General features: G+C 42.1%; 1 protein-coding gene and 1 long non-coding RNA gene across 11 annotated transcripts; one reads left to right on the forward strand and one right to left on the reverse strand.

The window, feature by feature from the left end:
- Positions 1–10011: 10011 nt before the first annotated feature.
- EMSY (EMSY transcriptional repressor, BRCA2 interacting) lies at positions 10012–88590 on the forward strand. 10 transcript variants are annotated; one of them, XM_037038446.1, is made up of 22 exons: positions 10013–10293; positions 11970–12078; positions 16302–16401; positions 18276–18350; positions 19676–19717; positions 23083–23258; positions 24931–25080; positions 27431–27690; positions 36349–36625; positions 44258–44512; positions 49625–49774; positions 52633–52803; positions 59217–59353; positions 62188–62361; positions 64175–64373; positions 74241–74405; positions 76166–76321; positions 77339–77380; positions 79575–79726; positions 81825–82388; positions 83329–83829; positions 86640–88590. In XM_037038446.1, exons 2-22 carry the CDS (start codon positions 12009–12011, stop codon positions 86832–86834), a joined length of 4011 nt encoding a protein of 1336 aa, XP_036894341.1. In that variant the 5' UTR covers positions 10013–10293; positions 11970–12008; the 3' UTR covers positions 86835–88590. The 10 variants fall into 10 exon arrangements, with proteins under 10 accessions (XP_036894348.1, XP_036894341.1, XP_036894346.1 ...); XM_037038444.1 differs by having other exon boundaries at positions 10014–10293; positions 24928–25080; XM_037038445.1 differs by lacking the exon at positions 10013–10293 and adding an exon at positions 10301–10435 and having other exon boundaries at positions 24928–25080.
- Positions 88591–127814: 39224 nt separating this feature from the next.
- LOC118981618 (uncharacterized) lies at positions 127815–129987 on the reverse strand. The gene is made up of 3 exons (XR_005065378.1): positions 129735–129987; positions 128686–128736; positions 127815–127890 (listed from the first exon to the last, which is right to left on the reverse strand). It is a non-coding gene; the product is annotated as an uncharacterized LOC118981618 (long non-coding RNA).
- Between the last annotated feature and the right edge of the window lie 14192 nt (positions 129988–144179).

Here is a 144179-nt window from a genome sequence, read left to right on the forward strand (position 1 = left end):
GGTGTGGTGGAGATGAGCAATTTACAAAACACATGTGGCATCTGAGAAGGATAAACAACACTAAGCTCATGTGGGAACAAGAGCCAAGAGTGGCTAGATCTTCTGAGCTTTCAGCAAAAGTTGGAACTCCAGAGTTTTATGTGAAATTTTTCAGTTAAAAAATGTTGGCACAACAATTTAATTTTTTTTGAGATGACTAAGGAGATGTGTTTATTTTATTTTAAAAAATTAATAATTCTATCTTTATTTTTAAATTATATTTTATTGATTAGGCTATTACAGTTGTCCTCATTTTTTCCCCTTTGCCCTCCTCCACCCAGCACCCTGGACTCCCTCAGGCAATCTACACACCATTGTTCATGTCCAGGGTCATGTGTATAAGTTCTTTGGCTGCTCCACCTCCTATACCGTACTTCACATCCCCATAGCTATTCTGTAACTACCTACTTGTACTTTTTAAACTCCTTACTTCTTCACCTATTCCCCTGCACACCCCTACCATCTGATAACCCTCCAAATGATCTCTGTATGTATGATTTTGTTCCTGATCTTCTTTTTCGCTTAGTTTGTTTTTTAGATTCAATTGTTGATAGATATGTATTTATCGCCATTTTATTGTTCACAGTTTTGCTCTTCTTTTTCTTAAATAAGTCCCTTCAACATTTCATATAATAACGGTTAGGTGATGATGAACTCCTTTAGTTTTTTTCTTGTCTGGGAAGCTCTTTATCTGCCATTCAATTCTAAATGATAGCTTTGCTGGATAGAGCAATCTTGGCTGTAGGTCTCTGGTTTTCATAACTTTGAATTTTTCTTGCCAGTCCCTTCAAGCCTGCAAAGCTTCTTTTGAGAAATCAGCTGACAGTCTTATGGAAAATCTCCTGTAGGTAACTTCTTTTCTCTTGCTCCTTTTAAGATTTTCTCTTTACTTTTAGCCTTTGACATTTTAATTATGATGTGTCTTGGGCCTCTTTGCTTTGGGACTCTCTGTGCTCCCTGGACTTGCGTGTCTATTTTCTTCACCAAATTAGGGAAGTTTTATTTCATTATTTTTTTCAAAGAGCGTTCCAATTTCTTGCTCTGTCTCTTCTCTTTCTGGCACCCTTATAATGTGAGTGCTGGAACACATGAAGTTGTCCCAGAGGCTGCTTACTCCATCCTCATATTTTTGGATTCTCTTTTCTTCTTGTTATTCTTATTTGTTGTTTTTGCTTATGTTCCAAATCATTGACTTGATTCTCAGCTTCATCCACTCTACTGTTGTTTCCCTGTAAATTGCTCATTATTTCAATTAGTGTACCCTTCATTTCTGACTGGATGTTCTCTATGCTGTTGAGGTCCTCACTAAGTTCCTTGAGCATTCTTATTACCAGTGTTTGGAACCAGTGTCTGCATCTGATAGATTGCTTATCTTCATCTTGCTTAGTTCTTCTTCTGGAGTTTTGTTCTGTTCTTTCATTTGGGCCCTGCACCTTTGCCTCCTTATTTTAGCAGCCTCCTTGTGTTTGCTTCTACGTATTAGTTGGAGCTGCTTTGACTCCATGTCTTGGTAGTGTGGCCTAATGTAGTAGGTGTCATATAGGGTCCAGTGGCACAGCTTCCACTATCACTCAAGCTGAGTTCTTGAGGTGTGTCCTTTGTGTGACCTGAGTATACCCTCGTCTTGTAGTTGTGCTTCGGTGGCCATTGGCAGATCAATAGAAGGGATTTACCCAGGCCAGAAGCTGCAAAGATTGGCTCTAACCACTTGCCCCCAACCTCTGCCCTCTGTGGAGGATCAGCTGTACAGGGGCAGGGGGGTGGTGCTCTGATGTGGTCTATAGCTGTTCACTGGGTGCAAAGGCTCTAGGGTTTTCTGGGTGGTGCAGGCCAAGCTCAGCCCCCACCTATGTTTTGCCAGGGTCCACCCTGCCTGAGCTCTAAAGCAATGTGATATGGCTGCTACTTGTGCTGGGCTTGGAGATTCCCAAAGAAAGCACGTCTCTGGGCCAAATCATGCTATCAATTTATCACCTCTGTCCTACAGAATCAGGTCTAAGCTCCTTAACTTGGAACTTTTGCTCATTTCCCTACTCTTCCCGACTTAAAAGCCCACAGAAGAGTAGAAAATTGGGAGAAGACAGAAAAGAGTTTGTGGTGATGGAAGGAATTTATGTGTGTCAGCGTAGTTAAGCTTGCGACCATATTGCTCTAGATTAGTGTTGGTTAAATGAGGGTTGCTTGCGATTTAGGAAGCAGGAGTGAATCAGCAGCCGCTGCTCCCTGAAGATCATGGGGTTAGTTACAGCAACAACAGACATGGAAGTGCCATAGATTCCAGCTTGTCTTCACTCTCCTGCACTCCACATCCCACTCTCCCCTACTGCTGGCTGCCCTGGACAATACTAGCTCCAAGCCCACCACCAGACATTTGGCTGTGGAGCCACAGACTTCTCCCATCGACTTCTCCCTCAGCTTCCCCTTGATAGAAGCTGGTTGGCTTCTTCTGTGATTGACTGGTTTGGTGACTCCACCTATCTCCTCACCCTCCACTTTCAGAGCTGTTACTGTCCTAGCTCCTTTCACAACTGTGTAAGTTCAAATTTCTATAGAAAATCCCTTATCCCAGAATGCATAGTAGTTCTACTTCCTTAGTTGAACACTTACTGAAATAGTGTGCTTTTCCCAAGGATGAAAATAAATGAGTAGATAGAACAGACTAAAGTTAGAAGTCAACTTCACCAATATCTCCATAACTCTAGTGCTTCTGCACTTAATAGTTCAGTAAATATGTGTTGAATTGGCCCTTGCTGGTGTAGGTCAGTGGATTGATCATAGGCTATGAACCAAAGGGTTACCAGTTCAATTCCCAATCAGGGCACATGCCTGGGTTGCAGGCCAGGTCCCCAGTGCGGGCCACGTGAGAGGCAACCACACATTGATGTTTCTCTCCCTTTCTTTCTCCCTCTCTTCCCTTCTGTCTAAAAATAAATGAATAAAATCTTTAAAAAAGTATTTGTTGAATTGCATTGAATTTTTCCATGGCTTCCAGTTAGTTCTTCATTGATACAGATATCATTGCAAAGAATAGCTTCTGGGGAAGAGGTGTTCTGTTTCATTTTGTTTTTGTTGTTTGTTTTTGCTTCTGTTTAATTCTTTTAGTAGGATCAGTGCAAGAGTATGGAGTCCTTTATGGCTCAGGCTCTGCAGTTTTGACCCAGGATGATATCCATTGTGTTGGCTACATGTATTCTTCATCTCCTGGTGGTGCGATACATTTTCCTCTGGCTTTAATTTTCCTCTCTATCCTTCACCTTCTGTCCCTTGCAAAAACAGAGAAAAGCCTCCCTCTTGTGCATTTTCTCCAAAGAAAGTATTCTAATCAGATCAGCAAAAAAAGATATATTGGATTACCCTTCTGGGAATGTTCCTTTGACCACACTAGGTTGGAAGAAGGAGAAAGAAAGACATCTGGAAGTGGAGGCTCTGCTCACTTGGGCTGGACGGACAGCAATCAAGTCTGAACCACTTAATTGCCAGAGAATTTCCTCTTCGCTACTTAGCTCATTCAGCACTTCTTAAAGAAAGAGAAGATATGCTACATACTCACTTTGCATTCTGGAAGGCTGGATTAAATGTTGTTTCAATTAGACAACCATTGATGGAATGTCTGTCCTAAGCTAGTCCCTATGCTAGCTGCTGGAGATACTGCCCTTGAAACATTATTAGCTCAAAAGGGTGGCAAACAATGAGTTATAACACAAGTCACCCTATAATAAGTGCTGCAAAAGAGACATAAACAAAGCACCATGGGACAGAGGGTCAATTATACCTGTCAAAGTAGTGGTGGGGTCGGGGAGAGAAGTCTAAGAGAAATATTAAAGAATATATAGGCAGCGGGAGCTAACACTGATGAAGCACAAAGATGGGTTTCACAGAGGAAGGTAAAACAGGGGAGAGAGCTAACAATTACTTGCTGATTACCTACCCTATGCCAGTCTCTGAGGTACGTGCTATACATACATTCTCCCAAAAATCCATCTGGGGGAAACTGAGGCACAAAGAAGTGAGGTAACTTGTTCAAGAACTTGGAAGCAGTGGAATTGGGATTCAAACACAGATCTCTCTGACATTCAAGAACATTCCCTGCTCCCATCTGTGCTTGGAGAATGATTTTCCAAAGGCATTGGTGATGGGGTGGGGTGGGGTGCAGGTACAAGGGGACTAAATGGTAATGGGAAAAATACAATAAAGATTAAGTTAAAAAAAGACATTTGAGATGGACTGTAAAGAATGAGAAGGATTTTGACAGGCTTCAAAAGGCAAGGGAGTGGAAGAAAGGATGGGGTAAAAGCATTTTGGGAGAAGAACAGCCCCAGGCCTAGATGTGAAGGTTCAAGGCTGGTCTGGGGCATCTTAGGAAGTCTGGGGTGCCTTTGTCAGATGCCTGCACCACTGCCTTCTCCAGTTTGACATGCCCTTCAGTAAGTCACCCAGCAGTGCTGGGGATTCAGAGCTCAAAGCTATCCCTTGCTCTCAAGAAGTCTCCAATCTAGTTAGAGTCTGGTGCGATAACTGCTGTCACCACTGACTGTCTTGTACACTTCAGCTCGGGAGGGGGGTGTGTGCATGCACATGTGCATACTCACACAAGTGTTATTTGGACAATTCCCTTCCCTCAGTCATTTCTCAACACATATATTCTCTGGGCTCTCCATAAGCATGTATTCTTTTACTGCCTCTGCCTTTAACAAGGCTTGGCCTTGATGTGATAAGTTTAGAGCCCATAGCATCTCAACAAGGGATCTTTCAACCCAAGAGAGACCTGACATGGTCTTCCACTAGCTCACTTAAAAAATAATGATCAACCCGAGGGTCACAAGGGAAAGATCGTCATTGGAAATGACAAGAAAGTGGACACCTTCTACTATTTCTCTGCAGACTTCACAAGTGCTCAACACATCTTGAAACAGAATATGGCTCCAAGTGTTTCATTCAGCTGGCTGGAGCAGTTTTAAAAAATGCATTTCGTCTCTGGCAAATCACAGCAGAACGTCATAAACAGCTGGAAACTCTCTGAGGTGAAGACAAGCTGGAATTATGTTTGGATTTATAGCCCCCTCCCCCATGATAGCTGATTTCCATTTCCGACAGGGTTATTTCCATCTTTATAAAATATCTTGGATGTCACCTCGGATAATTACTGATTATCATCAGCTCCTCACCTGAGGTGGCTTAGCACTTGAGTGAACCTAAATTTTTTTTTCTTTCAAAAATGAACTAGGGAAAACTCAGCATGTGAGATTAGGTATTTCTATTTTCACTTGCAATTCTCTTTGGCTTCATAATGATTGAGTCATTAATCAGTGTCAAATCACCATCCAAAGCACAGACAATATTTTTGCCATTTGGGTTCCAAGGTGGATTAAATGGCAATAACTTGTGTTATTAGGTCTGGTGCTCTCTTGTGATTTACTGTAGTAATCACAAACACAGAGCCTTTTAGCGTATAGTCAGGATCTTGGTGGCTATCCGTACTTTTTACATAAAGATGCATGTCACCATGTTTAGGAATTTGATGGAACCCCCCAAGTTATTCTGACAAGTTCTCCCAGTTGAGGGCCTCCAGAAGTCCAATATCCCTATTTCACTCCTTGAGACTGCCATTCTACGCATCCTTTTTTGCTCTCACCCCTTTGCTTTTCATACTTGGTCTGCCATGATACTCCATCTTCACCTTACATCTTTGCCTGGCCAAATCCTGTTCACCCTATGAGCCCAGCCCAAATGCTACTTGTGTTGTGAAGCCTTCTGTGATGGAATCCCTATCCCCTGATCCCAAAGCACTTCTTTATGAATGTTCTGAGTCACCAGGTTCTCCTAGGGTATACAGAGCTGTGTGCATGTGTCTAACTTCTCCACTCAACTGGGAGCTCCAGGAGGATAATGGTTGTACGTTATTCTCCTTCCTATCTCCCCGGCCTGCCATGGGACCTGGCCCTCATTCATTCAATGAATGAGGAGGTTGATTCTCACAAGAAATAAAGAGATTTTTACTTTGGTCCATATACCATATACTCAGATCTTTAGCCAGATCTGAGCTTCCTCTGCATTTATTCACTAAGTTGCTCACAAAGAAAGATGTGTAAGGGTGTGAATAAGAAGAACCTAAAGGGCCATGATGTTATTTTTCATATTCTTTTAAAAATGCCACTTTCCCAACAAATGCAATAGTAGCTGCTTTGATTTGAATTAGTAATGAAAGTCTCAATATTAACTTGAAATTGAGGAATTGTTTTAAAGGAAATCAAACAACCTCATAAAAATACAAACCTTAAGTGATGGTTATGGCAGTGTAGGCAATGTTAGCCTAAAAATCAGATCTGCCCCCTGGTTCCTGTGACTTCGTGCAAGTCTCTTCATCTCCCTGGATCTCAGACCTCTAAAATGGGGGGTTACACCGATTATCTCTGAGGTCTTATTACCTTAACAAGAATCACTAATCAACCGAAGCAGCAGTTTCTTCTTTATTCAGTTCTACTCCATCCTTAGGTGAATGTAGTATTCTTAATAAGAGACTAAGAAGTTTTATAAATGTTATTAAACTATAATTATAATATAAATACCTAAAGAAAACTTGTAAAATAAAGAAAAAAGAATACTTTTTGTCATTGTAAAGAAAGAATTCATACTTTTGTCATTGTACTGTTTTTTGGCGTTTTTTAAATATTTACAGGTACATGCTCTTTCTACTTATCATAAGCATATTTATTGATGTTGTTTGTATTTATTTTAAGTGACTTTATAATGAATATATGTGTGGGATATGTAAATAAATGCTCTTCTATTATAATAATTAGGTTGCAATTTTGATAGCATTAAAATTAAATATAACTTTTCCCAGTTTTTAAAAATTTTATTTTTGAGTTTTCTGTTTAAAATGTTTTGTTCAATCCTCCTACCCCACCCCAACCAGGCCACCCCCCAAAAAAGTTGTCAGCCTGTTTTCTATCTCTGAGTCTGTCTCTATTTTGCTTGTTCATTAGATTCCACATATTAGTGAAATCACATGGTACCTGTCTTTCTCTAACTGGCTTATTTCACTCAGCATGTTCTCCAGGTCTATCCACACTGTCACAAAGGGTAAAATCTCCTCCATTTTTATGGCCAAGTAGTATTCTATCTGTAAGTGTACCCAACTTTTTTATCCACTTGTCTATAATGGACACTTGGACTGCTTCCAAATCTTGGTTATTGTGAATAACGCTGCAACAAACAGGGCTGTGCATATTCTTTCAAATTCATGTTCTGGGTTTCTTCGGATAGGTGAGTATATACACAGAAGTGGAATCGCTGTGTCATAAGGCAGTTCCATTTTTAATTTTTTAAAATCTTCACCAGAGGATATATATTTCTTATTATTGATTTTAGAGCTAGAAGAAGGGAGGAGGGAGAGAGGGAGAGAAGGAGAAAGCAGAAGAAAGGAAGGGAGGGAGGGAGACACAGACAGACAAACAGACATCAGTTGCCTCCCATACCCACACTGACCGGAGATCGAACCTGCAACCTAGAGATTAAACAAGTTAACATATATAATAGGATCTGGAATAGAGAAAGCCCTGGATAAGTACTAGCTGTTATTCTTATGTGCTGGTCACAAGAGTGCACAGACCTGGTCTCTCTCCTAGAAGACCTCATTGTCTAGTCAGGGCAATTTTCAAATGACTGTAACTCAACTGTTCTGAGTCCTGTAACAAAATGTGTACTAAGTGGTACAGGAGCACAGGTGGGAATGCCTCCTGTCTCATCCTTGAAGGAAAGGTAGGGGCAGGATTAGCTTCTTGAGGGTGAAGTTTGAGTCTGATCCTTAAGGAAGAGAATCTAATTTGGGAACAATGGAGCAGTCAGAGGCAGCATGGGGAAGGCAGTCTCTGACCACAAATCACAAATACAGCTAGGAGGAAAGGGAAGGTATATAGTAGATTAGAGATAGTTGATATGAGAGCATCAACATCACTTGAAAGCTTATTACAAATATAGGATCTTAGGCCCCATCCAGACCTACTCAATCAAATTTGCATTTTAACAAGATCCTCGAATGGTTCCTATTGAACATTAAAGTGTGAGAACCACTGGTCTAGACCACACTCTGAAGCCAAGCTACTTACATAGGTTTAAATCCTGGCTTTACCTCTTACTTATAATGTGTGACTTTAGGCAAGCTCTTTAACCTCCTTCCTATGCCTTGATTTCTTCATACAAATAGTTTCTACCTCATAAAGTTTCTTAAGGACTAATGAGTATGTGAAGTAATACGTGAATTGCTCACAACAGTACTGACACCTGGTAAGCACAATGTAAGCTATAATAATTCTTGACTCATACACTGCTTATTACAGTCAGGGTTGGTTTTACAAGCAGCTTGCCTTTCCATTTCTACTCCACTATCTGTCACCTTGACATTTGCTGTAAAGGAAGTCATTTACCTGTTAGAGACCTTAGTTTATAAAAGCCCACCTCCCTTCAATTCCTAGCTGTGTGAAATTGGGTGAGTTCTCGAATATGTGTTTTTCTCATTCATAGTACGGAAGAACCTTATACCTGCTTCACAGATGCTGTGAAGCTGATTCAAAAAATGTACGTTAAACTACAAAATCTTCTATTAAGGTTTCATTTACCATCTTTCCAAGAGCTCTTAAGTAATTGGACTGAAAACAGGTAGTACCTCAAATTAGAGAATAGCTGGAAGAGAATTCATTGGCAGATTAGAGGGCAAGGAGGGAGAGCTGGCGATTACTTGCCCCATTTCATGACTTTCTGAAGAAGAAGGCTTGGGTTTCAACAACAACCATTTTTCTAGACCTCAGAGAGTATTTTTAGCTAATGGGTGAATAGTAGGAAACTTAAATATTGTTATTTATTTTCTAACCTACATTCAAGATCATGAAGTTTCTCACTTGTATAGTGGTCCGCAATGTATACATGATTCTTCCACATTGTGCATCACAACATCTCCATGGGGCAATATATACATATTTAAGATTTTATTTATTGTTAGAGAGAGGGGAAAGGAGGGAGAGACAGAAAAAGGAAAACACTGATGGGTCGCCTGTCTCACAACCCCAAACCGAGACCTGGCCAGCAACCCAGGCTGGTGCCCTGGCCTGGAATCCAACCAGCAACACCTCCGGTTTGCAGGATGACGCCCAACCCACTGAGCCACACCAGTCAGGGCTCCAAAGGGTAGCACTGTCTCCATTTTTTTCAAGAAAACTTTGTTAATATCAGAAGACATATCAAAAACCACTTTTACCAAATGTCTCCGCAAGTACAAAATTCAAGAGGGCAATCACAAAACATCAACACCAGGCACTCCGATTTTTATGGCCGCGAGTAACTATGTATTGGGTCCCTTTTCGCATCTGTAAAACTGGGAAAATACCTTCACACACTGTTGTGTGATTAAGAACAAAGGCTAAATGGTAAACCTACCACGGGATAAGGCCTCAAATAAACCCCTTTTCCTTCTTGATTTTAACAGATACAGCACGAGATATCGCTACCATTCCCACTTCACACGTGGAGAAAGCCGAAGTCAAGGACGCTCGGGTTCCCCAACTTCGCAACCCTCACATCAGATACAGGCCAACTGCGATGGCTACTCCATCAGTTCTCCAAGCGCAGAGTCTCTCTCCCCGAATTGCGTCCGGGGGGAGGAGGATGTAAGCCGCTGACAATCGCTCTCTACACTCTGATGAATACGATCCTAATCCTTCACGTCGCTCCGGGGACGAGGCTGATTTTCTAGCGTCCCTAACCTCGCTTAGAATAAAGGTCGCGGTAAAACTTCAACTCCAGCTAGGAACGCCATCTTGACCGCTTCGTGTGACGCCACACGCAGCAGAGCGCGCAGCTAATTGGCTGGGAGACGGCGGCCCGAGGCGAGGCGCGCGAAGCCGTAGAGGAGCCGGTTGAGGAGAAGTCGAGAAAACTACAATCCCAGTTTTCCTTGCGCGTGCGACAGCGCGAGTTTGGCCTCGGACCACAACTCCCAGTACCCCTCGCGATGTCTCTCCTTTCCCCTCAAAACGCGGAGGACTAAGAGAGTCACGGAGAATGGAGGCCTTCTGCTATCTGTTCTCCCAAAGGCGGGAAAGAGAACTACCATTCCCGATTGGCAGCGCGCGCCTGCGCCTGCGCTCTGATACCTGTCGCCATCTTGCCCCTTCTGAGGCACCGCAAACAAACCCAATTCCTGGTGTCCCTTAGTCTTGGCGAAGGAGCCTTTTAGATGAGCCCCGAAAGGCCGGGCAGGTGGGTGATTCTGAGACCGGGTGCTGGGAAGAGCTGGCAGATTAGCCAGGCTGGAGGAGCGCTGGGCCAACATTCAGAGCTTGGCTTGGGGCGCCCAGCTTCATCCTCCGTTGTCTCCTAACGGGATCGTTGGGTTCCCGAGGTGGGTTGAGGGGGACTCTGGCAGGCCTCATGCTGGGATCTCGGGGGTCCAGCTCAGGGACCTTCCCGGTGAGACCTTCTCGGTCGTCTGCCTGCTGTCCACGAGTCTGCTCTCCTTGATGTCCTCTCCGCAGAGGAGGGAGCGAAGCGCTCATGTTGGCCGGCGCCCCTTGACACCCGCTACTGGTCCGACGGGCTTGGGTTGTGAGCTTGACATTAGGGTCGGGGCTGAGCGGCTGCGGTGAGGAGGGTGGGCTGGCTGCTCTGGCGGTGCTGCGCGAGTGTGTGTTTGGGGAGGGGGCGGGGCGGGCTCGTCTCCTTGACACTTGAGTAGGGGAAGGATTATACAAATCTCGGTTCCGGGATCAGGCTGCTGTAACTGCTGCCCAGGTTTCCGCGGGCAGGGGCTCGTCGGGATGCTGTTCCGTGGTGCTCGATGCTGACGGTCGCTGGCCGCCTCCGAGATCGTGTCGCGAGGCGGGGACTGGGTTGTGGAGGGAGCGGATTCCTTCGGCTCTGCCCCTTGTTCCTCCTCCCCACCCCTTTTCTTTATGTCATCCTGCCGGCTGGGGCGCGCTGTCCTCTTCTCCTTGCTCCGCGTTGGTTCTTAGCTGAGAGGATGGGAAGTAGGGGGATGGGGACTCAACCCCGGGTGAGGAGTTGGAAGTTAGCAGCCCCAGGGACTGGAACGGGATATAGTAATTCAGTGCTTAGGCTTTGGCGTCTGACTGCTAGACCGGAGAGTGAGCTCGTTCCTTCGTGATTCGTTTCACTCCTTCATTCATTTTACTCTTCTCAGTCGTACGTTTATCTATATGACATATATTTACAGCGGGTCTACTGTGTGCTAAGCAGGTGGTGTGCGAGTGCCCAGCTCTGTTGTCTTTTTATCCTCCAGATTAGGGAATTCCATTACCAAGTAAGTTCCCGGCATCTAAACTTTTGGTAACTGGTTGTTTAAAAACTATAGGGTGTACATTCATCTTTGTTATGTTTGAGGAGAAAGTTCGTCATTAAGGTCCGGTAACCCAGTTATCGTGTTAGGATCTTTACATATTTTATGTCGTGTAACTCATAAGTTGAAAAAGCCAGCAGAAGTCAAGGAACTTCTCCAGGGTTACACAGGTAGTAGTGCCTGTTTATTCCATGTACCAGCCACGGGGATAAGAACTTCGTAGAGACCTTTCTCTAATCTTCATAACAAACTGGGTGATGATACACCTCTGTTTTAAAGATGAGAAACCGTGTGCTCAGATATATCAGTTTTCCTAGGATCACACAACCGGTAGGTTGAAACCTGAAACTAGAATTTAGAGGTGTCTGACCCCACTGTCAGAGGTGCCGTTTCCACCGCCATGGACTGGGAGAGTGAGCTCCCAAATGGTGGTCTAGTTTTCATTTGTCAGGAGTTGGACGAGTGTGGTGGTGAAATAGGATTGTGAGATAATCTTATTGGTTTTACTTCTAAGCCTTTGTTTCTCCAGGTGAGTGGCCTTTTGAATGTACTTTGCTAATTTGATTTTTTGTTTTGATAGAGAAGACAAGCTCTTTGGGGCTACCAAAAAGAAGCAACAATGCCTGTTGTGTGGCCAACCCTTTTGGATCTCAGCAGGGATGAATGCAAAAGGATTCTTCGAAAATTGGGTATGTTTTTTATTTTCGATGTTTTATACCTCTATGATACTTTTCTGTTTTTGTTTGGATAATGGCTGTTTCCATGGATGACATATCTTTTGTTGCATTAGAAATTCTTTATAGAGGTATAGTTACTGTCTTACTCATTGTTATTTCCCCGGTGCCTGTCGTAGTGCTTTGTATGCAGTAGGTGCATGAATCATAATAATCACAGCAACTAAGAGTTCTTGAGGGGTACTGGGCTATTCTGAGTTCTTTACATTCTCATTTAATCCTCAACCCAAAAGGTAGGGTTTTTTTTTTTTTTGTCTTCATTTTACAGAAGACAAAACTGAACTTTAGAATTCAGGGTAATAATGATAGTAAGTCCTAGAGTCAGGATTTCAATGCAAGGAATATGATTCCTGTCATATTCCCTGGGAATATGAATGTATATGTGAATTACATATCGTTTCTCATTTGTAAGTATGTAATGAACTAACTTCTCCTCATGCAACTAGAATGGTATTTGTTATGAGAAAAGTGAGAAAAAGAGTTACTCAAATCTTTTTCTATAGTCTCTGGTTGAGGATCCTTGGTTGAGAAATGCTGCTTTAGCCTGTAAGGTCCAAGAAAGGTGTTATTGTCTGTCTTGTTTACCACTGTAGTCTTAGGCTGGCACATAGTAGGTGCTCAGTAAATAAAAAAAATACTTGAAAAGAACATTAAATATTTAGCAGTAGACATGAATTATTTAGATATCTATGATTTTGAAGGGGAAAATGTAGGCCTTGAATTCAGACGGACCCCTGGGTCTTGGTTCTGTTACTGATGATCCACAGCCACATGATCAAGGACAAGTAATTTAGTCTTCCAGAATCTGTTAACATTTTGTAAAGGAAGGATAACAGTATCTGCTGCATACACTTGTTGTGTGGATTAACCATATATAAAAAGGGCATATCACAGAGCTTGACATCTGAGAGTGTAGTATTTTAAAGCGGTTGTTTGCAGACATTATTTTTTTCAGATGAATCTTTTCTTTAAAAGAAATGTTTGTTGGGAATTCCTATGTGTAAATCTGGTCATAGTTGCTCTGGCCCTACCTGCAGGTAACTTTGGCCATTTTTATTTCCCCTCAGGCCACTGTGAGAATTTCTCTATTTTGAACTACTAACTTAGCATTGTATTTTAGCACAACCAGAGAATTATTATTATTTTTTTTGGTCAATCATTCCTTTATTTTTTCTTTAACCTTACATCCAAACTTTTAGTACCAGTTTGAGATAGTTTTCTATTCACTTACATTCATCTGCTTTAACTTGCTAGCTATAAACTACACAGTTGGGCTTATATTTATTTCATATTTGAAATAATTACAGAGGAACAAATCACAACTACAGCAGATTAAAGTTTCTGGACTTTTGGGGCCGTGAATCAAGACATTATGTTTAGATATAAAAATGGTAACCTTTAAGTCTAAATTACTCCTTAATTTTAGTAAGAGCTGTGCGAGAGTAATGCTCCTGGAGAGTCGCTCTACACAAAAGAAAACAGCCTTCCAACTGGGCAGTGTCATCTTCAACGGCCCTTTATTTTGGGAACTGAGCCTTGACGGTGATTTGCAGAGACTTCCTCTCCTTGGCTAATTATCATAATAATGGAACCTTTCCTTCAAACGCTAGCTCCAGGTTCGAAGTTTAGAGAAGGTACTGTATTTAACAATTGGCTTTAAATATTTTGAGAATTAGCTTTGTCCTTTTAAAAATAGTTATAAATCATTGTCAGGTAAGATGCTAAACATACAGATTTTACTTAAACATAAAGAAACTGAGATGGAGAATGTTTTTTATGATCTACTGAACATACCAGTGAGGGTTAAATGCTTCTTTTTTTTTTTATGCTGCCTTTCCGGTGCCCTCCCCCACCCCCTGTTTAAAATGAGGATTCTTGAGCTACAACTCTAACGGGGGGTTTTATGGACTATAGTGTAATTAAATGGCTGATGTGTTTAAATGGAATGGGTTGAGGGCTTTATAAAAATGATTCGGTAAATCTTATATTTTCTGTGGTGTTTGTTCGTGTTTATTATTTCATTATACTTATGTGTCATTAGAATTCACATTACAATAGAATAGCACCAAAATTAATATCAGAAATTGATATTTGTCAGGATCCGAGGATACCCGTCAAAGTAGAAATCAAATGTGAAGGAGGTTTGGAAGCTATTACAGGTGTTTACAATGAGTGAATTTCTGGAGAAGGGGAGGAACTACCTTGGCTTTGTGGCTATGATAACTGTTCTGAATTTCAGTATTGTGTAAAGTTGCCACCTCTTACTTTTGTGCATAACTTTTTAGTTAAACTTGAAGTGAGACTTGAGATGTCAAAAATCTTTGTCGCATTTCTAAAGAAGTTGATTTCACTTATTTTGAAATAGTGTCACTATCACCATAAATTTCAAAGGCAAAAAGTGAACTTCTTTTCCTTTAAACCACTTTCCTCTTTCTGACCTCTCCATTTCCTATGATACTGACATTCTCCTAAATATTTTGTAAACTGCAAAACCTGATCCTTTCTTTGTGCCATTCCGTCCACATTCAATGACTGAGTCCTATCAAATAAAAAACACTATTTTACAATTTCTCAAGATTATGTGGGTTACTGGTCTTGCCTGAACTCTCTCATTTGGCTGTATTCAGTTGGTAGCTTAGCTGACTTGCTGGGCTCTGCTGAGATGGCTGTACCTCTCTTTCCATGTGGCCATTTATTCTGGGGTTTTACATGGCTTGGTGATTTCAGGGTTCCAAGGTTGCCATGCCCTGTGTGCAAGTGCTTATCTGTTTGCATCATGTATATACTGATGTTTCATGGATGAAAGCAAGTCACATGCCATATCAGTGTGGAAGGGGACCATATACAAAGGTGGTACACAAGGAGTGCCCTGGAAGGCAGGCATGGTTCATTGGGAGCCTTTGAGGACTTTCTGGTTTTGTATTTTAACCTGTACTAGGGATTGACAGTCTCATTTCATGGTGGCTATTGCTGTGCAAAGATTTTGAAATGAAACTATCTGGCATTAGGGTTCAGTATATTAAGTCCTGGTTGCTGTAAGAGCAATTTATGTCCCCTAATCTGCCTTGTTTCTTTTTAATTTTATTTATTATTTTTAGAGAGAGGGGAAGGGTAGGAGAAAGGGAGGGAGAGAAACATTAATGTTGCCTCTTGCATGCCCCCAACTGGGGACCTGACCGACAACCCAGGCATGTGCCCTGACTGGGAAATGAACCAGTAACCCTTTGCTTCACAGGCTGGTGCTCAATCCACTGATCCATACCAGCCAGGGCTTGATGGTGGTTTTTATAGAAGATCGTAGCTCTGGGAAGTACCTTTAAAGTCTCTTCTAGATAAAAAACAGACTCAGAGATGAGAAAGGACTTGCTCAAGGTCACACAACTAGTAAATGGCAGTACTGGAGCCAGAATTTGTTCCAGTAGTTTTTCTTTCTTTTTTTAAAATCCTCAATCAAGGATATATTTATTGATTTTAGGAGAGGGAAGAAGGGGGGTGGAGAGAGAGAGGGACAGACAGATAGCTGTTGATGTGAGAGAGAAACATTGATTGGTTGCTTCCTGTATATATCCTGACTGAGGATTGAACCCGCATCCTAGATATTTGCCCTGACAGAAATTGAACCTGCAACCTTTTGGTGTATGGGGACAACGAACGCTGCAAGCAACTGAGCCACCTGGCCAGGGCTCCAGAAGTTTTTTCAGTTGCACTGTACTCTCAGTATTCTTACCTTCCAGGGGGTATGTGGAATATAGTTTGAATTCTTAAGCAAGTTTAAGGAATTGTTTAAAGGATTGTAGTGAGGGTACCTTACAGTAATGCTAAAAACTTCTTTATCAGCCTTACATCATTTAGAGCCTGTTTTCAGTTGTTGGTAGCATCTGAGTTAAATGTTCTTAAATGGTAATGTGGGAGACAAAATGTTTACTATTAGATTGTTCTGCTTACACATTTTACTTGTATGACTTCTTGAGGCAGTAAAAAGAAAATGATACAAAATTATGAAAGCCACATTTTAATATGTGTTAGTAGATACAATTTTTGAGAGAAAATTTAAAAAGTATTTATATATTGATTTCTTATTGATTTTTTTTAGGTTTCTTGACCTGAAGTTTCACTATATGTAGCCACAGTATCGAAATATTGAAGGCCTTTCGTGATAAAATAAATTTTTTTTCTAGAATTGGAGGCATATGCTGGAGTTATCAGTGCACTTCGGGCACAGGGGGATCTCACCAAGGAAAAGAAAGATCTTCTTGGAGAACTCTCAAAAGTTCTTAGGTAAATTATCACAGAAGTTTGTGAGCCATGACTCTAGAATGTTCATTTTGAGGGGTTTCAATACTTTTCACACACTGGTTGAAAACAGGCCTTGAAGTTGTTGGTGCTTAAACATCCCATCCCATTTGTGTGCTTTGTTATAGAAAGTTATGCAGTTTACCATTTATTCTGTAATATAATCAGGAAGGGTTTAAGGGAAGTTATTTTTGGCTTGTGCCCTCTAAGAAAGGGGGGCATTTTTGACATGGGTAGGGAAAAGAAGGGCTGGCAACAACTGGATATGAAGATTTAGAGTGACCCAGTCACATTTTTAAAAAAGATTTTATTTACTTATTTTTAGAGAGAGAGGAAGGGAGGGAGAAAAAGAGGGAGAGAAACATCAGTGTTTGGTTGCCTTTCACATGTTCCCTGTTGGGGACCAGGCCTGCAACCCAGACATGTGCCGTGACTGGGAATTGAATGGGCGCCAGTCACATTCAATTTGATTTGCCAGTCACATTCTTTGAGGGGAAGGAGGAGATACTAGAAAGTTGCCTTAATTTATAGAAACATAAATGGTGGTGATTTTGTAGTCATAGCTTTAAGGATAGTTTACCCCTTCAGTTTCCTGTTAGAGTGGCACTTGAATTCATTAAAAAATTATTGTGAAAGGGGTTCTTTGATATTTTGATTAATCCATTCTGATATCTTGAGCTTTCTCAGAAAATGTTCTGTTTTAATGGAAGTTTCCTTTCTACATTTAAAACAAATTTTTTGAAAAGTGAAAGCAGGGCTCTGGCTGGTGTAGCTCAGTGGATTGAGCGTGGTCCTGCAAACTAGAGGATCGCGGTTCGATTCCCAGTCAGGGCACATGCCTGGGTTGCAGGCCAGTTCCCAGCAGGAGACCCACGAGAGGCAACCATACATTGATATTTCTCTCCCTCTCTCCTTCCCTTCCCCTCTGAAGATAAATAAATAAAGACTTTAAAAAAAAAGTGAAAGTAGGGAAGAGGCTTTTTCTATATTTAACATTAACATAGGGACTTTATTAAGATAAATCCTCAATTTTATTGTCTTCATATTTAACAGTTTATATATTTTTGTTTGTTGTTTCTACTTCCTCGTAAGTTCTGCTTTCTAGCCCCTTAAATTTTATTTTAGTCCATGGTATAGATTAGGCTTGTATAATAAAGATTACAATTTGAAGAGTGGCATTTATTTTATTATTTGTGAAGGGAATGGGTGTAGCCTTTTTTCAATTGTTTAGTAGTATTAACTATACTACTAACTTTAGTAGTATTTCATCAGGGTCAATTTAAGCACATTTTTACCATAGTGGTAACATGATATACTGCAGAAGACACACAGTTCAAATGTGGAGTAATAAAGGGGTAATGTCCTGGTGTTAAGTTTCATAGCATCTAGCCACCAGAAACATATTATTTTGTCACTTTTATTTCTTTATTATATTCATTGAACATAAAATTATAGACTCTTGAGCTTTAGAAGGACTTCAGAAGACTTTCTCCTGAGTGACTAGGGGTCATTCAGTGGCTGTATGTTTAAATAACAGGAACCTCTGCTAATCTTGAACATGGTCTAAACATTGCTAAGTTTTGGAGGTAATGATTTGATATCAAGCTGAATTTGTCTTCCTGGGATTTCTGATTTGTAGCTAATTCTCTCTGTAGTTATACAGAATTGGTATGAATCCTTTTCTGTGACTTTAATTCAATACAGCATTTGAAGATACATGTTAGGTCTCATCTTTACCTTTTCAGAAATCAACCTTGATCCCTCCTCCCTCAAGCAAAATGTTGACTTAAACATTAATAAAAGTATAGAAAAGAGCTGCCTGCTTGGCAGAGTTCTATAATGGCTATTTTTTTTCATAGCATCTCAACAGAACGCCACCGTGCTGAAGTTCGGAGAGCAGTAAATGATGAACGGTTAACAACAATTGCACATAAGTAAGCCATTAGTCATACCACCCCTGATTTTTTATGATGCAGTATAATATAGTTTTGAAACAATCTTCTTATTGTATAGCAGATTCCTGAGTCTTTTATCCTGATACTAATCCATCTGTACTCAGGGATCCTGACCATAATGGTATTAACTGTTTATTCAATTGGTTATGGTTTTGCACTTGGCTAGGCAAGCTCTAATACTCAGGTCAAATCCCATTACAATGTAATCTCTATATAACTAAAGGCCGCTACAATTTAGCAGATGATTCACTTGAAACAAAGTTCAGTTACAAAGTGATGTGCTGCTCCCCAAATTTGACATTCCCTCAGAGGTTCTTTGTAATGGTATTTGATATGTATATTGCCTTATACATTGGCATCATAAATTTTTTGATAACTGACTAATATTTCATGTGTTTTGAGATTCACAAAAATATTATAAAATATGTTCTGCTTTTAAGAAATATGAATACAGTATATTCTTAAAACCCAACAAAATAAAATTATAAAGCATTCTTATCAATTTGTTTTTGATCATTATAACTACTTGACAGACAGGATGGAGGGCGGGGGAGGACTATGGGTGGGGATCAAGCATTAGTAGCGAGTGCCTGGAGACAGTGCCTCCTAAAGACGAGAGAGAAATAGAAATTATCCTTTAAATGTGAACGTGAGATGATAGGAATATTTTATAAAATATGTTATAACATTTTTAAAATTTTTATGTCTTAATATGCAATAAAACTAAAGGAAAAAATTCAGTGCATTTTCATAATGTAATAAATAGTGCATTTAAACTAATTGACCTTAAAGATTCATTAGCTTCATGTTGTGCTTCACTGTTCCTCATTTTACTTAAACTATAAAATGGGGTACTTCCTTTTTAACTGCAAAGTTTGAGACTTACCTATTTGAATTTTGAGAGTTTTCAGTGGTAGATATGTATGCACTGTAGAAATTTTAAAAAGAGAAAAAAAAGAAAGAAATTTTCCATTAGAGACATTAAGTATTTAGTTGTCAGGCCAGCATGATTGAAACATAATATTAATGTTTCAATAATTCTTCTTTAATTTGCTGTAAAATTTTGAATTGAAATGCTCTAAAAGTAATAACTGAGCCTAGATTCTAATTTTAGAACGGTAATAGGGAATGTATGTGCTAGATAATAGAGTAGTTAACAATAGCTTGCATTCAGAGGCACTTAGATACAAAATTAAAACCATTGAAACAATATTGTGGGGCAATTAGTTGTAAGTTGATGCATCAGTGTCATACGTGAAGGATAACATTTATTTAGTCTCCTTTTCCTTTTTTCCCCTTTAAAGAATGAATTTATCCTTATATTTGGGTGAAAGACCAAGTTACAGGTATGCAAATAGGTTATTATTATTTCAGGCTTTTTCTTGTATTTATTTCAAAATTGAAGCTCTCAATTATTCAGGGGCGCATATTCCATTTACAAATTAACCGTGCCCCTCGCTTTTCCCTCTCTTCCCCTCCTCCCCACCTAATACTGCCCACCCTTTAGCCATTTTGCTGCTTGGGAGTACCTCTAGTCAGAGGGTGGGAAGGGAGAGGAGGTGAAAATTTTAATTAGTTATTTTACTGTTTATTAGTTGTCGTGGAAAAAGTTGTTGGAAGAATTTCAAGTATTTGCCAAAGTGTTTTTAGATAATATGTGAGTTTCTTTGGTCTGTTTGACCTCTCCCTTTCCCTCCTCTATCTATTAGCATGGATAATTGAGAGTTGGCTTTTATCTGCCTGTGTTTCTTTTTTCCCCCTTTTCCTTTCTGATTTCTTTAATACATGAATTTAATTTTTTAAAAGAGTTTAATTTAATAAACTCAGTGTCTAATTTAAAACTTCTTAGGTCTTTCAGTATTCCTGTTTTAATATTTTATATTGTGGTTTTAATTTGACCAGCTGTCACATTTACTTGTTGAGTCCAAAGGTCAGTGAGTGGGAATTGCGAGGAAGTCATAGATCCCTCATTCTCTCCGTCCCCTCTGCCTTTCTCTCAGAGGAAGCAACAGAGCCTAGTTTCAAAGAATATCTGTAGGAGGGGTCATACTCTAAGCCTGGAAAAAAAGCAACTTAAGCCAAGGAGGAATGCATCTGAACTGACTGCATTCCCCTTCTCCTCTCCCTGTCCTCCCCTCCCCCACTCAAAACAGCAGCTTAGGCCCTAGGAATGTGGTTGAAAGGTGAAGAGAAAGCTGAGGAGATTGAGCACAAAGGAGGTAGAAACAAAAGGCCAGGGATGTGTGGAATAAAAAAAAATCAAAAACCAAAAACAAAACCTTGCCTGTGGCTTGAAGTATAACACTTATTCATTATTTTGCACCAGACCATACATTAAGTTTAATTCAGTTTTAAAACATGTCAGAATATTACAGTATTAAAGCCTGGAATATCAAGGGACTTTCAGAGTTTATATTTAGGCCACTTTTGCCAGCATCGTCTCTAGAATTCACAGAAAGTGGCAACCTGGAATTTTTGTCTCTTAACTCCTTCAGCAGCCCAGCATCATAGGATACTGCGTGATTTTCTACGTGAAGCTGATGCCCTGCACACCAAAGGATGTCATGTTAGATTTTAGAACAGGGGCTGGAGCTGGTTTCCATCTTAGTGTAACTTAGGTGTGCCAGGGAAGCCCTGGAGCCAGATGTTAAAAACTCCTGAAATTTAGTTTAGTTGATTAGTGCAGCCAATGCACATTTACACCCTCATTACTAAGCAGAAAGGAATTTTTGATCTAAATTTAACATGATGTTTAGTTTTTTATCACTTCAGGTTTGAGCATGTTAGCATAAGTTGATATTTGGAAGATTTTTAGGTTAAAAGTTGCAGTTGTATCTTTTACGCTGCAAATTTTGTCTTTTCAATAGCATATATTTGTTTCAAATTATTAATCTTCCATAATTTCTGCCATCATTTAAACAATGAACCAGGTAAGTGTAGATACCACTTTATTTGTGTGGTAAACTCTCACCGAGCAAATTTATTAGTGATATTCTAATAAAAATGATAGCAAAGTAGGAGTTAGCCAAGAAAATGCTGAATAGCTTTTAGAATTTTTTCCTTTGACAACTAGCTATAGCTGTTTTCTGTGCCTCTTTCTTGTTTCTACCACTCTCTGTTTCAGAACTAGAATCAAGTTGGAGATAATGTAACAAATATGTGAGAGTTGTTGGGGTCCTAGGAACTTCTCTTTTGTCTTATCTTAGGTAGGGCTCTTTTAAGTCCTGAGGGAATGTGCAGGTTTCTCACATTAACCCAGTTGAATTCTTCAACTCCTAGAAATTCCTTTCTGAAGTGAAAGTAAATCCTTCTCAAGCTGTAAAGTAATTTATTTGTTCCATTCAGTGAAAGTTGGTAGAATTAGATAGCAGTGCCCAATTAGTGTAAATCAAAGACTAAAGTTAGAAATAAAACACATTTGAACATTTTAATACTCTACTTATAATGTGGTGAATAGTTTCAGTAGCATGATATATATACTTATTGAAGGAGACATTTAGTAGCTGTGTGACCTTAGGCAAGTTGGTTAAACTCTCAGTTTCCCCATCTGTAAAATGAAGATAAGTGATTTCACAGGATTTTTGAGAGAATTACGTGAGTTAATGATACATGTACAATGTTTAGAAAAATGTCTGACATATAGTAAATGCTTAATTGATGTTAGCTATCATTATTATTATTATCATTCCCCTGTCCCTTAATTAAGGGTTTTTATGTACTCTAAATTTGAAAGGTCAGTGGACGTAGAGAATCCTAAACTCTAGGTTGCGTAGTAAAACCTTTGGTTTTGAAAAAGGTACAGAAATACTTGTAGTGAAGAGATTGGTTGATTCTGAGTGACTTTTCAACCTCAACCCTCGACATTAGTCAGGAGAAATGACGCAGCTACCTTTCACGGAACCAAGTAAAGAGAGGTGACGCAACTGTCTTTTTATATTTTCACCTCTGTTTGGATTCCTGGGATAAAATTTTCTCAGAAAGTTTAGAGAAACTGAGAGTAGTGTCTGCTTAAGGTAGAGTTCAACAGCCTCAAAGACTTAGAGTGAAGACTGGTATAAGTAAATAAAATTAAAGTGGTTGCGGATTTCTTCCAGTACCCTCAGATCTAGTCTGTTTTAAGTAAGGAGAATAATAGAACACATTGCCAGGGAAGTGTGCAGTGATACATTCGGTCCTCTTCTATCCCTCCCAGCTCCCTCGTTTACTGCCTCGGTTGTCCGTCTTTGAAAGCCTTAGAATCTCTGGCCATGCAGGCAGTCCAATAATTTTGTAAAGGTTCACTGAATTCCATTCTTAATTATTAAGGAAAATCTGATTTTAAAAATTATTAGTACTTTTTACCTTTCTAGTTTAACTACAAATTTTAAAAGTTATGGAAATGCTGGTTTTTATTAGCACCACTAAATTTAAACTAATGAAAATAATATCAATATTTATTTAGAAGGCATAGGAAAAATATTTTTAGTTTCAATTATGTTCATTGTAAGATTCAGATTATAGAATAAAAATATGCAAGAAGCTAAGTATATGTGAAGTTCCTTGAAATCTGATTATTATTCACAATTTTGATCTTGCTTGCTTAAAATGAACCTTCTCTTACTCACCTAGGGTACTTCATAAATTTAAAAAGTTTTATTTGTTTGAGAAAACATATTTAATTCTCCTTTTGGTGATTGAGAACCCTTGTAGCAGCATTTTCTTTTTTGTTCAGTATGTCTGGACCTAATAGCTCTTCAGAATGGTCCATTGAAGGTCGTCGTTTGGTACCACTGATGCCTCGGCTGGTTCCCCAAACTGCCTTCACTGTGACAGCTAATGCTGTGGCCAATGCGGCCATCCAGCACAACGCGTCTCTCCCAGTGCCCGCAGAGACAGGAAGCAAGGAAGGTGAGTAGAAAAATATTTGTGAATAGAGATGACTTTTCTTAGATTCTTCAAGAAAAGTTGTCTTACTTTTTTCATCTGTTTTTATCCCAGTGTTTAAAGGTTGCAAAACAGTGAGCAATTTCTATTCTGAAACTAGAAACTGCTAAGGTTTAGTATCAGCCAGAATTAAATCTCCCTTTCATTCAAAGTGTGAATTATAATTAATTACAAAATTGCGAAAAATTTTGGAATGAATTTTTGGTATCTGTATTTTGTTAGGAGTGAATAAAAGGTCTTAATGGGTGACATGGAAAATAAATAAGGTGGTAGAAGCCATTCATTTAGCTGCTGGAGAAAGATGCTGAACTCTATAATATAATACAAAGTTCTCTATAATATAAAGTTCTGTTTTTGTCTTCTGGAATCAATGGTATATGCTGCTTCTCTGTTCTAGTCAAAGTGCTAAATGGAATAGGGATTACCTGGCAGGTGGAGAAAGCTTTCTTATTGTTATTTAATCTAGTGATTGACGCGTAGTTTAAAAATCTATGAATTCTCCTGAGGTCACCTAGCGTAATATTAAATTTGAGAGCACACGTTTGGATCAACTTCCATAGCTTACTTTGGTGTTGCATGAAAATCACCCTGAAGATAATGTAGTTGTCAGCCGACTTTAGGGAATTGTCTTTTCTGGACTAGCAGTGGGCTGTGGAGCAGAGTGAAACACGCTTTTCATGCATGCCAGGCTCTCTTTTTAAGCTGAAGAAAGCTATATTCAGAGAGAGACAGTTACCAATGTACCAGTGTGCAAACTTGACTTCCATTGAGTTTCTGCTTTGTCTGTTGTAGGAGAGGTGATTTTCTTCCCACTTAACGTTTTCTATCCACCAACTAACTCTCTAGTGGAGTGGAAAGAATGTAGGATTTCCAATAGTTGAATCTATGTTCGAATCCTAGTTTTGCCATTTCCTCGCTAATTACTTCAGCGAATTTTTTAGCTTCTGTGAACATTGGGCTCCTCGCCCTTAAAATGTGGGTATGGTGTTGTGACAATTTGTAACAATATATGATAAGATTTAGCATAGTGCATGGTACTCAGAAAATGGTACCTTAGAGCTATTTTTGCTTGTAGTTATTCAAGATACTGAAGTATGATGCTGTCATGAAGTATGAAGTTGAGTTATTGTTGCATTGCTCAGATGGCAAGGGACTAGTGAGTTGGTTTATAATACTGGAACCTTGCCTTGGTTCCCCCCCGTAGCCAAGTTGGAAATTGCTGTGGTTAGGGAAGAAATTATCCATCACCCCATCAGTGGTGCTGCTATTAATATGAAAAGGGAATACAAGTACTGTTTTAACTCCTGCCTATTTAACTCCTTCCATGAATGAAGAAAGGAGTTTCATTTTTCTCAGTATAGTTTTAGACTTGATTTCTTTGTAACTGTGCTCTTCTCCATTAGCAATGTGACCTGTAGAAAGCTGTTAAATACTTGGGGAAAACCCAGTTAAGTGATAATTTTTGGGAAAGGATATTAATGTCTTTTAACTTATAGACCTAATACCTAGCACTGGCCTCTAACTTCTGATCATTTGAAAATGTTAAAATTGGCCTGCAGTAAAAACTAATTTTTCTGTATGAGTGGACAGTTTTGGTGAAAGTTAACAGCAAACTTTTTTATCGTTCCTTCAGTAGTGGTTTGCTATTCCTACACAAGTACCACGTCAACCCCAACCTCTACCCCTGTTCCAAGTGGCAGCATAGCAACGGTTAAGTCTCCAAGACCTGCCAGTCCTGCCTCCAATGTAGTTGTCTTGCCAAGTGGAAGTACTGTTTATGTCAAAAGTAAGTGATTTTCTCAGTGTTATCAGGGCCTTCTTGGCTAAATGCTGCACAGTAGGCTCTGATTAGATCTGCCTTCCTGCACTAAATTATTGATCCACTGGCTATTAGCAGTGGTTAGTTTTTGAAGGTTCTAAAGAATTTTTTTCTTTACATGTGACTAGGTATATATTGCTTTTTAATCCGTTATAGGGGTTGAGAATATTACTTCTTTTTTGTTCTGTGGGCAGTCCGCCTTGAACAGTGTTATCTTTCAAGTATTTGCTTGTTTTGATTGTCCTCTAATAGAAATGTAAGTAGAAATGAAGGAGTAAGCTTATTTATTTGGTATTTACTCCTATAATTATAATCTTTTTAGTATTTTATTTTATTTTATTTTAGATTTTATTTTTTATCTTTAGAGGGGATGAGAAGGAGAGAGGGAGAGAAATATCAATGTATGATTGTCTCTCATGCGTCCCCTACTGGGAACTGGCCTGCAGCCCAGGCATGTGCCCTGACTGGGAATCAAACCGCAATCCTTTGGTTCGTACATCCGTGCTCAATCCACTGAGCTACACCATCGAGGGCTTCTTTGTAGTATTTTAAAAAATTATTTATGTAACATCTTAGATTCAGTGAAGCGTTCTGGAGAATCCATCTTTTATATTTCTAATTGACTAATTTTTTGAAGTTTATTTGCAGTTGTTAAACCCCTTGATTCTACCTTGTAAAGCAGTTTGATGTCCAGTTCAATTTTTTTGTTTTGTCTGTTTTTCTGCTTTTGATATCAATCAGAGATCATTAATATTTGATTTTAATTTTTCTCAGTCTCGTTATAAACTCGATTTTTTATTTTGCTAACTTTTAGAGGTGGACTTTGCCATTTTCGATAAGAATGATTTTCGGTCATTGTCAACCGTGTTTAAATTAGAGTCTAAAAGTTGAACATATAAGGAGTTGTATTTTATTACCAGTTTCATGAGTCATGCTGTATACTTTTTTTTTTCCTAAATATTTTATTTATTTATTTTCAGAGAAGGGAAGGGAAGGAGAGAGGGAGAGAAATATCAATGTGTGGTTGCCTTTCATGTGTCCCCCACTGGGAACTGGCCTGTAAGCCAGGCATGTGCCCTGACTGAGAATCGAACCTCAATCCTTTGCTTCACAGGCCCGCGCTCAACCCACTGAGCTATGCCAGCCAGGGCCATGCTGTATACTTTTTAAATGTCTGCTCTAGCAATTTTCTGTGTATGTTGCAAGGTTTTATGTTTCTCACTTGCTTTTTAAAAAAATTCTACAGAACTAGTTGAGGCTTCAGTACATAAAGAAAAAACTAAAAATTTAGGATTATTAAGTTTATATTTGTTTTCTGTGGATTTAGCCAAGGTGATCTTTTAAAATAACTTTAGAGATCTATTTTTTAATCATTTTGTAAAACCTTTAGAGTGAATCCCAAACATGAAGAAACCATTTTATGTAATACGTAGTTTGAACTAACAGGAAGTTTATTGCTTTATTCTTAGAAGTCACACAGGCAACATTAGTTTGGGATATAATCATTCATTCACCTAACTTTATACGTGCAAGACACTATACCAAGGAAATCAACCAATGAGACTTAGTCATTGCCCTCTGGGAGCCCATTATTTATGGGAGATACGCAGACTGACAGTCACATTGCCATGAGACAAGTGATACAGAAGAGAATGTACGAAGTGCTTTATGGGCTCAGAGGAGAGGTGGATTCACTGAGGAGATGGCTTGCAGGACGGTGATTGCAGAGTGGCGAGGTGGTCATCGGTGCGAGGTGGTATTCCCCAAAGGTCAGTAGTATGAAGAGACTTCAGATGGATAGAATGCGGTAAGGCTTTGGAGAATGGTGAGCAGTTCGGTGTGCCAGAATTACAGAGATACACAGGTTTGAGTGGAACAGGGTACTGTCTTCTTATAAAGAAATGGGACTTTGAATGACACAATAATGGTTTTATGCCTCATCTTGTAGGGAGATTAAAACTGTTCAAGAATTTGAAGCAGGGTGTTTACATGAATTAGATGTGAGATTTATAACCGATAGTAGGTTGGAGGGTGGAAAAGAAATAGTGATTAAAAGCATGAAAACATTTTAGGAGGTTGTTACTAAAATATAGACAGGGGATAAGAAGGTCTTGATATGGCCACAGGATTAAATAAAACAGAGGGAAGACATTCAAAGCCCACTTCTCTGAGGGAGAATTGATAGGACTTACTATCTGATTGGACGTGAGGCAAAGGGACATATCAGGGATGATTTGATATCACAGAGACTTAAAAATAAAGTATAAATGCAGTGTTAGATTGGTATAAATACAGCAATATTGTTGCTGCCTTTCAGGTGTTAGCTGTTCAGATGAAGATGAAAAACCCAGAAAACGAAGGCGAACAAACTCTTCTAGCTCCTCCCCTGTTGTTCTGAAGGAAGTTCCAAAGGCTGTTGTTCCCGTCTCAAAGACTATCACTGTGCCTGTGAGTGGCAGTCCTAAGATGAGCAATATCATGCAGAGCATTGCCAACTCCTTACCACCCCACATGTCTCCTGTGAAAATAACCTTCACCAAACCATCAACGCAGACGACAAACACAACAACACAGAAGGTATGTGGTGGGGGGAGTCTCTGCCTGCCGATTGTATTTCCATCTCTTTCAGTCAGTATTCAGATTTAACAAACATTCACTGAGTGCTTACTATGTGCTTGGCATTATGCTGGGAATGTGCACATCTTTTATTTTAATTATGCACATAAAGCTTTGGGATAGGTATTATTTAATTTTTTTCTAGATGGGGCTCAGAAAAGTCAAATGACTTGCTTAATATGTCATAGCCAGCAGATCTGTTACTTCTAAGACTTTCATTCTATTCTATTATTGTGATGCTATTTGGAAAAATTTTAAATACAAAAGATTTTTAAAATCTGAAATAAGAAAGAATAGGATGTCTTCGCCTTTAGAAACTCAGTTTTTACTTTGCCTGAGTAACAAAGTTGTCAGTTATGTTTCATAGAAGAAGGAAGCATATGATCAAGTGAACAATTGTCTGCCTTTTTATTCTTTGTTTGTGATCATCAATTTATTCCTAAACTCTTGTCTCAGTATGTTCAAATCATCTGTCTTCTGTCAGTTTCATGTTATTCAAACCCTCTAACATCCCACACTAATCTAGATGCTGATGGCATCCTAGATTTGTTGGATGCACGTCTGTGCTTCTGGGATCTCCCCTCACCACATTCTGATCTTCCTCTTGCTTGGTTTATTTACTTGTTTACTAGACTGTGTCCTGTAGTAGCTTTGTGGTGTACAGATGCATGGAGGGTATGTTTTTGAGACCTTGTGTGGCAGACTGAAAATTTCTTTTTTCTACCCTCCCGCTTTCTTGATGGGGACATACTTGAGGATTACAGTCATTTTCCCTAGAATTTTGAAGATACTGCTCCATTGGCTATTGGCTTCCAATATTGCTTTTGAGAAGCCCAGTGCCATTCTAATTTCAGATCCTCTTTTTCTTTTTGAAAACTCAGTAATTTTCAGAGTTCTGAAATTTCAAAGTAATTTTTCTTAGTGTGAGTCTTTATTTTATCTACTGGGTTAAGTACTTAGTGGCATCTTTCATTTATTTCTTCGACTTTTCTGTGTTCTCTCTTTTTAAATCACCTATTATTCAGGATGTTGAACTGCCTGGATCGATCCTTTAATTTTTCTTATCCTTTCTTATGTATGTTTTCTATTTGTTTGCATTATCTCTCTACTATAGTGTAATGATTAAAGTCTGGATTTTGGAATTAGACTCCCTGAATTCAAATTCCAGTATTTGCCACTTACTATTTATATGGCTATGGGAAAACTAAATTCTAGTCCTAAGTTTTCTCATTTGTAAAATAGGAAAAACAGTATATCTATTTTTTAGAGTTTGGTGGTATAAATAAATGAGATTAGAAGTATAAAACTGTTAGAAAAGAGCTTAATACATAATTAGTGCTTTTAAAAAATTTTTTACAAGATTTTATTTATATATCTTTAGAGAGGAAAGGAAGGAGAGAAGGTGAGAAGGAGAGAAATATCAATATATGGTTGCTTCTCGTGAATCCCCTACTGGGAACTGGCCTGCAACCCAGGCATGTGCCCTGACTGAGAATTGAACTGTGATCGCCTGGTTTGCAGGCCCGCACTCAATCCACTGAGCTACACCAGCCAGGGCCATAATTAGTGTTTTATAAGTATTATTTTTCTTTATCCATTACTACTTTATGGAATTTTTAAAAGTTTGCTGTCATACTTTAAATTTCTTGTCATTCTTTTTTATTCTCTGAAATTTCCTTTTTATAAAAGAGTAGTATCCATATCCTGCTCTTTCATATAATCCCTATATTCTCTTATTTGATGATAATTCGGGGTAATTTTCTTGTTTTTTTTTTCTTTCATGTTTTCTCTTTAACCTGTAAGTTTCTTTTATCTGTTTTGATCTCTCTCATGTCAGAGTTTCCTTAAATGCTGGCTGTCTGTTCATAATGAAAGTGGGCATTAACCTGACAGAAAGGTCTCTATATAGGACGGGAGAGGGTGGCTGGTGACTTTCATTATAAGTTGACTTAGATGGGATACTTTGTTGAGAAACACCCACTATCCCTATACCTCCACCAAGCTGTCTGTCATGAAGGCTTTTCGTGGACTGGTCACTTTCCTTAAAGAATCATTCAATCTCCTACCTTGAGCAAGTCTTTCTACCCTTATTTTGAGAGTAGTAAATGGAGAGAGAGGGCTGGATAATCCCACCATTCGGTATGTAGACTTTACCTCTATTTTCAGAATAGCACCCACTCCATCCAGCCTGGTGTCATCATATCCCCTTGGATTTAGTCTTTCTTTAAAATGAGGAAGGATAACTATGATTTAAATGCTATTTAAATGGACTTTCAACTAATTTTTTTCTCTTTATTTCCACTTTTATCCCCACTTCAGAAGTATCTGGTGCTTTCAGCTCCCATGTCCTTCTGGTGTTCTCTGATGCAAGTTGCCTTGTTTTTTGTTCTTCCGTTTGCTGTTTTAGGTTTTTACTTTCTTGGGAATGCTTACTTGCTTACTGCTTGTCTGTCTGTTTTCCAGTTTTCAAAATCTTTATCACTGTTGTCTCCTTTTCATTTTGACCTTATAGGTTTATGCCTCTTCCCTTTAAAAAAAATCTCTTCATATTTTCAAAGGGATTTGGGGGGAAGAGTGGAGGTAAATTTTTGTGTTCAGTGTGTGGTCTTCCCCATCTTTGAATCTTCATATCTGTGATAACTTTCATTTAAAGAATCTTCTTGACTTTCTTAGAAAGATATCATTAGGTAATATGTAAAAAAGATCATTTTCTTAATAAACTGGAAGTGATAATGAGTTGATCTGTGGAATATAATTCTATTTTCAGTCTTAGAATGAGGCATTGTGGTGTAATATTAAAATCAAATAAGAATTTTTGTAGTTGAAGTGGCCAGGGTTTGACCTCAGGTCTTCCGGTCTGACCTAAGATAAATTAGTCTTTCTAAATTTGTTTATTCATCTGTGAGTTGAGAATAATGCCCATCTTTAAAGGTTATTGTGAGAATTAAATGAGATTGGATATTTTAAATTGCAGCATAATGTATGTACTCAAAAAATGTTAGCTCCTTCCCTTGCAGTTATTTTATGGAATGCAGTGCTTTTTTTATTTGCACCTTTATCAGTGAGCTATTCCAAATAACTGAATTCATCGCTTAATCTTGCCTCTTAATATATAGAAATTGACTATTTTAAATGACTTCTTAAATGTTACACTGAACATAATTTTTGTATTTGATGACTCCAAAGTAATCTTTCTGAATATCACTTTTTACATATTATTATAATATAGTTATTGCTTTCTGGGCTAGCCCTGTATTAGGTGGCATCACATGCTATACTCAGCTATACTGAGTTTTTAAGTCTACATGTTGTAATTTTTTTTACTGTTTCTTCTTTGCTGGATCTTATTTTATCAGTAATTCTCTCCTCCCCCATATCTACTTTTTAAAATTTAGTATTTGAGAAATAGTGTAGCAAAGTTATAGCTAAAAGAGCACTTAATTCCCATCCATGTCCTTCTATTCTCTTACTGTTTTATATTTATTTGTTACACTGATAACTAGTTGACATTATATTACATATTTGTTTATTTCCTGTCAAAGTATAAGTTGCCAAAGGTACGGACTTTGTCTTATTATTCATTAGTGGTTAGAATAGCGTCTGGCATGTAGTAGGTATTAATTAATATTTGTTGGAATGAATGAATGAGTGAATGAATAAGTTTGGTTCCACTACTGGCTCTACTACCTTTTTTGAATATTAGTTTGCTTATAAAACAAACTTAGTGACAGTACTTACTTCCTAGGGTTACCAGGATAATTAAATGAGTTGATTCATAGAAAGTGCTTTACATAGTGCATATGCCAAGTTCCCAGTAAATGTCACGTAACATTATTAACTTTTGAATTTTCTTTGGTAGACCTTTATAAAGATACTTAGTATAGATGGGGGTTCATGTATGAGAAGTTGGTGATTTTTTTTTTTAAATTTAGTGACTTTACCATATCTTTATTTTTGTTTGTTTCTTCCGACTGGTCAGATGAGAATGGATAGTTGAGGTTGTCACTCTTATACTGTTTATACGTTGGCATATTTATCTCTAAAGTCATATATGAGCCATACTATGAAATTTGAGGCTCAGAACCTTAGATTTGTTCTACTGTGTTTAAAAAATGAACATTTAAAACAAACTATGTTAAAAAGCAAGACTTAATTCATTCCACAAATATTTATTATTTACTGTGTTCCAGATGCAAAGCTACTCTTTATTTGTACTCAGTACCATTAGTTTTATTATTTTTTGGACAAGCTGAGTATCAGTAGGACTAACAGATAATCTTTGAGATTTTTGTTTGTTTTTGGAATTTTCCTTTTGCTGAGTAGTTGGATTTTTTGAAATCTTTGTAAGGCTGTTGATATTATTGTGTTTGCCTTGGATTTCCCACTAATCCTATGTAAATTAATTTAGGGATTATTTTAGGTAAAGTGACTTTTACATTGAATATAATTATTTATGGTTTTGTGGACTTGATTCAAATTCAAATAGGTATATATTTTCAAGATAGACAAATTTCCACTTATGTTAATGTGGTGCCATCATTTTAAGAATAACGTTGGTATATCACTTATATAAACAAAGCAACGGAATATAGCTTTGTGCTTTCATGTGCTTGATTGATATTTTTCATTTTATCCTTAGGGTGCAAGTCCCAGCACTCTTAAGGAGTTTTTGTGAGTGCTAGAAGGTCAGTAATTTGAATTATGGCCTGAATAAACACTGTTTGGTACTTGGTTTCAACACCCCCTTTTTTCCCCCTGTTGTAATAAGTAACTTTAAAGTACAAGTAAATTTTCTTCAAGGTAGATCTCTAATTTTGGATAATCCCCCTTTCAGATCAAAAATCAGTTTGCAGACTGAAATCCCAAAATATGTTTTGTCTTTGTATCTATAACCTAAAATATGTTCTGAAAGACTCGAGATTTTCTGAAATTTCATTATCTTAATGTCAGAAGCCTATAAGCATACTCTAGTTCTGAAATTGCAAATATTTGATACAAGTATCAATGCTTTCCCTTCCCTTACCCATGACAGACATTGCTAATTAATCGTGTCATGCTTTTTTGCCAAGTCTTGGTGAATCCTCATCTGTACTGCAAAGTCCTCATAAACACTATAGTCCAGAACGCTGCCACTATTACTGTAGTTCAGAGTTAGCAAATGTGAAACCTAATTGCTATTACTACTCTAATTGGTTTGGCTATGGTAGTAGCTATGTGAGTTTTTTTGATTCTCAGGGATGTCAGAATTTTGGAAAAAGGTATCTAAAATTTTTTAATGAAACAAAAATTGAGCACACTAAAATATGTTTCCGATTATTTGATATATAATGTCTTTACTATATTCTTTTAACATTTATTAAGTAGTAATAATCTACTAATAAATACCATTTGTTGACTGTCAAATATTGATCACCTGCTATGTGCCTAGCACTGTGTTAGATGCTTCACATCATTACCTCCTTGAATCCTTGTAATGATTTGCAAGGTAGGTATTATCATCCCTATTTTACAGATGAAAGTTGGAGCCCAGAGATTTGAAACTTACCCAAAGGTCTGTCATTTGTCAGTGGCAGAGGCAGGATAAGCTCAGATTCCTTTGACTCTTAAGTTTCTGGTCTTTTTACCATATTTGTCTACTTCTCCATTTATATGATGGCTGATGGTTGTTTTTATAGTAATACTATATATGTATTTGCTGATCAAGTCTATACAGAAGTAGGCTGGTCAACTCTTTATAGGTGTTTGCTGGTCAAGACTTCTCTCGACTGCTCAGATAATTAACAAACTCCTTAAAGTTATGGACTATGGACATGCACTAATTTTCTGAGACACTTGAAATATATGTAATAATATAGTGAAAGCTTCTTTGAGATGTAAGTATTGAGTAAAGACATAGTAATTTGATTTAACTTCAGGCCCTCTTTAGGACTGATAAAAATTAAAAAGAATTTCTCCCTTAAATTTTTTTGAGTTTTCAAAACAAATTTCTGCCTTTAGATAAGAAGTTTTGGTGCCCTGGCTGGTATAGCTCAGTGGATGGAGTGTGGGCCTGTGAACCAAAGGGTCAAGGTTCAATTCCCAGTCAGGGCACAGGCCTGAGTTGCAGGCCAGGTCCCCAGCAGGGGGCACGTGAGAGGCAACCACACATTGATCTTTCTCTCCCTCTCTTCTTCCCTTCCCCTCTCTCTAAAACTAAATAAATAAAATCTTGAAAACAAAAAGAAACTTTGGTGAAAGAGGAAAAAGACATTCTATTTTGATTTGGGTGTCACTACACCACCATTATACTCACCCAGAAAAAAATTGTGACCCTACACATTTGTAAATGATTTTTGTGTTCTTAACTGTAAGATAGGGATAATAATAGTATCTGTGCCATAGGATTGTTGGGAGATTTAAATAAGTTAATGCGTATTAGCCCTAGGAGCTCATCTTGATTCTTTTCTTTAACGCTGCCATACATCAAGTCTTACCAACTCTACCTCTCAAAATAATCTAACACTGCTCAGTTTTCTTTATTTCCACTAACACCCCAGTGCAAGCAGCCTCTGCCATTGCCAAATCTACTGCAATAGCTTCTTTACTAATTTCATAGCCTCCACTCTTGCCTCTTATCACATAGCAGCTAGAGTGATCTTTTAAAATATAAATCAGATATTTTTGTTTATACTTAGTATAAAATTTAAATTTTTTACTCCGGCTTACAAATTTGATATGGCCTCTGCTTGCTTTTCCACTCTTTCCTTGCCCTATATGAATGGTTTTGCTGGGCCAGCTTGCTTTCTGTTGAGCTAATTCCCACCTTTAGGACCTTAGCTCTATCCTCTTCTCTTTGAAATGCTTTATGCCTATGTCACAATATTTTAGCCATACTGGCTAAACTTGGAGTTGTTTTCCTTACCTTTATTTTTCCTTTGTTCTCTATATCACCCTATGAACAAATCCTGTTGGTTTTATCTTTAAATATATTCAGAATCTGTTAACTTTTCGCTACTTCTACCACAAACACCTTGGTCACCATCATCTCTGCTTTGTTTATTGTAAGAGCCTCCTGATTTGTCTCCCTGTTTCTGTTTCTACTATACTATAGTTTCTACTGTTTCTTTCTCCTGTCTCTGCTGTACTATATTGACAATTTATTTATTTATAGAGGGGAAGGGAGGGAGAAAGAGAGGGAGAGAAACATCAGTGTGTGAGAGAATCATCCATCCGTTGCCTCTTGCATGTCCAAACCCCACCCCTCCACCCCCTCCCCTTGGGGCCCAGAGTCCAGGCGTGTGCCCTGACTGAGAAATTGAACCCGCGACCTTTTGCTTTGTAGGATGATGCCTGACCAACTGAGCCACACCAGTCAGGGCTAGAGTAATATTTTCTTTTAAAAAATACTTTGGTTTTTGAACAGTTTTAGATTTATAGAAAACTTGAGAATAATAGTACATAGAGCTCTCATATACCTCGTACTTTTTCTGTTTAACATTTTATGTTAGTATGGTACACTTGTTACAATTAATGAACCGAATTGATGCATTGATATTAACTAAAGTCCATGGTTTATTTAGATTTTATTTTTTATATAATCTATTATCATTTTTTGTTCTGGGATACCATATTACATTTACTTACCATGTCTTCTCAGGCTCCTCTTGGCTGTGAAAATTTCTCACATTTTCCTTAATGTTTGATGACCTTGACAGTTTTGAGGATGACTGTTCAGTATTTTGTAGGTTGTTCCACTGTTAGAATTTGTCGAATGTTTTTCTCATGATTAGACAAGGGTTATGGATTTTTAAAAGGAGACCACAGATATAAGGTGCTGTTTTCATCATATTGGATCAAGGGAATGTACTCTCAGCATGGTCTTCTACCATCTTAGTCCTCCATTGCTGCTCTGAGTCTGTCTTCTGACCCTCTCTACTTAATAAATTCCAGTCCCATTTATTAGTCCTTGAAGTTTCTTGAACATACCAACCTTGCTTCTGCCTCAGGGCCCTTGGGTTTAACTGCTCCCTGTGCCATTGGAATCTTCCTCTAGGTGGCCACATGGTTCACACCCTTTGGTTGTTTACTTGTAGTTTCTGCTCAGTTGTCACTTTATCAGAGAGATCTTTAAATGCTTTATAAAAAGTCATAAAGCACTCCCATTATTTTTGTGTCATACCCTGCTTTATTGTCTTTTCCAACATGACATATATTTACTTTTTTATTTGTTTATTGTTACTCTCCCCTTGCTAGAATGTAGTTCCATGAAAGTACACACTTTATTTTGTTCATCCCACTATCCCCAGCATCTAGAATCATGCCTGGCACATAGTAGATGCTCAACAAATTTTTGTAAATGAATGACTAAATCATTTTCTAGAAAGATTGTGCCAATATATATTCCCTTAGCAGTATATTAAAGTCTGTGTCTTGAACATCATTGAGTGTTGTCTTTTAAAATATTTGGTTGGTAAAATTTTTTTATTTAAATATTTTTAGTTGTATAGTTGTTGAATTGTTTCTTCATGTTTCGTGTTTTGTAAGCTATTTTTGAATTCTATATAAACTAACTGTGAGTCTAGATACAATAGTAGTCTAGTCTAGTAGGTATATGAAGATAACTTCTTTTTCCTTTCTTAGGTTATTATAGTGACCACATCACCAAGTTCAACCTTCGTACCCAACATTCTCTCCAAATCCCATAACTATGCAGCAGTCACTAAGCTTGTACCAACATCAGTAATTGCTTCCACAACCCAGAAGCCACCGGTGGTTATAAGTGCTTCGCAGTCCTCTCTGGTCAGTAGTAGCAGCAGTGGCAGCAGCAGTTCCACCCCATCACCTATTCCTAACACAGTTGCAGTAACAGCTGTGGTATCTTCCACACCCTCTGTGGTCATGTCAACAGTAGCACAAGGTGAGTGGTGATTCAGCCTCTAATTCTGTCCCTCTGGTGTAAGAGAGTTTTGAAGAAAACTTGATGGGTTTATTTTTCTTCTTGGGTCTGAAGGTCCCTCCTGTTCCATCACAGATCACCACTCTCCCTCTCCCAGTTTGAGAATGTCAAGATAATGGGTTATTCAGGTTTTTAATATTAATATGCTTACTCCAAAATTTTTGTTCACATGTATAGTATCTACTCACATAGGCTATTAACATTATCAAAATGTAGGTTAAATCTTATCACAACACATTTCAGTGGTATATACAAATATCTGTAATGTAGTAGGATTTTTAAATAAGAAACTTACAATTATTTTACTATAGGTTCTTTAGAACAGATATTAAGTATATAACCTCTTCAGAGTAAGTCCCAATGATAAGAAGTAGGGGGAAGAGAATTATTTCAAGGACCTGTCATTTGCCTTTTTTCAGTTCCCTAAATTTTTCTCTATAGGTGAGTCATCGAGGTATTGAGAGGCACTGAAGCTGAAATGAAGGACAATTGCTTCTTTATAGTAGAGGAAAGGATATGTGGAAACCTGTTTTCTCTTAGCTCTCAGTTTAGACCTTTTCTGTACTTTTGATGAAAGGCAAATAGCACATTGTTAAACTTTTCTTCTCATAGTGTTGGTAAGTCTTAAGATGGGGATCAAAGAGAAACATTTATTATACAGAATTCATACCCATGGGAATATTTATTATGCAGAATTTGTACCAAAGGAAGCCCTGGCTGGTGTTGCTCAGTGGATTGAGTGCGGGCCTGCAAACCAGACGATCGAGGTTCGATTCCCAGTCAGGGCACATTCCTGGATTGCAGGCCAGTTCCCTGGAGGGGCCATCCCCCAGCAGGGGATGCACGAGAAGCAACCATACATTGATGTTTCTCCTCTCTCTCCTTCCCTTCCCCTCTAAAAAATTAATTATATTAATTAATTTAAAAAAATTTGTACCAAAGGGAACATAGAAGCATTATAGAAGAATACTTAGTATTAGTTTTCATTGGATTTTATTTGAACAACATATAGCCCAAAATAGACTGAGACTTGGAAATATCCTAGTTTATGAACTAGTAGCAAATGCAAGCAGTCGAATAGGGGAATAGTGTCTTTTGTAATTGTGTTAGTCATGCTCACTGTGTTCTGTGTCACTGTGTCGGTAAGAAAGAAGTTACATAGATGTGGTCAATATTCCTCGTCTAGAGCCCTAATGGAGTGTGAAAGCAGCTGTCACTATTTTCTGACTCTAATACCCATGTGGTGTCTCACTCAATAAAAGGAAGAAATAGCAGGCTTGAAATTTTCTTTCATTTGTACCTTAACTAATTAAAATTTTTTTTAACTTTTCTTTTTGTGCAGCAGTAAACTATAATGTAGTATTATTAAAAATATAAATAATTTCTCTCTAGAAAGTTTGTTTAAGATGCTGGTTGCAAACTTGATCTAAATTCATCATTTCAAAATTTGAAAGCGCGAGAAGGAAAGGCCACTTGTCTCCCCACCTCGCTGGTGCTTATCAGAACTGTCCCCCGTTGACAGTTCTGTTTCCCTTCTAGTCCTGACTACACAGTTTGCTAAAGTTTTACTATATTAGAAAGGTTACCATTCTTACAAGTTATTATATGAGATAAAAGGGGTATTCCTCTTAGTTACTAATGAAATATCTTTAGACGAAATGACTATTCCATGCTTCTGTTTTTGATTCTTAGTTTTTTCCAGGTACCCTCTGAAGCTCTTAGGAACTTAGGACTTCCCTTCTTTTTTGCTTCTGTCATCCTGTATTTCTCTGAGCCTTAACTAGTCATAGGGGAGCTGGATAAGATGCCTCAGAGATTTCTCGTAAATTCACTGGAATTCAGTAGAGCACGAGAGATGTAAAAGTATCTGAATGTAGGTGCTCACAGAAACTGTATGACTATTTTGAGTTTCTCTTTGAGATATTTATTTACTTTAGAAATTATTAGTGCTAAAAACTTAAGGCAGCTTCGTTTTAACGAACTATAGAAATGATCCCTGAAAGTATAGTCCTAAGGCATCTTCTTTTTAAAAAGGTAAAGTTTAGTGGAAGTGGTAATATGCAGATTGTAGTCGAGATTCTGACTACAGGGCTTCTGTAGCAGCAGCCCCTGTGTGGGTACCTGGGGGACAAGTATATTCAGTGTCTGCTTTTGTTGGAGATTAAAGACCGGCTGTTTGAGAGCGGGTGTCTCCATCCCTGGTTATTCTTGTAGGGGCAGCTGGTGATAGAGGGAGAAGAGTCTTAGTAGCAGTAACTTAGTTGAGTGATTCCTTGTTTATAAATATAGAGATGGTTCCAAACATAGGGAGCAGGGGGATTGTATATGGTCAGCTCATACTGCACGCGGGAAGGGAACGGAACTCCTTAGTATTTGGAATATGGGAATTCTTAAAATTCTGATTAGAATGGTTGTTCTGAGTTGGTCATCTAGAAGAAAGGATAATTTTAAAGATTTATTATGGAAATGCCAAACATATATAATAAATATGAGAGAATAGCAAAAATTTAAGAGTATTTATAGGTTTTGGTATTATAGATTTAACTCTAGTGAACATCTCTGTGAATTTAATTGAGCCCTTTATTTTCTTAGACCCAGCTTTCAAGAGCAGGATTACCATGTTAAAAGGTTGGAAATTTTTAGTAGAGTTTTTGCTAAATGACATATTTTAACTCTAAGAAATGTATCGTCTTGGAACATTTCACTAGTATGTGTTCCACTGTAAAGTCCTTGCTCTTCCTGTTTGCCAAAAAAGGGAGGAGTATAATAACAAGGATTTTTAAAAATGCATGACATGCTATTTAACCAGTCAGTTTAATATCTGACCTTTTTCTTTAAACTCTATGGGTATAAGACAAAACACAGTTGATATCCTTAGAATCGTGTATTCTTACCCCTTTATTTACGTGACTTCGTTTTTTGATGTTTTCTGGGCATATTTCTTTACAGCTATTAAAACTCTAAACTAAGTATTTTATATATAGAATTAAAGTGTAGCCTGAACTGTGTGTAATTCCTCCAAATGTGGACTATGATGTTTGCCTCAGAGGTATTAACAGTAGCATATGACCTTTTGGGCATTCAGATTACATAGATAGTATGTGTTCATGTGTTGAAGGCATGATTTGAATACTGTTCTCTAATTCTAAAGTCATCCTGACTGCTTTTATTTATTTTTATTTATATATATTTTTTATTGATTATGCTATTACAGTTGTACCAGTTTTTTCCCTTTTGCCCCTCTCCAGCCAGTACCCCCATTCCCTCAGGCAGTCCTCCTGTTAGTTCCTGTCCATGGGTCATGCATATAAGTTCTTTGGTTGCTCCATTACCAATACTGTTTTTAACATCCCCGTTTTGTACCTACCAATTCATACTTGTTAATCTCTGTGCCTTTGCCCATATTCTCCCTTTTCCCCTCCCAACTGATAACCCTCCAAATGATCTTCATGTCTGTGATTCTTTTTTTGTGTTCCACTTGTTTGCTTAGTTAAGTTTTTAGATTCAATTGTAGATAGTTGTAAATTTATTGCTGTTTTAATGTTCATAGTTTTAATCTTCTTTCTTTTCTTATACAATTCCCTTTAACATTTCATATAATAATGGCTTTGTGATCATGAATTCCTTTAGTTTTTTTCTTGTCTGGGAAGCATTTTATCTTCCCTTTGATTCTAAATGATAGCTTTGCTGATAGAGTAATGTAGGTTGTAGGTCCTTGCTTTTCATTACCTTGAATACTTCTTGCCAATCCCTTCTAGCCTGCAAAGTTTCTTTAGAAAAATCAGCTGAAAGTCTTACAGGGATGCCTTTGTAGGTAACTCTTTGCTTTTCTCTTGCTGCTTTTCAGGTTCTCTCTTTACCTTTAATCTTTGGCATTTTAATTATGATGTGTCTTGGTGTGGTCTTCTTTGGGTCCAGTGGGTCCAACTTGCTTGGGACTTTGTGCTTCCTAGGCTTGCATGTCTATTTCCTTCACCAAAATAGGGAAGTTTTCTTTTAGTTTTTTTTTTCAAAAAAGTGTTCAATTTCTTGTTCTTCCTCTTTTCCTTCTGGCATGCCTATGATTTGGGTGTTGGTATGTTTGAAGATGTCCCAAAGGCTCCTTATACTGTCCTTGTCTTTTTAAATTCCTTTTTTTCTTGCTCTTATAATTGAATGTGTTTTTCTTACATTCCGAGTCATTGATTCAATTCTTGGCTCTATCTCCTGTTGGTTCCCTGTAGATTTTTTTTAAAAGATTTTATTGTTTTATTTTTAGAGAGGGAAAGAAACATCAATGTGTGGTTGCCTCATACCCCCAGTGGGGGACCTGGCCGTCAAAGCTGGCGAGTTCCCTGACTGGGAAAAGAACTGGCAACCCTTTGGTCTGCAGGCTGGCACTTAATCCACTGAGCCCCTGTAGATTTTTCTAATTTAATGTAACCTTCATTTCTGCCTGGGTCTTTTTTATGCTGTTGAGGCACCCAATATGTTCTTGGAGCATCCTGATAACCAGTCTTTTGAACTCTCCGTGTGATGGGTTGCTTATCGACATTTTGTTCAGTTCTTTTACTGGGGTTTTGTTCTCTTCTTTCATCTGGGCCATATTTCTTTGTCTTCTCATTTTAGCAGCCTCCCTGTGTTTATTTCTGTGTATTAGGTAGAACTGCTTTGACTCCGTTATAGTAGCGTGGCCTAATGTAAGAAAGCACACCTCTAAGTTGTATGGGGTGGAGCCTTACATAATTGCCAGGGCAGGGCAACCTGTGTCCCTCCTTTGTGGTAGCTCTGTGTGTGGGAGGGCTTGGAGAGGGTACAGTGCTGTTGCCTGGCCTCTGCCCGGGAGGAAGGTATTTCCTGGCACTCGCCCTAATGCCAGTCATTTCAGTTACTCTGTATGCCACTTGTGCCCTGCCACTTGTGCCCTTTCAGCTGTTGCCCTGGTGCTGAATCCCAGAGGGAGGGAGTCTGTGTAAGTCCTAAATCTATTGTGGGCCCTTTAAGGGGAGACTCCTGATAATCCTGCAGTTTCTTCTGCAGCCCTAATCCTCACTGGCTTTTATTTATTTATTTTTAAATATTTTATTCATTTATCTTTAGAGGGGAAGGGAAGGAGAGAGGAAGAGAAACATCAATGTATGGTTGCTTCTTGTGCATCCCCTGCTGGAAACTGGCCCCTGCCAGGAACTGGACTGGGAATCGAACCGTGATTGTCTGGTTCATAGGCCTGCGCTCAATCCACTGAGCTACACCAGCCAGGGCTCCTCACTGGCTTTTATAGCCAGAAGTTATAGGGACTTACCTTCCTGGCGCTGGAACCCTGGGCTTGATGGTCTGGTCTGGGGCTTGGATCTCTTACTCTTGATGTATCTCTCCCAATTTTTATTCACTACATGCAGATGTGGCACCACCCATACTGCATTTCTACGTCTTCGACCTCTCCACCTTTAGTGCCTCTCCTTGTGTCTCTGGGTCTCTGCCCCTCCTGCCTATCTGGATGAATGTGGCTTCTTTAACTCTTTGGGTGTTGTACTTCTCTATACAACTCAATTTTCTGATGATTCTCGGTGATACTTGTTTTGTAGTCCAGTTGTAATTTTTGCAGTAGTTGTGTGAGAAGGTGAGGCGTGTTTACCCATACCTCTATCTTGACCAGGAGTCCCCTACTTTTACATCAGACACTTTTTGTGTACAGAAGTATGTGAAGAACATAGTTCAGGTAGGGAGTTACTCATGCACAATTTACCTTAATATGAGAGTTCATTAGGAATGCAATGTAAAGGTTAAGGCTTTCACATAGTTTAAAAATAACTTTCACTTGTATAACATGTTATACTATATTTTTCAGACTATAAGATGCACCCCCTGAATTTGGGAAGAAAAGGGAGGTGCGTCTTAAAGTCTGAATGTAGCTTACCTGGCTTGCTGAGGGGTGGGGTGGTAGTGGAGTGGGATCCCAGATTATTGTACCACATTTTTTGCTTCAAAAATTTTTTTGTTTTCCTCTTCTAAAACCTAGATGCATCTTATGGTCCAGTGCGTCTTGTAGTCCTAAAAATACTGTACTTACATAGTCACAAAATGTTGGTGCCTAAAGGGGCTCAAGACATAGCCTAGTTCAGCCTAACTAAGCAATGCAATGTACATGTCACCCAAACTAGTGTTCAGTGGGGGTTGGAAGTGGGCAAGGTGGGATCCTGTGTAAATAAGCCCCCTGTTTTATAGACAAAAATATGACTACACCTTTTGCCTACTTTCAAGTATTTCTCATTCTGTGATTTTACGTGACCCACAGAGCAACTGCTAGACTTGTGGTGCAAGGAAAATTTAACAAATGGGGAAGCTGAGGCCTACAGAGTCAGAGTGACTTCTCAAAGTTTCTTCTCCATCTTTATCATTCTCTAGAAACATTTTACTGAAGGATGGGATGTTATTTTAAGTTTTTTCTGTAATGCAGTGGGATGGTGGTGGAAGAGGGTGTAAAGTAGCCTAAGTACTTGATAATTAGGCTATTAATTTATCAGTTTCTTTTCATTGTTTTAGCACTGTTCAGCAAGTTGAGTATAGTGAGTTATATTTTAGGTTCTTATTGTTAGGAATATTAATTTATTTACAAATAGCAGTCTTATTGTGTTGTTGATGAATTATAAGATTATTGATGAAATATCTGGGAGAGGGAAGAATTTCAGAGTCATAGATTTTAGTGGAAGTTAGTGGTACTCTTTAATCATTCATGCATTGTAATATTAGCTTTGCACTGAAAAGAAATGTCTTATAATCTTTTTTTATCAGTTTTTTTTTGCTGTGGATATATCAAGTATGCCTACTTGTAACGTTTCATATGATTATGTAATGACCCAGTTAGAGGGTTTTTAAAATTATTTTATTTTTTATTCTAGGGAGATGGGAAGGGAGGGAGAAAGAGAAGACAAAAAACTTCAATGTGAGAGGAAAACATTAATTGGTTGCCTCCCACACATGCTCCAGGGGATGGTACCTGCAGTCTAGGCATGTGCCCACTAGGAATAGAACCAGTGACCTTTTGGTTTGCTGGGCAATGCCTCATCAAGTAAACAACACCAGCTGGGGCCCAGTTAGAGTTCTTAAGAAATGACTTAATTTATAGATTATTGGAAATGAGATATAGAAAATCTACTTTACCATGCTAAATAGTTCAAAAGATAAATGTTTTATTGTGAATTATTTTATTTCATGCCATGTTTTAATTGGTTCACTAGAACCCGAAAAGTAATTTCCAAAAAATATATTAAAAATAAGATTCAAAACTTAGTTTACTTTGTTCTATATTACATTGAGAAACCTGTGTTTTCTAACAGGAAATTTATTGAGACATCTGTGAGAATATCCTGCATGATACTTTGTTTCTTTTGTGTTGACTCTTCACCAAGGGAAAATCAGTTTTTTTGAATGCCTCTCTTGCAGAGTTTGGTGATTCGATATCAAATGTGTAAAATACCACACATTATATCTGACACTAGGTGCTTAATAAATTACTTCTATTGATTTACCTAGTCTATATTATCTACTACAATAATCAGAAGTAACTTTAATTATGCTTCACTGTTGAATTTTCTTTTCCCAACTCTTCTACAGGTGTATCTACATCAGCAATCAAAATGGCATCAACCAGACTTCCTTCCCCAAAAAGCTTAGTGGGTGCCCCAACTCAGATTCTTGCACAGTTTCCTAAACAGCAACAACAGTCTCCTAAGCAGCAGTTACATCAAGTGCAGCAACAGGCACAGCAACAGGTGGCCCAGTCGTCTTCAGTGTCTCATCAGCAACAGCCTCAGCAGTCTCCTTTGCCACCTGGTATCAAGCCTACCATTCAGATCAAACAGGAGTCAGGTAACCGGGAAATGCTTACACAATATGGTAATCCTCCTGTCACCATGTCTCTGCTAAAATGTATGGATCTATTTCCATATACAGTTTTCTCGAGCACCAGATTTTTAAGTTCCAAAATGTATTTTTAGACCCTCCTAATTGGAAATACCTATATATAAAAAATTTGGAGCTTAGGAATAGAAAAGGAATAACAAGTAGGTTGCACTGCAGGAAGAGTCTTTTGTTTGTTTGTTTGTTTGTCTGTTTGTTTTTTCTCTCATTGAACTCTGAGGAGAGATAAAGCTGAGGAAATAAACCCAGAATTATACTCTGGGGTCCATTGAGGTTATGGGAAGTGGGCAGTGGAAAAATTAGTCTGGGAGTCTTGTGTTAGAGGGCAGTTCAGATATACGAATAGGGTGTAAAATTGTCACGAGCAGAAGAGGTGCTAAGATTATAGGACATTGTGTACGATGTGGAAGTTAGTGGTTTGTGGAATGACAATTTAGCAGTTTATTGAAAGCATCTCCAGCACAGTGGCAACGAAGATGTAGGAGTCATTTACTGTAAGTTATCAAATCATAAAAATATTGAATAGAAAGGTAGATAGGATGGAGGCTGAGTTAAAGGGAAATTAGAAAGCCTGGTAACATACTTAAATATCCTTAAGAAAATGGATGCTTTTTTCCAGTGAATCTGTACTTTATTTGGTGGTAGAACAGGAATTTAGAGGATGCTAATATTTTCAGTTTGTTCTGTTTTGTTCTTTTGATAGGAACATGTAATTTTTTTAGATATTGTCATGTAATATTGTATTAGTTTTAGGTGTATAACATAATGACTTGATGTATGTGTATGGGGTAGGCAAAAGTAGGTTTACAGTTGTGAGTATGTAGAACAATTATTTATTTTTGCACTTTTTTCCATACCAATTGTAAACCTATTTGCCCACCTCTGTATATTACAGTGATGACACTAATAAGTTTAGCTAGCATCCATCATCACACATAGTTACGAACTCCTTTAGTTGTGATGAGAACTTTGAAGATCTACTCTCTCAGCAACGTTCAAATATGCAATACAGTATTGTTAGCTGTAGTAACCATGCTATACATTATATCCCCAGGACTGATTATCCTGTGGCTAGAAGTTTGTACCTTTTGCTCAGATTCCCAATTCAGCCAACCTCTTACCTCTTATTAGTTCTCTTGTATCTATGAGCTCTATTTTTTGTGGGCTTTTTGTTTGTTTTTTAGTTTTTGCACATAAGTGAGATCTTAGAGTATTTATGTTTCTCTGACTTACTTCACTTAGCATAATGCCATCCATGTTGTTGTAAATGGAAGAATTGTATCTATATACCACATTTCCTGATTTTTTTATTCAGATTTAATGTTTTATTTTTTAAGTATTTTCAAAAATTTTCCACATGATTTTTCACTTACATATAAGCAGACCTTAAAGTAATGTGTGGTAAAATCAGTGATGAAAGAATCAAAGACTTGTATGAGTGAGGATTATTCCCAGTTTGTCACAGGCCTCAGTTATAGCAGCAAAACTGGACAGAGCGGTAGTATATGCCATGCCATTTCTTTTAGCTTTGTCTACATTATCGATGAAAGGAAAGAAAGCATCAGAGCTGATGGAAACTTTCCTAAGTTTGTCAAACCATTCCTTCTTCTCATCCTTGGTTAATAATTCAGGGACTTCCTGAAACAGTGTGTTCCACTTTACTAAATCTTCATCATCACTGATCGTTCCAGTAACATATTGATCGATGGCATTGGAAATTTCTGCTTTACTCGCTACAGTTTTAAACTTCATTAAGAGCACTCATGGATGGTGTCTAAGCCACCAAAAGTTTGCCTTATCTTCTGCAAGGCATGTGCAGTGTATCCGAGATGGCTGTTTTGCTCCAATGCCAATAATGTGACCATTCTGGGCATAGCACACGGAGTTAAACTGAGTATACCCAACAGCAGTGGTGGCTACGGTGAGGACTCTTGAGTGCAGATTCCAGCAAATCTTTACTCTTGGTAACAAGAGTGATGACTGGTAATTATTGCTAAATAATGACCTGTCGATGACAGTGTTATTTCTCTTCTGACTTAAAATGAAGACTAAGGAGAGTCAAACTTTATTTTCATTTGGACTATAAAACTGATCTATTTGAAGAGCACAGTAGTTCCCATTTTTTTCTCTTCATCTTGCACAATCTGCTGATCTATTTTCAATTTTGCTAATTATTTTTTCTGCCAGTTCAAATCTACTGAGAGCCTCTCTAGTGAATTTTTTTACTTCAGTTATTGTACTCCTCAGCTCCAGATTTTTCACTTGTTTTTATAATTTTTTTTCTCCTTTTTTAAAAAAGATTTTATTTATCTATCTTCAGAGGGGAAGGGAAAGAGAGAAGGAGAGAAATATCAATGTATGGTTGCCTCTAGTGTGTCCCCCGCCAGGAATCGGGAAGTGGCCTGCAACCCAGGCATGTGCCCCGACTGGGAATCGAACTGCAATCGTGTGGTTCGCAGGCCCGCGCTCAATCCACTGAGCTACACCAGCCAGGGCTTTTTTTTCTCCTTTTTTTAAAAAGATTTTATTTATTAATTTTATCACTTTACTAATATTCTCTAATTGATGCTACTTTGTCAATACTCTTTTACTTTCAAAATCATTCTTCAGTTTTGTGAACATATTCATGATGACTACTTTGATTTCTTTTTTTGTCATTGGATCTGACACTTGGTCATTCTCATAGGCAGTTTCTGTTGCTTGCTTTCTTTTAATAGTGTATGGGTTATATTTTCCTGTTATTTTGCATGCCTCCTAATGATTTTTGTTGGAAACCAGACATTTTCGATGTTCATATTGATATTTTAGATAATTGATATAGCTGGGTGCTACTCTTCTATTCCTCCTCCCCTGGTGTATTATTTTTGTTTGCTTGGTTGTTCATTGTTTAGTGACTAGATCAATTACTTTAGTGAGGTTACACTCCTGATATTGTTCCTCAGGGAGATGCAGCTTTGGGAATGCCCGGTCCTTCTGAGATGACGCTAGTGTTGTTCTCTTTCTTTCCATGACCACATTCAGCTGTTCCACTCCACTGACTGATTGCTCTATTGATTTCAACAATGCCCTGGAGCATAATTTGCTCTCCACAAACTAATGAAAATTTTGGCTTCTTTGAAGGAATAGTTTCAGAGGTCTATTTTTGGTATTTGTTCTGACCGCAAGAGGATTCCTCTCAGCTTCTTTATTCTTCAGTTTTTTCCTGCAAACTGTCTGGCCTGTAGTCTCTAGAACTTGTCTTTATTAAATCCATGAATCTCCTTGCAGTTGCCTTTTATCACACCCTCCTCTCTTCTCAATGCTCAGTTACAAATGATATCGTTTCCTTTGGGAAGAGGTTAAGAGCTAGGTTTTATGACCAATTTCTACCTACAGACATCCCTGGAGCTCTGGGGGTAGGGCCAGTGGCATGCTTCTCTGAATGACACCCCTGCCCTAGGAATTGAGCACTCAGCGAAAGCAGGGGTAGAGGATGGGTATCAGCTTGAGATCCTTTTAGCTTTCTTTTCCTTGCAGTGGAGCCACCACCTCACAAGCCACAGCAGTGGTGATCAGGACCCCAGTATTCTCAGTGGCACCATGCCCGAGGTAGAGCCATGGATCCATGAACTGGGAACTGGACTGAAGAAGGGAGCAGCCACCTCTTGACTGAACTTGGCCAGGATTTAGTCCTAGCAATAGGTGCCTGGGGGCAGGATGCAGTAAGTTGAAGTCCTGTTGCTCCTATGAGGCTGGGAGCCTCTCTGGCACCTCAACCCCCAAAAGTTTTTTTAATTGGTGCTTTTAGGCTTTATTTCCTGTTGCTAGAGCCCTGGGTTGCGAGGTATGTCTCGCTGCCCATTTTTTGCCTGGTTTATCCACGCGTGAATGTGTATTCACGGTCAGCCAGCCGCCTTGCATGCCTCACTGGGTTTGCTCTTTTTCTCCCTGTACCCGGGTCTACTAACCACCACCTTTTCCTGCTGGGACCCCTCTCCTCCAGCCTCAGACTCTTCCCCTCTTACCAGTCTGGATGAATGGTTCGTTGTTGTCAGACTTCAGTACAGTTCAGTTTTCTGTCTGTTCTGGTTGTGTTTTGTTTCTGAATCTTTGTTGTCCTTAAATTTGGTTGTGCGAGGAGGTACAGTGTTTCTTTCCATCTGTGCCTCTATCTTGGCCGGAAGTCACCATTTTAAAAACTAGTAAAATTTTTTATTGTCTATGACAATACACTCAATTCCATGAAAATAAGCTCCTAGTGCAATACATTCAGTTCCATGAATTATTTCAGTGAAGTTAATGGGGAAAAAGTGTTCCTAAATTTTTCTTCCTTAGTTAACAGTTTTTAGGACTTAAATTTGTAGTTAGCATGAAATATTCCTTTTAAATTCACATTTTATGTTTGAAAAGTCAATGTAACAATTACAATATTTAAATGAAAAATTTTAAAAATATAAAAAAAAATTAGAGCCTCACCACACTAACATATTGCCTTCAAATTCTGTCCACATGCACATTTTTTGTAGATTCAGTAATAATATTTGCTTTATTTTGTCTTTGACAAAGTCAGCTATTAAAAATACTTTTAAAAGCAATCAATTGAAAAATAAAGGTTCAAAAAGAAAACGTTCTTGCTCATTTATAGTTTTCAACAGCCTTCATCGTTTAAGAGGTTAGAGAACTATTTGGTGTAGTTGGGAATATATAAAAACTATATTAATGTTTGTTTTGATTTCTTATCCTAATTTTTTTACCCCTATCTGCAATTTGTCTGTAAAAGTTCAAGTCGGTGATTAATTTGGTTTGAAAGCTGTTATATAACATGATCATAGACAAAAGAAAAAGTGTTTTTCCCTAAGAATTTAATAGCCTCTGTAATGTTTTAATTGTGTTCTTGAATGAGAGAAGTTAGCAGAGGGGAATTTGAGAAATAAAAGCTGGGAAAAGATTTTTATCCATATGAAGAAAGCTTCTCTTTAGGCAAGGCAAAGTAAATGTTTGTAACTACTGCCCTCTTGGGTTGGTATAAGGCACATGTATTTTTAATAGTCTGTACTAATATTTATTTTTCTTCTTTCAAAGGTGTTAAAATCATCACACAACAAGTTCAACCAAGTAAAATCTTACCCAAACCAGTGACAGCAACTCTGCCAACCAGTAGCAATTCCCCTATTATGGTGGTTAGCAGTAACGGTGCAATAATGACAACTAAACTGGTAACCACTCCTACTGGTAAGTTTTCTTGAGCATCAGTCCATTCATTCATCATATACTCACTGAGCAGTTTCTCTGTACTGGCAAAGTGTTTGACACTGGTTACAGAGTTTATTGAGTGAGACACCTCTTCAAAGGGGCCTTTCTTAGACATCCTACTTCCCTCCAAGTAAAAATAGTTCTCTCTCTTATTGTTGTGTAGTAGTTCTCTGTTCTTTTCCTTCAGAGCATGTACTGCAATTTCTAATTACTTAGCTACTATTCATTGATTTAATTTCGTTCACCTTATTAGATCAAAAGCTCCTCCCATAAGGATAAGGGACCATATATGTTTTATTATCCATATACAGAGAGGGAGCTAGCCTGTAAGTAAATGTTCAGTAGGATTTGTTGAGAGAATGAAAACAGTCTCCACTCACAAGGATCTTACTTTGATGAGGTTGAGAGTCTGTATTACATGACAGAGCACTAAGCATCACTCAGACTGAGGGGACCACAGGATGACATTTTGCCTAGAAATGAGAGTAACCAGGCTATGCCCAACGAAGTGACAGTGTATATCATTTAAAATAATACCACCCTTTGTGACCCTGAACAGTTACTTAACCCCTCAATATTTTCACTTGTCTATTTAAATGGGATAATGATATTTATGCCACGCGTTTTATTGTAAGTATTAAATAAAATCAAGTGTGTAAAGTCCCCAACAGAGTGCTCATTAGCTATTACTATTAATTAATATTAGAATTAGCCATTGCTATTATTTTGAGCTTGTATAGGACTTACCAGTTGTTTCGGAGGATGGCCAGTATTTAGGTAATAGAATCTAACTAGTGTAAGGAGATACCTATCTGAAGCTTATAAGCTAGCATCTATTGGCCAATATGTAAAGGTCTGTACCGACAATGCACTTAATTTCCCTTAGGTTTTATTATCTCCATTTTCAGCAACAAAACAAAGACTTAGGTTAAGCACCTTGCCCAAGTTAGCAGAGTAAATAAAGGCAGAAGTGGGATTTGAACCCAGATCTGTTTGACCCAAAAACCAGTGCTTTAAAAAAAATTGTAGTAAAATATACATAACATGAAATATATTGTTTTCACCATTTTGAGTGTACAGTTTGTTAGCATTAAGTACATCCACATTATTTTGCTGCCATCACCACCGTCTAGCTCCAGAACTCTTTTATCTTCCCAAACTGGAACTCTCTAGTCTCGCCTTCTTCCAGGCTTTGGCAGCCACCATTCNTTAGGTTAAGCACCTTGCCCAAGTTAGCAGAGTAAATAAAGGCAGAAGATTTGAACCCAGATCTGTTTGACCCAAAAACCAGTGCTTTAAAAAAAATTGTAGTAAAATATACATAACATGAAATATATTGTTTTCACCATTTTGAGTGTGCAGTTTGTTAGCATTAAGTACATCCACATTATTTTGCTGCCATCACCACCGTCTAGCTCCAGAACTCTTTTTTATCTTCCCAAACTGGAACTCTCTAGTCTCGCCTTCTTCCAGGCTTTGGCAGCCACCATTCTGCTGTCTGTCTCCACACAAAGTCTGTGCTTTAGAAATACTGTTATTCTTATATTAAGTCTATCATACTTCCCCCCAAACTTTTCACCATTTGATCCAAAGATAGTAGTGTTAGGCATATATAATTCCTCGTGTTAGGGGAAGGTAGCAGTCAATAGTCATGTGCCTGTGCTTATGTATCTGTATTGGAGTAAGTGTTTCTTTTTTTAATAAACAAAAGCTTAAGTTGAAATTTTTTCTGGTTATAATTTAACTGATTCAAACTATGTATCTATGTAATATACTTTGCACTAGATTTTTTTTTCTGATTTAGATGTATGTAACCAATTTAAACTAATTCTATTGTTCTTTCCTTCCTCCCTATTTTGGATAGGTATTGTGTTTTTAAATGGTGAATACTATGCTAAAAGAACTTTTGGGGGGAGGGTATTGTTGAAAATGGTTATCGCGGTGACTTCTGAATCTAATTATCATGAAAAAAACTTTCAGTTGAAGGAGATGTTATCTGAGTCATTTTCATTCTCCCCAGGACTAATAGTTCTTAGTTTATGATGGTATTTCTGAGTTACCAAAGTTATAAGAAACTGTAACAGGCTCATCTGGTTAGTTTTTAATTCCTCTTTGGGAAAAGAAAATAGTTCTAGAAAAAGTGGGGAAGAGTATAAAATCCTTTGAGAGACATGAAGAAAAGTATCTTCTTTATTTAACAGTTCAGTTAAAGTTGATGAAATATGTAAATAATGAACTTTTTAGGTTAAAATGAAATATTTCTGGCAGTTCTTGGCAGCTTCAATTTTAATCTCTAGTAAAATGATGGCATAACTCTTTAAAGGATGGAAATGTATGTACAAGGTAGCAGAGTACAAAACAGTAAAAGTTTCTAACATTTTAGGCAAACAATATTGCCTTATTTGCTGAGTGCTGACGTGGGGCTTGGCACTGACACAGCATAAAGCAGGTGCAGAGACCTTAAAATCTATGACAGAAATGGCTACAATGCTCTGGCAGGAAAGATAGTTAAATTTGTGTTTCTTTTGACATAAAACTAATGGAAGAAGAGTAGTGGAAGAAGCAACAGAATTGGTTGTAGTTGTTCTTGGGGTTACTAATTTGATACAATATATCACAGTATTTGATGTGTAAAATTGATTCAAATTGACTTGGCTATGGTTCTTAGCTATGTGTGTTGAAAACTGGCAATAAATTATTACTAAGTTTTGACACTTTGAAATTCTGTTTTTAAGTTAAAGCAGTGTGGGTTACATTGAATTATAGTTAAACTGTATAAATTGTCATTTTTCTACAAGTAATGACACATTTTTCTTATGGCTTTTCCCTTTTTATAGGCACACAGGCAACCTATACCCGGCCAACAGTGAGCCCATCCATTGGTCGGATGGCTGCAACCCCTGGAGCTGCAACCTATGTGAAAACTACCAGTGGTAGCATCATTACAGTAGTGCCCAAATCATTAGCTACCTTGGGGGGCAAGATAATTAGCAGTAATATAGTTTCTGGTAGGTATATCTGAAACGTATAAAAGGTGTAGGTGGTTCATAGAGGAAAAAACATTTCAACTGTCGAAGGATTCTGTCTGGTCTCAGTTTTCCACTTAGAACTCTAGAGGTGGTTTTTTTTGTTGTGGGTTTTTTTGTTGTTTTTTTTGGTAGTCTTGATGTTTAATGATTACAGGTTTTTTAGTTCTGGTATTAAATCTTCACATATTAAGCTTTTGATATTATTAATTTGCTTTTAATCAGAATGGAAAGATTATAGCTTGCTTTTTCATAGAAATTTTTTGTTGATAAAATATTCTCCCATTTGTTAATTTGTTCAGACCTCATTACTCTGAAATAGTTTGTATCATCTCCAGTTTACAAATACAAACAGATTTAAGGTTAAAGAGATGAAATTGACCTAAGACCACACAAGCTAGACACTGGAAGAACTAGTATGTATTTATCCAAGTATATTTGAGGAACCATAACTCATAATTTCAATTGCTAATGTCACTTTAGCTTATTAAAAAATAAAAATACTTGAATACCTTATTTGCTTTTCACCATTTATATTGACTGTTTATTCTTAAAAAATATTTTACTTAGGTAGTAAAGGCTAATATTTATTGGAACTTTCCCTGGTTTTTATTGGCTCATTAATTCCTGAAGTATTTGGGTTGTGGATCCTGAAGTGGAATGTTAACATGACATTTGTTTTCATTGATTATTATTTTTAAATTAAAATGATGTAAATAATCTTTGATCAAGCAAACCCTCTTGACTTTAACTGTTTACTATTTTTGTAAACTAGCCGTTTTTGTATGTCCCAGGTGAGTTGTTGTAACATTTTAAAGTGAAGGGATTCAGGTTCCTAGCAGTAATGTGATGTGGCCGATAACTCAGAGTGAAAAAAAGCAAAGCAGGGAATGGTATTGGCGTCAAGTACTCTACTTAAAGCTGTTAGTTTTGGCTCTACTTTTAAGTATAAGTGATAAAAGCCAATGTTTGCCAAACTGAGGAGGGTGAAAGCAGTAGGGAAAGAATTATTGTACTCCAGATTTTTGAGAGGATATTTTAAATAACATAGTTAAAATTCAAATTGACAATATGTTTAAATAGTACACATACTCAATTAAACATTTCTTTAAAATGATCATGTTTTTTATTGGTATGTAGCTTTATATGACTATGAAGTTTTTTCTTTACTTACATATATGAATTCATGGTTCTGTATAGCTTGAAGGGATATTCAGATGTTATGAGGCCTCTGTTTTCAAACATTATTTATGGTTTAGCTGCTTTGTACCAGGTTAGAGCAATGCCAAGCAAGCACATTTTTCTGGAAGCAAAGAGGTGGTCAGATACAACATTTATAGATTTTATCACATATGTAATTTATCCTACTTTCTATTTTATTTTTATTTAGTTTTTAAAGATTTATTTGTTTATTTTTAGAGAGAGGGGATGGGAAGGAGGAGATAGAGAGGGAAAGAAACTACAATGTGTGGTTGCCTCTCACCTGCCCCCCACTGGAGACCTGGCCCACAACTCAGGCATGCACCCTGACCTGGGAATCAAACTGGCGGCCCCCTGGTTCTCAGCCCACACTCAATCCACTGAGCTACACCAGCCAGGGCCCAACTTTTTACTTTAATATAAAGCAGCTCATTATTAGTTGCTATTTCAAGTGTATGCATATACATGAGACAAATTCTTAAATTTTTCAGCACTCTAGGATATGCTTGGCACAGAGATGAAACATCATTCACTGCGTGGAGCCATTTTGTCTCTGCCTCTGCCTGACTGTTTGACACTTTTATTCTAAAGAACTACTCTCATTTCTAACTGCTCTAAACTGATCCTTGTGTTACATATCAATGTTCTTTATAAAGGCAGTTCTCTTATTTTATAGTATTGTTGTTCTTTGGGATACTAAATGATAGGTTAGCTTTCAGCCCAAGATTTCCTATTTATAGTAAAATGTAAGTGTGGTTGGATGAATGCAGACAGTTTGTGCTTTCCATCCCTGAGCAATGCTGGGTTCTAGAGTTCGAACCTACCCTATCACGATGCCATCTGTGTTCCCCAATGAAAAAATAACATTTTTCTTAAAACATACTAAAAATTCTAGCTCTTCGAGTAGGAGGCTTTTTTAAAAAGCTACTTTTTCCCTCATTGTAGGGAATTTAGAAAATGTAGAAAGGTACAAAGAAAAATGAAAAACTTACCGTTTTCACCATCCAGAGGAATGTGTTGAAATTTAAGTGTATATATTTCTGTATATTCCTTTTTCTGTTTTGTATATATGAGAGCTAATTTAATTGAGAACTAATATTATATTTTTTATATAATAACATTATTTTCGTATTCCATTAAATGTATTTTGACACTCCTCCTGCCCTCGCTTAATTTCTCCACAGGGTTCCATCATATAGAGCACCATAATTTATCTAGTTTCTTTTTTTTTTAAAGATTTTTATGTATTTATATATCTTTAGAGGGGAAGGAGAGAGGGAGAGAAACATCAATGTATGGTTGCGTTTCGTGCGTCCCCTGCTGGGAGTTGGCCTGCAGGGAACCGGCCTGCAACCCAGGCATGTGCCCTGACTGGGAATCGAACCGCGACCCTCTGGTTCACAGGCCTGTGCTCAATCCACTGAGCTACACCAGCCAGGGCCATAATTTACCTAGTTTCTTATTGTTGAATGTTTTAAGTTGCTTTCAGTTATTTTTGGTCATTATCAATAATCCCTTGAGGAACATCATTATATATTATTATGTGAAGGTCTTACTTCTTTTGTATAATACTGTAGGAAGCAAGTTGGTGCTTCCAAAGTGCATTCTAAAAAAGGTCACGTTTTCTTTCTATTGAAATAAGCAATTAAATGGAAGGCATGACCTTTTTTGCTGTTTAACTCATATCTTAATAGAGTCAAATATTTACTTACATGTGTATACATAGAACTTTGTTGAGGGTTGGTTGAAGAATCTTGCTTATTTTATGCAGATGATTGGGTTCCTCAGAGGCGAGCTCATTATCTTGTCCCTGAGGACATTATGAGGAGCCATGACAGTGGCAAAACTTGATTCTGATTCTCTTAATCTTCAGAACAATGTCCAGGCAAGGAGCAGATGTTCATAGACTTTTTAATTCATTTATTAACTTGCATATTCTACAAGCAAAACAACAGAAGACATTACCTAAAATAATATAGTCAGTAATGCCGAGATGACTGGGTATGGGGCCTGGGGGTTCTTGGGACAGTGCAGGGGACCATTCTGTAGAGTGTGTGGTTGTCTGGTCACTTTGTTGTACATCTGAAACTGATATTGAATGTAAATTATGGTTGGAAAAAAAACGTTATTCACGAGACCAAGATTGTCAGGGTGACTCAAGAATCTCTAATAAAGAAAAAGCTGTGGTACATATACACGATGGACTATCACTAGGTCATAAAAAGAATTTAATCTTACTATTTGTGATAGCATGGATGGACCTGGAGGGTATTACACGCTAAATGAAATAAGTCAGAGAAAGGCAAATACCATATGATTTCATTTATATGTGAAATCTAAAGAACAATATAAACAAACAAAACAGACACAGACTCATAGATATAGGGAAGAGACCAATAGCTATCAGAGGGGAGAGGAATCGGGGAACTGGGTAAAAAAGGTGAAGGGACTGAGAAGCGAATGTGTTTAGGTATTAAATAAAATTGATTGTAGACACTGAAAAAAAAAGGATGTGTGAATAGTAAGATCTGGGCCAATAAATCTGTGTTCTTTTAAGCCTACTTACCATAATACTCAGTACAAAAGCTTTTGTATGTACCTTATTTTTAAATAGGAATCCCTGGAATGCATCAGTATTATAGCCCATGATCCAAAAGTGTTTAACAGGCATTTGCACCCATTGTATCTTAATGATTTATGAGTAAAGACTGTATATATACATGGGTTTTCTGATACACTATGAGCCAGATGCCAGGTGGGGTGCTGTGATAACATATGGTTGTACATGAGGTACATTCTCTGCCTTAAAGAATGTTCAACTTACATACATTCTATTGTAGCATGAGAACTACAGACTGAATTCTATGAATGCATAGATGAAGGACTTCTTAAAAAACGAGTACTACTTCCTTCAATACGACATAGATATCACCTGAGATAAAGAAACATGCTCACTGGAATCTTAGGAGTTTGATAATTCTAGTCACAAATTATATTGTATTTTAATATAATGCTGCCCTTGCTTTGCTGTATGCTATACCTCTTCTAGTTTCTCATACCCCACCCCCAAACGCATGCACATTTTGTTAAGCTGATGGGCCTTGTACTTTGATGTAGAGTTAAAGGTTAGTTTACATTTCCTTGAGATAGCTTTTAATGCTTGCTTTCTAAAAAGTTTTTTATTAGCCAAAATTTGGTGAGGCTGCATTGTCAAAGGAGACATAATCACACATGAGGGATTAGAGTTAAGAGTTAGAGGTGATATAACTGAAAAATGGGCAGTTTGGTTTTTGTGGCTCTTAGCCTACTATGTAGATCCTACAGAAAAGGGACAAAACATCTTTGAAGCTGGGGTGCATGGATAGAAGTGCTTTTTTGTGTAACCTGAGGGTTGCCTTAGACTGATGAGAAATCACATGATGGCAAGTATATTGCAAAGACATTGTAACAAGATTACCAAAAATTGACATACAGCTAGAATAAGAACAAGAATAAGAATTAAGAACATTCTTGTTCTGAGTACAGTCTTATTTTTAAATCTCAAGGAATGCTGTTTTTTCAGTCAAAAAATTTTTGTTTAATTTTCTCCTTTAGACTATGTTAATAAGTCATGATGCTTTATGGCTTATTAATGAGTACCTGTTCTATGCTTAGTCATTTAATAAATGATATGTAAGCCAACACAAGAAGAATATGACCTGCCTGTTTTCATAGGCGGAGGGAATTTCAGGCGCAAAAGTTGCATTGGGACTGGTATGCTCAAGGACCAATGTGGAAACCAACACTGAAGGAGAGGTATATATTGGATAACCCTGAAAATTAAAGTCTGACAGAACCTGGAAAGCTAAGCAGAAGAGTTTGGGCTCACTGTGGTAGGTAACAGGAAGCCATAGTGAAGAAGTTACATGTTAGACTAGAGTTAATGGTGTGTGTTGTAGAGTAGGAATAAGGTCAAATAAATAAGGTCAAATCAGTAGATTAAGGGCGGGATCATACAGGAATTTGAAAACCAAAGTCGGAAGTAGGAACTGGATACAAGAGGGATTAGGAAGGTTTTTAACCAATTTCACATGTTCTGGAATCTTTACATGATGAAATTAGGGTTTTTGTAGATGTTTGATAGGACAAGAACCGTCCTCTGATGCTATTTGTATGAGAGAAAGTTGAAATAGGAAAAAAGTGAGAAGACAAAAGAGTTGAGGGCTTGTCTATTGAGCTGATATTGATAACATGTTGGAAGAAGACATATGTTGGTGACAAATTAAGTTAATTCACATATTCACTACTGAGTAATTGTCATACACTGTGTGGCTAGCACTGAAGAATCGTGAGATGAGAAAATAACGTGGATGTCAAAAGGCTTTCATTTTGCCAGGGGGTGCATGGAGTGAAGACAAGGCATGAATCAAAGATTTGCACCAGGAGTTCCATCTTGGACAATTAGAAAAAATACAGGGTTCAAATTGGGTAGGTAGGTAGAGTTCCTAGGTAGGAGGGAAGCAAAAGTAGAAGGATGGATGCAGGGGAGAGGGTGAGATAATAGGATATTTGGGTCGGTAGATACACCACTACTAAGTAGAGCTTAATAATTGGAAATATAAATTTATATCTATGTGTGTAAAATAGAGTTTCATCCTCACTCCTTAGAGTGTTGTAGATTAGAAGAGCACATGCTGGTCTGAGAGTCAGTGTTGGTTTTGTCTTTTTTGATCACATAAAAATACATGACATTTCATAAGTTTTTTGTAGAGTCTGGTGTTATGTGAATTTTGATAAGCATTTAACTACCTCTTTTTATGATCTCCTTGAAGAGTTTTCCCATCACACTAGTCATATAGATATGTAATACTGAGTTCGGGGGAAATATATGTCATGGAATTAAGATTCAGATTTGTTTCAGTTAACAAGTCAGGAGAATATTGGTGGAGACATTGATAGTGGTAAATTTAGGTTCTGAGCTTGGTGTGCAGGTCCTCAGATTCCAAAAAGATGCCTTGTTGTAAGTGTCAATTCTTAATATTCTTTTTCTAGGACAACTTGTAACTTACTATTCTAAGCCTTCATTTTCATTCTCATGACAGCCTTCATGTCATCTTGGGATGACATTCTCACATGTATTTTGTACAACATAAAGAGAAATAATCAAATATCACTAGTCCTTAACTCAGGCCTCCTTTTCTCCCCCCTTCTCTAAGGAACGACTACCAAAATCACTACAATCCCAATGACTTCCAAGCCCAATGTGATTGTTGTGCAAAAGACCACAGGAAAAGGAACGACCATTCAAGGCCTCCCGGGCAAAAACGTTGTCACAACATTGCTAAATGCTGGAGTAAGTAAGAGCTTGAACTACAGACTCAGCAATACACTGAGGACTTGAAAGACCAGCTATACAAATATTTGCTTAAGAACTTCAGAACCCCACAATGGCCAGAATGGCTTGATTTACCACCACTGTGATAGAACAACTGCTAAAACACCATCTTCTGATCTCATTTTTCACAGTATTTCTAAAACATGTTGCTTATAGCCAGGTTGCTTAAACCATGATTTAGATGCTTAGTTTGGTTCAGATGGAGGATTCCACTGGCCTGTTAACTATAGGGGGACCTCTGTTAGAGGAGAATTTTATTGCTGCATGTGGCCAGTAGATAGCAGCCTAGTATTTGGCCTAGACTGGGCAGAGAGGGATATATGGGATTAAGACTAAATTAATGGACAGGGAGTTGTAACTTTCATTTTTACTTTAGAGCTAGTGAAAATATTCAAATAACAGATTTATTTATAACTTTGTTCATATGCAGTTGTTAGGAGGTTTAGAGGTTTCAAGCTAGATAAACCTTGGGTCTCTCAGTATCATAGTTGTTTGACCTTGGTTAACTTACTTAGCTTCTCTTAGACTCCATTTTCTCTTTTGTATGTTGGGGAAGATAATCTCTACCAGTGAGTTTTTTCACTAGCTAGTCGCATTTTTGAAAGTGCTTAGAACAGTGCTTGTTGGCACATAGGAAGTCCTCAGTAAGTGGGTTTTTTAAAATTGTTATTAATCTTGGTACTTAACTGTTTGGGCTTGGTAATGTCCCTACTTTGCTGGAAAAAGAATGCAATACTTCTTTATAGTAGGTCTCTAATAGCTTCCTAGGCATCACAATCTATACAGTGTTGACAGAGGTGCAGCGTATATTTTTTTCATCATGTGGGAAGTCAGATTGTTTCTAGCCTGAGTTCACATAGTAATCCAAAAGTAAAACCAGGATTCGAATTTAGCTTTTCAGAACCCTGTGTAGTCTGGTTTACAATTTTATAGAATTTGATATATAAGAGGGGTTGCCATGTAACTCAGGTCCTATGGTCATGTAGATCTAAGAGTTATGTGTGAATCCTAGCTCCTGGATATATCTAATAACAACAGTGTGACACAAGAAATGATAGTTACAAGCAGAAGAGAGTAAGACTGTCCTTTTTACCACACATGTGCATGCACTTGTACTTAACTGCTTATTCTTCAGTGCATGCAAACACACATTAGAAGAGCTTTTTCAAAAAATAGCCTGCTAGTTGCGTTGGGATTGGCTTTTTTTTTAAGATTTTATTTATTTATCTCTAGAGGGAAAGGGAAGGAGAGAGGGAGAGAAATATCAATGTATGGTTGTCTCTCATGCGTCCCCTGCTGGGAACTGGCCTGCAACCCAGGCATGTGCCCTGACTAGGAATTGAACCGTGATCCTTTGATTCGCAGGCCCACACTCAATCCACTGAGCTACATCAGCCAGGGTGAATTGGCTTTGAATGGCTCAGTTTACTTGGACAGGGCCCATCAAGCCATTTTGATAGGTAGACATGCCCATTTGCAAACCAGCCATTCTTGGCAAATGAACTAGATAGAGCTCTTTCCAGAGATGCTGCTGTGAAAGAGGTATGTGTGTTAAAATAAACACACAGTTCACAGACACTTCATGTTTCCCTTAGGTAATTATAGCAAGACAGTTCACCTTGTGATTTTTTGTTATAATATTTAGCTCTAAATTCATAGTGAGTACCTTTCTGCCAGCTCACCAGGGTGCTTTGTTTTTACTGGCTGTTAAGTTTAGACAGACACTAATCACTAAAAAATAAGAAAAACTGGTAAGGTAAAAATTTTTGGATCCTTTCCTTTGTATTTATGGATTTTAATTTTTACAGTTTTAAAAGATTTTATTTATTCATCTTTAGAGGGGAAAGGAAGGAGAGAGGGAGAGAAATATCCATGTATGGTTGACCTCTCATGTGTGCCCTGCCAGGAACTGGCCAGCAACCCAGGCATGTGCCCTGACTGGAAATCGAACCATGATCTTTTGGTTCACAGTCCGTGCTCAATCCACTGAGCCACACCAGCCAGGACAAAATTTTAGTAATTTAGTAAAATCACTGTTAAGGTCAAGTAGTGATTCTATAAATGACCAGAAAATGATACTTAAGAATAAAGCAGATGAAAATGTAAAAAAATGGTGAAAAGTTAATGGGCTTAAGCTATCTAGTCAATAAACTAAAGTGATGTTAGTAACATACCGGTAATAAAATGTGGAAAATGCCTTAAGTCTTTGGATTTTCCCCTGTAATCTCAGACAGAATGGTAAATCTTTGCTGATTTTATCTCTTTCCCATTTTTTTTCACATAGACATTCTGCTATTTATCCTTCTAATTTATATTTGGGAACTTAGGCAGTGTATTTTGTATGTGTACATTTGGCTATTGGTTTAATGCACAGTAATTTTTTATTATATAAATGTTCATTTTAGATAAATTAGAAAATAAAGATGAGTGTGGGGGGGTACAAATATAATCCCTGTTCTGTTAACATTTTAGTATTTATTTTTCTATAGTTTCCTGACTTTTCATATAATATAGTCTGTGAATGAAACAGTATGATAAGATTTATGTCAGTAATTTTTAAAATGTACTCATTAGGAAATAATTAGTGCCTTTGGATAGAAAGTTAGATGACTTCTAAGATCGTTTCAAGTAAGTCTGAGATCTTTGATTAACTGAAAACATTGTACTTTGTTACACAATTTATAGTTTCTTCCCCATTATCTTGGTAAAATCTTTCTGTGGTTTTTCAGTAAAGGGGCAGTTTTTATTATTTAAATGCTTATAAGTCTCATATATTACTAACTCCAATTTAGGGAGAAAAGACTATTCAGACAGTGCCAACAGGAGCAAAGCCAGCTATCATCACTGCTACAAGACCCATCACCAAAATGATTGTAACTCAGCCGAAAGGAATAGGTTCCACAGTTCAACCAGCAGCTAAAATCATCCCAACAAAAATTGTTTATGGGCAGCAAGGGAAAACACAGGTAAGCTATAAAATATGATGATTTTTCTTGGTTTAGGTATGTTTTAAATTCCAAGGTAAAAATTTGAATGAAATGATGAGTAATATTTAAAAAGTCAAATTATTTAAAGTTATGATTGCATGTATATAATTATCCTTTTTTTTTCAAAACCTGTGTTTCACTGGTGCTTTTTTTGATATCTAAATATTTGTGTCATCACGAGCAAATATTGGCAAAAAACAGTCCCCTTGGAATAAAGTTTGTTGAAGGTGTATATTCTTATTTGAGGAGTATATTGTAGCAGAATAGTAGTTATTCAGCATCTCTCAGAGAAAAGTATTTACTTTTTTAAGCTAATATGATCTCCAAAAGCAATTTATTTACTTATAAAATTTGCTTTATTTGAAACCTAAATATGTAAAAGCTAGAGATCTCTTTGTTTTTCAACCACTAAGGTAACTTTTCTGGAGATTTGCCGGGGAAATTGAGGCTCAGGATTTAACCTTATGTTGCTGGGCTCCTGTTTATTTTACATGAGATATGAGATATCAAAGGAAGCAAAGTCAGCTTTGGTTGAGAAATTCTATCCTAGAATTTTTGTCAAAGGTAGTAATTTACCTATAAACTCATAATTTACCTTTTGAATAATTTTCTCAGAATTATAATAAAATAGGTTACTATCTAAACAAGTAAATTTGGTGATTAGAAATAAGTCCAAATTGCCTTTAAGATTCAAATGGAACAATTTTATTTGCTCCATTATCTAAATTGTTGGGTATTTTATTCTTGAATTCTTAGAAATAGGCAACTTAATAGAGTCTGAAAAGGTTTAGAATCTTGCCCCGTTGGTTGGGCATCATCCCGCAAAGCAAAAAGTTGCTGATTCAATTTCTGGTCAGGGCACATGCTTGGGTTGTGGGTTCAGTCCCCTGTCCTGGCACCTGTGAGAAGCACATTGATGTGTGTGTCTCTTTCTCCCTCCCTTCACTTCTCCCTAAAAATAAGTAAAATCTTCTTTAAAAAATAAAAGATTTAGAATTTTACATATTGGAGAAATGAAAAAAAAATGTGGTGAGTTAATATTTTTCTCCATGTACCCAATTGAAGTCAACTACTAGAGTCCAAATTTTGAAGTGTAATGGTTACGTTTGAAAATGTTTTTCCCATTTCACTTCTTTTAGAGTCTGTGACTTTCACCTTTGCCAAGAGTTGATCTACCACATATTCCATGTGGCTTCTAATAGTTGAGTACATCGTTGTTCCTCTGGGGAATTCTTCAAAGATGATTTAGGGTCCAGGCAAGTTTACTTTGTGCACACATGTCAGTTAGGAACTTCATTTGTTTGCTAATGATAGAAAGCCAAGGAACAGTGACTTAAACAAATTAGGGTTTTACTTTCATGTTAGTTAACATTCAGGTTGGGGAAATCCAAGACTGTTACTGCGGCACAAAAATTTCACAGGGAATCTAGGTTCCTTGTATCTTTCTCTTCTGTCATTTTTAGCTTGTGTCTGTCATTGCTGCTCTATAGCCAACAATTGTAAAATGACTCCTGGAGACATCATAGTCAAGAAGAAAGCAGGGGCAGAGTTTCTCCTCAGAATCATGGCTGCTGTAACCTGACATATACCACTTAAATGTCGTATGTGGCCTGACTATAATTTGTTCATAGATTGAATTAGTCTTTGACGTACAATGTTTATCCAAAGCATAGTAAATGAACAGAATGTGGTTTTCCACATCAGGAAAATACTATTGTTCATGACCTAGAAATTTAACATTTTAAATAGTGCTCTAAAATTTAAGCTGGATGTATTTCTGCTTTTCTTCTAGGTTCTTATTAAACCCAAACCAGTGACATTTCAAGCCACAGTTGTTAGTGAACAAACAAGGCAGCTGGTCACAGAAACATTACAACAAGCATCCAGGGTGGCGGAGGCCGGTAATTCTTCTCTTCAGGAGGGAAAAGAAGAACCACAGGGTTACACGGATAGTAGTTCCTCCTCCACAGAGTCCTCCCAAAGTTCCCAAGGTAAGACTCTTTCTATATAATTAGCTCACACAGTGCCCTAGTTCCAAAATGGTTGCATCTAGATATTTCAAAGAAACATGTATGCTTTGATTTTTAATTCTTTTGATGTTATTCTCTTTTGTTTGATATGTTTGTTGGTGGTAAGGCTTACCATTCTTGACTACATGGCAGATGTTCATCAAATAATTGGTAAACTTTAGATGCTGATTTTGACGTATAGGTATTATTAAACTGCTTAGGGCTGTGATTCTTCCTGTTTTCTTTGGTAGGTAGTAGGAGTATGCAGGAAAGTGAATATACCTTTTGAAATGGTTGTTGCCAAATTTTGAGAGGTAATCAAGGTGGCTAGGGGCGGGCTCTAAGTCGGCTGTAAGTACAGTGAGCATAGCATGGCAGTTTGCATGGGACAAGTCCTAGTTCACAGGCGGCAAATGCAAGGCCCACGGGCCAGATCCGGGCCTCCACCTTGTTTCATCTGGCCTGGCACCTTGTTTCTACCCGGCAGCAGCACTGAGTTCTCACTTAACTGTTAAGGAGCAGTTACAGCTGGACAGCCCTAAAGTTACATTTGGCCCTTTGAAGGCAACCTCCAGGCTGATGTGACGCCCCAGTAAAAATGAGTTTGACACCCCTGTGACCTAGTTTGTGTCTGTTCTAGCATAATTATTAATGGTATTCCTTTTCACTCTCAAAGGTATCCCAGTTTAAATAATAATTTTATGGCTGTCCTAATTATAAGGAGAGGACTATGAAGTCGTACTTCATAGTAGGGACACTCTTTGTCCTCAGTGCTGTTTTAATTATGTTGTTCTAGGAAGTCTCTTGAAAGTAACTCATGATCATAATCTTGAGACCTCCTACAAATCTACCCAGTTACCTTAAAACCACCTGAATTGTCGATGCAGTGTATTACGCCTGTGCTTATACACTGTGATTCATCTATCTTCCCTTGATCATTCCTCGCTCACTCTCTTCCCTTCCCCCACCTGCCCGTTATGCTCTCTGGAGTGCTTTGTTAGCACTTACTAATACAGATTCTTCATATTGTGCAAACACTTTATCATTTTAAGTCTTAGGTAGAATCTTCCCAATTTGGTCTTACATGATTTAGATTGTTAATTATTTCACTAATTCACTTTAAGAATATTTGTTTGTTTATACTATGTAATAAGTATTGTGCTAGAGTAAATTTTGTATCTTTTACAAAGGCTAAGTAAAATATAGTTCTTGCTGCCTAGGAGCTTAAACTCTAGAATAGGAGATAAAAAACATACATGTACAACTTCAGTATAAGAATTTTATTAGTAACAGAAAAAAAAAGCCACAGGCTGAAAGCTCATACTTCAGTAAGGTGAGGATGAGAAAGCTGCAAGAAGAAGTAGCATTTGAAATGGTCTTTGAAAACTCATCAATTCAAAGTAAATAAAAAAGTTGATTTTAACAAATAGTATGTCATTTGTTTTATAAAGTATGTAAAATATTTAGCTTATGAGTTGGTGCTCAAAGGGAGACATATACAGTAGATGTCTGTATGTGTGTGTATACTTACATGTAAAATCTCAGTTTGTCTTTTGAAATTGCTCTTCTTTTCCTAAGGGAGCTCTAAGCCCGTCACTACTTCCCAGGCATGTCATTTCATTAGTGAGTCTTCAGTTTTATTTCTAAGAATGGTACAAGAGTTTGGCTGTTTTTAGAAGTGATTGAGTATAAAGTTTTCTGCTCTTTGATCTTTTATATAAGCATCATCTGTCTCTCTTTCTCTCTCTCTTTTTTAAGGTTTTATTTATTTATTTCTAGAGAGGGGGGAAGGGAGGGAGAAAGAGAGTGAGAGAAACATCAGTGTCAGTGTGTGGTTGCCCCCACGTGGCCCCCACTGGGGACCTGGCCTGCAACCCAGGCATGTGCCCTCACTGGGTATTGAACTGGCAGCACTTTGGTTCACAGCCCACGCTCAGTCCACTGAACTATACCAGGCAGGGTGGCATCATCTCTTTTTATTTATTCTCTATTTTTCACTCTGTATTTTAAAAAAAATACTCTGTAATGCAGAATATTGTGTAATTTAGACCAGGTGTATAATTCACTGTAAAGCTAGTTTTTATAATCTCCATTTGCCCCTCTCCCCATATCCTTTTATAGCTCCTTAGTACATTCTCACAAAGACAAGGAGCTGGGAATGTATATGCTGTGATCTAAAGAGACAGGAGAGAAAGGATAAAGGTTTGGGACAGTCTAAAATGCTGTTTTTCAGAGTATATGAGGATCGTAACTACTAAAAATGTAAATATTAGATAGCAGTCCTTTTTCCTTTTATATTGCTTTTGTAGTTTTTTAGCCCCCTCTCCCCACCCTTATAGCAGTGTTTTCTTTTAATATAATTCCAAAATTATGAAAAAGTAACCAGAAGAGTAGAAAGAATTCCTGTTTATTCTCTTTACCTAGACTAGATTCACCACTAGTTTACATTTTGCCCTATTGGCTTTGTTGTTGATTCTCCTTATGTCTCCCATATACACCATGTGTTTACAGTTCTTAAACATTTTTAATATATTTTATTGATTATGCTGTTACAGTTGTTCCAATTTTTCCCCCTTTGCTTCTCTCCGCCCGGTACCCCCATTCCCTCCAGCATTCTCCCCCCTTAGTTCAAGTCCATGGGTCATGCATATAAGTTCTTTAGCTTCTCCATTTCCTATACTGTTCTTAAAATCCCCATGTCTGTTTTGTACCGACCATTTATTCCCTGCACCTTTTCCCCCATTTTCCCTATTCCCTTTCCCAGCTGATAACCCTCTAAATGATCTCCATAACTGATTCTGTTCCTGTTCTGATTGTTGGCTTAGTTTGTTTTTTAGATTCAATTGTGTATAGTTGTGAAATTTATTGCCATTTTAATGTTCATAGTTTTGGTCTTCTTTTTCTTAAATAAGCCCCTTTAACATTTCATGTGATAATGGCTTGATGATGATGAACTCCTTTAGCTTTCCCTGGTCTGGGAAGCACTTTATCTGCCCTTCTATTCTAAATGATAGCTTTGCTGGATAGAACAATCTAGGTTGTGGGTCCTTGCTTTTTATCACTTTGAATGTGAATGCTTCTTGCCTGCAAAGTTTCTTTTGAGAAATCAGTTGGCAGTCTTATGGGAACTCCTTTGTAGGTAACTGTCTCCTTTTCTCTTGCTGCTTCTAGATTCTCCCCTTATCTTTAACCTTTAGCATTTTAATTATGATGTGTCTTGGTGTGGTCCTCTTTAGGTCCAGCTTGTTTGGGACTCTCATTCTTGGACTTGAATATCCTTTTTCTGCACCAAATTAAGGAAGATTTTTTTTTCATTATTTTTTCAAATAAGTGTTCAAATTCTTGCTCTTGTTCTTCATCTTCTTTTCTGGCATCCCTGTGCTTCGGATGTTGGTACGTTTGGAGGTGTCCCACATGTTCCTTATACTATCCTCTTGTTTTTTTAATTCTTTTTTCTTACTGTTCTGGTTGAATGTTTATTTCTTTCTTATGTTCCAAGTCATTGATTTGAACTTTGGTGTCATCCCATCCATTGTTGGTTTCCTGTATTATATTTTTCTTTATTTCATTTAGTGTAACCTGCATTTCTTCCTGGGTCTTTTTTTTGCTGTACTCAGTTCTTTGAGCACCTGATAACCAGTGTTTTCAACTCTGCATCTGTTAGGTTGGTTATCTCTGTTTTGCTTAGTTATTTTTCTAGGGTTTTGTTCTGTTCTTTCATTTGGGCCATATTCCTTTGTTCCCTCAATTTGGCAGCCTCCCTGTGTTTGTTCCTGTGTGTTAGGAGGAGTTGCTTTGACTCCTAGTCTTACTAGCATGGCCTGTTGTAGAAAATGCACTATGAATTGTGAGGTCTGAGTCCATGCTGGCCCTTTAAGTGGAGTCTCTGGAAAATCCTGCAGTTTCTTCTGCCTCTTCAACCCCCACTGATTTTTACAGCCAGCAGTTAATAGGGCTTTATCTTCCTGGCTCTGGAACCCTGGGCTGTGTGGTCTGGCCTGGGGCTAAGATCCTTCGCTCCTGCGGTATCCCTCTCGATTTTTATTCACTATATGTGAATGTGGGACCGCCCATTCCACCACCTGTCTGTGCCACACTGGGTATCTATGCCTCTGTGTGTGTCTCCATGTGACCACCCCTCCTACCTGTCTGGATGAATGTGGCTTCTTTAAATCCTTGGTTGTTGGACTTCCACACAGCTTGATTTCCTGACAGTTCTGGGTATTACTTGTTTTCACATCTAGTTGTAATTTTTTCTGTAGTTTTACAAGGAGGTGAAGCATGTTTATGTATGCCTCCATCTTGATCAGAAGTCCAGTTTTTAAATTTCTTAACCATTTAAGAACAAGTTGTAGGTATTATGCCTTTTACTTCTAAATTTTTAAATTTGTAGGTCTACATTTTTCTTTTTTAAATTTTTATTTATATTTTAAATAGAGGGGAAGGGAGTCAGAAAGAGAAGGAGCAAAACATCAGTGTGAGAGTGAAACAGAGAAAATCAATTGATTGCCTCTCATACATGCCCCAACTGGGAATGGAACCTGCAACCCAGGCATATGCCCTGATTGGGAATTGAACTAATGACTTTCAATTGAGCCACACCAGTCAGGGCTATAGGTTTATATTTCCTGAGGGTTAGTCTCTTCGTAACTAAAATGCAATTATTAAAATCAAGAAGTTCAGTGCTATGATTCTGTAATCTGCAATCCATTCAAATATCATCAACTATCCAATAATGCTTTTAATACATTTTTCCCCAGTCCACAGTCTTAATTCAGGACCACACATTGCATTTTGTTTGAATTTAATTTTCATGGTTCTTTATTTTGCTTTAACTAGGATAATTCTTCAGTCTGTCTTAGTGTTTCTTGACCTTGACAATTTTGAAGGGTATTGATCAGTTACTTTGTAGAATATTCTTCAGTTAGTTTTTGTCTGATGTTTCCTTTTGATTAGATTCAGCAGGGATTCCACAAATAAGATGTTGTGTCCTTAGTTTGATCTCATCAGTAGGCATGTGATGTCAGTTTGTTCCAAAATTGATGATGTTAATGTCAATCACTTGTCCTCCCTTTTTATTTTTTTTGCATTACGAAGTTGCTATATTTTCCTTCGAGATTTATATTAATTTGTGGGGCAATACTTTGAGACCATATAAATATCATGTTTCTCATTAAACATTTATGTACTAATTTTAGCATCCATTGATTTTCTAAAATTCATTATTTATATATTTGATTGTTGGCATTCTGCTGTAAAAATGAAACAACATTGCCCTGGCTGGTGTGACTTGGTGAATTGAGTGCCAGCCTGCAAACCAAAGGGTCGCCAGTTCGATTCCCACTTCAAGGCACATGCCTGGGTTGTGGGCCAGGTTCCCCACTAGGGGGTGCGCCAGAGGCAAGCACACATTGATGTTTCTCTCCCTCTTACTCCCTCCCTTTCCTTCTGTCTAAAAATAAATAAAATCTTTTAAAAAATGAATTAACCTTTTTGTGACTTCAGATCTTTTTTGTGATGACTTCCCTTACACAAGTCCTGGAAATAAGGATGTCTCTTATGCCCAGGGAATTTCTTGATTCTATTTATGGTTTCTAAACTTTTCCCACCATCTCCCACCCGCAAGGAGGAGCAGTTTAGTTCTTCTATCCTATTCCTGAACTATCTCCTCACAGGAGAAAGAAGGCTCCATCTTCACCATGCTGTACCACTCTTTAGATCACCCTGGGAAGGGTTCATCATTCCTTCTACACTGTGCTTCCAGAATTGCTTTATATACCAGCTATTTTTATCATTGATCATTTTATTTTGTGCTTTTTGTTTGTTTATCATAATTATTTTTCACAAGACTACCAGCTTTTTATTTATCTCTGTATCCTCAAATATTAGCAAATAGGTTAACTAGCACAAAGTAGATGCTCAGTAAATGTTTCACCGAAGGAACAAACAGCAAACAGCAACCATAGTATCTATGGCATAGTGTTAAGTTTCATCCTTATAAACTCATTTTTGTTGCCTGAATCTAAAATGTTGTTTCCTTTCAGGGATTTCCAGTAACCTTGGGGATGGGCCTATTAAGTGGTACACACGTGGAGTATTTTTAGACCTTGTTAGACAGTTAGATGGTCAAGCCTAGTGGATCAAGAGCATACTTGCCTGGGTCACTAATGGAGATTGGACCATAGGCCTTCCATAGCTCCTGAACTTTTTTTCCTAATTAGATCTTCTTTTTTACCCTTTCTTACTTGGGAATAGGCTAGACTTAATGGGTCCCAGGTTTCTTAAAAAGAAAAAATATTAAGTTTTCTTTTCTCATATTCTATTTATTTCCAAAAAGTTAGGTTAGATAGGTTACAAAAGGTGGGTTAGATAGGATACAAGATTATGTGAAGTAAAATGGAAGAGAACAAGGAGACAAAACCAAGGGTAGGGATTTAAGATGGGACAAAGCATGAAGAAAATACCAAAATGCATCTTGTCAAGACCGTGCTTTAAGTAGGCCATAGCTTGGTTTCTAGGATGATTCTTCCAGAAGCTTCACGATGTGGGGAGTCATGGTAAGGATGGGGAATAAATACAAGTTAAGCAAAATATACTTATTGCAGAATTTCCCAGAGCTTTTATGTGCTAATAATATATATTGTGAAAGATGAAGAGTGGAGTATATAATGTAAAATGCTCCCCAACTTTTTTGACCATCTAACCCTTTTTTGTAGAACACCTTGTGAAACTAATTTTGTCTGGGACATTTTGGGCAATGCTGTCTAGGCATTTAAATACTGTGAAGGCCTTAGGCTTTATGACAATACTTCTGAGGGAAGGTACATACTACGTCGTAGAAGGGATATAGACATCTTGGGTTCAGTTTAAAAGAGGTAGTTTAGATGGGTAAGACATTTGGGAATCATTTTATATGAGGAATGGATAGTGGAGACTGAACATTTATCATGGAGAAGAGAAGATGAAGATTGGGTTGGGTTGTGGGGACATGAGAGCTCTCATCAGTTATCTTGAGGACTGTGATGTAGAAAAGGGAAAAGAATTGGTCTTCATGGGCACATGGATAGGAACTAGAACCATTGGGTAGAAGTCACAGGAGAACTTGCTTCCACCCCATACAAGAAAATTTTCTAATTGTCGTAACTATGCAGAGATGGAAGAAGACTGTTTTGGAAAGTAGCGAGTTCTCAGATGCTAGAGTTCCGGACTGGCAGTGAAGATTTCAGCACAGGATTGATGATAGTGTTAAACGAAGTTTTTGGTCTTTTCTAGCTGACAGGTCTTATGATTTTATGAACAGGTGATGTAGGCATTTTATAGTAAAGATCTAAGAGACATTTTTCCATAAAGATGCCTGAGTCTGCCTTTGGATATAATAGTGCAATGTATATCTCTAAGTACCTAACATGTGGTAGGTATTAAATAAATATTTGTTTAGCGACTTGTCGGGAAAGATATCTGAGGATTAGCAGGCCACCATCTTCAAGAAAGATAGGGAAGTCATTAAAAAAAAATAACAGCCTTCCCAAAGAAAACAAAATCAATATACAACAGATATGGAGTTTTTAATTACCATTTACAAACTATTCCTACCCACCCCCGCAAAAAGAAAAAAAAAACACTGGATAGAATATGTGCCATACCAGGGATATATAATTTTCATTACACTTCCAAAAAATCTAGAAGATAAAGGCACACCACATAATCCCATGGTACTGTGAGATCAGGCCCCCAGGAGCAGTCATTACTGTCGAACCCCAACGTCAGAGGTGATGGGCAGTAGATTTATCCAAACTAAGCGTAGCCAGACTAAGGTAGAAAGGAAAATCACTTGAGAAATGGTTTACACATCTAAATCACTCTCATGTGTCACACTTGCTGGGGTCGTTGCAATAATACTTTTTGATGGTCAACTACTCTTTCTGAGTATGGGCAGAAAGAGTGAGAGCAGTCTCCCCAGTCTCAACAGGGTGATGTTATTTCTGGTAATGTCTCTGACAGGCACTTCTATGGGAAATTTGTGTTCCTTTTCAAGTCTCTTTCTACTATATCCCTCTACACATAAATCGTTGCTTTCTTCTAGATACTCAATGTGCGAAAAGTGGGGTTGCCAAGTCATTCTTTGCCTATAGGTCCTCTCACCTAACAGGGGTATTTATATCATCAATGGAATTTTTTAAATTTGAGAACTTAGGTTATTTAAAAAGAGCGATTCTCTAATATAATTCTCTTAAGTTTAAATTCTCTGTATATCTACTTAGAATGAGTAAAGGAAAATTGTTACATGCTTCATATAGCATTTGGTATTGCAGGACAGTGTCCTTCAATTTTCTAGATTTTGGGGGACATTTAATGAAAATTATATATCCCCATGTGGCATATGTTCTACCCATTGGGTTCTTTTGGCAGGGGTGGGGCACGAGTTGGGGGTGATACAGTTTGCCAATGCTAATGGATACACTTTGTTGTTGTAAACTGATTTTGTTTTCTTTGTTAAGGTTATTGGGTTTTTTTGTTTGTTTGTTTTTGAAGGGTTGTTACTCCTACTCCAACCTTTTTGAACAACTTTGTAGTTTTCAAAAATATAATAGTGTTCATAGAAGGGAGAACTTATATTGTATTTAGTCTTGTTTTGGCAGTTACATGAATTCTTTTTATTCTGTGATGCTTTCACTGACATTCTAATTCAAAGCAGTCTTTTTCTTTTTATATATTTATCTTATTTGCCCTAATCATTTGATTTTACTAAAAAATACAGAGCTGTATGTGCCTTTATTTTGTGTTTCCTCCATTATAATCTAAACTTGGGAGTAGGGATCATACCTTTGTCCTGCATAATTTTCTGTGTGGTGTCTTGGACAAAGGAGTTCAGGAACTGAACAGTAGTCTAGTCCAACCTGCTAAATAGATAGAAAACTCATAATTTGTTGCTTGATTTGATGCACATTTCATATTTATGTGCATACCTGTATAGCATGAATATAATAAATTTTGGATTAGTGTATAATTTATCTTGAAACTAACCAAAGTCTTAGAAGTGAGAACGTTCAGGCCACCACCACCACCATAATAACATTTCTATTGTCCTTCATAGTTTATAAAGCTCTTTTACATCTATCATTTCCTAATGTCCTCAGATCCTCATATCTTGTGAGGTAGAAAGGTGATTTCGTTGTTGCCATTTTAGAAATAATGATACTAAGATAAGAATCAACTTGCTAATAATTGATAGAGCTGAGGCTATAACCTAAAACTTTGAACTCCAAATGTTATATGTGTCCTGTTTTATCATGCTGCTTCTGGATCATCTATTCATTCTTGTCAGTGGACAGGATTTTCTTTCAGTGAAGTCAGTCATCCAGAGAGTGTTGACTGGGTGCTGAGGTTGTAATGCAGAGCACGTTTTTCAGGTGCATTGGGGGAAGTAATACTCCTACAGCATTTTGTTCTTACTCTACACAAATATACACCCACCTACATACATGCACACCTATTGATTACAGCAATGATCCCATTGAATTGTAATTTGTCTTTTTACATGTCTGTCTCCCCAACCAGATTGTGTGCTTCTTGAGAATCCTCTGACTATTCTGTGAGCTCCTTTGTATCCTCAATGCCAAATACAGATCTCGGCACATAGGTGTCCAGTTTGTTGAATCAATGAATGAATGATTATGTGACTACAGACATGAAAAGGCATTATGCCTTCTGGAGGCTTATAGTCTTCTTGGGGAGATAAAGCATGAAATTTACAGTAAATACAAAATTTTTTTAAAAACCAAAATTTTAAGAGAAACTTTGTTTATAGGGTTTGTTTGTTTGTTTGTTTTTTTAACTAATATAAAACAGATTCCCAGCCTGTAGTTCATGTAATTGCTTCCCGGCGTCAGGATTGGTCAGAACATGAGATTGCAATGGAGACTAGCCCCACCATAATTTATCAGGATGTATCCAGTGAATCACAATCAGCTACTTCAACAATCAAAGCTCTGTTAGAACTCCAACAGACAACAGGTATGAATTCACATGCTCAATCGAATGAAGCATGTTTACTCTAGAGATGAGTTGTGCTAAAAATACTACCACTGTTCTATTTTCATTGTTATTATTTGAGCACGTTTCCCCCCTCTGGACTTGTCTATAGTCATCGGTGCAGTCTGTTTACTTGTTGGTTCATTAAGATGAGCACAGGAGTATGGAAGGATAGATATAATCAGATATAATCAGCAGAAAGGAGGGGAAAAAATGGCAGAGCTCTTTCTTCTCTGTCTCCTGATTAAAATGGACAGTCCTGTTGCATTTTGTCACCACAAAGGAGATCCATCGCTTCTAAGTGGAAAAATAGGTGCCGTACAGTTGCCAGTTCTATTCAAGAATAGTAGGAGATAGATTAAAGGGCCCCTGCCATCCTCCTTGATATTGGCGGAGCAGTTTTATGTTCATAAAACACCATTAATGGCCCTTTCTAGCATTCTAATTTGTTTTAATTATATCTTCCTATTTCCTCATGTACTTTAACTGCTTGAGCTTCCGTGCAAAGCTATCCTTATTTTAAAAGATCTTATCAGTATTTCTAGTTACTTAATATCTTAGTGAACTCTAGGCAAAACCTGTGGTATAAATACTGACTTTTCTATTATAATGGGTCAAAGACTATCAGAGTATTTAAGGGACCTTAGCAATGATCTTATCCAACCCTTTCATTTTATGCAGAAGTAAACTGACATCTAGAGAGGTTACCCAATTGGTTAGTGGCAGAGTAAGACTCCATGTTTTGATTTCTAGTTCAATGTCCTTTCTACTTGTGGGGTGACTCTTGTATTCTTTTGGTTTTGTTTTGCTTTCTTTATTTAAATGATTATTTTGATTTTGTCACATGATAAGCCTTGTTGAAATAATCTGAGTGATCATTCAATGGACTTAATTACTGGTTACTACTGTTCGGTATAACAGCCACTCTACACTGCCCAAAGAATACTAGCATTTAATGTAAGTCTTTGGTTACCATTTCTGTATATTGATGTTATTTTTGGCCTTAGTCATTTCCTCAGCTCCTTGTTTTTAACATACTTGGCCATTTCCATTAATGCCTTATAGAAAGGGTAGAAACTGAATGAATAGATTTTGTAGAAAAAGTGATTAAGATAGAAAAGTAAATCTATCCACAGAAACTATACCCTGATGCCAGACTATTCCATAAGACATTTTTCTGCAGGTCATTTGACCTACAGAGAGGTCATTTTTGCCTAACATTGAAAATTTTTATTCTTTAGGAATCATTGAAAACATTGTAACATTTCTTTAGAGGTAGTCTCAAATTTTTAATAGATCAAATTAAACTGATCACTGTGTTACACTTTTCTGGGTAGGTGTGCCTGAGAGGAAATTATGCTTTGTACTGCTTATTCACCCTTTATTTTCAGGTTGGTGAGTTCAAGGATATCAGGGACTACCTTGAAGAAGAGTAAAGGAAATACTCTAAGAGGAATGTGTACCAGGGAAACAGAACCAGCTGTCTGGCCTAGTGCTGACAGGGGAACTTCACTCTGGTTGCATATGTGTCCTCTTGCTAGGCTCTGGGTGTCATCGCACAGATTGTGGACTCTCCAGCCCTGCAGAGCAGTCAGTCCACCTTGTTCTTTTCAGCTCATTGTCTCCTTAGTTGCTGCCAGGGTAGCACCCCAGAGGTCTGGTTCATTATTCCCATGGACACCTCTGGTATTTGATACTTGTTTGTAATAAAAGTTAACTTTTCCCCTGACTTTTTTATGCAGTAAAGGAAAAATTGGAATCCAAACCAAGACAACCCACCATTGACCTGAGTCAAATGGCAGTGCCTATTCAGATGACCCAGGAAAAGAGACATTCTCCTGAGAGTCCATCAATTGCTGTGGTAGAGTCAGAACTGGTTGCTGAATACATCACTACTGGTAGGTGTCCTCTTAAAAAGTTGTATTGGGGTAGGAGAACTACCTTTCTGGATTTCGTGGGATAGTTATTTGGGGGAGAATATATCTTTTGCAGTTTGCTCTAAGAACACATTCACTTTGTCCTTGGGATTTGCTCTTTTACGACTGAAGGGAAAATCGATAGGTTGTTATGGAGTTTGAGAGTTTGCAAATAATATAAAACTGCAGTTTGGCTGTGAATGACATCTGTGAATATAGGGCAACATTTGTAGCCAGAGGATAAACTCTTTTTATTTAAGAATAAACATTTTTAGGCATCCGAATTTTTTAATTTGGGAGGAGGGGAGGAGGATCATGGGACAGAGAAAATCCAACCGTTTTTTCATGTAAAGGAAAAATGTAGGAAATTTTAAACTTTTATAAATACTTAGGAGTTCTGATAGAAAGTAAATTAGGTATTTGTTTAAAATATAGTCTGGCAGAAAAACACTAATGAGCTTTTTGGATGGCATATGTAGAGAATGGTGCAGGAAGGATAATAGATTCATTTTCTCTTTCTGGTGAGACCACACCTGGAATACTGCTTTCCGTTTTGGACACTTCCTTACCTCGAGGTTTGCAATAGTTGGGAGAGTAGTAATGTGAATAATTAGGGGGTAAATGTGAATAATTAGGGGGTAGGAGAGAGGGCTTATGAGGCACTATTTAAAGAATACTTAAGTGTTCTTTAGCAATAATGAAAGAGAACATAAAATTACAACTATTTGAAGGATGTAAATACCAAAGCAGAAAAGGAATTCTTTGGCATCATTTTAGTGGATATTAAGACTAATTGGTTAAAATTGCCAAATAGGGAAATCCATTTGAAGATTATCGAAAGCCACTTAGCATCTTTCTTTAGAGATATTTAGCAGAAGGCGAAGAAATGAAACAGAAGGCAGTGGGTTAGTGAAATCAGTATTGACCTCTGGGGATAGACTAGATTATCATAAGTAGATGACAAGACCTATGATTTCTTCCCATACTTATCCTCTTCAGAATGCATTGATGAGGGGACAGAGGTTGCTTTTCCCCTTCTCGGTAAGTGGTGTGCATCCATTTGTAGTTTGACTAAAGGTGAAAGATGATGGGGAAAACCACCCAAATGGATGTGCTCTACACTGGTCTGGTAGAGGAAAGGAGGGAAGCTTCAATCAGTGAAAGAAAGAAAGATAAATTTTGTTTCTTTCTCAGAAATGAGCAGCTTGACATTGGAAAAAATGAGTTTTTTAAAGAAATAAGTGACTATTTATGGTATTTGGTGCAGTTAAGGTCATTTCAGCTGTTTTCCAAATGTTCGCTGTGACCTCCTCCCATAGTCTCCTCCCATCATGTCCTTGGTCACAGGAGCATTTTCTTTGACTGCAAAGCCAGCTCAAGCACCTGGCCACTTTGTTACCCTGCAGTGGTGTTAGTTTGTCTTCACTTCCCTGTGCTCTGGGGAGGAATCTATAGTGTCTTGAATAAAGGTTATTTTTAAATGGTTTTAGTCAGTCTTCTATTAAATCCATTTCATTTCTTAATAAAATTAATAATTATAAAGATTATATGGACAGCAGAAATGTTTTATATAATCTGATAATTTCATCAGAAATTGTCTTTATTTGTCGAATGTCATTTATTTCTGATGATGCTTTCATCAATAAAAACTATAGTAATTTAATTGCTTAATTTTAATTAATATTAAAATGAGTATGATTAGTTTTCCTTTTATTTAGTCATATTGTAAATGATTTCAGTAGTCGTTTTGTTATGAACCCTAACTCCTTTTTTTCCAGTTTGGTTGAGCACATGAGCACATATAGGAGATTTATTCATTCATATAATTTAAAATGTATGTATAAAACAAACTGTGATACTACAGTACATTTATAAAAGAAGAGTAGTGATGCTTCTTGTAATCTCTTACATTAGATGGAGGCATGTGTGCAAGTATAGCAATAATTCATTTGTGCATATAGGTAGAATGTGTTATAGAAAGAAATAAAGCTTGTTTCTATTTCACCGGATAGTTTTAAAGTCCTCTACTTAGGACATATAAATGTCACTTTTACAGTGACTTCTGTGGTGATCATCTTACCTTTGGACACCCCACCAATGACTTTTCCAAGTATGGAACCACTACTACTTGAAATTTTAGATCAAAATATGTGAACATTAGAATCATGGATTATTGAGAGAGTTTTGATATTCTCAAAATCCTTAGCTACTTTTCTAGATTTTTTTCTTAGTAAACATAATCATTTTTAAAGCTCTGTAGAATAAGAAGTAGTCAATGTGTATACTGTTTAAAGCATTGAAATTATGATTGATTGGCATCAATGTAGATGAATATTTTTCATGTGTACTTTACTCAATGGGACCTTTGTAGCAAGAGAATATTATTTCAGTCTATACTCTTATCTACCCATTTATGTCAGATGAGCTAAATTTGAGAAGATGAAAGAACACTAATTTTTCTATAATTTTTTTAAATTTATATTTTAATACTTAATAATTTAAGGACTATTTTCAATTCATTACTTCATTTAGTCCTCTTCTAGGTAGAAACAAATTTTTATTATCCCTTAAAAATAAAACTGTAAGTTTCAGAAGTGAAATAGAGTTTAAGTGACCTCTTCAAATTCACGTGCTAGTTGAAGACGTGGCACAGTGGTACAGAATCCGGGTGTGACTCCTGGTCCAGCTCTCTTTCTGCAGTGTTACCTTGACCTCTGACATCTTTACGAATTGTAAGGAATGAAACAGTATCACTTCATATAAAGGAGTGGATGTTTCTGATTTTTGTTACATTTGAAACTGGGCTAAAGAGATTAAGTTAGTATTGTCTTACTATCCTTAAATTAATCTGACATCTATTACAGAAACAAATTACTGTTTTTTTACCTTAGATAAAGGACATTGGAGAAAGTGAGTACAACTCATAGGAGGTTGTAACTCTAAGGGATTTGTTCCTTCTTTATGATAGTGTTTTTCACCATGCTCCCACGTACATTTTTCATATCATCCTTATAATAGCTCTCTTATTCCCATTTTACAGATGAGGATAGAGTCTCATAGTCGTGACTTTCTCAGAGTCACATAACTCATTAGATGGGGAGGCTCTGGTCTTCTGATCCTGCTTCACAGTACCACACTCTGTGATGCAGTATCACAGACATTTGTTTAAAATGGCTACTGGTTACAGATGCTGTAATGATTTCTGTAGAAGTATCATCACCTCCTTTATTTTCAGTTAGCCATCGCTCCCAGCCTCAACAGCCCTCCCAGCCCCAGCGGACACTGCTCCAGCATGTGGCTCAGTCACAGACCGCAACTCAAACTTCAGTGGTGGTGAAGTCCATCCCAGCCTCTTCCCCAGGAGCTATCACCCACATTATGCAGCAGGTTGTATCTCCACTTTTTCTTCCGACCTTCTGTAACTGCAATTTGCCTGAAATGAAGTTTCCTTTCTTCCCCTGTTGTAAAAGGAGAAATAACTGAATCAGAGTGTTTGTGTATTGCCTTCATCTCTGAGGAGTGACTAGAGGAAATGAATTGAGAGTCTTAGCAGAGAATAATTAAGAAATAGTATTCTTGGATTTCCTGTGAACTTTTACTATTTCAAAAGGGTGGGGCTATCTAGATGACTCTATGGCATCAGAATTGGTCACTGCTTCTAAGCATTTTATCGTTATGCAAGAATTTATCACCGAGGTAAGATTTTAAAATGAAATAGAGGTTGGCTTGTTTGCTGTTTGTTGCTTTTTTATTTGTTTGTTTTACTTTTCATTTTTATAATGAATCCTCATGGGAACATATGAATAAGTAGGTAAATAAATATTTGACTTATTTTTACTTATGTGTGACCAATTAAGAAGGAAAAGACTCAACAGTAAGGAGAATGAATTAATTAAAACAGAAAATCTGGTACCAGGGATTCGGGAAAAAGGAAGCATGTTAATAAGTTGATTTTGTGTCAGATACTATGCTTCGAGCTTTAAATACACTAACTTATTTAATTCTCACTATTATTCTGTAAGGCGAGTGTATTATCCCTCTTACAAATGAGGAAACTCATGCTCACAGAAGTTAAAATAATTTATCCTAGGTGGCTTGAGCCAGAATTTAAACCCCAAGCAGCTTGCCTTTATTTAAAAGTAATAGCATAGATATCAGATATTCACATGACTTATTAGTATTCACATAAATCACCATCCTCAACTGGTAACAGTTGACCCTAATTGTAGGCAATGAAGAGATTGTTGGATTAAAAACCTATGTTTGTAAATTCATTATGAGATAGGGGAGGGCTTTGAATCTCAAAGCCTTAAGTTAGAGTGGAGGTGTAGCCAGAAGGATGAGGTTGGGCTGGATCTCGTGACACTGGGGAAACCAGATGGCCAGAGGTTTTGCTGGGTGTCAGATCTCTGCCTGGAGTCTGGCCCTTACCTGGCCAGTCCTGACATTGACTTTTCTCAAGACAGCCAGAGAGGTCAGGCAGGCTGGCCCTGTCACTCAAGATCAAGACCTCCTCCCAATGCTATTATAACCAACAGCAGACAATCTCCCTTTTTACTGACAGGAGTGTTCTTGTCTCCTCCCCACCCCTTCTTCCCTCCTGGGAGCCAGGTCTCTAGGAAACTATTGCCTCTTGAGCATGGAATCTGAGCAAGGGGGTGTAGTGCAGAGAGTTTTTTCCCAGACCTTTATGAAGTCTGGTAAACCATCTCCACTCTCACCAGAGAGATTCTCTGTGGGGACTAGGATAGGCAGGTTTCTCAGAAAATAATTCTTACCTTCTGGCCCTGGCTGGTGTAGCTCAGTGGGTTAAGCACAGGCCTGCGAACCAAGGGATCTCAGTTCATTTCCCAGTCAGGGCACATGCCTGGGTTACAGGCCAGTTCCCAGCAGGGGACGCACAAGAGGCAACCATATACATTGATATTTCTCTCCCTCTCTCCTTCTCCTCCCCCTCTAAAGATAAGTGAATTTAAAAAATTTTTTAAAAAATAATTCTTACCTTCTGGACAGCGTTGGAAATGCACATGGCCAAAGTGGGCTTCTCTGAACCTTGGCTTTTCTCCGGATGCCTCTTCCTGGTTGCTGCATCTTTCTTTGGATGGTTAACACTGTTGAGCAGGCTTAAGAGCTGTCTCTTTAGCCAGGGAGCCTTTTCTTCTCTTTATGTGTTGGCTTGTGCCTGCAGACAACCTTATTCTTCTTGCCCGAAAGCTCTGGTCCCTCTTGAACTTTTCTTATAAAAGTGAGTAGAACAGTTTTTACAGTACTTAACACCTGAGAATTGAAATTACAAGAGCCCCAATGTGAAGTTGCCTTTAGATTTAGAAACCTTGGAAAAGACCAAAGTTTCTTGGTCTTTTAGGCTTTTCCCTCTGAAAATTTTTGCATGAGTCTTATAACCAAGTCTTTTCCAGTTTGAGAAAAATGTAGCAATGCAGGTGTTTTCCTTATTTCATTCTTACTTTTTGCCTTTTTTACTTAGGCATTAAGCAGTCACACTGCTTTTACCAAACACAGCGAGGAACTTGGAACTGAGGAGGGCGAGGTTGAAGAGATGGACACATTAGACCCTCAGACAGGTCTGTTTTACCGATCTGCCCTGACTCAGTCACAGTCCGCTAAACAGCAGAAGCTTAGCCAGCCCCAGCTGGAACAGACTCAGCTGCAAGTGAAAACTCTGCAGTGCTTCCAGACTAAACAGAAGCAGACCATCCACCTGCAGGCAGACCAGCTCCAGCACAAACTCCCGCAAATGCCCCAGCTTTCCATCAGGCATCAAAAACTCACCCCTCTCCAGCAAGAACAAGCACAGCCCAAGCCAGATGTACAGCACACACAGCATCCTCTCGTGGCCAAAGACAGGCAGCTTCCTACCTTAATGGCACAGCCCCCGCAAACTGTAGTACAGGTGCTTGCAGTGAAAACTACACAGCAGCTCCCTAAACTGCAGCAGGCTCCGAACCAACCAAAAATCTACGTGCAGCCCCAAACCCCCCAGAGCCAAATGGCGCTCCCAGCCTCGTCAGAGAAACAGCCGACAAGCCAGGTAACGGAATATTGATAGCATGCAAAGTTAAACTTATCTGTTCACGGAAAAAATGAGATCATCACAACCCTAACGTGATTAGCAGTGCTTTCTCCTGGCAAGAGGAAACTCAAAAGCCTCGTTACACTCGTGTTAGTTTACCCCATCAGGAGGTTGGCAAGGGAAGAAATGTACACCTCAGTGTAGGAAGGGGAAAGTCCTATCACTCAGAACTTGATTTTCCAGGCATTTTTAAAATGAAGTCACTTTAGCATTGGTCAACAGTGCACAGAAGTGATATCCCTAAATTATTTTTATTTTTTCTGTATAAAATATTTATTTCCATGCCTGTAAACTCCTATTTCTGTGGCAATAATGCTAACTATAGCATTATTTTAAGGAGCTTCATTGAACATCTTCTTTTGTAGTTTACATCATCACCATCTAGTTAATAAATTATCTTCTAGATTGCAGAGGAATTATCTGTGGATATTTGAAAGAAAAACTATATTCAGGAAAGTCAATAGTTTTAGAGTGACGTGTGTATGTGTAAATTATATATATAGGATATGTTTGTGTAAATGTATTTTGAAGCAACAGATTTTTAAAACTCTTTTTATTTTAAAAAGCCGAAGATTATATGAAATAGTCCGAGACAGGTTTAAGGTATACTGTGGGAATATAAATCCCAGAGGAAAACAAGGCTGCTGGGACTTTTTTCCCTTTGTTGCTATGAACCTTGGCTGGCTGAACAAAGGTTCTTTCCACCCCTCCTCTTCCCCTAGATTCCTTAAAAGTAACCAGTTACTTTCCTGCCCAGCCCTCTTGCCAAAACACCAAGCTTCACAATGTCTTCCTAGTATACCGCACGAATGTTTCTTTTGCCATATTGTCTGGGGTGTTTGATAGGTTTTCTCAAAGAGATGTAGCTGTAACACACACAACCCCAATTTGTTTTCAGGTGGAGCAGCCAATTATAACCCAAGGATCCTCTGTTACAAAGATAACTTTTGAGGGGCGCCAGCCACCCACAGTTACAAAGATAACTGGTGGCAGTTCTGTGCCTAAGCTGACATCACCAGTTACAAGCATATCTCCCATTCAGGCCTCTGAGAAGACAGCAGTGTCAGACATTTTGAAAATGTCTTTGATGGAAGCTCAGATTGATACAAATGTAGAGCATATGGTAGTGGATCCCCCAAAGAAGGCTCTTGCCACTAGTATGCTCACTGGTGAAGCAGGATCATTATCCTCCACCCACGTGGTAGTGACAGGGATGGCGAATTGCACTCCCCAGCAACAGAAATGTAGAGAGTCCTGTTCAAGTCCATCTGCCGTTGGCCCTCCCTTAACGACAAGGAAAATCGATGCACCAGGAGTGCCTGCAACAGGCCAGTTCGTGCGTATTCAAAATGTAGGCCAAAAGAAAGCTGAAGAGAGCCCGGCAGAAATTATCATCCAGGTAAGAATTAGAGCACTGAGAACGCCTGAACATGAGAACTCTTGGGCGTCTTGGGGGGGCGGGTTTGGTGTTCGGGGCTGTCACAGGAGGGGTCAGGCCAAGATGGGAAAAAGACGAATTATCTGGATATACCATGTTTGACAAAGTTGGTTTAATATGATTTAGATGTTCAATTTCATATTTATTTTTTTGGAATGAGTCCTAGAAAATTGAATATTGTCACAAGGCAACCCATATGTCAGCTGGGTTTATAAATGCAAGCCGCCTTTCCTAGTGTTAACTCAGCAAGTCACCTCTGAAGACTGGCAACTTCCTGGGGTCAGTTTTGGGCTCCCTAATTTTTGCTCAAATACTCCTGGGATCTAATTGGGTTGTACTTCTATTTCTAGTACATTTCAGAGACCCTTCCCTTGGAAAAGCACAGTTCTTGATTTTGGTCCAAATTTATGGTTTTCAGGACAATAAACCTTAATTAACTGAAATGTCTGGAGAAACATGTTATAAGAGAATTTTCCAAGTAATTTAATTTTATGTCTAACTTGGGATTAACAATAAAGCTTTGTTTTTTGTTTCAATCATTGTTACTGAAAAGTTTTGTTATGGTTACTGTTCTGCCTTGGTAAGTATAGGCTAGTGAGCATAATGTCTTATATCCTCTTCATTCTAAACTCATCTTCCATCGTGCATAATAGATCAAGGCTGAAGAGTTACTTAGTTCAGACTAGCTCTGAGAAATTGTGTTTTATTTCTCTCTCCCCTTGCAGGGTACCATGGTATATTCTTGACAGTTGTCTTTTTTTGATAAGCTGACAGATGTCTTAAAAGGTATCAGAGTGGCACATTTTAGTTAATTGAGAACTTTTGGGTTTATGAAATGTAGATAGTCTAGGACTTATAGATGCAGACTTGGAAATTTCTGTGGTAAATTTATCCTTTTCCATGATGCCAATCTATGAGAGAGTACAAATTAACTAATATTAATCCAAATATGATATCGTTAAATACAGGGGAAATATTTAAAGGCACATAGAACTGGCTGTTGAATTATTCAAATAACTTGGTTTTCCCTATTAAAACAAATGCTAGTGAATTAGATAATCTTTGACAAAGAGATTATTTTTCCTCTAAAGAGAGAGTACAATGAAAAAGAATGGTGTCCTGGCTTTACCATTGACTTTGACTTTGGGCAAAGCTACTTAACCTCATTGAGCCTTAGTCTCTTCATCCGTGAAACGGGGAATAAGGTATGCCTACTCTATGTGGTGGATGTACGGATTATATAAAATCGAAATGAAGCACCTAGCACAGTATTTGGCTCATAGTGATTGCCCAACACATGGTAACTTGTTTTATTTTTACTAAAATTATTATTTTTACTAAAATTTACTGTGGCTCCTGGGGGTTTAAATTTGTATGCTCACTAAATTGAAAATGATTTTGGATAGCTTAACTGTAGATTATTTTCTGTACTTTATGAACAGGGGTGAAAATACAATTTGTTTTATGTACAAGGATAATAGCTGATTAATAGTTTCTCTACAGAACACTCACCTAACTTTTAGCATGTATCATGTACTAGATTGTGGTATCAGAGGCAAGGGCAGCATAGTGATTAGGAATCAAACTTTTAGAGTCAGAAATAAATTTGACTAGATTTGAACCTCCCCTGTACTCCTTACTGAGATTTTGGCCTTGAGCAACCAATAGTTAACCTCTGTGCCTCAGTTTCATTATCTGTGAAATGGAAACAGTAGCATTCACCTCGAGGGGGGGGGTTGTTTTGAGAATTAGGTGAGAAGATGTATATAAAGTAGCTGGTCAAGTGTCTGATAGAGAGGAAAATTCAATAAAGATAGCCCTTGTTGTAATTATCATTAATACATTGTGAGAACATTTTCATATTAGTAATACTTAGCTTTGACCTGAAGTACTGATTTTGCTGATTCATTAAAATGCCTATGGGGGTGAGTGAAAGAAGTCTGTAGAAGTGCTTTGGTATTAAATGCTTTGAATGAAAAGCATTGTCCTTTTAGACAGCAATAATGTGTATTTCATTCATTTGTTCATTCATTCCACATGTATTACTTAACCTTTTATGTTCCGGGCACTGTGCTAGGTACTGGGAATAGAATAATGAACAAGATGTATCTAGTGTCCTGAAGGAGTCTACATTGTAGAATTCGTAGTATTATAGAACTGCAGGGGTCTTCAGAGCATATTTTCTCCAACTGTCTTACTGTGTACAACTAAGGCTCAAGGAAGTGAAGTGACTTTTTCAGAGGTCCACAAGTAGAGCCAGAGCTGAACAAAAATCCTGGTCTCCTGACTCTGAGACTTTTTCACAGTGATTAGTTATATGAAATGGGAACAAACACTCACAAAAAATCTGACTGTATTTACATTTAAAATGTCCTTAATAATCAAATTAAAGTGTCCTTCAAAGTCTCTCTCTACTTAGGCACAGACTCCAGCCTCCTTTATTAGCAGAGGAGCCATCAAGGAGTAGCCAGATTGCTTTGGGTTTTCTGAGACTTTGCTTTGAATCCTGGCGTTAACCCTGGCCACTGTGAGACCTTCATTAAGTCACTGACCCTCTTGGTTTCCTCATTTGTAAAATGGGAATAACCTTTTCCTAACAGTGTTGTTATGGGGATTTAGTAGAGTATCATAGGTGAAAGGACCTAGCACAGTGCCTAGGGTGTAGTAGTTGCCTAATAAATGTCAGATACCTTTTCCTTCTTTAGTGTTGCAAAAACCCTTCTGTTACCTTTTTTTACCATAAAGCTTCTCTCCTGTATCTTCTCTTCTAGGCCATTCCCCAGTACGCTATTCCTTGTCACTCCAGCTCCAATGTAGTAGTAGAGCCCAGCGGGCTCCTTGAGCTGAACAACTTCACCAGTCAGCAGTTGGATGACGATGAAACAGCAATGGAGCAGGACATAGACAGTAGCACAGAGGATGGAACTGAGCCCAGCCCCTCTCAGAGTTCTGCTGAACGGTCCTAGTGTTTTGGACACAGGCGTGCACTTTAAAACCTACTTGGTTACCAAGTGTATAGGGAAGCCCTTGTATTTTGATGTCTAAAGAGAGCACTTTGCCCACGCTTAGGCTGTAGATAGACCTGCAGCAGCAGTGTTTCGACAAGAATTGCTGCAGGAGCAGCATTTTAAAACAAAATAAAACTCACAGGAGAATGAATGTACTTTTTTAAAAAAGAAGGAAAAAGAAAAGAAAAGAATGCACATCCACAGTGGCATCAGCCCTGGTGTTCTTCCTCTCTTGGACCACGGCTGGTGAAAGACTTCTGTGAATGTTCCTCACCTGGTTTCTGCTGAGCGAAACGCCATCGGAAAAGGAGAATGGGAGTAGTTTGTACTTTGAAACAGTGTTTCAGGAACAGGTTTTTTTCTTTTATGTTTTGCAAATCCTTGGAAGTATTAAATTGGTTAACATTTTACATTTGCTTAGATCATAGTTTATAAAATAACTAGAAAAATACTGGCATTAAAGAATCCTTGATAGATGGTGAAAATCAGATCCCTAACCAGTGGGAACTGCTTTTTTGGGTGGCTTGTACATTCTCACCAATTGTATGCTAATTTATTGTGTTGTTCCTTTGTGCTCTAGTCTGGCACACTTGCCTTCTATTTATTTAAATGTAAACATTTCAGCAGACGATATTTCTTGTGACAAATTTCCTGTAAATCAGGATTGCCTACCTTTCCACCTCCCCACTCCCCACTGTAAGAAAACTTAACGAGAAAAATGTTTCCTTGTGAAGCAGAGGAAAAAAAACCATTTTCTGACCCAAAGGAAACGTTCACTTATATTCAGGAAAACAAATTCTTCATATGATGCTATCTTTACATTGAAATTGCACATTCACGTTGGACTGAGAGTTTGAAAATCTTTTACATACTTTTGTTTAACCCCCTTTGAAATGTATAAAAAGTTCACTTACAGTTCTAAATGTAATGTTTTTAAGCATTCTACCTTTTTAGGCCGCAGTTTGTTAAGCAATATGTTTGGGTCTCGTGATTACTGTCTGTCACAAGTAGAGTGAGGGGTAAGAGGGCGGGAGGGTAAGAGGCAGTTTTGACAAGTTGTGGCAAAGGAAACTATACTTTTCATTTTTTAAGAAAATGTAAATAGAAAAGTTTTTAACGGTTTTATATATATTTCACTATAAATAAGCGTTTTAAGACTGACAGATGTTGAACTGTACATACATGTATCAGCATAACTGCCCAAATTTTTTGGTGCTGAAGTACTGTAAGTAGAATTCATCAACAGTCTCCTGGTTTTTGCATCTATATCTGGAAAGCAAAACTGTGATCCAGTAGTTAATAAATTCCCACTAGAGTGACACTGAAGATTTGAACACAAGCATTCGCAAGATGCACTGGTCTCCGGTAGTTGTCATTATTTCTGTTAGGTGATAATGACTTACCCATAGATGGAGCTGTTGGATATTATTTTACTGTACAAATTCATGTTTAAAAAGACTTTGTGACTGTTTATAGTTAAGTAATTTTTTAACCTCTTGGGTCATAGACTTTGAAAATCTAATTACACTATGAATTCTCTCACCAAAAAGATACACATGCCAATATACATGTTAGATTTTGCATACAATTTTAGGGGTTTGGGGGCCCCTCAGCCTATCCTGTATTCCAGGTTAAACCCTCTGTTATGGTCAATCCATTACTTACAGATGTAAGTTTTTATAAAATAAAATATCTTAAATATCTGTGAATCAGGTAATACGAGCGAACTTGAATAAAATTGTATGTTCTACTTCTGTATACTTTGGCAGCATAGCATACCCATGTCCCTTTGAGAATACAGCTTTCATGTGTTTCAGCAACCAGAATGGCAAAGGAAACTTTCATAGTCTACATTTTTAAAAATTAGTGTATATATTAACATTATCAAATGAGGGATTTTTTTCTTTTAAAGGTGTTAATTTCAAGGACAGTGTGAATTCTTTTATTCAAGAAATACTAATTAAGCATCTCATACATTCCAGGTACTATATTCTAAGCACCAGGGGTACTATAGTGAATAAATAAAATTCTACCCTTACGGAGTTCACAAACAGGGCTTCCTGCTGATGACGTGGGTGTGAGGACTAAAGAAGGGAGGGAACACGAGGGACTCTTAGGTGTCTTGATTAAGATGGTGATACCGTATAGCTCGTTGGCCACTGGCCATTCATACAGCTTTGGAGAAATGTCTGCTCAGGACCTTTGCCCATTTTTCAATTGAATTGTTTTCTATTTTGTTATTTAAATTGAAAGCTTTTGAAGTACAGGAAATATTTCAACTCTTAAAAGTAAGCTCCTCTCTGGTAATTAATTCATCATCCTTAAAATCTTAATCAGATTCTAGTTCTTCTTCTTCAACGTAACAAATTATTTAATGTTTCTAAAACTATAGACCTCTATAGTTGGGAAAACTTTTAAATACATTTTTTTTTATTTTTTGGTGAGGTGGTTTTCTCAAAGCTGCTGGGATAGGAGACATAGTAGAAAGGAAATAGAGGTCAGGTGGTCTGGATTTGAGTCCCAGACTCCTCTTTTTATTGATTATATGAACTTGCGCAAGTCATACTACTCACAATGTGATGTGTTTCTGACACCACGGGGTTATTGCGAAAACCAGTTGTGATAGTAGATGTAAAATGCCTGGCACAGAGTTAGGTACCCCGTTTTTGAAGTCTGGTATTTATGTCATCCTCACTTTCTACTGAATAAATAGAAGACTCAGAGACAAATGATGTACCGAAACTCGCAGGTTAACTGCCGGTAGGCATCGTGCTGAGCCGTGAGTTGCTGCTGTCTATAGAGGAGTGTGTGCTCCACCAAACAGGATTGACCTCGGGAAGGGTAGAGGAACGTGGTGTTGGTCTGCAAGGAGGGACCCCAGAGATTCTGGAATTACCTTCCGGAGTATGGTCCCCGTGTAGTACAGGCTTCCCCTGCTAGGTGAGTGTTCTAGGAACCCATCTGTACCAGTGTACCAGCTGGCATTTTTGTGAGAGGCTGCATTCGGCTTCAGTGAGTTTTTTTGCATATGCTCTTGACATTTGCCCATCTCATGATGGGTGACTTACAAGCACGCCTGCCCACACCACACTGAGTGTTCCTTAGTTTTTGACCCAAACCAGTATGACCTCTGTGCCCCACCCACCCCAATTCAGCCTTTCACCCTGAGCGACTTCTGTTTACCTGGATGAAAAAAGTCCTCAGAGAGGAACATTTTGCTGATGTAGAAGAGGAGAAACAAAAAATGGCAGAAGTACTAAAAGATATCAAAACCGATGAGTTCAAAAACTTGAGCGGTGGAAAAAATGTCTCGATAGATGTGTTGCATCAGATGGAGAGTACTTTGACGATGACTGAAGTCTAAATGTAAGAATAAATACATAGATTTTTATAAATAAATTCTGGTTTGGGGGGGAAACTCCCCCTTATATAACATCTCTTTACCAGCCTTGGGTGATTTCACACAGGTGCTCAATTTAAGTTTGTTTTTTGAGTTCAATTATGTGTCACAAATCCCAGATAAGAGGAAGTAAAGTGAAAAAACACCATATAAGCAAGGCCTTTCCAAGAAAGTACAGTGAAAAAAACAGTCTGCTGTGTCTGCTTATAGGTTTATAAACCTTTAAGTACGCAAGGCTTGACCTATATTGAAAAAAGAAGAAACGCAATAGGGTCAGATTAGTAGAGAAGCACTTGTGAGAAGCCTCACTCCACCTTCTTCCTTCTTCCTTACTTACAAATACACACTAACTAAAATACGTGCTTGCTTTTTTTTTTAAACCAGACAAGCCTGGGTTTGAATTCTGACAAGCCATGTGAACCTGGACAAGCTCTAAGAGGCTCAAAACAGTGGAAGATGTACAAAATTATAATGCCACATTATTTAATCCCACTTAAAAAAAAAAGACCGATCTGGTATCTTGGCTTTTCTTTCTCTTTTAACAAATAGTTATTGGGTACTTTTCATGTGCAGACATTGAGGATGTAGTTGTCAGCCAAGGGGAAAGCCCCTGCCCTGATGGAGCTTCAGCCCAATAAAGGAGATACGGTGAAGTTCACAAGTAAGTACATTGCCGAATACACTGTGTGCTGTGGTGAGGGGAGAGTTTCCCTCAGGATGGAAGCCTTAAGCCGTGATCCGAAGGAAAATGGGACTAGGCAGAAAGGACAGGGACAGAAGGACAGCAGGTACAGAGGCCCTGCGGCGGGAGGGGAACTTGCATAGGCCAGTGGGCAGCAGCGTGGAGAGCAAGGGCAGCCAGCGTGGTGGCAGCAGAAAGTACAGAGTGAACTGTGTGTGGGTTATGATAAAGGTGTGGGTCTTTATTCTAAGAATGAGATGTCATTGAAAATTTCCAGGCATTGGAGCTGGCAAAAGGAATTACTACATTTACAAATTATTTGGAATTATGTCGGTCCATTAGAACAGAAAGATATATTTGACATTTCCTTTTGGGGTGCCAGTCTCAACTCCTTAAGTCATTTTCTCAGGCATCTTCAGTGGTTTCCCCAACACTGTACGGTGAGTGTGGTGCACAGGGGTCTTGGCCAAAACTTCAACCAATGTTTCTAGATTCAAAACCCTTTTCCCTGCCCTGACCCTATATCTTCCAGCAAACACACATTTTAGGCTCCGCAGCTGAAAGTCTCATTCCTCAAAGCCCGGCTTGAATTTCTTGCTCTTCACCAAGACTGCCCAGATGTCTCCAGTGAGGACTCATTCATCGCACTGCACTATGGGGTTCCTTTAGCATTTGGGGAGAAATACACGTTCACTTAGTGCTTAGCATTAATTACCTACTGTGAACTGCTTGCATTGCCCTCTGGTTCTCTGTAGGCAAGGATTCATGTTTTACTTTTTTGAAGTCACCCGATTTCTTGTGTGATGCCTGATAGGAATTCTAGGTGTGCACTATCACAGAATTTGAGGGTTCCTTTGTAACTCCCTGCAATGTGTCTTTGAGTTAGTCTAAAAAATTCTTTCAGCTTAAAGTGAGAGATACTGAGCTTTCTATATTTTTCTCTTATGCCTTTGAATCTCAAGGCTTAATATTCAAGTTTGTTAGAATATAGTGAGGTCACTGATAGTCTCTTTAGGATTCACTCATATTCAGCCAACAGCATTGATTCTATTCGGTTCTCTACAGGCCCAGCTGCTTTTCCCCTGTCGGGTAGAGTTCGACTCAGCCTGTGTCCCTGCTCGCTCAGTGCGGCCTTCCTGACGCTGCCACGTGCACTGTGGCAGGGCTGTGCAGCCTTTTGGCATCTCTGGGCCAAACGAAGAACAGTTGTCTTGCGCCTCACATAAATACACAAACACGAATGAAAACTGATGAGCAAAAAAAAAGGTCCGTGTATAGTTTTCATGGTATCCGCCACCACAGATGAACAAAAAAATCCTCTCGTAATAACCCGAATGATGCGGGCCTCTTGATCTTTCTAAATAGTTGAGCAGGTCCCAAGTTTGTGATCACTAATGTAGAAAATATATGTATGTACAAAATATATGTACATAGAAAATGTACATATCTGAGTAATCTTCGCATAAAGCTTAACAATAAAACTAAGTGATGTTTTAAGTAAATTTAAGATTTTGTGTTTGGCTGCATTTATAGCCACCACAGGCCTCGTGCAGCCTGCGAGCTGCGGGCTGGACACCCTGCTCGATGGCTTCAGCCTCACCTACATGTGGGTTAAATCATTGAATATATACCTTTTGAGCAGTTATGTCCAGAAACTGTTCAAGCTACTGAGGATATAGCAAGTGAACAAAATGGGGGGAAAACTTCTGCCCTATGTAGTTTACATTCTAAATGGGCTATAAATACAAATTTAAAAATACATAGCATCTTAGTGATAAGAAACATAGAGGAGAATATTAAGTTCTAGGGCCTATGGGTGTGAAATCTGGGGCAGGATGGACAGGGAGGTACTCTCATGAAGGCAACTTGGAAAAACCCTGAAGAACGTGAGGGATTCAGGCAGGCCGACGTTGCTAGGAGGAGTGTTGAAGGTGAGGGGAAGGGCAAGTGCAGAGGCCCTGAGATGTGTATCTGGCGTGTTCAAAGAACAGTAAGGAGAATAATGAGGTCAGATCAGAGCGAATGGGAGAGGGAGAGACATTTTTAGAAGATCATAGGGAGAGCTGGAGCTATGCAAGTTGTTTTTATTCTGAAAAAGTGTTGGATTTTGTAAAGTCCTTTTTATGCATCGATTGAGATGGTCATGTGGGGTTTTCCCATTAATGTTTTAAGTGGATTGATTTTCCTTATGTTGAACTATTCTTAAATTCCTGTTATAAATCCCACTTGGTTGTGCTATATAACCCTTTTAATATGCTGTTGGATTTGATTTGCTAGCATTTTGTTGAACATTCTTGTGTTTATATGCATGAGGGACATTGGTCTGTAATTTTCTTATTATATCTTTAGTTGGCTTTGGTATCAGAGTAATGTTGGCCTCATAGAATGAATTAGGAAGTGCTCCCTTTCATTTTCTGGAAGAGTTTGAGAAGGATTGATGTTATTTCTTTAAATGTTTGGTGGAATTCACCAGTAAAGCCATCTTGGTCCTGGAATTTTCTTGGTTGGGAGGTTTTTGAGTAGTGATTCAATCATTTTTATTGTTACAAGTCTGTTGAGATTTTCTATTTCTTTTAAAGCCAGTTTATATAATGTGCGTATTTCTAGGAATTTATTTATTACTCTCCACGATCTGATTTGTTGGGTTACAATCGTGCAAGGTGTTCTGTACGTTCCTTCTGTAAGGGAGTGGTCAGGTCCCTGCCTTCATTTCCAGTTTTAGTTACATGTGTCTTCTATTTTGTCAGTAGTTAAAGGGTTGTCAATTTTATTAATCTTTTACAAGAACTTTTTTTAAATCAAGACTCTGTGTTGTTTTCCTCTGTATTTTATTTATCTCCATTCTCTTCTATATCATTTCCTTCCTTTTGCTAGTTTTGGGTTTAGATTTGAGATATTTCTTCTTTGCCAATGTAGGTGTTTATCAGTAAAATTTCCCTCTGAGCACTGCTTTTGCTGTATTCCATAAATTTAAATATGTTGTGGCTTTAAAAAATTTATCTCAAGGTATTTTTCTAGTTTCTCTTGTGATTTCTTCAATCTTGGTTAAGAATGTGTTGTTTAAATCTCCACATATTTGTGAATTTCCCAGTTTTACTTCTATTATTGATGTCTATCTTTATTCTGCTGTGGATGTCCTGCCCACGATTGACAGGGGTGTGCCGACGTCGCCACATCTCCGTTGGTGCCGAACTGCCTGTTCTCCCTTCCATTCTGTTACTATTTGCCTCAGATATTTTGGGACTTGGTGCATATATGTTTATAATTATTGCATCTTCTTAATGACTTAAATCCTTTATTTAGTGTCTTTCTTTGTCTCCAGTAACAATTTTTGTCAATAGTCTATTTTGTCGATAGACTTTTTTTTCCGTATTTTCACTTGCAACCTGTTTGTGTCTTTAAATCTACCATAAGTCTCATGATAGCATCTTGGATCTTTTTTTTTAAAAATCCAATCTGCCAATCTGTGCTTATTGATCAGAGAGTTTAATCCATTTACATGTAATGTAATTACCAGTAAGGAAGGATTGGCTTCTGCCATTGGGTATTTGTTTTTCGTATGTTTTATACATGTTTTGATCCTTCATTCTCTCCATTGCAACCTTTTTTGGTGTTTAGTTTGTTTGCTTATTTATTTATTTATTTATTTATTGTAGTGAAATGTTTCGATTGCTTTCTCTTTTCCTTAGTGTACTTCTTTTTAGATATTTAGATATTTCCTTCCTGGTTAACATAGAGGTCACATTGAACATCCTGAATTGATATCAGTCTGGTTTGGATGACACCCACTTAGCTTCGACGGCACACAAAACCCTGCCCCACTCAGCTCTGTCCTGTCTGCAGGTTGCTGTCATCACAGATTCATTTCGTAGATCGTGTGTCCAGTAACAGAGACCTATAGTCATTTTGTGCATTTGTCTTTTAAATTGTGAAGGAAATAAAAAATAGAGTTGCAATACAAAAATGCAATATATACAGAGTTTTATATTTGCCCATGTAGCTACTTCTACCTGGAAATCTTTATTTCTTCATTGGCTTCATAAAGGCCATTCAGGTGGCCTTTAATTTCAACTTGAAGGACTCACTTTAGCATTTACTTTAGGGAATATTTAGTCGTGGTGAACTCCCTGAGCTTTTGTTTATCTGAGAATGTCTTAATTTCTCTCTCACTTTCAAAGGATAGTCTTAACAGATATTAGATTCTTGACTAACAGGTTTTTTTCCCCCAGCACTTTAAATATGGTATCCCAGCCCTGGCTGGTGTGGCTCAGTTGGTTGGAGCATCATCCCATAAACCAAAGGTCACAGTTTGATTCCTGCCCAAGGAATATACCTGGGTTGGGGGTTTGATCCCTGATTAGGGCACCTATGAGACAACCAATCAATGTTTCTCTCTCATATCCATGTTCCTCTGTCCCCCCAACCCACGTCATCAGGTGAGGATAAATAAATAAATAATCACACTGCTTTTTCAGCTTCATGTTTTCTGTTGAGAATGGGCTTTAATCTTTTTGAGGAGTACTTGTACATGACAAGTTGCTGCCCTCTTCTTTCAAGAATTCTCTGCTCTGTCTCAACAGTTTCATTATAATGTGTCTTAGTTTGGATCTCCAAGTTTATCATCCTTGGATTTCTTTGAATATCTTGAATGTACAGATTCATGTCTTTCATCAATTTCAGGAAATTTTTAGTTATTATTCAAGTATTTTTCTATCCCCCTTTCCCTCTCTCATTATTCTGGGACTCCTAAAGTGAACTTATTCCATGTGATGGTATCCCTCAGGTCCTATAGACTCTGGTTACTTTTCTTAATTTTTCTTTCTACTTCTTGGACTGGATAGTTTCAGGTGTCCTATCTTTAAGGTCACTGATTCTGTCTTCTTCATGCTCCAATTTTTGTTGTAAGTGATGCCATGCACTGTTTGTCTTTCTGTGTCTGGCTTATTTCATTGTACTTTTCATGATTACCTCCAGTTTCACCCATGCTGTCACAAAGGACAGGATTTTCTTTCCTTTTAAAGGCTGAATAATATTGCATTGTATGTGTGTGTATGTTTCACACTAACTTTATCCATCTGTTGACAGGCACTTAGGCTGTTTCCATATCTTTGCTATTTGAAAATCGCTGCAATGAACACAGGAATGCAGGTGTCTCTTTGAGATGCTGATGTCATTTTATTTGGCTTTATTCAGCAGTGGGATTGCTGGATCCTGAGGTAGTTCTATTTTTTAATTGAGGAAGTGCTATACTGTTTCCATGAAGTTTTTATTTTAATAATTATACTTTTCATCTCTAGAATTATCATTTGTTTCCTTTTTATAATTTATTTTTCCTGATATTCTCATTTTGTTCACACATCACTTTTCATATGCCTATAGTTACTTGTCCATGTTATCCTTAGGTCTTTATGCATATTTAAGAGTTATTTTAAAGTCTTTGTGTAGCGAGTCCAATGTATGGGTTTTTTTGGAGGCTGTTTCAGTCAATTTTGTTCCTTGAACAGGCCATACTTTCCTGTTTATTTGTATATTTGTGACTTGTTTGTTGTTGAAAACTGAAACATTTGAATATTATGATGTGGTAACTCTGGAAATTAGATTTTCCCATTTTCTCAGTGTTTTCTGGGGTTTGGTTTTGTTTGCTCATTAGGGTTTGGTTTAAAAAACTGCGTTGTATTTATTTATTTTTAGAGAGAGGGGAAAGAAGGGAGAAAGAGAGGGAGAGAAGCCCTGGCTGGCATAGCTCAGTGGATTGAGCGTGGGCTTTGAACCAAGGTGTTGCTGGTTCGATTCCCAGTCGGGGCACACACCTGGGTTGCAGGCCAAGTCCCCACTTGGGGGCACAAGAGGCAACGACACATTGATGTTTCTCTCCTCCTCCTCTCTCTCTAAATATAAATAAAAATAAAAAATTTTAAAAAAGAGGGAGAGAAACATCAATTAGTTGCCTCATATATGCCCCATCTGGGAGCCTAACCTACAACCCAGGCATGTGCTCTGACCGGGAATAGAACCAGTGACTTCTTGCTTTGCAGGCCGACACCCAACCAACTGAACAACTGGTTAGGGCTGGGTTTGGCTCTTTTTGATTGTTAAAGGCTGTAGTGGTTCATTGGTCTAGTGACGGCTTCGGACTCTGTCTTTCTGGAGCCTATCTTCCTTTTCGTGTGTGGTCGCTGAAGTCTCTGTTTCTCAGCATGTTTTCAGCTAGTGTTTTAGCAGAGATTTTCCTGAACTGCATGCAGACGTTAAGCATGCAAATGAGTGAACAAACAAACACACTTCTTGTCTTTGCAGATTGGCTTTGTGCTATGGCTCTTCTTCAACACTTGCCCAGGCTTCCGCTGAGCCTAGGGGCCGACTCGAAGTGAAAGCTTGAGGCCTTCTCAGTTCTTTTCTTACCGTGTGTGGCTTTCCAAATTCCTCTTTCTATATAGGTGCTTTTGAATGCACCAGTTTCTCAAAGAAATTCTCTCCTTAGATTCTCCTCCTAGGCCTCTTAGGTGGTCTATTATATGTCTTAACCATAATCTTTTGCCTCAGGTGTCTGAGGACTGTTAGCCTTAGCATGTTTTCAAGCAATTTCTGCTGCTTTTCCAGCCTGGGTGAGTTCTAACTGAGGTAAAACAGAGAGAAATGGCTTGCGTTAGCACTTCAAATGGCCCAGAGACAGGTCAGAGCAGATGTGCACGATAATTTGCAAGTAAGGTCTGCTGTGCTTCATCCAGAACCGGGGCAGGACCTGGCATGGGTAGCACGGGCTAGCATCATCAAGACTGCTGCTGAGCCAGGGACAGGTAGGGCAAAGGCTACTAAAAAATGCGGCAAAGCTTTCCTACAGTGTTTTTCTCTCTCATTTTATTGTGGTAAAATAGACATAGCATAAACTTGACCATTTTAACCATGTTGAGTGTGCAGTTTGGTGGCGTGTAGGTGCAAACATGCTGTTGTGCAACCACCACCAGTCCGCAGCTCCAAAACCTTGCATCATCCCAAACTGAACCTCTGTGCCTGTTATAAATAACCTCCCGTTCCCATCTCCCTCAGCCCCTACTGACCACCTTACACTTCCAAAGCTCCTGTTTTCTCCATGCAGCATTCGGCTGCTGCTGTAAACACTACAGTGTTCCGAGTTCTGACAAAGTTGGTTCTGACCATTTCTGCTTGCTTTTCACTGTCTCTGTGGGAGGAGAGGAGCTCGGGCTGCCTGCGCTGCAATTTGCTGACATCACTCTCAACAGCAATTTTTTGTCGTGAGCAACTTGGAAGAGCAGAATGGCCGTTCACCAAGGTGGGAAAGACTGGGAAAATCTGATGTTGAAGGAGAATGTCAAGGGCTCAGTTTGGAATAAATTAAATTCAATACCTATATGACATCAGGTGGAGGAGTCATTTAAGTGGTTAGAAAAAAGATCCAAGGGCTCATCTCTGGGCAGTGCAGCCCTCAGAAGTCAGGAAGGTGAGGCAGAACCAGAGGAGGCACTAAGGAGGAGGAGCCAGAAGGATGAGCGGTAAAGCTGGAGCCTGAGATTGCAGTGGCTTGGAAACGGGTAAAGGAAGCTGCTGAGTCAGTAAGATGAGGACTATGGAGTTAGCCGAGTGCAGTCATGGGTGACCTCGGGAAGAGCAGTTTTGGTGGAGTCAGTGACAAAGCGAGAGGAAAACAGGAGGAGGGAATTGGAGACTGAGAATAGGAACAATCTAGTGAGTGGCAATAAAGAGGTGCAGAGATGTGGAGCAGTTGCTGGACAGGCAAGTGAGATCAAGATGTTTCTGGTTTTAAAAAAATAACCTGAAGAAATGGGATTCCCCGTGGCATTGATGCAGTGGAGAGAAGAGAGTTGATAAAGCAGGAGAGAAGATTGGGGGTGCAGTGTTCTCAGGCAGTGGGAGAACACGGGCTTTGGGAGGTGCCAGGTTCATTTGTTACAACAGAAGGGAAAGATGCAGGGGCACAAGCAGGTAGGTGGTAGATACATCTGCTTCAGTTTTGAGTCTCAAACCTGTACCTACTATAGTCACTTTCTCTTGCCTGGCCCCAAAACCCACTGCCTGGGTCATCCCGACCAGATTCCCTACAAGTGCTTCAGCCTCAAGTTGTCCCAGACTGAGGTCATCACCTTTGCTTCCAATTTGAGCTTTCTGCGGCATTGCCGCCTGTCCGAGGTGAGGAGGGAGGGAGTCGGGTTTACAGGTGGGGTGGAGGCCTCAAAAAAAGGGCAGCCCCAAGCTGAAGCTGGAAGACCGGTAGATGTCTTCCACGGACAGGGAGATAGAAAAATGGAACAAAGCGCCCAAAGCGGGTGGGAAACTGGGTTTGGGTATGGGGTGACTCAGGAGAAGGAGCTCACAGGGTCACCTGCAGGCTGTTCCACACCCAGAGGCCAACAGCATTCTGGCAGGGGCCCGGGAGTAACCACAGTTAGTTGCGTGGTTCGAGGGGCTACTTACCTTGAGTTTTTCTTCCACAGCGTTAGATCGTTGTCCTACTGGAAGAACACTCCCAAGCCCTCTGTTCTCCTCATACTCCCCTCCAATTATTGACCAGGCCCCCTTTTCACCCTTCATCCCCAAGGTCGCCTCCTGGGATGCTTTCCAAGACTCTCTCCTCCTTCACCTCCTTATCTGTATCCTCACTATGGCTCCCAATTTTTGTTCCACAAGAGTTTTGCTCTGAGAGTTGGATTCATCTTCATGTTTTTGGAACAGGACCTCGTGTGGAGGAAGCAGCAAGTTTGCTGATTGACTGTACAAATCCCCCCACAGGCCATCCTGGTCCTGGGCCTCTCCCCGCAGGTGCGGAAGTGCTTGTTCACTGAAACGCACAAGCACATCCCAGAAATAGCGTCCTTATTGCAGGTTATTTTTGGATAAGGATGTTATTGTTGTGAGATGTTTGTGTATCAACCTTTCTGGACTTAGGGGACAGTGCCCATCTCTCCTGTCATTTGTTCTGTCACTTCAAAGTGCAGGAAGACCATGGGGGGTGATTTTAGAATCTTATTTAGAACCCTCAGGGGATGAGTCATTCTGCACTGACGACTTTTCCGGAGAACCACAGTGCCAATCAATTAAGCAATAGGATATTGTTGTTACTGTTAAATTTAATCATTTTAGATGGTAAATTTAAGACGTTCATTGTCATACTTTTCTGAACATGATTCTACCATTTCTTATTTCTTCAAAATTATTATTACGAGCATAGTTACTACCATTTTCCTGCTCAGGAAGGAGAAGACAGAACCTTGTTAAAGGAGTAAGAGCAGGGTAATCTTGCTCAGTTTTTTTCTAGAATGGATCTGGATGAGAGCCCAAACTCTAAGGCAGAGGCAGCTAAGCTGCCCCAGAAATCACAGGGGCCCATGAGGGAAAAGAGGCAGGCCCTGACCCTGCTGCAGGACCAGTGTCTCGGCGTCGGTGTGCACTCACACCACCAGGGGTCTTGCTGTAGTGCAGATTCTGGTTCGGTACCTTTGGATTAAGTCCTGAGCTGGGATTTGAGGTTTACATTTTCAACAAGATCCCAGAAGATGCTGATGCTGCTGGACCACAGAGCGTTCTTTCAATATCGAGTCTCAGTTGACCTTCTAGAGATTTCCTTGTGATGGTGCACCAGTTCTACTGGGACTCTTACCTGTAGCAACTTTCTCTGGGGCGTCTTACAAGTACCAGGCTTCTGGCTATAGTGATTTCTCCATGTGCACAGTGCTGGCAAGTTTCTGGAGTGGGCTCATGTTCCCTGTTTCTCTTCATTCTCACAGTAGTCCTAGGGGTGAGTTAGTGCCACTTTACTGACTGGAAAGCCAATTCTTGACACCCCACAGCTCATGAAGGGGCCAAACCACAGCCCATGCCTCCACTTTGTGCTCTTTTCATGACTTCCTGCGTACTCATGTGCCATACACAGGCCTGTGGCTTCTCAGCACGGTGGGAATGCTGGGGGGAGTGGTTGTACATGCATCACACATGCGTGCCTGTCTTAAAGTGAGAGGTTGAGCTGTGTGGCTGGAGCGTGCAGGGTCCGCGCAGCCTCACTGAGGACGCCCCAACTGAGGATCACCACTCTCTGATGGTGTTGCCTTATGGTGTATAGATTAAATACTGGACCCACGAGCAGCAAGATGGGATGCTGAGTGGCACGCAGAGATACTGTCAGTGCCCCACCCATCGCCCCTTCATGACTTTCCATTTCAGGGTAGGCCGGCCAGACTGGATCTGCTAACAGCTGTCTCTGGCCTGCTCTGCCTGTGCAGGCACAGGGAGATTTACACCCCCCTGTCAAACATGGGCCAGTGGGAGTTGAAAAAAATTATCCGGCTCTCTTGCCTCTCAATTTGGTGTAAGACGGGGACTTCCCCCACGTTAAGGCCCAGTTACCCAGAATAGTAACTCACTTGATATTGTTGCCTTTATTTGCTGCTTCCTCCTCCCTGTCTCAATTCCCCATTCCTGTAATAGAATTTCTGGGGATCCTCTCCTAAGTGAGTAGCTTGCAGCCCCTTATCTCGGGATCTGCTGGGGAAGCCCAAGTTCTGACACTCTCCCAACCACTGTTTCTACTGATCTAGTGCTATCTGGACCTACATACCTGACTTTCCTCAGTCACGATGGAAAAAGTATCCCAGTTCCAGGGTAAGGTCGCACCCTCCACCAGGGACTTGGATTACACCCCTCCGCTTCTCAAGGACTTCCCTCCTGTAATTATCCCCTTCTCCTTGCAGCAGCCGAAGCAGCATCTTCATCCATCTCTCTCTCTCTCTCTCTCTCCCCCCTAGATTATCCCAACCTGGAAACATGCCTCAATATGACCCCTCAGGTCATGATCTGCTGGTTCTGGCCAATAAAGAGCGGCAGGGACTGGGTTTTCTTTTCTGCCTGAAACAACAACAACAACCAAACAAAAGATATGATACAATGATTTTCAGGACGGTGGACATCAAGTAACAAAGGACAGTGATTCTTGGTTATTTGGAATGTTGTCATTAAGGGAAGTGGTTGAGAAAACTTGGGAACAAAAAGATATAAATCATATAGCAAGATAATAAATTTCAATCTAGCCATATAATTGCATTAAGTGTAAACAGTCTACCCCCAATTAAGAGGCATAGATCATTAGATTAAATGTAAAAGAAAGACCCAACTATATGCTGCCTACAAGAAACACATTTTTAAAATCATAAATAGATTAATAGATTAGGAAGATATATACCAGGCTATCAAAGAAAGTAGGAATAACTATGTTAATGTTGAACAAAGAGTTCAGAGCAAAGACTATTATCAAGGATAATGAATATCATTTTCTAATGAGAAAGGTGAAATCTCAAGAGGACATAATCCTAAAATAATATGCACCTAATAACATTTCAAATTATATTAGAGAAAAACTAATAGAACTGCAAAGAGAAACAGATAAATTTGCAGTTCTGTCTAGAGACTTGAACTTACCTTTCTTATTAATTAATAGAAGAAACAGACAGAAAATAGGGACTTAAGTAACACTATCAACCAACTTGATCTAATAGACATTTTAGAACAAACGCTCCACCCAACAACAGCTAAATACACATTTTCAAGTACACGTGGCATGTTTACCAATAAAGACCAAATTCTTGGTTAATATGAAAGGATTCAAGTCACATACAAACTATGTTTTCTGATGACAATGGATTAAATTAGAAATCAATGACATAAGCATTTCTGAAAAATCTGCAAATTTTAGAAACTAAATAACACACTTCTAAATAACCCAAGGATCAAATAATAAATTGAAAGATAAACTGCAAAGTATTTTCACTGTAGAAAATAAAAACATATCAAAACTAGTTTGTGGGATGCCACCAAAGCAATTAATTCTCCAGGGAAATTTATGACATTAAAAACCTATATTACAGAAGAAAAAGTGGTTCCTATATCAATGGCCTAAGCTTCCACCTTAAGAAACTAAGAAAAAAAGGAACAAATTAAGTCCAGAGTAAGCAGAAATAAAATGACAAAGATCAGAGCAGAAAGTAGTGAAGTAGAAAACAAACAAGAGAAAATAAGTGAAACAAGAAGCTAGTTTTTTTTAATTCATTAAAATTAATAAATCCTAGTCAAACTATTCAGGCAAAGGGAGAGAAAGACACAATTACCAATATTAGCAATCAAAGTGTTGATATCACTACAGAGTCCAAAAATATTAAAAGGATACTAAGCCCTGGCCAGGTGGCTCAATTGGTTGGAGCCTCATCCTGTGTATTAGAAAGGTCGAGGATTCCATACCTGGTCAGGGCGCATGTCTAGGTTGTGGGTTCGATCCCCGGCGGGGCATGAAGGCAAGCAACCAACTGACGTTTCTCTCTCACATCAATGTTTCTTTTTTCTCTCTCCCTAAAATCAATAAATATATCCTTGGGTGAGAATTTTTTTTAAAAAGGAGGTCCTCTGTAGTTCTTAGCTTTGTGCTTCTAAGTAATTTGCATTTTTCTGCCTCTAGTATCCTTCAAGATTTTCTCCTTACATTTAGTTTTGAGTAGGATGTATCTAGGGTCTCTTTTGTTTGATTTTTATTCTTCTTAATGTTATCCTAACTTTTGGATATTTGTAGGCTTATCTGTGTGTTTTTTAATGGTAAATACTATTGTTTATTATAGAATATTTTATCATTTAATGGTATATTTTAGCCATATAATTAAGACTCCCAATTTTTTTCTTTTTTAAATAATTTTTTATTTTCCAATTATAGTTGACGTGCAATATTATATTAGCTTGAGGTGTACAACCCAGTGATTAGGCATGTATAACTTATGAAGTTACCACCTCAATAAAACTAGTACCCCTGTGACACCACACAGTTATTACAATGGTATTGATTATATCTCCTATTTTATACTTTTTATCCCCATGACTATTCTCTAACTACCAGCTTGTAGTTCTTAATAACTTCATCTTTTTCACCCATCCCCCCAGCACCTCTTCCATTTGACAACCATCAAGGTGCATCTATAAGTCTGGTTCTATTCTACTTGTTCCTTTACTTTGCTTTTAAGATGCTATATACAAATAAAATCATATGGCATTTGTCTTTCTCTGACTTATTTCACTCTGCACAACACCCTCTAGGTCTATCCATGTTGTTGCAGATGGCAAGGTTTTTTTCTTTTTATGGCTGAGTCATATTCCATTGTATATACATACCACTTCTTCTTTATCCATTCTTCTATTGACGGACCCTTAGGTTGCTCCCATATCTTGGAAATAATCATTGTAAATAATGCTGCAGTGAACATATGGGTGTATATGTCTTCAATTTAGCATTTTGGATAAATACCCAGAAGTTGGGTATTTATTCCTTGGATAAATACCCAGAAGTTGAATTGCTGGGTTCTTCTTTGTCTCTGTTGTGGCCTTTGTTTTAAAGTCATTTTGTCTGCTATAGGTATTGCTACTCCAGATTATCCTTTTTTCTTTTCCATTTTCATGAAATATCCTTTCCCATCCCTTTACTTTTGGACTTTGTGTGTCTCTCAGTCTGAAGTGAGTCTCTTGTAGACGACATATGTAAAGGTCTTATTTTCTTATTCAGTCAGCCACCCTATTCTTTTTAAATAATTTTTTAACTTTTTAAATTACAGTTTACATTGAATGTTATTTTTTATTAGTTTCAGGTGTGCAGCATAAGACCCTATGGGGTTTTTTGGAGCATTTAATCTATTTGCCTTTATAGTAATTGATAGATATGCAATTATTGCCATTTTATTATTCATATTTTAACATTTTTTATTTTCATAAAGACCTTTTAACATTTTCTGTAATACTGATTTGGTGGTGGTGCACTCCATGAGCTTTTTCTTATCTGGGAAGTTCTTAATCTGTCTTTCAATTCTAAATGATAGCTTTGCTGGGTAGAGTAATCTTGGTTGTAGGTCCTTGTTTTTTTACCGCTATAAATATTTTATACCAATCCCTTCTGGCTTGCAAAGTTTCTGTTGAGAAATCAGCTCACAGTCTTATGGAAGCTCCCTTTAGATAAGAAACTGCTTTTCAGATTCTCTCTTTGTCTTTAACCTTTGCCATTTTAATTATGATGTGTCTTGATATGGACCCCTTTGGGTTCATCTTGTTTGGGGCTCTCTGCACTTTCTGGACTTGTGTGTCTATCTCCTTCACCAGGTTAGGAAAGCTTTCAGTCGTTACTTCTTCAAATGGATTCTCAATCCCTTGCTCTGTTTCCCCTCCTTTTGGTACCCTTATGATGTGGACGTTGTTACACTGAATATTGTCCTAGAGGTTCCTTAAATTATTCTCATTAAAAAATTTTTTTTCTGTTCTGATTGGGTGTTTTTGCTACCTCGTCTTCCAAATCATTGATTTGATCCTCTGCTTCATCTAATTGCTTGTTGATTCCTTCTGGTGCATTTCTTATTTCTGGCTGGTTCTCTTTTGTGGTTTCTATGTCCTTTTTTGTGCTGTTGAAATTCTCACTAAGTTCCTTGAGAATCCTCATAACCATTGTTTTGAACTCTGTATCTGGCAATTTGCTTGCCTCCATTTGATTTAGTTCTTTTTCTGGATATTTCTCCTGTTCTCTCATTTGGCATGTGTTTTTTTGTCTCCCCACTTTGGCTGCCTCTCTGTATTTGTTTTTATGTATTAGGTAGATCTGCCTCGTCTCCAAGTCATGGTAGAGTGGCCTTACACAATAATGGGTGTCCTGTAGGGCCCAGTGATGCAGTCTCCCTAATGACCTTAGCTGGGAGCTCCAGATGCACCCCCCATTTTGGATGTGTACACCCTCCTTTATTGGGCTTTCATTGCTGTTGGCTCATCAGTGACAGGGGCTGACCTCCAGGCCAGCTGGCTGTGAAGACCAGCCACAACTTCAGCAGAAGAGCTGCTATGCAGAGGCTGACCCCAAGGAGTAGAACTTGCTTCAGTGGGTTCTGCTACCTGCCTAGTCTGCCCTCCTAGTGTGTTGCTCATGAGGTGGTTGGGTAGGGCTCCAGCAAGGTCTGAAGCTGGCCACCACGTGTGCTGGCTCCGGTACCTCCTGGGAGGTGCAGACCAAGGTCTGCTTCTGCCTGTGCCATGCCGCAGACCACCTGGCATGAACTACAAAGTGATCTGCAGATGGTGCTAATAATGCTGGGCTTGGTGTTGCCTGGGAGAGGCCAACTGCAAACGAAGGCTGGCTGCCACTAGTGCTGGGCCTGGGGCCACTGAGCAAGAGGTACAGAGCTCACCAAGTCTGGATGCTACTTGTTTGGGGTTTGTGAACCTTTGAGAGAATTTAGGAAAGTCCACAGCGTGAACCAAGACAGGCCATTTGAATGGAAAAGCCACTGGAAGCTGCTTGGGTTAATCAGATTAATGGAGACTCGGATACCGTACCTGCCTGTACCTAAAAGGGCACTGCTCGGCAAAAGGCACAATGGCTTCTGCCAGCACTTCTGTCTGGGAGAAAGCTGCCCCTCCAGTCCTCATCCCAAAGCTGGATGACTCAGTTCCTCCCCATGTGTCCCTGGCAGCTGCCCTGCCTCTGGAGCCCAGAGCGAGGGTGTCTTCCAGTGAGTCTACTGATGAGCCATTGAAGTAATTCTTCATTTTCAGTATTGTGATTTTTATTTTTAGGAGGTCTATTAGACTCAATCTTATAGTGTTCACCTCTCTGCTGAAATGCTATCTGTTTTTGATATTGCCCATCTTTTCCACTAGATTCCAGAATGTATCATTTTTAGTTGTTTTGAAGTCTCCTTCTGATAATTTCAACATTTGGATTATTTCTGAGTTTGGTTTTATTGATTGCTTTGTCTCTGGCAATGGGTCATTTGTTCTTGCTTTTTTGATGTCTTGTGTGTTTTATTGAATGTTAGACATTATCTGTAGAACAGTAGGTACTTAAATAGAATTACACCTGAAAATGGGCATGTCTCCTGTTCTGTCAAACTTCTAGTGCATTGTGGGAACCTGCCAGGCCGCAGGGGACCAAGGACAGAGCCCCCACTGTGAAAATGGTGGCGGGACTTGGTTTCTGGTCCCTGGAGCCGGCGGGTATCTTGACATCTTCCGGACCTTCTCCTTCTCAGCCTTGAAGGAAAGAACAAGACCTTGGCATATGCGTCATGTTCCAAGGAAGTGATAGTAATGAGGACACTGCTATCTTTGGGCTCATGTTCTCAGGATATGAGAACATCTTGCCCTCTTGATAGCCTTCGGGAATGTACAAACTTTTGTAAAACAGCATTGTTCTCAGGCCACTGCAGTTCTGCATATAAGCCAGCAGTTCCTTGAATAAAGTTGCCATTTGCCAGCAGAACACTTGGTCCTCTCCATTCTTTAAGTCCCTCGCCTCACCTCGCGACCACCCTTGCTGCCGTGGGCGGCGGCAGTGCATGGGATTGAACAGGGACTTGAGCCGGGTTTGGGTTTTCTTTGTTACTGTGGTTATCTTCAGTACATCGCAGGTTTCAAATTCCTCTGGAATTATCTTGAGTTTAGGATTGGAACTAGGATGGTGGGGGATTTCCTCAGTACTCTCTCCTCTTGCTCTAACCGCCGTCTTTCTCCTCCACCACAGGAGGACTCACTGTCCACGTTCTTGCTCTTCCCGCAGTAGTGGATTGTTACTGTATGCTTGTGAGGCTCCCTGTAGGTACAGAGAGATGCTCTTTCTGTTGCCGTCCAGCCTTGGTCTTAGGCAGGCACTGTGCCTGGGCCTCAGGGCTGGGAATTTGTCAGCATTCCTGCCCCTCCTCCCCTGAAAGCCAATGCCTGCCTTCCATCTGCAGTGCAGTTTGCACCAGACGGGATTTCCTTCCCTCTTCTAGCAGTAAGAGACCTCCAGTCATGCGAGTTTAGGATTCCAGGCCCAGGAGAGTTTCCTGCCCTACACCAGAGTAGAGATAGTTTTCTTTTATCCTTCTCATCAGAGGTGGAATTTGCCTGTGCCCTTGGGGACGACAGGTTTGATGCTCTTCCCAAATAGCTTACAGGACTTGTTCGCATGGGAAGGGTCTTGGCAGGGTGACAGCTATGTGGCTCTCCTCCAGTGCTGAGTCCCTCCTCACGTCTGCACTCCCAAGGGTGGCTCCCTATAGTCTCCCGCCCCTCCTCCCATCTGTCCCGTGGCTACCCGGCAGAGGTGCCTGAAAAAGAACCTATACTATTGTGCCAGCCAACACTTGGTTGTTGGCGGTTATTAAAGTCCTACCTGCTTTCTTATCCCCTTGTATGGTGGCCAGTGCCTCTCCCGACCCTAGGCTCTGTTCCAGGGAAGCCAATCCCTGGTTTCATCTCTCCTTGGAGGTGCTACTTGGCTTCTGGAGATTCAGGGTACTTAGGTGTCCTCCACCTAAGATCTCTGATGGGTTCCAGTTCTAGTCTGTGGTTTAACTGGCCTTTTCTTGCGAGGATGGGAGCAGCGCTCTCCAGCTTTCTACGTCTTGGGCAGTAGTGAACAGTCCCTCCTGTGTTCTTCATAAAGTAAACAGGCTTAATCTCTGCTGAGTCCTTCCCTTTCCCTGCCGTCCTCTGACCTGGTTTTCCCCTGCTTGCCCTGCGATGCCTGTCTCCATTCCCTACCTGGCAGGGTGAACCTTCCTTAGAGGGCCAGGGTGGAAAGAAACCAAAGGAGAAAAGCAGAGTCTTAAAAGTGGGCAGGGCTTGGGGGAAGCCCTTAAATACTCAGATGTTAACCATTGTTGCCCTGTCACAGCTGTAAATAATAGTTGTAAACAGGATGGACACAGGTTACTACGCAGAGTCCCCATACTGCTAAAGGGAATCCTACGAGGGACCCTTCAGTCTTCCCCTTATTTTCCCTGTCATTGGATGAGGGGCCAAGCTGATCCACAAAATAAAGTGTTGGGTTGAGGGGAGGGAGGGTGGAAGAGGAGAAAAAACTGAATCATTTAGGGTTGGAGGAGTTTTCAGGGCATTTGGGGAGAGTGGAGCCAGACCGAGCCCGGGACAGAAGTGGACCGGGGAAGAGAGCGGCTCTGAGAGTGTGGCAGGCACTCCATTTCGAGTCACTTTTCACTGCAAGAACGTCAGGTGGAGTATGGCTCCTCCCACGGCTTTATCTGTTTAGGTCAACTTCTTAGACGCCAAGCCACCCTGAGGCCGAGCCCTGAGTGCCCCCGGCTTCATGAGGGTTACACCGCAGGTTTCCTACGCATGTGCCAGGCTGGATTAAGTACCTTGCAGATGAAGAAACCAAGGGTCAGTGATAGTAGACAACTTGGCTCCAGTCACACAACTAAGAAATAAATATCAAAGCTTGGACACTGCGAACCGCATGATCGCAGTTCAATTCCCAGTCAGGGTACATGCCTGGGTTGCAGGCCAGTTCCCAGCAGGGGACTCAGGAGAAGCAAACATACATTGATATTTCTCTCCCTCTCTCCTTCCCTTCCCCTCTAAAGATAAATAAATAAAATCTTTAAAAAAAAAAAGCTTGGACAAAAAATCCAGCCAGGTCTGAGTTTGTAGCCTGAGGTCTTTCAGTGTTGCGGCTCAGGCGGCTTTCCTCCGATTAGCCACTGCCCCTGAGCCCATCCCTGGCCCGCTCACACTTTCTGCCCTCCTCCCCCCACCTCCAGTCCACAGCAAGGGCAGGGCTGAGTCTGCACCCTATTAAGCTCCTCCAATATCAGTCTCTAGAGAAACACCCCCTGCCCCCATCAATGAGAAGGAAAGTTCTCTGCTTCCTGACACTTTCCAGACAGCCAGGCCCCAGGGGTTGCAGCCAAGCAGAACCCCTCCGGGTGCCCCAGCCTGGGCTCTGGGTGTGCTCCCTGTCACAGCCCAGGAATGTGGGCATCCAAGCATCAGCAGCAGACACGCTGGCTGTCAGCCGAGCCAGGGCCCCTGATAACTGACAGGAGCTCAGAGAACCATTAGAGAGGGAGGCTGGGTGGAGGAAACACATTTCAGTGTCGCCTGAGCTGCGCAGAATGGAGAAGGGCAGCCGGGGATGGCAGCCTCGGGTAAGCTGCCCTTCAACATCCCCATCTGCAGGATAGGGATGATCTTTCTTGGCCTGCCTGCCTCACCAGGCAGCTGTGAGAAAAATGAATGTGCTTGTTATACCCTCAGCTGGTAACAGAGCCGGGACCGGACTCCAGGCCCCCTGCCTCCCCTATCAGGACTCTTTTTTTTTTTAAGATTTTATTTATTTATCTTTAGAGAGGAAGGGAAGGAGAGAAGGAGAGAAATATCAATGTATGGTTGCCTTTCATGAGTCCCCTGCTGGGAACTGGCCTGCAACCCAGGCATGTGCCCTGACTGGGAATTGAACCGCAACCGTGTGGTTCACAGGCCTGAGCTCAATCCACTGAGCTAACACCAGCCAGGGCAGGACTCTTCTATCCCAGTTTCAGTCCTCTCTGTCCTAAGTGCACCCCAAGAGGGAGCACAGCTTCCGGAATGGAGGGCCAGGATGAGACAGGACTAGTCCTAGGACCCAGGAGAGCCGGACTCCAGACAGTGCCGTCACGAACTCACTCTAGAAACACTGGGCAGAGAGCTTCTCCTCTTAGGACCTCAGCCCACAACGTTGCCAGAAGCCGTTCCCCAACTCCCATGGGCTTGCGAATTGCTGGGGTCGTGGTAATAGGCAGATTCTGATTTAGCGGGTCTGGGGCAGGGCCTGAGATTCCACATTTCTAGCAAGCTTCCGGAATCTGCTGGTGCTGCTGGCCCTTGGACCACATTCTAAGAACAATGGCCTGGAGGAGCCCTAGGGGCTTCAGGTCTGGCCTTGCAGGCTACCGGCCCCTGAGATGCCTCCTTTTCCTCATCCAAGCGAACCGCCCCTCCTCAGGGCTGCCCACAGGTTCTCAAAACTCCTTCCTGGGCGTGCTTCCTCCCGCTCTGGGATTTTCCCCACCATCCGCCCTGATTCCCCTTCTGCATTGAGAAGCCTCAAGTTGCTCCTTCTTCCTGCTGGGGCTTGTCTCGAGAGCACCCTCCTCCAGTTTTTTCAGGAGTCAGAGCCCCATCTCCATTGAGGATGCGGGGAGCTCGTTGCACAGCCCCCCAGTTCTGCCGTGCAGGCTGGGGGAGCATGGAGACCAGGGCTTCTGGGAGCCTCCTGTCTGAGGGTCCTGGCCCACTGGCTATTGTGGGGCTCCCTGGGCTTTCCTGACCCTCCCCGCATATGCCCACCCAACAGTAGCAGCTGCTGAACTGAGATTTATGTGGATACCACTGGGGTTTTGTAAAGAAAAAGGGGTGTGTGTTCATAAGGAAGGAAGAAAACCAACATTTATTAAGGTCCCATTGTGCAGCAGACACATTTGCAAACATCACTTCCACCCAACCCTTGGCCCTGGAAGGAGCAACTGCCTTCAAGGTCACGGTGAGGATGAAATAAGATGAAGCATGTGAAACTCCTGGCTGACTCGTCAGCAGTTTGAGGAGCAGACAGAGCCAGCCTGGCTTCTCTCAGGGCACAAAGAAAGAGGAGTCTGGGGTGGGCAGATGTGGGGGCGTCCCACTCAGTGGTGCCTGCAGACCTCAGGGTGAATTAGATTTCTTCTGAGGCGTCGTAGTGGGAGTCTGGTAAAGAATTCGGCAAGTTGGGGGCTAAATCAGGCTGGTGGTCCACAGGTGCAGTTTGGCCGCCGAGCGGAGGTGGACAGCAGAGGGCACAGCCAGGTGTGTGGAGGCGCTCGGGGTCTGAGGAGCCTGTGGTGAGGTCCCTTCTGCCTCTGGGGTCTCAAGCTGGACAAGCTGTGTGGAAGTTCTGTGGCTTGTCCATATCCCCAGTGTCCCCACAGCACATTCATATCCACTATTTAAGACCCCCCGGTTAAAATCCCCAGGAGGGGACAACTGAAACTTCCCATATGGCAGATCAGGTCTAAGGAGCACGAAAGGCTTCCCCGAGATCCCCTCGGGTGAGTCACCGGGCTGGCGTTGGGACCTGGGCTCCCAGAGGCTGCACGGCTGCCAGGACCCTGGGCCTGGGAGGGAGAGAGGCCGGAAGGCTGAGGTCTGGCCTGGGTCAGCCAGCGTCCATCACCAGGAGCATCACCCGGCTGGCCTGGCTCAAAATAGCTCTCCAGACACAAGGAAATATTTTATCTTACTGTGTTTCCCACCAAAAAAATAAATAAATAAACATTTCAAAATCTCCATGGGGCCCAACTCTGAAGAGCAAGGGAAGGGAACGAGAACATGCCCGGCCTCCCACTGAGAAGTCCAGTTTCTGTCCTTTTAGATTTTTTCTTGAAGGTCATGACTTGGCATCATGACATGAGTGAGGAGGCTCCCACGGCTTTCCCAGGGGTGACTGGCTTTCTTTTGGTGTCAGGCTGCCCTTTCCCAGGGGTCACCTGTCTCAGACATGGAGCTGCGGATGGGGCACTGCAGGGCCCACCATGGAGGTGTGAGGAAGTACAGGACACAGCTCTGCCCCCACAGTTGCTGGGTGACTCTGAGCTGGGCGGCAGGGCTGGGCCTCCTCTGTCCCTGAGAAGCTTAGAAACGGGAGGAGAAAGCACTCACGTTCACTGAGAGCCAACCACTTGTCTGGTACATCCCAGGCACTTCCACACACATCACTCCATTTGAGCTTCCAAACTAGCCTTTGAGGTGTATGGAGACGGACTTTCACACCTCAAAAAATAAATAATTTTCCAATGTAATTAAATATCCAACGCGTTCGGTCTCCCTGGTTGTCTTGTTGATGTGTGTGCTTGAATAAGGGCCCGAAATAAGGTGCAGGCATTGCCTCTGATCGTTTCTTAAAATTCTTTTTAATTTTGAAACAATCACAAACACAAAAAGTTGCAAGTACGTTACAAAGAACCTTCCTTCCTGTGAACCTCTGAGAGTGAGCTGCGGACCTGTTTCCCATCACCCCTCAATCTGTGATGTTTCCTGCGAACGAGGACTGTCTTCTCTAGAATCACACTACGACCAGCAAAACTGGGAGGCTGACGTGGGAACGTCATTGTCACTTACCCCTCGGACCCCGTTCCAATGGCCCATTGTCCCAATCACGTCCTTTACAGCCTCAGGCTCTGGTTCAGACACATATGCTGCATGCGGCTGTCATGGCTCTTTAGGGCCCTCCAGTCTGGAACAGTTTCTCAACTTGCACTTGAACATTTTTTTAAGTTGAATTTGTTGGTGTGGCATTGGTTAATAACAGTAGGTAAGTTTCAAGTGCGCAGTTCTGTGATGCGTCATCTGCGCGTGGCACTGTGTGCCCAGCACCCACCTGACTCCTTCAGGCCTCGCCAATGTGGAAGTTACTTCGCAGATCTCCCACACTCTGAGCAAGTCTGACGCCATCTGGGCATCACCCATTTTTAGCAGGAAGATCACGGAAGTGATTCCATGTTTTTCTTGTTGCACCTTCAGGTGGGTTCGATTTTGTTCCATCCCATCACTTGGTGACGGTTGTCAGGGCGATGTCTACCCGTCTTCTCAATGGGAAGCTACTCTTTTCTCCTTTGCGACTTTATAGAGACTCTTTGAAACAATGTATTCACTCCTCACCAAACTTTCAGTTTATTCGTTTATGTCAGTATGAACATAGGGTTATTCAGTGGGTTGTAATCTCTCACTGTCTTGATTTATTTTGATACTCAGAGTGCCCCCAGGTTGGCCAGTGGGGGGCCCTGTGGGCTGACTGCCCTGTCCGTTTGAAGAGTCCCCATCGCGCTCCGACCACTTCCTCACGTTCGGGCTCAGCCCTGTGTTCCTAGGGCATCTCGGCGCTTTCCTGTCCCTGTCCTGTAATCAGGAATTCTCTAAGGAAGTGTAAAATGGTGATATTCTAATTCTATTATTCTTTGTTTATTAGCTGAAATTCCTTAATCCAAAAACAAAAACTTCCTTTTCATCAAGTACACCGGTTCATTTCCTTGAAGTACCATGTAAATAGCAAGTCAGGATAAATGTTTGAGTCTTTCCTGTTACTCACCAGCTTTCATCATAACTAGTTCATTTTCTGGCATTCTCTAAATATATTCAATAAGAGTTTTTCAAGTGTTATTATGAACCTATTAATGCTTATACGTTTCAATCTATTTATTATTATTCTTACTGATGTTTAAGTGATCCTGTCTTTGGTCAGTGGGAGCGTGTCTTGGACCTTTTTCTTCCACATGAATCTGATCGTGAGGAAACAGGAGAAAACAGACAGACCCAGATGGAGTGTCTTCCCAGTGAGAAAGGTCACTGGCAGCTCCGTGTGAGATGGCATCGAGTGTTCAGGTCAAGGTGGGGAGAGCAGACGTGGAGACAGTGGGCCTCCCTGTCGGCGAACGATCCCAGCCCTGTTCATCGCAGCCTCTGCTAATGCCTTTCACTGAAGGTTTCACAAACAACCTGTCACATATTTTGCTAGATTTATTAAAATACATTGCATTTTTATTGTTAGTGCAAATTGTATCCTTTTAAGAATACATTTTCTAACGGAAAAAATGGAAAGTGGTGGTACGTAAAAGTGTAATTTGGCTTTTGTATGTTGATTTTCCCTCAAACTGCTAAACTCCGTAAGACTAGTAATTTCATTGTAGATTATTTTGCTTTTATATATACAAATTATATTAATCATAATACAAATCATAACACAGATTGTTTCTCCCTTTTTAGTCCTTCTAGTTTTATTTCTCTTGTGTCTCATTGTATTTTCTGAAGCTGCTAGTACAATGTTGAATAGAAATGGCAACGATAGGCATCCTTACTTATTCCTGTTGTCAAAGTAAATATTTTTAATGTTTCACAATTCAGTAAAATTCTGCAGAACTGAGTTTTTTTTCTTTGGTAGCTCTCAGGTTTAGAACTTTTTTTTTCTATCACTAATATGCTAAAAGTTGTATTTGTAAACATGAATGAATGTTGAATTTTATGTTTTCTATGTATCTATTGATATAATTCTAATTTTTCTTCTATAATCTGTTAATAAAGAGCAATTCATTAATAGATTTGTCTAATGTTGAGCACTGTGGCCAGAGAGCACGGTTTGTAATAAAGCCGATTCTCTGGGATTTGTCCACAGTCGCCTACAGCCCAGCTCACTATCAGTGCGCAAAGGCCGTCCGAGGGGGCTTTACACCGGGCTTATCCTTCAGTCTGGGCTCTGTGTCCGCACATTAGGTCGCTGAAGTCTTATTGATGGTTTATTAACATAATCTATCAAATCCTGATCAATCTCCCACTACATATATTATACTCATATATGTATATCTATTATATGTATATATGATACATATCTATTAGACAGATTATGTTGTTATGTGCTTATGAATTAAACAGTTTTATATCTTCCTGGGTAACTGAACCTTAATCATCTTGTAATGGCTTACTTTATCTCTAGTAATACTTAGGTCTTCAAGTCTGCCTTGTCTGATAGTAATCTGGCTATGTCAGATTTCTTTCGGATAATATTTGTCTGTCCTGTCTTTTGACTTTCAACTTTTCTGTGTTCTTTGAGCTGAAATTTTTTCTTACTTTGACAATCTTCTTATTATTGTGATGCAGATGTATTCGATTTATTTCTACCTACAGCACATGGCAGGTGCTTAGGAGATGAGCCATCATTCACCTCGGGTCTCTCAGAGGCCTGCTGGGGGTAGGGGGCAGAGGAGAGAAGCACAGCCTCTTCTTGCTGTGGCCCCTTTGTCTGGGGGGGGGCAACAGGACATGGTTTTTCCTGAGAAAAGGATAGCATTTTCAGAAAGACTTGGCTGAGAAAACCCCAGCCTCGTTTGCAGCCACATAACCGTTTCCTAGAAACTAGATGTGAGTGAAACGCGGCTGGTGCCCGAGTCACAGCATTCATTTCCTGTTTTTCATCCACGAGCTAATAAAGTTATTTCCTTCGTATGCTGCACCGCTGAGCAGGAAGGTCCCGCTGCCTCAAGGCTTGAGGCCAGCGGTTATCCACCACCCGGCTCCAGGCAGTGGGAGGAAGTGGCCTGGCCTCCCAGGTGGAGGGCTTCCTCTCAGTCAGGGTTGTGAACTTTTCTCTCCACATGTGCTTCGAGGGGGTATCAGAACCATCTCTCCCTGACAGTCTCCGAGGCTCTGTCCATGACCTGGAGCCTTCTGTGGATCATCTGACCCACCTATCTGGTCCTCTTGGAATTCCCCCAAGGAGCCTGACCAGCACCTCAAATCCCACAGGCCCCACACAGACGTCCTCTCGGCTCACCCTGTTCTTCTGGGTGTTCCTCGTGTGTCCCATCTGTGCGGTTCTGTCACCATCTACCTGGCTGCTCAATCACAAGTAAGGACATCACTATGCCCCCTGCCCAATCCCTGCAGCCCGTCAGCCGGCTGTCTTGGTCTGGGCTCCCTGGCCCATTCACAACAGCGTGGGAGAGCATTTGTCTGGCCCAGCCCTGACTCCCACTCACTGGGGGTTCTCCAGGGAGGGGTAGGATGGATCCAAATCTGTGCCCCAGCATTCAGCACAGAGTGTGGCATTAATGAATGAATGAATGAACGAATGAGCAGACTCCTATGAAGTCCTCTCCAGGATAACATCCTGTTACCCTACCTCCCCCAGCCGTTCTCCTTGTTTGTGGTTTGCAGAACACTCTGCTTGCTACCCCTTCCTCCGAATCAGCTCCAGGCCTCCACTTTGTGCCCCACAAATGGAATCCAGCTGTGCACACTGTCCTGGCCCCTGCTCTGGGACAGGGCCCTGGCTCCAGCTCTGGAGGCGGCGTGGTCCCACACAGACAGCACTGGCTCCAGGCGCCAGAGCTATTTCACTGGGTCATCCATTTTTTTAAATAATATTTCATTGATTATGCTATTATATTTGTCCCGATTTTTCCCTCTTTGCCCCCCTCCACCCAGCACCCACGACTCCCTCAGGCAATCCCCCCACCATTGTTCACGTCCATGGGTCATACGTACAGGTTCTTTGGCTGCTCCATTCCCTATACTGTACTTCACATCCCGTGGCTATTCTGTAACCACCTATTTGTAGTTCTTAATCCCCTCACCTCTTCACCCATTCTCCCCACCCTCCTCCCATCTGGCAACCATCAAAACGCTCTCAGTGTCCATGATTCTGTTTTTCTTGTTTGCTTAGTTTGTTTTTTAGGTTCAATTGCTGATAGATATGTATTTCTGCCACTTTATCCTTCATAGTTTGGTCTTTTTCTTAAATAGTCCCTTTTATATTTCATATAATAATGGTTTAGTGATTATGAACTCCTTTCATTTTTTCTTGTCTGAGAAGCTTTTTATCTGCCCTTCCATTCTAAGTGATATCTTTTCTGGATAGAGCAATCTTGTCTGTAGGTCCCTGCTTATCATGACTTCGACTATTTCTTGCCAGTTCCTCTTAGCCTGCAAAATTTCTTTTCAGAAATCATCTGACAATCTTATGGGAACTCCTCTGTAGGTAACTAACTGCGTTTCTCTTGCTGCTTTTAAGATTTTCTCCTTGTCTTTAACTTCGGCATTTTAATTGTAATGTGTCTTGGAGTGGGCCTCTTTGCATCCATCTCGTCTGGGACTCTCTGTGCTTCCTGTACTTGCATGTCTATTTCTTTCACCAAATTAGGGCTGCTTTCTTTCATTACTTTTTCAAATGGATTTCCAATTTCTTGCTCTTTTTCTTCTCCTTCTGGCATCCTTATGATATCAATGTCAGACCTCCTAAAGTTGTCCCAGAGACTGCTTATAGTGTTTTCATTTTTTTAAAATTCTTTCTTCTTCTTGTTCTGCATGGTTGTTTTTTGCTTCCTTATGTTTCAAATCATTGATTTGATTCTTGGCTTAATCCACTCTACTGTTGTTTCCCTGTAGGTTGTTCTTTATTTCAATTGGTTTATCCTTCATTTTTTAAGTTCCTTGATCATCCCTATAACCAGTGTTTTGAACTCTGCATCTGATAGATTGCTTATCTCCATTTTGTTTAGTTCTTCTGGAGTTTTCATCTGGTCTTTCATTTATCTTTTATGAATAAATCTTTTGTTTCTTTATCTCCTCACTATGGCAGACTCCCTGTGTTTGTTTCTATGTATTAGGTAGAGCTGGTTTGACTCTATGTCTTGGTCCTGTGGCCTAATGTAGTAGGTGTCCTGTAGGGTCCAGCGCACAGCCTCCCCTATCACCCAAGCTGGATATTCAAGGTGCGCCCTTTGTATGGGCTGAGTACACCCTCTTCTTGTAGTTGAGGCTTGGTTGCTGTTGGCAGATCAATGGGAGAGATTTACTAAGGACAGTTACCTGGAAGGATTGGCTCTGACCACTTGCTACCAACCTTTGCCCTCTGTGGAGGATCAACTGTGCAGGGGCAGGGTGGTCTGTAGCTGTCCACTGGGTACCTAGGGTTTTCCAGGTGGTGCAGGCCAAGGTAAGCCTCCACGTGTGCTTCGCCCAGGGCCACCCTGCCTGAGCTATACCTGAGATGGCTGCTACTGGTGCTGAGCTTGGAGATTCCCAGGTGAAGCCAAGCTATGAATCTAGGCTGGCTGCTGCTACTACTGGGCCCGGGGCTCACTGAGGCCAGCTGTTGCTTATTTGAGAGGGTTTAGGAAGTTGTGAAGCATGAGCCAAGACCAGCCATTCACATGGAAAAGGAGCTTGGGTGGGGAGGAGGCTCTGGGGATCTCCAAGGTCGGTCAAACTGTGTTAGCCAGGTTGATGGAGTCTCAGATACGGCACCAGCTTGCTGGATCTGTGGCTCTGTGGGGGGAGGGTTTAGAAAAGGGACATGGCCTCTGTTCACCTTGATGCTGGGCATTTGAGTTTTTCCCAGTTTCAGAGGGAGTAAATCTGAATTAAGTCCATGTGTGGGTCTTTAAGAGGAACTGTTTTGGGCTCCATCAGTTTCTTCTACCAACTCAATCCCTGCTGGTTTTTGCAGCCAGAAGTTGTGGGAACTTACCTTCTGGACACTAGAACCCTGGGCTGGGGGGCCTGCTGTGGGGCTAGAATTCCTCACTCCGGAGATACCCCTCCCGAATTTTTTTATCTACCACATGTGGGTGTGGGACCAGCCCATCTGCCTCTCCACCCCTCCCATCGGTCTGGATGGGTGTGGTTTCTTTAATTCTGTAGTTGTCAGACTTCCATTCAACTCAATTTATGACAGTTCTGAGTAATGGTTGTTCTATATTTTAGTTGTAATTTTGATGTGGTTGTGCAAAGAGGCCAGCTGTGTCTGCCTACACCACCATTTTGACCACAAGTCCAGGTAATTCATTTTTTAAAAAGATTTTATTTATTTATCTCTAGAGGGGAAGGGAAGGAGAGAGGGAGAACAATATCAATGTATGGTTGCCTCTCGTGGGTCCCCTGACAGGAACTGGCCTACAACCCAGGCATGTACCCTGACTGGGAATCAAACTGCAATCCTTTGGTTCACAGGCTCATGCTCAATCCACTGAGCCACACCAGCCAGGGCAGGTAATTCATTTTTTACTCACACAAGCATTCATGGAGCCTGGAGCATGCGCCATGGCTCCATGGCACCGTGCACTGGGGATACGGCACAACAAAGACAGACAAGATCCCTTCCCCTTGAGGTTTACTCACCAGAGTGGGGAGCAGAGGACCCAGCAGCACCCAGTCACTGGCAAGTTCCAGTTGAGCTGGGGCGCCTGCAGGTGTGTGTGGTGGGTACAGCCTCATGGTAACAGGACAGGAGGGCTGTGGGAAGCTTGTGCAGGCACCAGCTCAGACAGCAGGCCGGGCTGCAGGGCTGAATCTGGCTCCCAGAATGAAGGGTGGTGAAAGGATGGAGGGCAACAGGCCAGGGGGGGTGGGGGGCGGGGTCCATGGAAGATGGCCCAGACAGATGATGGTGGAGTGGGAAGGTCACGTTTGGGGGTTGGGCGGACCTGACACACTGCAGGAGTTGCTCTCTGAGCCCAGTTTCCTTTTCCGTGAAATGGGTGTTAATAATCCTCACCTCAGTAGAGGATGAAATAAATGCACACCGTGAAAGGAGTTTTAGCACAGCTGCTGACACTTAGGAAGAGCTCAAACCAGAGCCCAGGAGGCAGGGAGCCCCCAGTCATCCCTGGAGGGTGGGGCTGGGACCCTCCTGCCCTCCTCTGCTCAGGGGCATCTTGAAGCTAAGACAGGGGCATGGTGAAGGGGCAGGAATTCAAGAGGACTAGGGTGAAGGTGAGGGCAGAGGGTGGAGGAGATTCAGTTTGGAGCTGGGTGATTTATGTGTATGAACAGCATCCTCACAAGCCTAAGGAAGACTTTGTCTTCCTCCCAGGAAACTGAGGCTTGGGGAGGAAGAGACCTGCCATGGGGGACTGGCAGAGCTGGGCTCACATCCAGGTTTGCAGGGCCCCTGCTCTCATGCCCCTGGCCTCTCACTGAGGTTGGGGGCTTCATCAAGGCCATCACATCCTTCTCTCAGAGCAACGACCCTGGGGTTGACTGAGCGGCCCTTCCTGCCCTGGCTGTGTGCTGCTGCAGGTTTGAACATGTCATTCACCCCTGATCAGCTCGTCTTTTGTTTCCCAGGTCAAGTGTGGTGCACCTAAGAGTGGCTGGTATTGTTCCCACGTTGGCATAGCTCAGCCCCTCAAGGAAGCGTCCTAAAGCGCAATATGGCATGTGTTCAACAATGATAACGAGAGTTTCAGCCAAACCATAAGAGCGAGGTGTTGAGGAGAGGACCCTGGCTCGTGGGATAGCGGATCCCCTAAACGGGCTCTGCTGTGAACCAGCTCTGTGGCCCTGGCTAAGTCCTTGCCTCTTCTGGGCCTCAGCTTCCTCCTTGCACAAAGTCAGGGTGCACTAGGGGACACTCTCCCATAGTTCCCAAGGTGACTTCTCCTCTGTTACCAACCTCAGTCCTCACCTACCCTGGGCCAGGAGGCTGGGTGGACAGTTCCCTGTGCGTGAGGAGAGGGAAGCAATTCTTCCCAAAGCCCTCTGCTCCCTGAAGGACTTGTCTGCTTGTCCACCAGAGCCTCAAGGACAGGGTTCCTGGCTTCCTCTCATTCATTCATTCTTTCTTTCTTTCACTCACTTATTCACTCATGTATTTAATGAGCTCTAGTCTGTGCCAGGCCCAATGTTGGGCTGGCTGTGGGGGACCTGGTGCATGCCTCCCGTGGGCTCCCAGTCTGGTGGGCTGTCAGAGTCAGACATACATGGTGTGGCACCTTGCTGGGCCTGCAGGGACAAGATGAGATCCCAGAGCCCTCTTCCCTGTAGAAGGGTGGGGTGGGGAGTGGCCTGCGGTGTGGACAAGCTGTGGCAAGTGCTTGTCTCCTTCAAGCTCTGTCTCCTCATCTGCAAAGCAGGCGTGAATAACAGCAGGTACCCCAGAAGGCTGTTGTGAGGAGCAAATGAGGAGGGAAGGGAAAGGACCAAGCATGGCTGCCCAGCGAACACCAGGTCTCATGTGAACAGCCCACGGGTGAGGTGGACCCTGCGGGGAAATGCTGCGCTTATACGTCCGTTTCATCCCTCAGCCAAACGCTTCCCAGCGCCTCTCAGGTGCAAGTGCATTTCAGGTGTGGTGTTGCACACAGCCCAGAAGCGCTGCTCCGTGCTGGGAGGCACTTCTCAAGAACCTGTGGAGATGCTTATCTCCACCGCTGCGGTTCTCAGAAGGGACCTACTTACTCTCGGTTGAGCAGAAACCTTGGGTTGAGGACACAGAAGTACAAGACCCAGGGCCCTCCCTCCAGATCCTTGGTCTCAAGGGGTGGAGACAGGTGGGAAACTACAAGCAGCCTGCCCTGTGTGGGGTGGATGCTGTGACTCCAGGGCTTTGCCCCCAGCAAGGCTGGGGGGTGTGGAGCAGTGGGAGGACTCTGCTCATGGGTGGAGGAGAGGACTGAGACGGAGGTACCAGACTGTTGCGGCCAGTTCCGATGTTTATTCTCACAATACCAATACCAAACACACACACACACACACACATACAATTTAGGTGTTATGTCTACAGTCCCATTTTACAGAGCGGAAGCTGAGACTTGGAAAAATGTTCCACTTGCTGGAGATCACACTGACCTTTCCACAAGGTCAGGAGTTGAACACCTGCCTGTACCTGTGACACCGGAGGCCGCCCCATTCAGCTCCACTGTCTCCCAGTCTCTCTGCCTCCCCCTGTGTGTTCCCATCCTCTGCTCCTTCCCTTTTCTCTGCCCATTCTCTGCCTTCCTTCAGGTTTGGCCAGAGGCTCCCTCCCCTTTCTGTCAAGGCATCAGGCAGGGACTTCCTGGGTGCAGTCCCCAGGAGAGCAGTGACTCCCTAACCCGGGTCCTCCCACAGCCACAGCAGGGGAACTCCTCCTGCTCAGGTGCCGCCCAGGCACCCAGGCTCCGCCCTGGGGTGTGGGGCTGGGACAAAGCCTCTTTGTTCCATTGTCCACCCCACCCTGAGCAGCCTGAATCTGGGGAAGGCCCATACCGCTCCGCCAACCAAGCGCGGGTTTCCTGATGAGGCAGCAGAGCCCGTGTGTCCATGATTTAGTACAAAGGCTCCCATCCCGCCTTTGCATTACAGTCACCCTGGAGCTTACGAAAAATTCCCCGTATATTCCCCAGGCCAGGGCCCCAGCCCGGGCCAGTTAAACCAGGGCGCAGGTGGGGCCCAGGCATCAGCATTCTATGAGAGCTGCTTATGGAATTCCCTGTGCAGCCAGGTCCATCTTAGTGGGCCATGCTTCGGGCCTAGCGGTCATGATGGAGAGCATAGCCTGGGCAGTAATTTGCACTGATCCTCAAACCTTCTCACCACATGGTTTTACTTCACCTCATGTTATGCGTTGAGTTTTATCCCCTGCAAATTCGTGTGAAGTCCTGATCCTGAGTTCCTCTGAGTATGACTTTGTTTGGAAGTTGGACCATTACAGAAGTAGTTGAGGCAAAATGTGGTCATTGAGGTGGTTCCTGATTCAGTAGGACTGGTGTCCTTAGGTAAAGGGGAGATGTGGACATAGCTTTGCACAGGGAAATGCCGTGTGAAGATAGAGCCAGAGCCCTGGCTGGTGTGGCTCAGTGGACTGAGCCCCGGCCTGTGAACCAAAGGGTTTGCAGTCCAGTTCCCAGTCAGGGCACATGCCTGGGTTGCATGCGGGCCAGGCCCTCAGTGGGGGGCGCGCAAGAGGCAACCACACATTGATGTTTCTGTCCTTCTCTTTCCCCCTCCCTTCTCCTCTCTCTAAAAATAAATAAATAAAACTTTTTTTTAAATGATGGAGGCAGAGATTAAAATGATGCTTCGACATGCCAAGGAATGCCAAAGTTGCCAACAAACCCCCAGAAGCTGGGGAGAGAAGTTGGATTGCTCTCCAACCTATAAGGTTGAGCAAATATATTATTGACATTAAGTTCACCTGTTCCTTTTTACTTTCATGAGGTGGTTCTCAGGGAAGTATAACGCGGTATGTGACTCACATGATACTTTATTTGGAGAACGCTGCTCTGGAACTCAGAAAGGCCATATCCAGGACATCTTCCTGGTGGCTCCCCGGAAAAGCAGCCTTGGAATTCTCGCTGAATTCCACTCAACCTCAGCCTCTGAAGAATGTCTGCTTCCCGGACGGCCTCTGGGTTCTGGAACCCACTCAAGGAATGTACTCACTTCTCCCCAGTTCCCCGTGGGTCACGCAGCCTCCCAGGAATCTGCCCTGGCCAGGGCATCTGTGTCACCATGAAAGTGGGACCACCAAAGCCTGCTGCCCCGGCTCAAACCGGAGCTCCCCAGCTGGTTAGAACCTCAGACGTGTGGGAACATGCACGGTGTCACTTTCTCCCTCCCTGCGGGCCCCAGGGATGTGGCTTTTCCTGGCCCCAGGCCCTGAGTCAGCTCCAAGGAATCCCCTCTTCTCTCAAGAGGGTTCTGAGGGTGAAAAGCAGGGCCACGTGATGACCAAGAGCATGACTTTAAGGGCCAGAGTGATCTGGACAGGAAACCAGGCTCTGCCTCAGACTGGCCACATGGGCAAGGCCCCTCTTCCCTGCGCCTCAGTTTCTTCATTGTGAAGTGGGCATAATCATTGTACCTGCCTCAAAGGCTTGTTGGGGATCAAATGGCATCATCAGCATGTGGCCCCCAGCATGACACCAGCATGACACTCATGGTAGCTGTTAGAGGACAGGGCAGAGTCAGGGATGCGGCTTCTGGCAGCTTCACGCAGGCAGACCCAGACGGAGAGGAGGCAGGAGCCAGCGGGCAGGGCTCGGGGCGGGAAGGAGGTGGTAGGACTATAGTTCCCTTCAGGTATGGCCAACCCGAGGCTCAAAGGCTGCATGTGGCCCAACATAAGATTGTAAATTTACTTAAAACACTGAGATTATTTTGTTTTCGTTAGTGTTTGTGTATTTAATGTGTGGCCCAAGATAGCTCTTCTTCCAGTGCAGGCCAAAGACGCCAAAAGTTTGGATACCCTGCTTTAGATCTTGGGCCACATGAAGCCCAGCAGATGGTCTAGCTGGCCCCCCTTCCCAGACAAGGAAACTGAGGCTGAGGAGGAAAAGTGCCCCGTGCGAGGCTAGCACTGGGGCTGCCCATCCCCGAAGCCTGCATCCCTCTGCCAGGCAGAAATCTGTGATTAGCCTCTGGGGAAAGTGGACTCCAGAGGGTTTGAGAAGAAATAAGCTAATATGACCCCTTTCCCAGTAGTGGTTTGGAGCCTTTGAAAGAAAATAGTTGCAACTGCTGTCCTAAAGTAGGTTCTCAAAAACAGGCCCTGAGCCAAGAACTCCAGTGCAAGTTCATTCGGGAGGTGACCCCAGGAAAGGCAGTGTGGACAGAGAAGCAAGATGGAGAGAGAGAACCCAGAAAGCGTGCTTTGCTGGGCAGCTCACTGCTGTGGGCACCTGGGCTCAAGCCCACGGGGCACCCTCTGAGCTGCTGTTTAGGACACACACCGGGCTTTCCAAATTGGGAAGCTGGAGACTGGGGTATTTGTCCAGCTTCCACCCCTGGTGACCAAGGGCTGTCCCTGGGGGTCCAGTCTCTGGTACTTCCCTGCACGGGCTGCACAAGGTCCACTGGTGCTGGAGGGAGCTCTTGGACAGAGAGGAGAAGCTGAAGCTGGGATGCGATGGGAGGGGGCGTCCACGGGGTCAGCCTTGGCCCAGGGCTGCAGAGTCCTCTTCAGAAAAACTTTCTTTCTCTCTCTCTCTCTTTCTTCCTTCCTTTCTCTCTTTTTTTCTTTAAAACATTTTATTGATTTATTTTTACAGAGAGGGGAAGGGAAGGAGAAAGAGAGGGAGAAGAACATGGATGTGAAAGAGAAACATCAGTGCTCTGCCTCTTGTATGAGCCTCACTGAGGTCCAGGCCCGAAACCCAGGCACGTTTCCTGACAGGGAACCAAACTGGGGACCTTTTGTTTGTGGGGTGACACCTATTCCACAAAGTCATGCCAACCAGTTCGAAAAAATTTTTTTGAAAAACATTTTCAAACTATGTGAGAACACTCATGCCAGTTCCAAAAGTATACGTATATAATAGTGGGGTTTAGAAATAACCAGGATAGCCAGCAGGAGGGGATTGGCTTAGTGAATTATGGTGCATCAACAAGATGGAATATTCTGCAGCCGACATGGAAAAGTGAGGGAATGGTGAGCACCAAGTGCAAGTGCACACAGCCCCGTATCAGTCAGGGCCCCATCAGAGACGCAGCGTCATAGGAGATGAACACCGAGAGGTGCATTACCAGGAACTGGCTGCGGAGCAGGGGGCTGGCTAGGCAAGTCGGAAGGACTAGGTCTGGGACCAGTCTGGTCTCACCTTAGGCCATGAGCCCAGTCAGGCTGGTACCACTCTAGCCTGAGGCTGGATCCTGCTAAAACTTCCCCTCTCCTTCACCTCCCCTGACAGTGGACTGAAGGTAGCCAGGGTGGGGGCCACTTTCTCTCCTAGTTCTCAGCCTCAGCCTCAGCCTCAGCCTCATCACTTCTGGGCTCGGTGCCTGCAATGACGCACCACAGTCCTCTCCCATCCTTACCTCCCAGGCCTCCTTGGACGGGGTGGGGAGAGGTGGAGGAGAGATAAGGCCTGAACACAGGGGTCCCATCCGTGACATCACTCTGACAAGTCATCTCTAGACTTTCTTGGCCTGGCAAAGGTCTGGCTCTCACCCCAGGTGTGGGATTGGTTCAGCCTCCAGCCCCTGAGGATGGACCAGCACCAAGTAGAAAGTGAGTCAGGCTATGGTTGGTGATCTTGGGCAAGTCTCTGGCCCTCTCGGGGCTCTCTGGCCATCCCTCACTCTGACATGGGAAATGTGTGATTGTGCTGGTGTTAACCCCTGTGCCTCTTGGGTCAGCGTCCAGCATTGAGCTGCCCAAAGCAGGCACGTGTGAGCGTGGGGGCTGGGCCAGCTGACCTGGGGCAGGGGCCTTTATGTCTGGAGCCTGATCTGTCCCTATGGGCCCCACAACTTGTACCTTGTCCTAGGCTGAGCTCCCCAGATCCAGGGACCCTGCAGGTTCCACCTCTGAGGCCTCAGTGCCGAGCCCAGGGTTGGCACAAAGTGAGCACTCGGTGAGTAGAGAAAGGGAGGGAAAGAAATGGAGGGAGGGAAGGAGGGAAGAAATAGGGGAGTGGGAAGTGAGAGAGGAAAGAGTAAGAAGAAAAAGGGAAATGAAGGGAGGAAGGACAGAAAGGAGAGATAGCGGGGCAATGGGAAGGAAGCAAAGGAGGAGATGGGCAATGGAATGAGTGATGGGTGGGTGGGAGAAGAGGCCGTGTCCTGAGGATCCCAGCGCCTCTGTGGACCAGGTTTGCTGCTGACTGACTCAGAGTGCGCAGCTGGCTGGGCAAGCCAGCCCTTTCCACACATGCAGCAAGGGCTTAACAGAGGCAGGGACAGGGCCACAGCTCTGGTGCAGTGCCCTTCCCACCTCCCCATTAAAATGATTTCCTAGAGCCAGTGGGAAGGCCATTATGGGAGCAGGGCCCTGGGCAGGAGGCAAGAGAAAGGGTGGCTTTGGGCCGGTTGTGATGGCAAGCCCTGGCCTCTGACAGGTCAGCGGGCTAAAGCCGACCCCCACGTGACTGTGGCGGCCTCAGTAATGGCTGCAGCGGTGCCACCTGGACTGGGGCACTCCAGCTGCTCAGGGACGTCCACGTTCTTCCAGCCTCGTCAGCCCCGCTGTCCCAGCAATTTCTCAGCCTGGTTCTGTGCTTTTTGAAGCTGTCCCTCGCCTTCCCCTCCTCCTTCCTCCCTCTCTTTTTCTCCCTCGCCATCTCTCCTGCTCTGCGCTCAGTTCTTTCAGCTCCCCTCTGAGGGTCCGTCCCTTAACACCTTTCCTCCCTGTCTTGCTCTCCATAGATGTCACCCCCTCTGTCTGCTTTCCACTGTCACCTCTGCTTCAACTCATTCTCTGTCTTGCCCTGCTCTGTTCCAGTGTCTCCCTTTGTCTCTGTCATGTTCTGCCTCTGGTTTCCTCTGTGCCTCTGTCTCACACTCCCTCTTTTCAAGTCACCAGAGGCCCCACTGGCTGCTCTGGGCAGTGCTGCACCCTTTCCCCTCCGCTCCCACCTCTGGTAACAATTACTCTGGGCTGGAGTGGAATCCTCCATTGCCCTAGACATACCCACAGGCAGCACATGGGGACCAGATGGTGACAGATTCCTCAAGAAACTAACCACTGTGGGCAAGGGAGCAGGGGCCTCAGGGGAGGCCAGGCCAGCAGGAGAGCGGAGACCTACAGTCCTGCACTGCCCCCCGCCCCATGCAGGAGCCTCCGGAGCTGCCCTGGCCACCGCACCAGGAGGCTCAGGGTGTTGCAGGTGCCCAGGGCACGGACCCCAGGGGCAGCCAGAGGCGGGGGAGCAGGAAATCAAGCCGTCCTGCCCCCATTTCACAGGTCACTGGCATCCGGGCGCTGTATCCAGAGCCTGAGTCTGAACCCAGGCTCTGCCCCCCTCCCCAGTGAACTGTTTCTTCCTCCAGAGCTGGACCATCTGGGCGCTAGGCCCACCCCACCTCTTCCTGTGTGACCCTGGGCAAGTCGCTGAGCCTCTGAACGTCTTCACCTGCAAGTCAGAGACAATGGTAGTACCTGTGCCCTGGGAATGACGGGGAAACTAATGAGTCAATATGTATAATGTGTAGCTCAGGACTCGGCCAGGGCAGAGGTCAATCAATGTTAAGTAATAAATGATATAATAATAATAAGTCATTGTTACTAATCTTCCTAAAGCATAGCTCAGCTCAAGCCACCTGCTGCTCAGAAGCCTAGCTATGCCCCCGTGTCCCCGGCGTGAGTCTGAACCTGCTGCGAAGGTCCTTCTCTTCCCTCATCTGTTCAGCTGAGCACAGCCGGTCTCTCCATCTAGGTCTAGAGGCATTTTGCTCACTGGCCTCTGGGTCTCTGCCCATCCCTCTGGCAGCGCACTCCCCTCTCCTGCTGGTCAGAACTCCTGACCAGTACCACCCCCCCCCTTTCATGTCACCTCACCCCAGGGCTCTTTCCTGGGCCACCCTGGGCCACCTCAGGCAAGCCTGCACTCAGGGGCGTCAGATACCCAGGAAGCCCTGTGCAAATCTGCAGGCTGGGCCCCCGCCCCGGAAGCCTCGCGGTTCCCAGCCAGTCTCCTCCTGGACTCTCTTACTAGCTCGTCTGAGCCAGAACTCGTGATTTTCCCTCCAGACTTTTTTCTCCTCTGTCTCCCACTTCCCATCGCTCAGGCCAGGAAGCTTTGCCGTCATTCTTCCGTCCTCTCTTTTTCTCACCCCCGCATCCAAACGTCAGCAAGTTGACCAACTCAGCCTTCAGAACTGCCCTCTGACCGCGCCCACCCCCAACACTGGGCCACCCCGTCTCTTACCTGCGCTACTTCAACAGCCTCCAGCTGATCCCCACTGAGGCCACCTTTGCCCTAGAAAGGGTGTATATTTTACCGTATGTAAATTTTGTGTTAATGTTTTTAAAAGTGGAACACAGAGGCAAACAGACCTCACTGCCCCTCTGCACAGGCTCGCTGAGTGCCTCCCAGCTCGCCCTTCACCGCTGATGGACTGTGGAGGCCTGTCTGTCCGTGTGTTGTGAACCACGGCCGTGATCCTTCACTGGGTAGGGAAATCAATTTCAGGCTCAGGACCAACATTACTCTTTTAGGTAAAATAGAATAAAATAAAACATATACGTGTACACCTGTAGTAAAGGTATGTTTCATGAGATGCTTACTTTGGCTTTACTTTCATATGTGTATGTTTGTACTGAATTGCAATACAAAATTTATTTCTTACTGTGGATTATAATCAACAATATTAATGCAGCTCAGCATGGTCTGCTGCTCAGCCCCTAGCACCCCGTTATTCTACCTCTTCCCTCACTCACTCACTCACCCTGCTGTAGCCTCACTGGCTTTCTGGCTGTTCCTGGCATGGTCCTGCCTCAGGGCCTTTGCACCAGCTGTTTTCTCTAGCTGGGCCATTCCTCCTCCAGGTGGAATGCACATCTCTCACTTCCTCCTTGTCTTGAATCCAGTGTCAATCTCCAGAGAGAGAGGCCTCTCAGACTGGCCTGTGTAAAATAGACCCCATTTCAGTTTCCTCGTCATCCCCTGGTCTTGCTTTATTGCCCTTCATGGCCCTTGGACTACCCGGAATGTTACATCTATTTGTCTGCTTCCCTCTGCCGGGATGTCAGCTCCATGAGGCAGGGACCGTGTCAGTTTTACTCACTGTTGTACCCCAGTGCCTAGAACAGTGCTCTGCACACAGAGGACATTTATCAGAGAAATTGCTGCTGAGTAATTACTATCCTTGCCCTAAAGGAACATAGTCTGGTTTAGGAGGCCTCTTACAGTTTTCTTGAAATGGTAAAGTTCCTGGATGTCACCTCCATTCTCTGCTGGAAGGAGAGAGGGCACACCTGCGAATTCACGAGGGTCCGAGGCCCGGTGTGCCTGGAACTCCCTCTGGGACCGTCACTGCCTCCCTAGAGTCTCAGAAAGAACTTGCCCTCCTCAAGTTCCAGGGCACCTCTGCTGGAGTCCCCTGTTGTCCTGCTGAGGTCCTGGTGGTCTGTGCAGGACCCCTGGGTCTGCGCTCTGCTGAAGTCAGCAACAAGGAAACGCTGTGCTTGGCATGTTTCCGTCCCGTTGATGAAACTTGTGTGCTGAGTGCTCCGGCTGAGACAAAAACACAGAAACCTGAACCAGATGGGTAGTGGGAGAGAGGCCTCTTCTCCTGGGACGCTGCCTCACCATAGTGCCCGGTCCCACTGGCGGCCAATGGAGAACCCCCTCAGGAGCCCACACCTGCCTCAGGAAGACTGGCTTTGGGGAGAAGGAAGGGAGAGGAGGGGAAGACCAAACGTCCAATAGCTGGAGGGCCAGAGCGAATTCTCTACCAAAACAGCTTTTCTCCCCAGAGGGTGAGTCACGGGCTGTTTGAGCACCAGCAAGGCCCATGGAGATCTCGTAATGCAATTTTCCATTTCACAGGCAGGGAAACTGAGGGCCGGACAGGGGGGCAACAGCCCCAGAGTCACACAGCAAGCTGAGGCTACAAGTGGTGTCCAGCAAACATCTGTCAGGAGGTTTTAAACAAAGCAGAAGCTAGAGGGTGGGCAGGCCTGGGGAGCCAGGGGCAGAGCATGAATGCCGGGCCATCTACCCTGAGCCCTGGCACCGGAAGACCTTGGGGCCCAGGTGGCATCTGAACTAACTCTATAGGTTTACTGGATTTCAACACATAACAAAGGCATTTCTTGGCAGTGGGGGCCGAAGGGGAGGCTGGTGAAGCCAAGTTGCAGAGGTTCCGAGGTGAGAGGCTCATTTGGGACCCGATTGGAACCGTGTGGCTCGTGTCCAGATTGCACAACAGTGGGGAGTGGCTGGTGCTGAGGCCCCTTGTTTGGCCATCCACAGTAGCCAGTCCACAGCACGGGATTGGGGGCCAAGGCCTCCATGCCTGCAAGGGCTCAGGGAACATGGAGTGTGCTGCCTGGGCGTTTTCTGTCCAGGCAACCCCCGCCCCCACTCCCCTTCCCCCCACTCCCAGCACTGTCCCTATAGGTGGCTGTCTCTCTCTGTCAAGTGCTGATGCTATTTTAAGATCCAGAACCTGCCAGTTGAGAGGGGCCTGGGCTTGGGGCCCCACCTCCTGCAGAGAGGCCAAGGGTCTGGGAAGCAGGAGCCGGGCCTGGGAAAACAGGCCATCAAAGCAGCCTGGGCAATTCCCTCTGGCCATGGAGGAGAGAGGGCTGCGGGGTCACAGTGGACAGCTAAATATAGGGACACAAGGAGGTGGAAGTGGTTCCTGCCAGCCACGGGGGGCCATTCGGTTCCTCCTCACAGGGGCAGGGATGAGGCCGTCAGGACCGGTGCAGGTGAGATGGAGCTCTGAGTGCCGGGCCAGCCCGCGGTGGACTCCAGGGCGTGCTCAGAGAACCTCAGTCTGGGTTTGGTGTCAAGTCTTTGCCCATGGTGGGGGCAGTGACAAGGGTTACCCCCGTATCATCACCCTTTAATCCCAACCATTATCCTTTGGGCCTCTGTTCTGGCCTAGGACTTGCGCTTAGAGCTTGGGCTCACAGACCCTGCTTCTGGAGCAAATGCTTTCCTGGGGAGACCAAGTTACAAATGGCCAACCCACCTTGTGGGTAAACGAAATAAGGACTGACCCTAGAACACCAACCCCCACCCCACTGGAATGTGAGCCCCCAGAGAAAGGGACTCTTGTCTGTTTGCCTGGCAGCTCCTAGACCAGTGCCTGGCACGTAGCAGGTGCACAGTACGTAGGTGCTGAACAGCCAAAAGAAGGCCTGTGCCCACCGAATCAGAACAGGTGGCCCAGGGCTGGCTCTTGAAGAAATAATGCATTTTTAAGCCAGTCCACTAGTGGTGGGCCTATCAGGCAAAAAGACTTGCATTGGAAAGACACAAAAATGTGTGTTGTTCTCAGAAACGCTGAATCTGTTTTCACATAGGAGCCAGGATGGGAGGCAGACTGGAGCAGATCCCAAGGAGCTCTGTGAACATGGTCCTCCGGGTGGGCGGGGCCGACAACGGTGCCCGCACCCCGTGTTGGCGCCCTCAGTCAGCCCGCCCCTGTCCATCCAGGCACACCGTTTTGTAAAAACAAAGTCTTCAAATTGTAGCATCTTTACACAACTTACTTTCACAGAGGTAGAGGCACAAAGTAGGAATTTGCTGGCTATGTCAGAGCAAAATACTTAAAAGAGTTACCACCTTAAAGATGAGTTTCACCTTTTTGTTTCTGAAAAGACATGGCCCACATGTGCAGGCTCCTTCTGTGACAGCAGTTAACTCTCCAGGAGATGCTGAAAAAAATAGACGGCATAGGTACAGGCGTTGTTTAGAACCAAGAAAGAAAGTAACTGCCTTGGAAAGAAACTCATGCTACAGAGAGAACGCTTCGCAGTCAGATATTTCGGAACAATTCTGTGGCTGAAGTGATGGTCAGAACGTCACCTGTCTGTTGCTTCTTCAAGTACAGACGTGCACCCTTGACGCCGGGGGTAAGTCCCGAAAACTGACCACCGAGTGAACATCGCAGAGTGCACTTACATAAACCTGAATGGTACAGCCTACTGCACACCTAGGCTGCACGGTACAGCCCATTGCTCCCAGGCTACAAGCCTGTACAGCGTGTCACTATACAGAACAACACAAGATTAAATCAATCGCAAGAGAAAATGGCGCAATCAAGAGACGCAGTAAACACGAGATGTGTGAGGCTGCTGCTGGGGTAACACGGTGTGCTGTTTCAGAGCATGCTTGTTTTATAAGTGTCCGGGCCAGCAGCCAGTGGGGGTGGGGGGGAGGCCGAAGCCCTCGGTTCCAGACCACCAGATCTGGAGGTTGCCCTGGCAACAGGCTCTGTTGTGATGCTCTGTTGTGATGTTAGTCAGAGCCACGCAGGAAGGTCCCCTGTAGCCCTGGAAGGCCTGGCAGTCCAAATCTGGACATGCCTGGAAGTGGCCCAAGGACTGACCATTGTCTGGTTTGGCTCTGGCCACCAGGCCAGGGGAAGAGCAGCTGGTCACAGGGGAGAGGTGAATCCAGCAGGGATCGGGGTTCAAAAATCAAACTACCGTCCACTAACAAATATACTCAGCAGGCACATCACGTTCTGCCCTCGGTGGGGGGCGGAGAGTCCTTGTCTCTCACCTGAGGTGGGGTGTCAGGGATGTCACCAGAACAGCTAGGACACACCCCACCAAACAGACCTCACCCCTGGAAGCAGTCCACGTGGGAGGCTGCTGAGCATATGCCACGTGGTCCTGATGCGCCCCCGTTCCGCGACCCCCAGTGGAGAGCCAATGGGCAGGGGCAACTCACTTCAGACTGGGCTGCAACAGTCTAGTACCGTAGTACAGGGGGAGACAATCCTCCTTTTCCTGGCCTCAGTCTCCCCACGGTGTGCCAGCAGATGGCCCAGGCGACTTGCCCCCTTGTCCCTTGCGGGAGCCGACCTCCCTCACTGGCCCCTGCAAGCCCCCACTCCCCCCACACCGAGCTTTGCCCCAGCCACCGGGGCCTCACTGCCACACTTTTGCTGTTCCAGTTTGCGGCTCCGGCTGTGGGGTCTGGGCTGACAGCAGCGAGAGGCCTCGGCCCAGCCACCACCCACTTCACCCCTCCCAAGACAGGGGTAAAATCCGCAGGCAGTGGCCACTCTCCCGCTGTGCCCATGCCCCGCCCTCCACAACACAAACGCCCCCACCCCCACGTCAGGGTGCAGGAACCTAATGACTGTCCTTGGTGGAGCCACTTCCCCTCCTGAGTCTCCGTTTCCTCACTGTGGAAGGAGGGTAACGAAGATGACCTCACCAGGAGGCAAGCCTCCGTCGCTAGCTCCCATGCTTCTGATCACATGTAAGGAATTGCTATTTTTATTATTAGTGTGGGTGGCTCCTGTTGGCTTTTTGGGGGCTGTTGGATGAACAATTCAGGCATGGGTTGGACCCCACTTCCCTTGACCCTTCGGTGGGTCGCTCAAGACTGCGAGGGTGGTGTGTGGGAGGCCGCCTGCTCCCAGGACCTGCCCTGTTGTGGGTCAGGAAGCTGTGTCAACAACAGCAGACCTGAATCACTGGGCCCTCCCCACCCCCCGGGACCTCTGAGAACAGAGCCAGGAGCCCTTCCCAGAAGCAGCCCAGAGAACTGGAAAGGCCACCAGGCCTCGGTTAGAATCCTGCCTCTGCAGGTGCCTCGGCCCAGGTCACCTAGGCTCCCGGCCGCATCCTCATGCCCATCCTCACCTTCCTGGTCTTCCCTCTGTGAGTCTCACCAGCCCTATTGCAACTATCTCCGGCAGCCTCGAGATTCCCTGCTGCCATATTCTTGCTTAAGCTGTTCCGTCTCCCGGGACTGCCTTCCTCATTCTTCAGGGCCCAGGCACTGCCCCCAGGCTCCTCTACCTGGGAGGGATCTTCTCCCCGGTACCTTGCAGGCATCACCTTAAAGGCCCCAAATAGGAGCTTCATTCAGTGCAGTAGCTGGCGCAGTGGCTGGGGCCTTCACACACACCAGCTCACCTTTCTCTAGTCCACAGGTGAGGAAACCGAGGCTCACAAAGGTGAGCCACTAGCCCTGGAGAATTTGTAGAGCTAGGATTCAGAGCAAGGGGGCAGGGCCACCGCCGCCCTCACCCTGCCTCCCCACGTCTGCCCACTTTGTCTTCGCTACACCAGTGTGACGTCCTGAAGGAAATCTGAACTTTGAAAAATTAACAGTTAACCCAGAGTGACCCCCTGGTTAACCAGTCTCCCAAGTTCTTTTTTCCACAAGATGGTCCCTGGAACAACACACTCTCAGCGAGCTCAAAGATGGGGAGGGGGGTGATATGAAGTCCACGTCTCCTTTAGGAGCCTGGATCTGCCTCCTTGTGGGGACTCCTGTGGGGCTTGGCGGACAGCTTCCCCGGCACTAAGGGCGGTAATACCAATGACGTTGGTCCACCCCAGGCAAAGAGGGCTAAGGTCTTTGCCTCACCTCACCCCACAACAACCCAGCTTTGTGGCTATTATTGTCCTATGTCATGGGGTGTGCGGACACTGAGGCTCAGAGAGGTTGGGGGTAACTCAGATTTGTCTGACCCAAAGTTCATGTTCTTAACCTGCCAAGAGGGGGCCTTATCCCCCACCCCCTAGGGTAGCCATTCCCACTGTGGCCAGGGACCTCTGCCTGGGGCTGTAAATTAGGTCTCTTGTCAGGGGACCTGGCTTGGAGGCCTGTATAAGGGCTTGCCCTCCTCCCAAGAGCCACAGAGCTTGGCTGAGCCCCGCACCTCCCTGCTGGCCTAGGCCTGCCCCATTGTAGTGTATTGAGGAGAGAGTCCAGACCTGGAGTCAAGAACCTGGGGTTCCAGTCTTGGCTCTGCCATTTATTTGCTGTGTGGTGACTTTAGGTGAGTCACTCACCTCTCTAAGTTGAAGTGAAATGAAGGCATGGAGGGAACTCGGGCAGGAGCAGAGTGGGACTCCCCTGAAGTGAGCTGGGTCTGAGATCCAGGTGGTGGGGTAGGCTGGAGGGATCGGACCCAGGAGGCCAGGTTATCCTGTGCCTGGGGCAGGACGCCGAGGAGGGAGGGAAGGGGGGCAGGAGAGCAGGGAGCGGCATCTGTGCTCGGGCAACTTCAGGGTGCATCTCGTCCTCCGGGGGTGGGCGGGAGAAAGAGCTTTCCCCTATGGAATGTGCCCCCCCTCCGCCCCGCGCCGCAAGACACAGACCTCCAGCATTTGGGCTGAATTAAGAGCCTCAGACATCAGCTGCCTCTGAATCACAGGCTGCTCGGAGCCCCAGGGGAGCACGTAAGATCCCGGTCCAGATGGCGATTTTCACATTGTGTCCCACAGGCTCTGGGGGCCTCGGGGGCGCCCAGGAGCGGGGCCTGGGCCCTGCCCCGGCTCCTCTCACAGAAGCTCCCTCCTTCTGCCTTATCTATTGGATTTCTCTTATTTCAAATGAAGAGAGAGTTCTGCATCCAAATAGGGAAAGGAAGTGAGCCACTTGATTTCAGAGTGCTGGAGAAGTCACACAGCCAGACGGCGTGCGGGTGGGATTGGCGTCCCCAGTCCTTCAAGCACGTGGGCCTCCTTCCACGGATTAGCTCAGCAAGCAGACGCTGACCGCCCCACCTCTGCCCGGCACAGTGCTGCTGGTGGGAAGTCTGTGAAGGACAACCTGGACAGGGTTCCTGTCCTCGTGGAGTTCAGAATCTAAGGGGATGACACTGAGTTTTAAGTTCTCACACTTCAGCCTCATCACCACCTGCCACACACTTTATATGTTATCACCACTCCTGACAAACTTGTGAGGTCGGTAAATCCCCCACTTACAGAGGAGGCAAATGAGGTTCGGGGAAGTGAAACAATGAATCAGGCAGCCAGGGAGTGGCGGAACCGGGATCTGCACCTCAGCTACCCAGCTTCAGAGCGTGAGTTCATAACTACCGCGTCATACAGATGCTCTGTGTTTTATGTGTATACAGGGGAACTTGGCTAAGAGGAGGCTGGGTGGAGAGGGGTGTCAGCAAAGACTTCCCTAAGGCCGTGATGCACGAGTTAAGCTGAAAGGATGACGTCTACAGGCCATCGGTTTTTGACGATGGAGTCACGGAAACTCCGTGAGAGAAGGAATGGTCTTTTCAATCAATGGTGCTGAAACAATGTGATATCCACAGACAAAAGAGTAAATTTGACCCCCTAACTCGCACCATAAGCCACAATTAATTCAAAATGATCAAAGACCTCAGTAAAAAAAAAAAAGTACAGCTATAAAACTCTTAGAAGAAAGCATAGTTGTAAGTCTTTTTGACTGTGGGTTAAGCAATGATTTCTTGGAAATAACACCACATGGGTAAGCAACAAAAAGAAAACCAAAAACACTGGATACCATCAAAATGAAAAACTTCCATGCCTCAAAGAACACAATGAAGAATGGGGAAAAAACTTCAAATCATATATCCGATGAGGGACTTGTATCAAGAATATATAAGAAATTCTTATAAATCAGTAATAAAAAGATAAATAAGATCATTTAAAAACAGGCAAAGGATTTGGATATGCATCTCTCCACAGAAGAGATACAAATGGCCAACAAGCCCGGGAAAAGATGCCCTGAGATTTTAACCATCAGAGAAACGCAGCTGAAAGCCACAGTGAGATGCCACTTCACGCTCCCTACAACGGCTATTAAAAAGAAAGATATATAGTTGAAAGCATTGATGAGGGTGTGGAGAACTCAGGCCCCCAGAACTGCTAGTTGCAGGGGAAATGATGTGGCCTCTGTGGAAAACAGCCTGGCAGTTCCTCAAAAGGTTGAGCATAGCGTTACTACGTGATCCAGCGACTTCACTCCTAGGAATATAATCAGAAGAAGTGGTAGCGTATGAGCACACAAGGGTTTGTATACGAATGTGCACACAAAGTTTTGTACACGAATGTTCACAGGAGCGTTCTTCATAAAAAGTGAATGCAACCCAAATGCCTACCAACTGACGGATGGATCGTACAATGTGATACCCTCTCGGCAACAGCATATTGTCTGGCACTAAAAAGGAAGGAAGTACGTGTACACAGGCCTTGAAAACATTATGCTACGTGGAAGAAGACAGTTACAAAAGACCACATATTGTGTGATTCCATTTACTCGAAACGTCCAGAATAGGCAAATCGTGGAGACAGAAATCAGACTAGTGGCCACCAAAGTGGAGGTGCGGACAGTGACTACTGAGGACACGTTTGGGGAGGCAAAGCACGTGCTCTACAACGGATTGTGTGACGGTTACCCAAATCCGCAGATGCCATAAAGCCATCAAGTTTTATACTTTAAACAGGAGAGTTGCATGATATATGAGTTATAGCTCAATAAGTCTGTTAATTCTAGAAGATGGGAGAATGAAGAGGCATTAACTTCGGACAGGGAAGGTGCTGGACCTTGGAGTATGTCTTCGAAACTAAGGGGACTGTCATGCCAAGACACTGTGGCTGGGGCCCTGGTATGTTTAAGAACGTAAAAAAGACCATGTAGCAGGATGAACCTGTAGGGCACAAAAGGAGGAGAGAGAAAAGGCTGGAGGGCCAGTGGGGCCAGTCCACTCAGGGCCTTAATGACTCTGGCGGGACCTCAAGTCCAAGTGGAGGCGGAGCAGGGTGGAGCTCTCACCCCGGGCAGTGATGGCACGAGGCTCACCAAGCTCAGGGTGCCCTGTCCTTTCACTCTTCCCAGTCTCTCTCATTTGCCTGGGGGACCCTGGGATAGGACGTGGGTTCATTGGGAACTGCAGAAATCACTGGGGTCAGAAGTTGCTGCGGAGGACAGGCTTTGTGGCAGAGCCAAGGTGAAAAGTCCCAGCGTTGGCCCTTGCTGTGTGCCTCTGGGCAAGTTACTTCCTCTTTCTCAGAGGCCAGATCTCAGCGTCTGCACAGGGATGGCTCTCCCTGTTCTGCCTTCCTCACAGGGCCATGGGGGGCGGGGCAGGGGGTGTCTCTGTGATGCATCCAGTGATTTGCAAGGAAAGTTTAAAAAACCCAGACAAAGGTCATTATCTCTCTGCAGCCAGCTGCCTTCTTTCTGAATTCCAGGGTCTGCCGCAAGCCGTCACACCCCCGCGCTGGGGATGGCGGCCTCACCGAGGAGCTGGCTCTGATCCTGAGATGGGAAGGAAAGCCTAGGGCCTGTGAGCTGCTCCTCCCCAGCTTCAGGGTACTCAGTGGGTCAGGGAGTGGGAGAGCTGGGGGCAGACAGGCTATATCCAGAGCTGACTAATTGAGGGCAAGGGGGCAGGCCCACTGGCCAGCGAGGCAGGGCTGACTGTGGATTCCTTGCTTGGACAAGAGCAGAGTCTGGGGCCTCAGCAGCTGGAATCTGCTCACTTGCTCTTTGAACAAACACCGAGGCCTTCTGCGCAACCTCAGAGATCAGGCTCTGGATCCATGGGGGCAGCCAAGGCACAGGGTTGGGGAGGCCTTGACCAAGGCCACATGGTCAACAAGGGGTAGAATAAAACCCAGAATCCAGGATAAGTCAGGAAGAGAAGGAAGGGGCTTGAAGGCCTTCTGGCCCAACCCCCACACTGCACACGCAGGATGGAAGCCCATAAAGCTCCAATCGTCCACAGTTGTTGGGACAGGCAGGCCTGCCGACAGACGTGGGCCCAGTTACCCGTCCTGCCCAAGAGGTTTCTGTTGTCCTGGCCCCCGAGGCCCGTGTGCACCAGAGGAGGACTCCTTTGTACCTTCACAACGTTCCATTTCTTGTCCCAGGCACCCCACCATGTGCTCCCCTGTAATGGCCTCTCCTACCCTCTCCCCTCCCCTCTCTCCCACCTGGATGCTCGGAGGCTGCGTTCCCGGGGTCGGAGCTGAGCCCAGGATCCAGCACCTTAAACCATGCTGTGTCCCAAACAGAACCTGTCACTGGGCCCAAGTACTGCACCCCACCCTCCAGTCTCCACCAGTGATGGACACCATCCCCCACATTGTGCCCAAGCCAGCCAGACCCCCACGGTCGCCCGCCTCCCCCTCTGCCTGACATCTCCCACCCCAGTGAGCTCTTGGCCTCCCACATCTCCCCACTGCAGCCCAGAGACTCGTTTTGGACACACGGTTCTGATCAGCCCTTCCTCTCCTCACACCTTTCCATGGCTCCCAAACACCCACAAGGCACAGCCCCAGCTCCCCAGCCGCTGCTCGAGATCCTTCCTCGCGTCCCTGCCATGAGCCGCACACTCTAGCCATCCCCACAGGAAAGATTGCTGGGCTCCCACATCCAAGCTTTGGTCCCAGCCCCCTCTGCCCAGGGCTTTCTTCTCCTTCTCCCTCTGGTCTGCCTGGGATACCTACCCATTCTTCAAGCATCACATCCCCCAGAGATTTCCCCATGAGGTGCCCCTCCCCCTGTCCCCTGTCAGCCCTTGGTCTGTTCCCGGGACACTGATCATATCCCCTGCCCCACCGGGAAGCTCCTCAGCCCAGGACCGAAGCTTGGGCTCAGGGAGAAGTGTGGAAGGAAGGCAGGAATGGAAACGAAAGAAGGAATTTATTTCAGGTGCCAGCTCAGTGCCTCTCTCCCCAGTCAGGCCGGCAGACGGCGGCATCCCCATCACGGCTGCCCAGGCCCCTTGTCTGCATCTCAGCTGGTGCAGTCACAGTTGCTGTGTTCCCAGAGTCCACAATGTCACCAGAACTCAGGGCTCCGGGACTTCATGGTGGGCTACACCTCGTTTTACAGGCGGGGAATATGAGGCACTGCTGAGCATTTAAACTTTGTCCACCTGCCCGCAAACCCCATGCTCTTTCCCTGCTCCAGCTGCCTGATGTCGACACTTCTTTGTGAAGGGGCTTCAGCAGGACTGGGAGCCCCAAGCCACAGGCCCTGGCACAACAGGGCAAGTGTGTGTGGGAGGAGAAGGTGGGGGTAGGTGGTGTGGAGAAAGGCAGCAGGGATTGAGCCTTGTGGGACGTCCACGGGGTGCTGACCCCTTCCCCCTCGTCTCTTCCCAGCTCACGCCAGCTCAGCCAGGACCGGAGCCCCCCTCCCAGCCCTGCTCACACCTCTAAGGAGTCAGGCCTCCCAGGGTTGGGTTCCAGCTCTGGGAACCTGTGCTGGCACCTCCCTGCACCTCAGCTGCCTCCTCTGTGAAATGGGGGTATTAGCAACATTACACTGCGGGGCTGTGTGTGAACCCAATGAGTTTATGTGCACAAATTCCTCAGAACTGTGCCTGGAGTGCAGTAAGTGCTCAAAAACAAGCTGCTACGATTATGGCCTGTTTGTCTGTCTTGCCTCTCAGACAGTGAACTCCAGAGGGCTGTGTTTTCAGGGTCTCTCTTTACCCCAGCACCCAGCCCTGCACCTGGCCCAGCAGGGGCTTCCATGCATATCCGAGTGAGCAAGGAGAGCCCATGTGTCACTGGTCACGTGAAGGGACTTGCTCGAGGTCACAGAGACATGTCAGCCTGTGGGATGCACTTCCCCACTCTGTGGGCAAGGTGAGCACCGTGTCGTCCCCCCATGGGGCACACCAGCCAACATGACCTTACTAGAGAGGGCTCCTCCCTCCAAATCCAGGTGTAGCTTGAAGAAAGAAAACGCATCTAGGTGTGGGGGTGGAGGACACCGAGGCTGGCGATTGAAGGGCTCGCCTCCTGCCCCGTGAAGCTGGTGTTCCCACGGCGCCCACCTGCAGGGCTGCGGGGCTGCGGGGCTGCAGGGAGGGAATGGGGTGGTGAGGAGAAGGGGCCAAGCCCCTGCACGCCTGCTTTCTGTCATCCTGTGTCAGGCGCATCGAGAGCATTTACATTCCCAATACTCCAGACCACAGTGGCTGATAAGGACGTGGTTGGTCTGGGAGCTTCCACGGTGACTTATCTCCTTAGATAGGGCTGGGCTGGCCCTGTCTGGGACAGGGAGGGTGACCTCGGTTTTTGAGAAACCTGGTGCTCAGGTGTGGCTGAGCCCACCTGGCTCTGTGCAGTTCCCCTCTCCCCCACCTCCAGCCCTGCCTGCTGTGCCCTCCACTCCTCCACCCTGCTCCCTGCTTGTTCACCCTGGACTGCATCGTGCCGGCCCTCCCAGTCCCCCTCCTCCTACCCCCACGTCTCGAGCAATTTGGAAGCAATCTGAGGGCCGGCCTACACAGAGCTGGGCTTCTCACAGTCAGCGTCCACCAGCTCCCATTGCTTTCCAGGCTCCCTGAAGCCCAGTTGTCCTCTGTCCCTGCACTAAGTCAGGGTCAGAGTCACATCTTTGACCTTTTCTCTCTGGTCTCACAGCTCTGCATCCACCTAGGGAGAACTCACTTTGTGCCTAGCACTTTTTTAATGAATCCCAGACTCCTGAAAGATACTCTCAGAATGTTCATTTGACAAGAGGAAACTGAGCATCAAAGAGGGTTGGTGACTTGCCTAAGGACACACAGCTGGAAGCAACAGAGCTGGGCTTTGAACCAGGTCTGTGCAGCTTGGCTTGGAGGACTCGGCAGTGGGCAAAGGACTGACTCCAGGTTCTGACTGTGGGAGAGGGAGAGGGTCACAGGGAGGAGCTTACCCGTACCTGGCCGGGTGACTCAGGGTTGTAGGAGAAGAAGGAAAGCTGTTCCTGTCACCTAGTGTTGTGTGCCCAAAACTTAGTCCTTGAAACAATGACATTTATGGTGTTCTCAAATCTGCATTTGAGTAAGTCTCAGAGGGGATAGTTCATTCTGCTCCACTTGACATTCCCTGGGATGGCTTGCATTCTAGGAGCCAGAATCATATAAAGAGTCTTTCATGCATACGCTCGTAAGTTGAAGTTGGCCATTGGCTGAGACCTTAACGGGGTTGTTGGCCAAAGCAAGTATGTGGTCTCCCCTTGTGGCTCGGGCTTCCTCACAGTGTGGTTGCTGGATTCCAGCGGGAGAGAGAGAGAGCTTGGCAGACAGGGGCTCACCTTTACAGATTTAGTCTGGGACGTTATGTCACTTCTGCCACCTTCTGTTCATTGAAGCAGTCACAAAGCTCTGCCCAATTCTAGGGGGAGGGGCAATAGATTCATCTCTTGATGAAGAATGACAAGGTGTCAGAACATGAACCTGAAAATACTCCTGAGGCCATTTTTGGAAAACACACTCTACCACAGGGACTTCCTCTCTTGACCTCTCATTAGTAATTCTACTTCTGTGACCTGGCAAGACACCTCCAGACGCTCAATCAACACTGCCCCTCTGGTCCAAACTTTCAAAGTGTGGTCCTGAATGGTGGGACGGGGAGAGGCAGTCAATGGCCACTTACCGAGCACCTGTTGCATGCCAGGCTCTTCCCTGGTCGCTGCCTCCTTTCATTCAGTCCCCACATGGTCCCACGTAATGGGCAATGAGGCCCCCATGTTGTGGGCGAGAAAACAGGCCAAGAGACACAAGGACTCAACAAAGCCACAAGGAGATCCCAGCAAGGCTGGGATCTGAAGCCGACGTGGTTCCGAAGGTCCTGCACCTGCACTTGCCCCAGCTGCCCCCAGGCTCAAGATAAGGAAGGGGTTAGGAATTAAGAACGTGGGCCTTGGATCTGAGCCACTTGTCTTCTGGCTAAAGGCCTCCAGCTTTGGGCAGGTCACTTCATTTCTCTAAACCTCGATTTTCGTATCTATCCAACTGGACATCATGGACTTTAAAAAACAAACCAATGAAAGAAAATGATTACAACTTGGCACAGCCCCTAGCAGGTCACACTTGGCACCCAGACCACCCAGCCCTCCCTAGACAGGATTTGCTCATTTGTGAGGCAGAGCAAGTCCCCGGGCCTTTTGCCACTCACCAAGGGGGAGCCCCTGTCTCCAACTGGCTATTTTTAGGCCTGTGTGGGCAACCACAGAACCACATGTGGGGTTTACCACGAGCTGGCCAAGCCCGGAAGAATAAGAAATGCTTCCGATGACAGAGGGTGGGCATCTGAGGTCACGATGGCCTCAGTCCTTCCCAGCACCTCCGGGTTGTCTTCACACAAAGTCAGAAAGCCTCGTTAGGTCTCTATGTGATCAGCTGTAAAACGGAAACCATTGTAAGCAAAACAGCCACCACTTAGGGGCAGCTTACAGTGTGCCAGGTGCAAACGGAACACCCGCATGCACTGGCTCCTGTGGTCTCACGTGATGCCGGCCAGGAGGGCAGCCGACAGAAGGGGCAGGCGTAGAACCAGAGCCAGTCATTTTTTCTGGGCTGCTTCCAGCCTCCCCATGCAGACTGGGAGAAGTCTGAGATCAGCTGAGACTATGGGTGTGGATATGCTCTTCCAACTATAAACTACAATGTCAAGTGAAAAGGCCCGGGAACAACCTAGGCGCAGAGCTTAAAACTCTGTGTCCTAGAGACCCCTCCCCACCACCAGCCTCAGCCACAGCACTTTCCGCTTATTCATCCACTCACCTGCTTTCCACGGGGAGGATCCTTGTAAGATTTTATTTCGGCTCTAACTACAAAAAAAGAGAAAGGCTTTGAAGCCACTGAGGTGTGGGTGGAAGACCAGAGGGGCAGCGACATTGCCCAGGCACACGGTGGGGTATGAGGCCCCTGGAGTCCCTACCCCTTCACCAGCCTGGTTCACAGCAATGGCCTAATTCTCAGAGGAGCCCAAGCCTCAGGCCCACCCCCTCTGCCCTCACCTGGGACCTCTGAGGTTCTTACTTCTCAGACCCAGGAAACCACATTCCTGGAAGAACCACCAGCCACAGCAGGACTCAGAAGCCCTGTAATTCCCCAAGAGAAAAAGAAAGAAAGGGCAAGAAGGATATATTTGTGTGCACGTGCTTGCAACCATATGCGTCCCCACCACAAGCATCTCATAGGTGCACACGCTCACTTCACACAC

Source organism: Sturnira hondurensis, unplaced genomic scaffold, assembly GCF_014824575.4.
Source record: "Sturnira hondurensis isolate 20B ecotype Veracruz unplaced genomic scaffold, ASM1482457v3 Scaffold0024385, whole genome shotgun sequence".
Classification (NCBI taxonomy): domain Eukaryota; kingdom Metazoa; phylum Chordata; class Mammalia; order Chiroptera; family Phyllostomidae; genus Sturnira; species Sturnira hondurensis.

What these genes read in the sequence shown, in the direction of transcription:
- EMSY (XM_037038444.1), top strand. Translation starts at nt 12,009, where the DNA reads ATGCCTGTTGTGTGGCCAACCCTTTTGGATCTCAGCAGGGATGAATGC. An exon ending in ACTGGTAACCACTCCTACTG is followed by an intron (nt 49,775 to 52,632) that starts GTAAGTTTTCTT and finishes CCCTTTTTATAG; the next exon opens with GCACACAGGCAACCTATACC. An exon ending in GTCCTCCCAAAGTTCCCAAG is followed by an intron (nt 64,374 to 74,240) that starts GTAAGACTCTTT and finishes AATATAAAACAG; the next exon opens with ATTCCCAGCCTGTAGTTCAT.